This window comes from Bos indicus, chromosome 1 (genome assembly GCF_029378745.1).
Source record: "Bos indicus isolate NIAB-ARS_2022 breed Sahiwal x Tharparkar chromosome 1, NIAB-ARS_B.indTharparkar_mat_pri_1.0, whole genome shotgun sequence".
NCBI classification, from domain to species: domain Eukaryota; kingdom Metazoa; phylum Chordata; class Mammalia; order Artiodactyla; family Bovidae; genus Bos; species Bos indicus.
In genome coordinates, this window is record NC_091760.1 from 57,967,723 (window position 1) to 58,078,803 (window position 111,081).

A 111,081-nucleotide genomic window follows, 5' to 3' on the forward strand; every position below is an offset into this window, starting at 1 on the left:
AAGGAAATGGCAACCCACTCCAGTGTTCTTGCCTGGGGAATCCCAGGGACGGGGGAGCTTGGTGGGCTGCTGTCTATGGGGTCGCAAGAGTCGGACATGACTGAAGTGACTTAGAAGCAGCAGCAGCAGCACATGTTTCACTTGCATTTGTTGTAGCACTAGAATCCGCTCCTTATTTACATGGCTTTATGAGAAAAAGAACATGCAAATGAAGTAAATAGTATTTCATAGCTAAGCAAAATGGAGTTAGCTTTATTTTGGAATAAGTCAAAAAGAATTTGGGAGAAATTTGTCTTGAAGTTACATGTTGTGCAGTTGCTAAGTTGTGTCTGAGTCTTTGCAACCCTGTGGACTGCAGCACATCTGAAATTATATAGTTATATATCCAGCAGCTTCCTGGATGCCCAACTGTGCCAGACATTTCAGTTGCTTAGTAATGAAGAGATCCCCAAATGAGAGGTCTAAAGGAAGATTCCCAGGGGACCAGAAAAGCAGGGAGGACTCAAGGTCAGGGCAGAAACTAATTGCCATTCACCAATCAGTTCAGAAGTATAGCATTTCATTCTGCATTTCATAGACTCATATAAATGGTATCAGTGGTAACTGACTAGATTTGGGGCCTGGTTATCCTTTTCATGCTAATTGGAGTCAGTGCTAATAAACTTAAATAATTACATATTTAAATTTTCTCCCATGATGGTTTGAAAGGAAACTCAGAAAGACCAGGTCCAGGAAAAGCATGTTCTCCCGACTTCTGAGCTGACTTTCAGCTGCTGCTCAGTTGCCTTGTAGGACTGCTTTCCATGCCCTTACCTTAGGCATTTCTCCAAGTGATTTAGGAAAAAATACTCCCCAGTAGCATACGTTTAAGTAGCTGAGTAATATTTCATCTTATAGCAGTATTTATTTAGTCATTTTCGTATTGCAGAATGTTTAAATTTTCTTAATTTTTCACATAAAGATAAACATTTTTGCTCTGCTACATTTTGGATGATTTCCCAAATGTAGTATTACTGAGTAGAGCATTTTTAGCATTCTTGAAACCTTGTGCTACATAAAGAAAGACCAATGTACATTTCTAGAAGCAAGATATGAAAGCGTCCAGATTTGGTTAACTGTACCCTTACCATTAGTAATATCTTGTTATTATCATCATAATTTTAAAAGTAAACCTTTCCATTTATTTTGGATTTTTATGCTTAATGTTTTTATCATTTGTGAATTGTTATTCTTGTACAATTAACTGTTTATCAAAATAATGGAATCAGTTTTCTTACTATTTAAACAAAATTTTTATATTGCATATGCTGAATATATAAACTCTCATCACCTTGCCTATTATACTTTCAGCAAATTGTTTTTGCCATTAATCATTTTAATAGTAGTTTTCAATTTACCGAAGGCACCTTTTTTTAAAGGCAACCCTATCTAACAGTAACCACATGTAACAATTTGTATTGCTTTTAAATTAGGAAAAAAATCTTTCCTGGATGATTTCTAATCAAGATGTCCAGATAAATGGGGTCAGCCTCCCAAATGTGTCCACATCCTAAGCCCTTTAACCCCTGCTACCTTATATGCCAAAAGCTAATTCACAGATTTGATTAAATTAAGGATCTTGAGAGAAATTATCCTGGATTAGTCAGGTAGGTCTGATGTGATCACAATTATCCTTATAAGAGAGAAACAGAAGGAGTCAGGGTTGGAAGAGAAGGAAATGTGACAACAGAAGCAGAGATTGAAGTGATATGGCCACAAGCCTAGGAATGCCAGCAGCCTCTAGAAGCTGGAAGAGACAGGAGTGGATTCTTCTCTCTGGAGCCACCAGAAGAAACCAGCTCTGTTGACGTCTTGATTTTAGTCTTGTAAGACTCACTTTAGATATCTGATTCTCTAGAACTGTAAAAGAATACATTTGTGCTGTTTTAAGCCAGTTTGTGCTATTACAGTGGCAGTAGAAAAGTAAAGAATAATGTTTTGTTCTCCATCATGCAAATTCCCAGCAAAGGTCAAAATGTTAATGTCCAGTAAATCTTCTGTGCTAATACAAAAGGAAACTTGCTACATTCTAAAACTTTCATGGAATTTCTTTTAGAAATAGTGTGGGTGAGGCTGAACCATAAGAAGCTAGAAATTTTCAAGCCTAGCTCATCTCCTGTGAAGCTTTGTGAATCTGGTAACTATGGAGACGACTAGGCAGCACTTACCTAACCTTCCCTAGGAAAAGTGATGGCATGGGTCAAAGGGCTATTCTAGGATTAATCACTTGAGTTCCATATCAGTTTAGATAGAGTTCAGTTTTGTGCTTCCCTGGTGGCTCAGCTGGTAAAGAATCCGCCTGCAGTGTGGGAGACCTGGGTTCAACTCCTGGGTTGGGAAGATCCCCTGGAGAAGGGAGAGGCTACTCACTCCAGTATTCTGGCCTGGAGAATCCCATGGACTGTAGGGTTGCAAAGAGTCAGACACGACTGAGCGACTTTCACTATGTATAGTGGAAAAGTCCAAAGTAGTAATGGTTTTAATAAAATAGAACATTGTTTCTTTTACATGCAAAAGAAGTATAGAGGTAGGTGGGACAGGGCTGATATTGTGGCTCCTCATTAATCAGCACCCCTGAATCCTGGTTTTTCCTGCTTCACTATCTTAACTGTAACATCCATCTTCTGGGGCCAAGATCTCAGATGAGCAGTCTCAGCTCCAGGCATCATGTCTAAGTTATAGGTTCAAAGAAGGAGGTAGAGGACAAAGGGAGCAGACCTTGGGGGTGACTGAGATGCTTTAGGGAGATTTTCTGGAAATCCAATAACCAAACTTTCACTTAACAAAACTCTGAACATGACTTAATCATATAACCATATTTTCCTGCAAGGAAGACTTGGAAATAAAATCTTCCATTTTAGGCAAGAAAAATATACACAACTAAATTTCTAGATTCCATTACTAAGAAGGCCAAGGCTTTAAGCACTTACACATCCATGAACACACATCCCTCTTCAAAAGAGAAAATATCAACATCTTACCTTGCTAGTTTGTCCAAAGTTGAGATATTTGAAGGACACATATTCTCTGCATCAGATTTGCATGTGGCTTCTCATGGTTCTATGACTTATGAACTAAAAGTTAAGGTTTATGCTCCCTACATTTCTATGATAGTGTTTTTTTTAATTCATAAGTATTTTTGATTATTGAGTAAAGTGTTATTTGCAGTGATATAACACACTTCAGTGTTCTTGCCTGGAGAATCCCAGGGATGGGGGATCCTGGTGGGCTGCTGTCTATGAAGTCGCACAGAGTCTGACACAACTGAAGGAACTTAGCAGCAGCAGCAACAACATAAAGGAGGCCTGCTTTTAGAACAACTGGAGTCCAAGTGAAGAATGAACATAGTACCCATAGTTTAAATTATTATATGACAATAATAAATTCTAGTCAGTTAATATTTTGTCCATTGTGATATAAATAACATATTTCTCCATATCTTTTCTAGACTATGGAGCCTCAGTGTTCCATATTATAGAGAAAGGTACTTCAAACCCAAAGCAAAAATGTTGATATGATTTCTTTTCAGCTTGTAGGAAAAAGATAACACACATTTCTATATAGAAAAGGGTATAAAGGAAATGCAGGTAGCTACTGATAAGAGCAATGATGTCCTGCTGCAACAGTGGACAAGTTCCTACATTTGTGCTTCCAACTGCCCTAACCTTTGGGCTCTGAAGTCTCTTCCTAGTTTTTGAAGATTAAGTTTCTTGGACAGCAGTCTCTGAGGCTGAGATGAGCATGCAGGAAATTTAGTAAAGAGTGCTCTAGGGATCACTGAATGGAAGGACAGAGAAGACAGGAGTATTAAGCAGAGGGATAATGAGGCTATGATACAGTCTCAGGAAAGGCTTCAGCCAACAAGAGGAACATCTGGAACTGGACTAGTCCCTTAGAGAAGTTTCAAGTTTGGCTGAGAGGACTGGGACTTTAGGTACTTGTGTTAACAAGTCATTGGATGCAGGCTGTCTTCAGGAAGGGTGGTGTGTCCTTTAGTGAAGTATTGATACTTCTCTTCAGTAATTTCCCAGATAAGACTGACAGCTGAGAACACTCCCAGCAGCTGAAGAGTTGTCCTTCAGTCCTAAAGGGGGTCTGAATTGTGCATCATATCTTCTAACACATCGGTCCTTTTTCCTTTATGACCACAGTTGAGCGTGTGTTGTGAATTTTTAAGCCAGAAGACTTACTGGCCACTATCCTTTGTCCACCCTCCAGCTCTGTTAATGAGAGCTATCTTGCACCTGTTTTAAAAAGGATTAAATGGGAAGATAATGCTTAGTTTGATCTTTATTAATAAGCTAGCTCCCGGTATCAGACAAACAACTCTTAAGGGACTTGCTTGAAAAAACTTGAGATCTGAAACTTATTTCATTCTAAGGCTAAACATTAGTCTTTACTGTTGGAGTAATAAAACAGTTGATTTTTTTTTTAATAGACTTTGTTTTTTTAGAGCAGTTTTAGGGTTCACAGCAAAATTGGGAAGAAAAAAGAATTCCTATATACTCACTTCCCCTACACAAGCACAACGTCTCCCACCATCAATATCCTGCCCCAGAGTAGAAGGTTTGTTACAACAGATGAACAAAAATCAACAGATAATTACCACACAAAGTCCATAGTTTATATTATGGTTCAATCTTGGTGTTGTACCTTCTATGGGTTTTGACAAATGTGTAATGACATTTAACCACCATTATAGTATCATACAGAGAAGGCAATGGCAACCCACTCCAGTACTCTTGCCTGGAAAATCCCATGGACGGAGGAGCCTGGTAGGCTGCAGTCCGTGGGGTCCCTAAGAGTCGGACACGACTGAGCGACTTCACTTTCACTTTTCACTTTCATGCATTGGAGAAGGAAATTGCAACGCACTCCATTGTTCTTGCCTGGAGAATCCCAGGGACGGGGGAGCCTGGTGGGCTGTCGTCTATTGGGTCGCACAGAGTCGGACACGACTGAAGCGACTTAGCAGCAGCAGCAGCATAGTATCGTACAGAGTAGCTTCACTCTCCTAAACTCACTGTGGTCTGCTTATTCGTCTCTCTCTTCCTCCCATCTAACCCCTTGCAAACACTGTGGCTACAGTTTTACTGTTTCCAGAATATTATAGAATTGGAATCATACAGTATGCCACCCTTTCAAGTTGGCTTCTTTCACTCAGTATAAAATACTTTTAAGTTTCCTTTATGGCTTTTTCATGCCTTGATAGCTCCTTTCTATTTAATGTTGAATAATATTCCATTGTCTGGATATACCCCATTTTATTTATCCATTCAATTGAAGGATATCTTGGCTACTTTCAAGTTTTGGCAATTATGAATAAAGCTGCTATAAACATCTATGTGGAGGTTTTTGTGTGGACATAAGTTTTCAACTCATTTGGTTAAACACCAGAGTTGAATTTTGTTAACTCTGCAAGATTACAAATTACTGAAGACTCAAGATACTTAGATTGCAGTCAACAAGTCTTTGACCTCTTTTAGCCAAGTTCTATTTAATTTCGCCTATAGTTTGAGTTGATCTGTATCTTGCCAGACTTTGATGAAAGCAGTAATAACCAGCACATACACATTAACATTTTGCATTTTCCCTAACATATTGGTTAATGTAACAAGCTTGGTCAGCATGAGTTCTGCCATCTAAGGATTGTTGAACGTCATATAACTAGGTTCACAAACTTCCCAGTCTTCAAAGTCTAAATTCTTAGTATTGTTTCCCCAGCTTTCTCATGAAACCAAAGCCAGTTTACGCTGTGATGCTTTCTGCACACAGTCCTGGTAAAAATGACTGAATTTCAGATAACAGAATCATCTGTAGCTAGTTTAACCAGAAAAGAATTCATTTCAAATTTCTTGAAGTGCCAAGAAACCAACGTAGATGTTACATAATGAGGAGAAATAGAGTGAAGAGAAATATCCAGTTATCCAGTTGTTGTTCAGTCACTAAGTAGTGTCTGACTCTTTGTGACCCCATGAACTGCAGCACACCAGGCTTACCTGTCCTTCACTATCTCCTGGAGTTTGCTCAGACTCATGTCCATTGAGATAGTGATGTCGTCAACCATCTCATTCTCCGTTGCCCCCTTTCTTCTTTTGCCTTCAATCTTTATCAGCATCAGGGTCTTTCCAATGAGTCATCTCTTCGCATCAGGAGGTCGAAGTGTGGATTGTTATAACAAAATCACACTGCTGCCACTGCACTCAACACACGTGAGGCCTGAGACTAGGCCATCATCACTACTGTTCTAGAAACAAAACAAAACAAATACCTCAATGACTGTGCTTGTCAGAAAAGTCACTTGTCTGGGGCTTTTTGATGTATGTTCACAGCCATATTCTGAGTCTCACACAGAATCCTATCTAAAGAGAGTCCGGGGAATGTGATCATCATTTTCTGCCTCCGGGGTCCCAGAAGGCAGGAGGAAAAGGAGTTGGAGTTCCATGAGGAATGGTTTTCACTGCAGGGTGATTTCATCCCTTCAGGATAGTGGATAATGTCTGGAGATACTTTTGTTTGTCACAACTGAGGTAGGAGTGAAAATAACTTTTAGAGGGTGAAGGCCAAGGATGCTGCTCAATATCCTACAATGCACAAGATGGACTGCAAATAAAGAATTATCCAGGGACTCCTCTGGTGGTCCAGGGGTTAAGAATCTACCTGCCAGTGGAGGGGACATGGGTTTGATCCCTGGTCCCAGAAGATTTCATGTACCATAAGGTGACAAAGCCTTTGTGCCACAACTACTGAGCCCGCATGCCTAGAACCTGTGCTCTGCAACAAGAGAAGCCACTGTACACCTTGACTGGAATAGCCTCGGCTCACCACAACTAGAGAAAAGCCTGAACAACAGCAAAGACCCAGCGCAGCCAAAAATAAACAAAAAAAGAATTATCCAGCTCAATATATCAATGGTACCACGGTTGAGAAACTCTGGTGTATGGTGAACCAATCTACTGTATCTGCCTTAAAATTCCAACTCAGATTTATAGTCCCTGGTGTTTGTGGAAGCCCTAGGTGTCACTTCTGGAGACTTGCAACACAGTCTTACTCCAAGTATTGAGGACGCACACAATGAAGACACAAAGAAGAGGGGAAAAAGGCAGTGACTCTGTTTTGTCACCTGAGTCTTAGGCTCCCACTCACTTCACAAGGCTCCTCCATTCCTGCACCTTGGAAACTTCTCATAAGCAAATTTTATGATAAATTTCTCATAAGAATTTTTTTTTAACTTTACAATATTGTATTGGTTTTGCCATATATCAAAATGAATCCACCACAGGTATACATGTGTTCCCCATCCTGAACCCTCCTCCCTCCCCCCTCCCCATACCCTCCCTCTGGGTCGTCCCAGTGCACCAGCCCCAAGCATCCAGTGTCATGCATCGAACCTGGACTGGCGACTCGTTTCATATAAGATATTATACATGTTTCAATGCCATTCTCCCAAATCATCCCACCCTCTCCCTCTCCCACAGAGTCCAAAAGACTGTTCTATACATCAGTGTCTCTTTTGCTGTCTCGTATACAGGGTTATTGTTACCATCTTTCTAAATTCCATATATATGCATTAGTATACTGTATTGGTGTTTTTCTTTCTGGCTTACTTCACTCTGTATAATAGGCTCCAGTTTCATCCACCTCATTAGAACTGATTCCAATGTATTCTTTTTAATGGCTGAATAATACTCCATTGTGTATATGTATATTCATCTGCTGTTGGACATCTAGGTTGCTTCCATGTCCTGGCTATTGTAAACAGTGCTGCGATGAACATTGGGGTACACGTGTCTCTTTCCCTTCCGGTTTCCTCAGTGTGTATGCCCAGCAGTGGGATTGCTGGATCATAAGGCAGTTCTATTTTCCAGTTTTTTAAGGAATCTCCACACTGTTCTCCATAGTGGCTGTACTAGTTTGCATTCCCACCAACAGTGTAAGAGGGTTCCCTTTTCTCCACACCCTCTCCAACATTTATTGCTTCTAGACTTTTGGATCGCAGCTATTCTGACTGGTGTGAAATGGTACCTCATTGTGGTTTTGATTTGCATTTCTCTGATAATGAGTGATGTTGAGCATCTTTTCATGTGTTTGTTAGCCATCTGTATGTCTTCTTTGGAGAAATGTCTATTTAGTTCTTTGGCCCAGTTTTTGATTGGGTCATTTATTTTTCTGGAATTAGGCTGTAGGATTTGCTTGTATATTTTTGAGATCAGTTGTTTGTCAGTTGCTTCATTTGCTATTATTTTCTCCCATTCTGAAGGCTGTCTTTTCACCTTGCTTATAGTTTCCTTTGTTGTGCAGAAGCTTTGAAGTTTAATTAGGTCCCATTTGTTTATTTTTGCTTTTATTTCCAAGATTCTGGGAGGTGGGTCATAGAGGATCATGCTGTGGTGTATGTCGAAGAGTGTTTTGCCTATGTTCTCCTCTAGGAGTTTTATAGTTTCTGGTCTTATGTTGAGATCTTTAATCCATTTTCAGTTTATTTTTGTGTATGGTGTTAGAAAGTGTTCTAGTTTCATTCTTTTCCAAGTGGTTGACCAGTTTTCCCAGCACCACTTTTTAAAGAGATTGTCTTTAATCCATTGTATATTCTTGCCTCCTTTGTCAAAGATAAGGTGTCCATATGTGCATAGATTTATCTCTGGGCTTTCTATTTTGTTCCATTGGTCTATATTTCTGTCTTTGTGCCAGTACCATACTGTCTTGATGACTGTGGCTTTGTAGTAGAGCCTGAAGTCAGGCAGGTTGATTCCTCCAGTTCCATTTTTCTTTCTCAAGATTGCTTTGGCTATTCAAGGTTTTTTGTATTTCCATACAAAACCTGACAAAAATGCCACAAAAAAAGAAAACTACAGGCCAATATAACTGATGAACATAGATGCAAAAATCCTTAACAAAATTCTAGCAATCAGAATCCAACAACACATTAAAAAGATCATACACCATGACCAAGTGGGCTTTATCCCAGGGATGCAAGGATTCTTCAATATCCACAAATCAATCAATGTAATACACCACATTAACAAATTGAAAAATAAAAACCATATGATTATCTCAATAGAGGCAGAGAAAGCCTTTGACAAAATTCAACACCCATTTATGATAAAAACTCTCCAGAAAGCAGGAATAGAAGGAACATACCTCAACATAATAAAAGCTATATATGACAAATCCACAGCAAACATTATCCTCAATGGTGAAAAATTGAAAGCATTTCCTCTAAAGTCAGGAACAAGACAAGGGTGCCCACTTTCACCATTACTATTCAACATAGTTTTGGAAGTTTTGGCCACAGCAATCAGAGCAGAAAAAGAAATAAAAGGAATCCAAATTGGAAAAGAAGAAGTAAAACTCTCACTATTTGCAGATGACATGATCCTCTACATAGAAAACCCTAAAGACTCCACCAGAAAATTACTAGAACTAATCAGTGAATATAGTAAAGTTGCAGGATATAAAACCAACACACAGAAATCCCTTGCATTCCTATACACTAATAATGAGAAAATAGAGAAATTAAGGAAACAATTCCATTCACCATTGCAATGAAAAGAATAAAATACTTAGGAATATATCTACCTAAAGAAACTAAAGACCTATATATAGAAAATTATAAAACACTGGTGAAAGAAATCAAAGAGGACACTAATAGATGGAGAAATATACCATGTTCATGGATTGGAAGAATCAATATAGTGAAAATGAGTATACTATCCAAAGCAATTTATAGATTCAATGCAATCCCCATCAAGCTACCAACGGTATTCTTCACAGAGCTAGAACAAATAACTTCACAATTTGTATGGAAATACAAAAAACCTCAAACAGCCATAGCAATCTTTTTTTTTTAATTTTATTTTATTTTTAAACTTTACATAATTGTATTAGTTTTGCCAAATATCAAAATGAATCCACCATAGGTATACATATGTTCCCCATCCTGAACCCTCCTCCCTCCTCCCTCCCCATACCATCCCTCTGGGTCGTCCCAGTGCACTAGCCCCAAGCATCCAATATCATGCATCAAACCTGGACTGGCAATCTTGAGAAAGAATTTTTTAATAACAATTTCTCATAAATACAGAACTCTCTTCTTCAGTCAAAACTGAAGAATTTAAACAGGTCCTATATCAGTCTCTCACCAAAACCATCTGAGCTTCTGTTTTAGATTGTTTTCCCAGAAGCAAATCTCAGTTCAAGGACTTGAGTATAAGCAGTTTTTTTCAGAAGTATTTCCAACACGTGAGAATGAAAAAATTAGACAGGAATGGGAAGGAAGCAAATATGTGGTTTGTTTTCAAGACAATTACCACTGTAGATAAGGCACTTAATCCCCACCTCCAGAAACTCTGAGAGCAAACACAAAACATAGGGACTGAGGAAGCTGTTGCATATAACATCAGTTTTGTACCGCTCCTGTAACAAACCGTTACAGACACAGTGGCTTAAAATAACACAGTATCTTACAGTTCTGGAGGTCAAAATTCCAAAATGTGTCATATTGGGCTAAAATCAAGGTGACAGCAGGCTGCAGCTGAAAGCTCTTGAACAGCATCAATTTCCTTGACTTTTTAGCTTCTAGAGACCACTTACATTCCCTGGCTGGTGTCTCCTTTCCTCCCTCTTCAAAGCTAGGACAAGGCCTTGGATTCAGAGCCAACTTGAAGAGGTTCCTATTGGCCAAAGATAAGATACATAAGCAAATAAATGGGTAGCTGCAATATTTTAAAATCAATCAAATGTGATCAATGAAGTAGGCAGGAAGAGAATAAAGAGCATGTCTATCCTAGCAAAGCCAAGAGAGAAAGCTTAGTGTCACTTCAAGGGTTTTTCCTTCCATGTTAGATTGAGCATAGTGATTATTGAATTATGATTGACTGCAAAAATGATTCTAGAACAATCTATTATTCAAGAAAGATCAGAACAGCTATGGGTCAGCTGGAACTCTACTCAAAGTAAGGAGTAGATTGCTGCTACTTAATAAATTTTGAAGGAATGGTGAAAGATAAAAATAAAGTTATATTTTGATTATAATCCATGTGTCAATGTTATTCAACATACCAACTACATGCATAAAATATGTGAACTCCATTCCCATGGAGCAGATAATCTAGGAAAGATTTTACATGTGCACAAATAACTATATTGCAAAATAATATGAAATAAGTGTCACAATGGAGGCACAACCAAAATTCTTTAGTTCAATAGGCAGAAATATCAGTTCTGACAATGCTGAGAAGAGCAATATCTGAGCTGGGTTTTAAAGGATGAGTGGCATTTAGCGGGCAGAAATGAGAGGGAGAACATGCTAACCTGAAGAAATAACTTGAACAGAAATGCAACAGAGAAAATGAAGTGAATGTCTTAAAACCCGTTAGGAAATTCCACTTGTCTGGCAGCAGATGGTATGTAATGGAGGAGTAAGAAGCAAGACTGGAAACATGGATTGGGACCAGGAAATTGGACATGGCCTTTATCATTGAGTAAAGGTTTGGAATTTATCTTACAGTTGGTCATTGAAGGTTTTTAAATAGGAAAAAGTTCTACCAACTAAAAGAGCATTTTAGGAGTGCCTGAAGAATATGTTCAAAAGAAGGGCATGTGGAAGCAGAGAGACCAGCAAGGAGATCTCAGCCATCAAAGAACTGAACTGCCATGGTGGCAGAGGGGTGAAAGAAGAGGGAGGTGCCAAAAATATTTTGAAGGAAAAATTAAAATATGCTTTTGATGAACGATGATGAAAAATTAGATAGGGCACTGAGAAAGTGGAAGGGAGTAAGGATAACTGAGGGTCAGAGACTGAGTGCTTGTGCTAGGCAGAAGAGAATTTTGTGCTTTATAAACTTGAAGTAAGTTGATGAAGAGAAACAGGACAATGAAAATGAGAGACTGGAGTCACAGAGAGGGCCTGAGGCAGGAAATAGAGTTTGGGGAGACAGGTCTATAAATACAACACAGAGAGAGGAAATGAGGACTCAAAGGAGTGGAGAGAAAGAAGAGAAGGGAATCAGCGGCGAGCCCTGGGGAGAGAATGACATTTGTTGTGGCAGGAGGAAATGGATGGAGAGCAGGATGCAGCAGGGCAGGGACCCAGCGCTGTTCTCTCGGATATGCCAGGGTCTCCCAGTGCTTAGGCTGCCCCCAGACATGGATTAAATCAACCCAACTGCTCTACCAGGTACTATCTGAGAGTTGGCACACTAATTGTGGTGAAAGACCAATTTTCTTCTTTCCAATGTGTTGCCATCTTTTGTAAAATCAATAAAAGTTAATTAATAGAAAAATGATCCAGTGCTTGGATGTTGTGGCAATGTCAAACGGCTGTGGAACTTTCTGTGGGCTTTCAATTTCTTTACTTAAAATTTCTGTACTTACACATTTTGAAAATAAAATAAACACCAGCACACCTGAGTAGCACTAAGAGGAAGTGAACCAGGATGCTATTCTGGTCTCTGTCAATAGCACTCTGTGTAGGCAAGCTTTTTTAATTTCACTGGGCTTACATTCCCTTGTTTGTAAAGCTGTTATTCAGTTGCCAAATCATGACCCCATGGACTGCAGCACGCCAGGTTTCCCTGTCCCTCACCAACAAGGGAATTAAATTTGCCCTAAAGTCAAAATGTGTGGTCCTTAAGTATTAGTTCACACGGAAAGGCCCTGACTAAATTATCATTTTTGTCCAGACTCTCCTCCTTGCCCAACTGAGAAAGGTGTTCTCCTGGGAGCCTCCCCTCACCACTGACTCTAATATTTTGAGGTGTATTGCTGTATGTTGAGGCTAGAGGGCTAATTAGGAAAAAGCAAGTCTCCAGGGAGCCTCATTTTCTTCAAAACTCTTCTGAGCTAATCTCGAACTATCTCTAATTGTGGCACATAATAAAGACAGGAAATCTAAAACAAAAATATTAACCCTGAAACAAAGGTCCCAGATTACACAACAGGATCCATGACTCAAGCTCAGGATTCCAGGCTACCGGCATCCTGCACACATCTGAATGTGTGCATTCCCACATCAGCCAGCTGACTCGAGATGGTCAATGGCATTTACCATATCCTGTTCATCATCTATGGTCATCATATGTGTTCATATATGCTCATCATATATGTTCATCAAATGCTAACATAACCTGAGGCATAGTGGAGATGTCCAATAACTCTTTCTCAAATAAATAAATGAACGAGAAAGACTCGTTTCCTTTAAAAGAACTCCATACCTCAGGCTAACACTACTAAACTTTTCTTTATTCACTGTTCCCCTGGCACTTATTCTGTGAAGAAATTACCTGTTTCTGGGACTTCCCTGGTAGTCCAGTGGCAAAGCTCTGGGCTCCCCATGCAAGGGGAGGAGGACTAGATCTCTCATGCCACAGCTAAGACGTGGTGCAGCCAAAAAAAAAAAAAAAAAAACCCACCCAAAACTGTTTCTTGCCATTTACTACAGGAATTGTGGTTTGTATCACAATAGGAAATGCCTATCTGGGCTAAATTGTGTCTTCCTTCACCTCCCCCTGCTATTCCCCTGCCTTCCAAATTCATGTGAAGCCCTAATCCCAGTGTGACTATGTTTGGAGATAGAACATATGAGAAGGCAATAAAGTTTCAGAGAAACCATAAGGAGATAAGGCTGGTGGCCTGATAAGAAGAGGAAAAGATTTCCTTCTCTTCCCACCAGTCTCTGCACCCCCAGAGAGGACAGGCCTTGTGTAGACACAGTGAGAAGGCGGCCACCGGCAAGCAAGAAGAGTCCTCACTAGAAACAGATTTTCCAGCATCTCAGTCGTGGACTGTGAGATGGATTGTGAGAAACTAAATTTTTGTTAAGACACACAGTCTGTGGTATTTTGTTTTGGCAGCCCAAGAACACTACTATAATACCCTTACTTGATTTCTACCATGCAAACATCAGAAAAAGGTGACTGAGATCCCCTCACATAGAAAGCTTCTAATTTCCTTTACCACCACCTGAAGGGATCAGGGGATTATGTTTCTGGAGTTTATATTTCATACCTTAGAATCATCATTAACACAGGTATAGCCCACCTCTCAAGGACAAAGCTATTTTTTTACAACATGAGGCAACTGCCTGTACTAACTCAATCGTTTTTACCCTTTTTGCAATCACAGACTCCTTTGATAACTGTGAAGTCAAGTGGGCCTTAGAAAGCATCACTACGAACAAAGCTAGTGGAGGCAATGGAATTCCAGTTGAGCTATTCCAAATCCTGAAAGATGATGCTGTGAAAGTGCTGCACTCAATATGCCAGCAAATTTGGAAAACTCAGCAGTGGCCACAGGACTGGAAAAGGTCAGTTTTCATTCCAATCCCAAAGAAAGGCAATGCCAAAGGATGCTCAAACTACAGCACAATTGTCCTCATCTCACATGCTAGTAAAGTAACGCTCAAAATTCTCCAAGCCAGGCTTCAGCAATATGTGAACCGTGAACTTTCAGATGTTCAAGCTGGTTTTAGAAAAGGCAGAGGAACCAGAGATCAAATTGCCAACATCCACTGGATCATAGAAAAAAGCAAGAGAGTTCCAGAAAAACATCTATTTCTGCTTTATTGACTATGCCAAAGCCTTTGACTGTGTGGATCACAATAAACTGTGGAAAATTCTGAAAGAGATGGGAATACCACACCACCTGATCTGCATCTTGAGAAATTTGTATGCAGGTCAGGAAGCAACAGTTAGAACTGGACATGGAACAACAGACTGGTTCCAAATAGGAAAAAGAGTTCGTCAAGGCTGTATATTGTCACCCTGTTTATTTAACTTATATGCAGAGTATATCATGAGAAACGCTGGACTGGAAGAAACACAAGCTGGAATCAAGATTGCCAGGAGAAATATCAATAACCTCAGATACGCAGATGACACCACTCTTATGGCAGAAAGTGAAGAGGAACTAAAAAGCCTCTTGATGAAAGTGAAAGTGGAGAGTGAAAAAGTTAGCTTAAAGCTCAACATTCAGAAAATGAAGATCATGGCATCCGGTCCCACCACTTCATGGGAAATAGATGGGGAAACAGTGGAAACAGTGTCAGACTTTATTTTTGGGGGCTCCAAAATCACTGCAGATGGTGACTGCAGCCATGAAATTAAAAGACACTTACTCCTTGGAAGGAAAGTTATGACCAACCTAGACAGCATGTTCAAAAGCAGAGACATTACTTTGCCAACAAAGGTTCGTCTAGTCAAGGCTATGGTTTTTCCTGTGGTCATGTATGGATGTGAGAGTTGGACTGTGAAGAAGGCTGAGCGCCGAAGAATTGATGCTTTTGGACTGTGGTGTTGGAGAAGACTCTTGAGAGTCCCTTGGACTGCAAGGACATTTCAACCAGTCCATTCTGAAGGAGATCAGCCCTGGGATTTCTTTGGAAGGAATGATGCTAAAGCTGAAACTCCAGTACATTGGCCACCTCATGCGAAGAGTTGACTCATTGGAAAAGACTCTGATGCTGGGAGGGATTGGGGGCAGGAGGAAAAGGAGACAAAAGAGGATGAGATGGCTGGATGGCATCACTGACTCGATGGACATGGGTCTCAGTGAACTCCGGGAGTTGGTGATGGACAGGGAGGCCTGGCGTGCTGCGATTCATGGGGTCGCAAAGAGTCAGACACGACTGAGCGACTGATCTGATCTGATCTTGATAACTGACAAAAGTTCTACAGTAGCATTGTCCTCCTGAACTTTCTAGGATGATGAAAATGCCCCATATTGGCATTGTCCAATACAGTGGCTACCTGGCCAGAAATGAACTATCAAGCTTTTGAAATGTGGTTAGTGACAGAGGATGAGATGGCTGGATGGCATCACCGACTCGATGGACGTGAGTTTGAGTGAACTCCGGGAGTTGGTGATCAACAGGGAGGCCTGGTGTGCTGTGATTCATGGGGTCGCAAAGAGTCAGACACGACTGAGCGACTGATCTGATCTGATCTAGTGCAAACTAACGAACTGAATATCTAATTTGTTTAATTTTAATTCACTTAAAATTAAATAGTCCCCAGTGGCTAGTGGCTACTATATTGTATACCACAGCTCTTTAGTGTATAGACTTCTAAAAGTGCACATATATATTTACAATCAAAATGTTGCAAACCACTGTTCAGGGATCCAATAACAGCCGTTAACAACAGTTTTATCTACTCAGGTCAGGTGGCTTGTATTGAAAACAAAAACCTATGTAAGAATGAATTTTTTTTCAGTGTACAGTTGACGTGTGGTCAGTAATTAGAAGTACATAGAGCAAAGAGGACACTAATAGATGGAGAAATATACCATGTTCCTGGATTGGAAGAATCAATATAGTGAAAATGAATATACTACCCAAAGCAATTTATAGATTCAATGCAATCGCTATCAAGCTACCAACGGTATTCTTCACATAGCTAGAACAAATAATTTCACAATTTGTATGGAAATACAAAAAACCTCAAATAGCCAAAGCAATCTTGAGAAAGAAAAATGGAACTGGAGGAATCAACCTGCCTGACTTCAGGCTCTACTACAAAGCCACAGTCATCAAGACAGTATGGTACTGGCACAAAGACAGAAATATACACCAATGGAACAAAATAGAAAGCCCAGAGATAAATCCACACACATATGGACACCTTATCTTTGACAAAGGAAGCAAGAATATACAATGGATTAAAGACAATCTCTTTAACAAGTCGTGCTGGGAAAATTGGTCAACCACTTGTAAAAGAATGAAACTAGAACACTTTCTAACACCATATACAAAAATAAACTGAAAATGAATTAAAGATCTAAACGTAAGACCAGAAACTATAAAACTCCTAGAGGAGAACATAGGCAAAACACTCCGACATACACCACAGCAGGATCCTCTATGACCCACCTCCCAGAATCTTGGAAATAAAAGCAAAAATAAACAAATGGGACCTAATTAAACTTCAAAGCTTCTGCACAACAAAGGAAACTATAAGCAAGGTGAAAAGACAGCCTTCAGAATGGGAGAAAATAATAGCAAATGAAGCAACTGACAAACAACTGATCTCAAAAATATACAAGCAACTCCTACAGCCTAATTCCAGAAAAATAAATGACCCAATCAAAAACTGGGCCAAAGAACTAAATAGACATTTCTCCAAAGAAGACATACAGATGGCTAACAAACACATGAAAAGATGCTCAACATCACTCATTATCAGAGAAATGCAAATCAAAACCACAGTGAGGTACCATTTCATGCCAGTCAGAATGGCTGCGATCCAAAAGTCTAGAAGCAATAAATGTTGGAGAGGATGTGGAGAAAAGGGAACCCTCTTACACTGTTGGTGGGAATGCAAACTAGTACAGCCACTATGGAGAAGAGTGTGGAGATTCCTTAAAAAACTGGAAATAGAACTGCCTTATGATCCAGAAATCCCACTGCTGGGCATACACACTGAGGAAACCGGAAGGGAAAGAGACACGTGTACCCCAATGTTCCTCGCAGCACTGTTTATAATAGCCAGGACATGGAAGCAACCTAGATGTCCATCAGCAGATGAATGGATAAGAAAGCTGTGGTACATATACACAATTACTCAGAGTATTACTCAGCCATTAAAAAGAATACATTGGAATCAGTTCTAATGAGGTGGATGAAACTGGAGCCTATTATACAGAGTGAAGTAAGCCAGAAAGAAAAACACCAGTACAGTATACTAACGCATATATATGGAATTTAGAAAGATGGTAACAATAACCCTGTATACGAGACAGCAAAAGAGACACTGATGTATAGAACAGTCTTTTGGACTCTGTGGGAGAGGGAGAAGGTGGGATGATTTGGGAGAATGGCATTGAAACATGTATAATATCTTATATGAAACGAGTCGCCAGTCCAGGTTCGATGCATGATACTGGATGCTTGGGGCTGGTCCACTGGGACAACCCAGAGGGATGGTATGGGGAGGGAGGAGGTAGGAGGGTTCAGGATGGGGAACACATGTATACCTGTGGCGGATTCATTTTGATTATATGGCAAAACCAATACAATATTGTAAAGTTAAAAAATTAAATTAAGTTAAATTAAAAAAAAAAGAGAAGTACATAGAGCAGATTAAGAAACCCAATTTCTTTTTTTTTTTTTTTTTAATATGTATTTGGCTGCATCTTAGTTGCAGCATCTGGGATCTTGATTGTATCATACAGGATCTTTCATTGTGATGCATGACTCTCTAGTCATGCCGCATGAGCACAGTAGTTGTGGCAATGGGCTTCATTTGTTGCAGTGTGCAGTTTCTCAAGTTGTGGCACTGGGCTTAGTTGCTCTATGGCATGTGGGATCTTAGTTCCCTGACCAGGCATTGAATCTGTGTGCCCTGCATTTCAAGGTGGATTCTTAACCACTGGACACCAGTATACATGTTTAGCTGCTCAGTTGTGTCCGACTCTTTGTGACCCTATTGACTGTAGCCCACCAGACTCCTCTGTCCATGGGGATTTTCCAGGCAAGAATATGGGAGTGGGTTGCCGTGCCCTTCTGCAAGATATCTTCCCAACCCAGGGATCAAAACCAGGTCTCTCACATTGCAGGTGGATTCTTTACTGTCTAAGCCAACAGGGAAGCCCAGAAAGCCCCCCAAAGCCCAACTTCTGTTTCCAAAAAATAGTTAACTAGTGCTTCAGTTCAGTTCAGTTCAGTCAGTCAGTCATGTCCGACTCTTTGCAACCCCATGAATCTCAGCACGCCAGGCCTCCCTGTCTGTCACCATCTCCCGGAGTTCACTCAAACTCACATCCATTGAGTTGGTGATGCCATCCAGCCATCTCATCCTCTGTCGTCCCCTTCTCCTCCTGCCCCCAATCCCTCCCAGCATCAGTCTTTTCCAATGAGTCAACTCTTCACATGAGGTGGCCAAAGTACTGGAGTTTCAGCTTTAGCATCATTCCTTCCAAAGAAATCCCAGGGCTGATCTCCTTCAGAATGGACTGGTTGGATGTCCTTGCAATCCAAGGGACTCTCAAGAGTCTTCTCCAACACCACAGTTCAAAAGCATCAATTCTTTGGCGCTTTCTTCACAGTCCAACTCTTACATCCATACATGACCACTGGAAAAACCATAGCCTTGACTAGACAGAGCTTTGTTGGCAAAGTAATGTCTCTGCTTTTCAATATGCTATCTAGGTTGGTCATAACTTTCCTTCAAAGGAGTAAGCATCTTTTAATTTCATGGCTGCAATCACCATCTGCGGTGATTTTGGAGCCCCCAAAAATAAAGTCTGACACTGTTTCCACTGTTTCCTCATCTATTTTCCATGAAGTGATGGGACCGGATGCCATGATCTTCATTTTCTGAACGTTGAGCTTTAAGCCAACTTTTTCACTCTCCACTTTCACTTTCATCAAGAGGCTTTTTAGTTCCTCTTCACTTTCTGCCATAGGGTGGTGTCATCTGCATATCTGAGGTTATTGATATTTCTCCCAGCAATCTTGATTCCAGCTTGGCTTACTCCAGCCCAGCGTCTCTCATGATGTACTCTGCATATAAGTTAAATAAGCAGGGAGACAATATACAGCCTTAATATACACATCCATCCCAACCCCTCTGGCTAATGAAAGATGTCTATCAGTTCAGTTCAGTCACTCAGTTGTGTCTGACTCTTTGTGACCCCATGGACTGCAGCATGCCAGGCCTCCCTATCCATCACCAACTCCTGGAGTTCACTCAAACTCATATCCATTGAGTCAGTGATGCCATCCAACCATCTCATCCTCTGTCATCCCCTTCTCCTCCTGCCTTCAATCTTTCCCAGCATCGGGGTCTTTTCCAATGAGTCAGTTCCTTGCATCAGGTGGCCAAAGTATTGGAGTTTCAACTTCAGCATCAGTCCTTCCGATGAATATTCAGGATTGATTTCCTTTAGGATGGACTGGTTGGATCTCCTTGCAGTTCAAGGGACTATCAAGAGTCTTCTCCAACACCACAGTTCAAAAGCATCAATTCTGCACCGCTTAGCTTTCTTTATAGTGCAACCCTCACTCTTTCTGTATCTACCCTGATTCTTGGACCTTTGGGGAAACATCAGAGGTATTAAAAAAAAAACCATGGCTTTCAGTTTAATAAACCTGAATTCAAACTCCAGCTCCCTCTACTTTATTCAGGATAGATTTTTTTATACACTAACAACTCCCAGGTCTCAGTGTTTAACCAAAGTTTGCTTCTCACTTCTCAAATATCTGCTTGGTGCAACCACAGGGCACCATATTTCCAGTGGTGATTCAACAGTTCAGGCATTCTCCATTCATAGTTTAATCTCTGAGTACCAGGAGAGGGGAAACACTGAAGAATTTTTAGGGACTTTTTACTGTTACAGCTCATTGATAAGAAGTATTACTCAGCTCCATTTAATTACAAGGGAGATGGGAAGCAAACTTTTCAAGTCTAGGCAGGAAAACAATATAAATATTGATGAACACAAAGCATTGTTTTCTGCTATGCTAACCTCATAAACCTGGCAATTAATTTTTCTTAGTTATGTCACTTGGAAAATAGTGATGATTATATCTACCTCATACATGTGTTAAGTTTATTGCACAATGTTTTGCAAATAGAGTGAACTCAGTAATGGTGGATTGCTTTTCTTCAATAGAAAGGGACTGCATAGCAAACTTGCCACAACACAACATACCATGTCTCAGTTCAGTTCAGTTTGGTTCAGTCACTCAGTCATGTCCAACTCTTTGTGACCCCATGGATTGCAGCATGCTAGGCCTCCCTGTCCATCACCAACTCCCGGAGTCTACTCAAACTCATGTCCATTGAGTTGGTGATGCCATCCAGCATCTCATCCTCTGTTGTCCCCTTTTCCTCCCATCCACAATCTTTCCCAGCATCAGGGTCTTTTCAAATGAGTCAGTTCTTCGCATCAGGTGGCCAAAGTATTGGAGTTTTAACTTCAACATCAGTCCTTCCAATGAATATTCAAACCCAGGTCTCCAGAATTGCAGGAGGATTCTTTACCAGCTGAGCCGCAAGGGAAGCACAAGAATACTAGAGTAGGTAGCCTATCCCTTTCTCCAGGGGATAGTCCCAACCCAGGAATTGAACTGTGGTCTCCTGCATTGCAGGTGGATTCTTTACCAACTGAGCTTTCAGGGAAACCCTACCATGACTCAAACTATCATAAATCTAATCCCTCCTACTTTTAACTATTTTTCCTCCCACTGGTCCTTAACATGGACCTTTTGTTTATTTCTATTAGCATGAATGGGTAATTAACCATAATTATCCCAACCAGTAGCTCCTATAATTAGTAACTATACAGAGAAATCTTTAATATAAAATTACAATAAAGTCAAGTTCTAAAATATCAAACTCATAGATAAAAGGTGCTTTTCCCCTCCTTTCTTCTTATTCATACATGCTACTAGCCTGAAGTGACTAACATATTTGCTATATACTTGCAATTGTTAGTAAAGACAGATCTGAATAACACTATCAATCACTTTGATCTAATTGATTTTTATACAAAAATATATCTTGCAACGACAGAATAGGTATTCTTTCAAATCAAGTGCACATGGTTTAAAGTAGACCAATGATAGAATAACAAGTCTCAATCAATGTAAAATGACTGAAATCATAGAGTCTGCTTTGACAAATGAATTAAATTATAAATCAATAGAAAGATATTTAGAAAAATTCTCTAATTTAGAAATTAAACAACAGACTTCCCAATAGCCTATGGGTCAAAGAAGAAATCATAAGAAAAACTAGAAACTATTTTGAATAGAATGATAGTGAAAATATAACTTATCAAAGTATGTGCTGCTGCTGCTGCTGCTAAGTCGCTTCAGTCGTGTCTGACTCAGTGCGACCCCATAGACGGCAGCCCACCAGGCTCCCCCATCCCTGGGATTCTCCAGGCAAGAACACTGGAGTGGGTTGCCATTTCCTTCTCCAATGCATGAAAGTGAAAACTGAAAGTGAAAGTGAAGTCGTGTCCGACTCTTGCGACCCCATGGACTGCAGCCTACCAGGCTCCTCCGTTCATGGGATTTTCCAGGTGAGAGTACTGGAGTGGGGTGCCATCGCCTTCTCCGATCAAAGTATGTAAATGAAGCTAACTCAGTGCTTAGAGAAAAATTTATAGTTCTGAATGCTGATTTCAGAAAAGAAGAAAGGTCAAATTAATGGGTTAAGTTTAGAGCTCAAAGAACTAAGAAAAGAAAAGCAAAATAAATAATAAAGAGAAGATATAAATGCCTTGAAATAAAACAAGCAAACAACAAGGAAAGTTATCAAAGTCAAAAGTAAGTTCTTTGAAAAGATCAACAAAATTGATAAAGTTCTAGCTAGAAAGAATTTTCAATATAAGAAATAAAGTATTGCCACAGACTTCACATACATTAAAAAGACAATAAAAATATAATGGATAACTTTATACAAATTTGACATCTTAGATGAATGGACAAATTCTTTGAAAAATAACACCAACAAACAAAAAGACACAGACATTTTAATAGGCCTCCCTACATCCATTAAAGAAATTATATCTATTATCAAAATTTTCTCAGAAAGACTATAGATCCAGGTGACTGCACTAGTGTAGTCTATCATATATTTAAGGAATATAGAATCTTAGATGCTGCTGCTGTTAAATTGCTGCAGTCACGTCCAACACTTTGCGACCCAGGCAAGAATGCTGGAGTGGGTTGCCATGCCCTCCTCCAGGGGATCTTCCTGACCCAGGGATTGAACCCATGTCTCTTAAGTCTCCTGCATTGGCAAGCGGGTTCTTCACCACTATTACCACCTGGGAAGCCCAAAATCTTACATAAATTTTATCATAATCTTACATAAATCTGGTCAGTTTATAGAAGATGAAGTTTTCCCAACTAGTTTTATGAGGTCAGTGTGTCCAAAATATCAAAACCTCACAAAAATATTACAAAATATAGAGAAAGAAGAAAGACAGACACAGAGAGAGACTGAATGAAAGGATGGAGAGAAGGGAAAGGGAAAAATTACAGACCAATATATCTCATGAACATAGGTGTAAAATATCCACAAAATATTAGCAAATCAAATTCAGCTACATATAAAATGGATAATACATTATAAACAAATAGTGTGTATTAAGGTTAGTTTAACATTCAAAAATCAATGTAATTCACAAAAATGGGGGAGGGGGAAGTATTTGATAATTTTAATGGGTAAAAATAAAGCATTTAATAAAATTCAACACTCATTCATGATTTTAAAAGTCTGAGTTTTTTTAAGGAGAAGGCAAGCCTTACTTGGAGTACATATATATAATTTTTTTATTTTCAGAGTTCCTTCAGTGTCACAAAGAGTAAGTTATTTGAATTTTTTAAAGTTAATGTACTGGTGATACACTGATAATCATCATTCAGAATGGCAACAGGCATGGCAGCCACTTATACCAAAAGTTCTAAATTTATTACATTTAATGATCTGCAACTTGAGAGTCCTGATAATTAGATCTTTTACTTTTTTTTGGCTGCACCACAGGGCAGCATGTTGAATCTTAGTTCCCCAACCAGGGATCAAACCCATGCCCCTTGCAGTGGAAGCAGAGTCTTAACCACTGAACCACCAGGGAAGTCCTGAGAATCAGATCTTAAAAAAAAAAAAAAAAAACCCTCATAAAAGTTATGAATAGAAGGGACTTTCCACAATTTGATTAAGGTCATTGCCAAGAATTATAAACAGTTAAGATTGCACTCTACTTCCAAGTTAACCAAATCAGCTTGTCATGGATGCTAGCAGAAGACACAAATCTAGTTCCACTGTAAGGTATAGTTTATTTCATTAACAATAGTAGTACCTACCATATTATCATTTTCTTGTGCTACTTTCTCAAACCCCAGTTTCACAGGGTGACACAAGAGGGCTAGAAACCACCTGCACACACAGTGGCTTGCATTGCAGAAGAGAAACACTGTTTAGTGAACCCAAATCTCTTGCAATGGGTTGGACCTGTCTTCAGCGGGTGAGGGAACTGAAGCAGGAGTCTGATCCCCACAGTGGGGCAGTTGTCTGAGTCAGAGGAGAAACATTAAAGGCTAAGAGTGAAACAGCAGATCTGTGGCAGCCTAAATGGAATGAGACTCAGACAGATCTTGCTGTAGCCATACATATCCTGGACAGGAATGCTGGTCCCCTGGAAGGCACAGCGGCTGGGAGCTGGAGTTTAGGGATTATGGAGCAATCCCAGGGCAAGGGTCGCTGTTGACTGTGGAGAGATGGATTGAGAGGATGTGAAGGAGATCGTGGTGGGAAATGCCATTGGAGAAAAATCAGGCAGCCATGGAAGCAAGGTGATACTGCTGAGTCATGTGAAGGGGATGGAGTCATCACCGTAGCCTCTCTCTCCCCACACAGCCAGCATCCGCAGCTGAACAACAGAGAGGCTGGCCCATCAAGAGCCTGATGCACTGAATTAGAGTAGGACCCCACCCAGGGTACCCCTTTAACTGCCTGACACACGGAACAACAGAGAAGGACCCCAGGCAATGGAGCACTCTAAGTGCCTGAACCAGCAGAGCTAAGGAGAAAGACTGGCCAAAGAGGCCTCCTGATCACCAGCTACAAGAGGCTCAAAAAGACTCTGATAGGGTCATAACATCTGTGGCAGAGGCAGTCTGTGTTCCTGCACACTTGGCACCACCAGGGTACCCACAAGCCAAGCAGCTGGGCCACCTTCACACTCAACTCTCACTGGGGCAGAGCTGCCACAGGCAAAAATAGTCTTGTGCCTATGCACACAGGGTCACTTCAGTAGTGTCTGACTTTTGTTATTCTGTAAACAGTGGCCTGCCAGGCTTCTCTGTTAGGGAGGGGGGTTCTCCAGGCAATACCAGAATGTATTGGCCAATACCCTTCTAGAGCATTGTATTTCCTGCTGCCCTAGCCACCAACTCCCAAGTACCCAGGGCTTCCAGAACCCCTGCAACCCAAGCAGCTGCTCCACCTCCACACCTGGCCTTCGCAGGAGGAGACCCAAGTCCTCCAGGGTAGCCGCAGGAGCAAACCCCAGTGGGTGACGCACATGTAGAGGTGGAAATAAAACCATAATTGAAACCCAAGGGCAGTGTGGCTAAGGAAGAAGACCCAAAACCTTCCAAACAGCTGTACAAGCTGCAGATTAAATCCACATGATCAATTAGGCAGACTCTTGGTCTATGGAATATATAAAAGGTCATTGAGAGCTCCCACAAAAGGAAATCCACTAGTTCTAATAGTTGTGGACATTGAAGGCAAGAATACACAGGAGTAGGACTCAGATTAGAATCTGAGTTGCCCCCAAAGCAGGTCCAGAGATCAGCAGTGTTGGAGGGTATCCAAGGGAGGTAAGGTGGACTGTGACTCTCAGCGAAGGAAAGGACTCTGATAGCAATGACTAACTCCTACAGCTCAACTCCAGAAAAATAAATGACCCAATCAAAAAATGGGCCAAAGAACTAAATAGACATTTCTCCAAAGAAGACATACAGATGGCTAACAAACACATGAAAAGATGCTCAACATCACTCATTATCAGAGAAATGCAAATCAAGACCACTATGAGGTACCATTTCACACCAGTCAGAATGGCTGTGATCCAAAAGTCTACAAATAATAAATGTTGGAGAGGGTGTGGAGAAAAGGGAACCCTCTTACACTGTTGGTGGGAATGCAAACTAGTACAGCCACTATGGAGAACAGTGTGGAGATTCCTTAAAAAACTGGAAATAGAACTGCCTTATGATCCAGCAATCCCACTGCTGGGCATACACACTGAGAAAACCAGAAGGGAAAGAGACACGTGTACCCCAATGTTCATCACAGCATTGTTTATAATAGCCAGGACATGGAAGCAACCTAGATGTCCATCAGCAGATGAATGGATAAGAAAGCTGTGGTACATATACACAATGGAGTATTACTCAGGCATTAAAAAGAATTCATTTGAATCAGTTCTAATGAGGTGGATGAAACTGGAGCCTATTATACAGAGTGAAGTAAGCCAGAAGGAAAAACACCAATACAGTATACTAACGCATATATATGGAATTTAGAAAGATGATAACAATAACCCTGTGTACGAGACAGCAAAAGAGACACTGATGTATGGAACAGTCTTATGGACTCTGTGGGAGAGGGAGAGGGTGGGAAGATTTGGGAGAATGGCATTGAAACATGTAAAATATCATGTATGAAACGAGATGCCAGTCCAGGTTCAATGCACAATACTGGATGCTTGGGGCTAGTGCACTGGGACGACCCAGAGGGATGGTATGGGGAGGGAGGAGGAGGAGGGTTCAGGATGGGGAGCACATGTATACCTGTGATGGATTCATTTTGATATTTGGCAAAACTAATACAATTATGTAAAAAATAAATAAATAAATAAATAAAAATATTTATTATTCTTATTTTTTGACTTGTTCTGTAGATTCTTTTGGATTTTTTTTTCCTTTTTCTTCACCCTTTGTTGTAGTTGTTGATTTTATTGGCACTATGATATCCAATTAAGCTTTTTTTTCCTCACTTTTTTAATTGTTACAAACCTCTGCCTCTGTGTTGGGCTTTTGCAGTGCTGTGGAGTTTTCCATTTTTTTTTCTTTTCTCTTTTTTAAATTTTAATTTTTTAAACTGATTATTATTTTTGCTACATTTATTCCTTTGTTTGCTTTTCCTACTGTTCTTTCCCCCTTGTAGTTAATCTTTAATGCATATAAATCTTCTTTATTTACTTCTATTTAATTTTGCATATCTGTTCTTTCTTTCCTTCCCTCTCAACATAATTATTACTTTTATTTTCTTTATTCCCCAATTGGCACTTTGCTTTAGTTTTGTTTTCCAGTTTGTGCTTTAGTTAGTTTTGTTCTTAACTGGTAGATATAGTTTTTGGCTTCCTTTGTTTGCCAGGTCAATCTATTGTACTTTTATTTTTGTTGGACTATTTTGACTTTGCTTATGGGTGTATACATATATGTGTATATTCCATTATTTTAAGTATTATTTGCCTGATTTTGTAACTGCCATTTGTCTGAGGTTCATCTTTGGTTTCTCGTTTTTGGATATTTGTTTTAATCTCACTTAATGCCATAACAAACCACTTGTGCAATCTTCTCTCCTGATCAGAGATCAAACCCTGAGCTTTGGAGTGGAAGCAATGACTCCAAGACCCTAGACTACCAGAGAACTATTGCTAGGGAGTATCAAACAGTGAGAACTCACACAAAGGAAACCACTTGAATATAGGACCCAGCAACACCAAATCACCAGTAGCACCCTGTGCAGGACACAACAAACAAAACAAAAATACAAACCCAATCATCAGCAGACAGGATTATCACCTCGCTCAGCCTTACCCATCAGAGGAATAACAAACAAACAAACAAACAAAAATTCAGTACAAATCTCACCCTATACAAGCTCACACAAACCACTGGACCAACTTTAGGAAGGCAGAAACCAAAAGGAAGGAATTCAACCTTCTTCAAGGAAAGAATTCAACTTTCCTGGAAGCCTGGGAAAAGGAGATCTCAAACACAATAAATTTAAAAAAAATAATGAAAAGACAGAGAAATACTACACAAATGAAGTACAAACTAGAAACACAGAAGTCCAAATAAATGAAGAGGAAATAGGCAAACTACCTGGAAAAGAATTCAGAATAATGATAGTAAAGATGATTAAAAACCCTGAAAACAAAATGAAGAAAATGCAAGAATCAATTAACAAAGACCTAGAAGAATTAAAGAAGAAACATAGAGACAACACAATTACTGAAATTGAAAATACTCTAGAAGGAATCAATAGCAGATTACCTGAAGTAGAAGAACGAATCAGTGAACTGGAAGATAAAATGGTGGAAATAACTTCTGAAGGGCAGAATAAAGTAAAAAGAATAAAAAGAACTGAGGACAGTCTCAGAGACCTCTGGGACCACATCAAATGTACCAACATTCGAATTATAAGGGTCCCAGAAGAAGAAGAGAAAAAGAAAGGGTATGAGAAAATTTTTGAAGAAATTATAGTTGAAAATTTTCCCAATATGGAAAAGGAAATAGTCAATCAAGTCCAAGAGGCATAAAGAATCTCATACAGGGTAAACCCAAGGAGAAACATGCCAAGACACATACTAATCAAACTAACATAGACTAGACACAAAGAAAGAATATTAAAAGCAGCAAGGGAGAAGAAACAAGTAATATACAAGGGAAACCCCATATGCTTAACAGCTGATCTTTCAGCAGAAACTCTGAAGGCCAGAAGGGAATGGCAGGATATATTTAAAGTAATGAGAGCGGAACATCTACAACCAAGATTACTGTACCTGGCAAGGACCTCATTCAAAATTGATGGAGAAATAAAAAGCTTTTCAGACAAGCAAACGTTAAGAGAATTCAGTACCAACAACCAGCTTTACAACAAATGTTCAACGGATTTATACAGTCAAGGAACACGAGAGAAGAAAAAAAATCTACAAGATCAACCCCAAACAATTAAGAAAATGGCAATAGGAACATATATATCAATAATTACTTTAAATGTAAATGGATTAAATGCTCCAACCAAAAGACACAGACTGGCGGAATGGATACAAAAACAAGACCCATATACAGGCTGTCTACAAGAAACTCACTTAAGACCTAAGGACACATATAGACTGAAAGTGAGAGAATGGAAGAATACATTCCATGCAAATGGGAAGTAAAAGAAAGCTGGAGTAGCAATCCTCATATCAGACAAAATAGACCTTAAAATAAAGCAATAAGGAAGGACACTACATAATGATCAAGGGATCAATCTAAAAGGAAGACATAACAATTCTAAAAATCTATGCACCCAACATAGCAGCACCTCAACACATAAGACAAACACTAACAGACATAAAAGGAGAAATTGACAGTTACACAATAATAGTAAGAGGATTTAACACCCCACTCACACCAATGGACAGATCATCGAAACAAAATTAATAAGGAAACACAAGTCTTAAATGATACATTAAATGAGATGGATCTTATTGATATCTTCAGGACATCCCATCCAAAAGCAGAAGAGTACACCTTCTTCTCAAGTACGAATGGAACATTCTCCAGGAAAAAAAAAAAAAAAAAACTGTAAGAAACACAAACACATGGAGTTTAAACACATTCTAAATAATCTACAGATTCCTGAAGAAATCAAAAGGGAAATCATAAGAAATTTTAAAAAACAGTTGACAATGAAAACACGACAACTCAAAACCTATGGGATGCAGCAAAAGCAGTTCTAAGAGGGAAGTTTATAGCAATACAATTCTACCGCAAGAAACAAGAAAAAAATAAAATAGATAACCTAACTTTACACCTAAAACAACTGAAAACAGAACAACAACAACAACAAAAACCTAAAATTAGTAGAAGAAAAGAAATCATAAAGATTCCAGCAGAAATAAATGACAAAGAAATGAAAGAAACAATAGTAAAGATTAAGAAAACTAAAAGCTGATTCTTTGAGAAGATAAACAAAATTAACAACCCTTGGGCCAGACTTATCAAGAACAAAAGAGAGAAGAATCAAATCAACAAAATTAGAAATGAAAAGGAAATGTTACAGCAGACAATGCAGAAATACAAAGGGTTATAAGAGACTATTATGAACAACTCTATGGCAATGAATGGAGAAGGCAATGGCAACCCACTCCAGTTCTCTTGCCGGGAGAATCCCATGGACTGATGAGCCTGGTAGGCTGTGGTCCATAGAGCTGCTAAGAGTCAGACACGACTGAGTGTCTTCACTTTCACTTTCATGCATTAGAGAAGGAAATGGCAACCCACCCCAGTGTTCTGGCCTGGAGAATCCCAGGGACAGGGGAGCCTGGTGGGCTGCCATCTCTGGGGTCGCACACAGTCGGACACAATTGAAGAGACTTAGCAGCAGCAGCAGCATATGGCAACAAAATGGATAACCTGGAAGAAATGGACAGATTCTTAGAAAAGTTCAATCTTCCAAGACTGAACCAGGAAGAAATAGAAATTATGAACAAACCAATTATTGTAATTGCACTGAAATTGAAGCTGTGATAAAAAATCTCACAAAAACAAAAGCCCAGGACCAGATGGCTTCACAGGAGAATTCTATCAAACATTTAGAGAAAAGCTAATACCTATCCTTCTAAAACACTTTTTAAAAATTGCAGAGGAAGGAACACTTCCAAACTCACTCTACAGGGCCACCATCACCCGATACCAAAACCAGTCACAGACAACACAAAAAGAGAAAACCGTAGGCTGATATCACTGATGAACATAGATGTAAAAATCCTCAACAAAATTTTAGCAAACAGAATTCAGCAACACATTGAAAAGCTCATACACCATGATCAAGTTGGATTTATTTCAGGGATGCAAGGATTCTTCAATATATGCAAATCAATCAATGTGATAAACCATATTAACAAATTGAAAGATAAAAACCATATGATCATCTCAATAGACGCAGAAAAAGCCTTTGACAAAATTCAGCACCCATTTATGATTAAAACTCCTCAAAAAATGGGCACAGAAGGAACCTACCTCAACACAGTAAAGGCCATATATGATAAGCCTACAGCAAACATTATGTCAATGGTGAAAAACTGAAAGCATTCCCCCTAAGATCAGGAACAAGACAAGGGTGTCCACTTTCACCACTATTATTCATCATAGTTCTGGAAGTCCTAGCTAGCTACAGCAATCCGAGAAGAAAAAGAAATGAAAGGAATCGAGATCGGAAAAGAAGTAAAGCTCTTACTGTTTGCAGATGACATGATACTGTACATAGAAAACCCTAAAGATAGTATCAGAAAATTACTAGAGCTAATTAGTGAATTTAGCAAAGTTGCAGGATACAAAATGAATACACAGAAATCATTTGCATTTCTATATACTAACAATGAAAAATCAGAAAGAGAAATTAAGGGATCAATCCCATTCACCATTGCAACAAAAAGAATTAAATATCTAGGAGTAAACTTACCTAAGGAGACAAAAGAACTGTACACAGAAAATTATAGGACACTAATGAAAGAAATCAAAGAGGACATAAACACATGGAGTGATATTCCATGTTCCTGGGTAAGAATAATCAATATTGTGAAAATGACTATACTACCAAACACAATCTACAGATTCTTTGTCATCCCTATCAAATTACAAATGGCACTTTTCACAGCATTAGAACAAAAAATTTCACAATTCATATGGCAACACAAAAGACCCTGAATAGCCAAAGCAGTCCTGAGAAAGAAGACTGGAGCTGGAGGAATCAACCTTCCTGACTTCAGATTATACCACAAAGCTACAGTCATCAAGACAGTATGGTACTGGCAGAACAGAAATGCAGACCAATGGGACAAGATAGAAAGCCCAGAAATAAATGCATGCACCTGACAGCAATATAGCAACAGTAGGGGACTTCAACACCCTGCTTACACTTGTGAGTAGAACATCTATCCAGAAAACCAATAAAGAAACAGCTGACATGAACACTCTAGATCAATGAAAGTTCATATACAGGACCTTCTACACAACAGCAGAAGAATACACATCCTTCTCAATGAGTATATGGAACACGCTGCCCAAGAGAGATCCTGTTAGGACACAAAACAAAGTCAACAAATTTAAGAAAACTGAAACCATTCCAAGTAATTTTTATAATAACTTGGAATAAAACTAGATCAACAACAGGCAAGGCATCTGGAAAATTCACAAATACATGAAAACTAAACAACACGCTCTTAAATAGTGATTGAGTCAAACAGAAAACAAGAAGAAAAGTTTAAAATTATCTTCAGACAAACAAAAATGAAAACATAGCATGCTAAAAACTATGGATGCAGGAAAGGCAACATGAAGAAGGAATTTTTTAGTGATAAGTGGCTACATTAAAAAAAAAAGAAAGAGTACAAATAAACAACCTAATTTTATACCTCAAGAAACTAGAAAAAGAAGAACTAAGCTCAAATTTAGCAAAAGGAAGGAAATAACAAACATCAGAGCAGGAGAAACAGAGACTAGAAAGACAATAGCAAAGACCAAAGAAACTTTAACTAGACTAAGAAAAAGGGGAAGACACAAAATCAGAAATAGACATTACAACTGATAATTCAGAAACACTAAGGATCATAGGAAACTATTATGAATGATATATGCCAACAAATTAGACACTAGAAGAAACAGATGAATTACTAGAAACACACAAGCTACCAACATTGAATCATGAAGAGAAATTCTGAACATAATAATAAGAAAATTGAATCAGTAATCAAAATCTTCCAACAAAGAAAAATCCATGATGATGGCTTCATTAGTGAATTCTAATTCACTAACTAAACTAACTAACTAATTCTAATTCACTAACTAAACATTTAAAGAAAATTAATAGTAATCCTTCTCAAAATCTTCCAAAAATTTGAAGAAGAACGAACACTTTCAAACTTACAAGGCCAGCAATATCCTAATATCAAAACCAGATGAGAACATGACAAGAATTCTTAGAGCAATATCCCCGATGAACATAGATGCAAAAGTCCTCAACAAAATACCAGCAAACCAATTTCAACAGTACATTAAAGGAATCATACACCATGATCAAGTGGGATTTATTCCTAGGATGCAAGGATGGCTCAACATATGCAAATCAATAAATATGCTACACTGCATTAACAAAATGAAGGATAAAATTCACATGACCATCCCAATATACGCAGAAAAACATCTGACGGAATTTAGCATCCTTTCATGTTAAAAACTCTCAACAAATTAGGTACAGATAGAAGGTATCCCAACATAATAAAATCCATTTATGGATAAGCCTACAGCTAACATATTCAATGAGAAAAAGCTGAAAGTTTTTCTTGTAAAATCAGGAACAGAACAAGGATGCCCATTATCCCCAGTGATAAAATTTAATAGCAAAAAAAACCCCCACAAAAACAAAAACAAAAAAACACCCACAATCCAATTAAAAAATGAGCAAAGTACTTGAACAGATTTTTCTGAAGAAGACATCCAAATGGCTAACAGGTACATAAAAAAATACTCAACATCACTAATTATCAGGGAAATGCAAATCAAAACCACAATGAGGTATCATCTCACATTTGTTAGGGTGGCTATTATGAAAAAGACCAGTGGTAACAAATGATGACAAAGTTATGAAGAAAAGGAAACACTCGTACATATGTTGTTGGGGAATATAAACTGGTACAGTCACTATGGAAAACAGTATGGAAATTCCTCAATAAATTAAATTGAACTACCACATGATCCAGCAATCCCATTTCTTGGTATATATCCAAAGGAAGTAAAATAATTATTTCAAGGAGATATCTGTACTCACATGTTATTCACAATAGCCAAGATTGTGAACCCAGGTATCCTTCAAAGGATGCAGATAAAGAAAATGTGATGTATATATACACTGGAACATTATTCAGCCTTAAGAAAATAGGAAGTCCTGTCATTTACAACAACATGGATTAAAAAGGGCATTTCACCAGAAATAAGCTAAATAGAAGACAAATACTTCATGTTACCCTTTATATTTAGAAACTTAAATTAATATTGATCATGCCTATGTAAGGAACAGTAATTCCAACAGTATGGTGTTTGGAGATCTTCCAGGTTGGCAAATACACCCACTCTGAGAGGATGATGCACCCCAACTCCACAGCAACAGAAGCTTCTGTACCAGGGCTTTTCCAGACCTCAGTCTTCATCTAGCTGCTCATGTGTGCTCTTCATCATATCCTTTAGAAACTGAGTAGAAAGGTGATTTCCAGGGGCTGAGAGAAAATGGGAGGGGAGAGGCGGGTGAAAGGATATTTATTTATTTATTTTTATATGTGTATGCTTTTATTTTATTTTTTTCAATATTGTATTGGTTTTGCCATACATCAAAATGAATCCTCCACAGGTATACATGTGTTCCCCATCCTGACCTCTCCTCTCTCCTCCCTCCCCATACCATCCCCCCAGGTCGTCCCAGTGCACCAGCCCCAAGCATCCAGTATTGTGCATCGAACCTGTACTGGTGACTCGTTTCATATATAATATTATAAATGTTTCAATGCCATTCTCCCAAATCATCCCACCCTCTCCCTCTCTCACAGAGTCCATAAGACTGTTCTATACATCAGTGTCTCTTTTGCTGTCTTGTATACAGGGTTATTGTTACCATCTTTCTAAATTCCATATATATGCATTAGTATACTGTATTGGTGTTTTTCTTTCTGGCTTACTTCACTCTGTATAATAGGCTCCAGTTTCATCCACCTCATTAGAACTGATTCAAATGTATTCTTTTTAATGGCTAATACTCCATTGTGTATTTGTACCACAGCTTTCTTATCCACTCATCTGCTGTTGGACATCTAGGTTGCTTCCATGTCCTGGCTATTATAAACAGTGCTGCGAGGAACATTGGGGTACACGTGTCTCTTTCCCTTCCGGTTTCCGCAGTGTGTATGCCCAGCAGTGGGATTGCTGGATCATAAGGCAGTTCTATTTCCAGTTTTTTAAGGAATCTCCACACTGTTCTCCATAGTGGCTGTACTAGTTTGCATTCCCACCAACAGTGTAAGAGGGTTCCCTTTTCTCCACACCCTCTCCAACATTTATCGCTTCTAGACTTTTGGATCGCAGCCATTCTGACTGGCGTGAAATGGTACCTCATTGTGGTTTTGATTTGCATTTCTCTGATAATGAGTGATGTTGAGCATCTTTTCATGTGTTTGTTAGCCATCTGTATGTCTTCTTTGGAGAAATGTCTATTTAGTTCTTTGGCCCATTTTTTGATTGGGTCATTTATTTTTCTGGAATTGAGCTGTAGGAGTTGCTTATATATTTTTGAGAATAGTTGTTTGTCAGTTGCTTCATTTGCTATTATTTTCTCCCATTCTGAAGGCTGTCTTTTCACCTTGCTTATAGTTTCCTTTGTTGTGCAGAAGCTTTGAAGTTTAATTAGGTCCCATTTATTTTTGCTTTTATTTCCAATATTCTGGGAGGTGGGTCATAGAGGATCCTGCTGTGGTATATGTCGGAGAGTGTTTTGCCTATGTTCTCCTCTAGGAGTTTTATAGTTTCTGGCCTTATGTTTAGATCTTTAATCCATTTTGAGTTTATTTTTGTGTATGGTGTTAGAAAGTGTTCTAGTTTCATTCTTTTTTTTTTTTTTTTTACAAGTGGTTGACCAGCTTTCCCAGCACCACTTTTTAAAGAGATTGTCTTTAATCCCTTGTATATTCTTGCCTCCTTTGTCAAAGATAAGGTGTCCATATGTGCATGGATTTATCTCTGGGCTTTCTGTTTTGTTCCATTGGTCTATATTTCTGTCTTTGTGCCAGTACCATACTGTCTTGATGACTGTGGCTTTGTAGTAGAGCCTGAAGTCAGGCAGGTTGATTCCTCCAGTTCCATTTTTCTTTTTCAAGATTGCTTTGGCTATTCGAGGTTTTTAGTATTTCCATACAAATTGTGAAATTATTTGTTCTAGCTCTGTGAAGAATACCATTGGTAGCTTGATAGGGATTGCATTGAATCTATAAATTGCTTTGGGTAGTATACTCATTTTCACTATATTGATTCTTCCAATCCATGAACATGGTAGATTTCTCCATTAGTGTCCTCTTTGATTTCTTTCACCAGTGTTTTATAGTTTTCTATATATAGGTCTTTAGTTTCTTTAGGTAGATATATTCCTAAGTATTTTATTCTTTTTGTTGCAACGGTGAATGGAATTGTTTCCTTAATTTCTCTATTTTCTCATTATTAGTGTATAGGAATGCAAGGGATTTCTGTGTTGATTTTAAATCCTGCAACTTTACTATATTCATTGATTAGTTCTAGTAATTTTCTGGTGGAGTCTTTAGGGTTTTCTATGTAGAGAATCATGTCATCTGCAAACAGTGAGAGTTTTACTTCTTTTCCAATTTGGATTCCTTTTACTTTTTCTGCTCTGATTGCTGTGGCCAAAACTTCCAAAACTATGTTGAATAGTAATGGTGAAAGTGGGCACCCTTGTCTTGTTCCTGACTTTAGAGGAAATGCTTTCAATTTTTCACCATTGAGGATAATGTTTGCTGTGGGTTTGTCATATATAGCTTTTATTATGTTACCTCAACATATTATGTTACCTCAACATATGTATGTTCCTTCTATTCCTGCTTTCTGGAGAGTTTTTATCATAAATGGAGGCTGAATTTTGTCAAAGGCTTTCTCTGCATCTATTGAGATAATCATATGGTTTTTATTTTTCAATTTGTTAATGTGGTGTATTACATTGATTGATTTGTGGATATTGAAGAATGCTTGCATCCTAGGGTTAAAGCCCACTTGGTCATGGTGTATGACCTTTTTAATGTGTTATTGGATTCTGATTGCTAGAATCTTGTTAAGGATTTTTTGCATCTATGTTGATCAGTGATATTGGCCTGTAGTTTTCTTTTTTGTGTGTGTGGCATCTTTGTCAGGTTTTGGTATTAGGGTGATGGTGGCCTCATAGAATGAGTTTGGAAGTTTACCTTCCTCTGCAATTTTCTGGAAGAGTTTGAGTAGGATAGGTGTTAGCTCTTCTCTAAATTTTTGGTAGAATTCAGCTGTGAAGCCGTCTGGACCTGGGCTTTTGTTTGCTGGAAGATTTCTGATTACAGTTTCAATTTCCGTGCTTGTGATGGGTCTGTTAAGATTTTCTATTTCTTCCTGGTCCAGTTTTGGAAAGTTGTACTTTTCTAAGAGTTTGTCCATTTCTTCCACGTTGTCCATTTTATTGGCATATAATTGCTGATAGTAGTCTCTTATGATCCTTTGTATTTCTGTGTTGTCCGTTGTGATCTCTCCATTTTCATTTCTAATTTTATTGATTTGATTTTTCTCCCTTTGTTTCTTGATGAGTCTGGCTAATGGTTTGTCAATTTTATTTATCCTTTCAAAGAACCAGCTTTTGGCTTTGTTGATTTTTGCTATAGTCTCTTTTGTTTCTTTTGCATTTATTTCTGCCCTAATTTTTAAGATCTCTTTCCTTCTACTGACCCTGGGGTTCTTCATTTCTTCCTTTTCTAGTTGCTTTAGGTGTAGAGTTAGGTTATTTATTTGACTTTTTTCTTGTTTCTTGAGGTATGCCTGTATTGCTATGAACTTTCTCCTTAGGACTGCTTTTACAGTGTCCCCCAGGTTTTGGGTTGTTGTGTTTTCATTTTCATTCGTTTCTATGCAAATTTTGATTTCTTTTTTGATTTCTTCTGATTTGTTGGTTATTCAGCAGCGTATTGTTCAGCCTCCATATGTTGGAATTTTTAATAGTTTTTCTCCTGTAATTGAGATCTAATCTTACTGCATTGTGGTCAGAAAAGATGCTTGGAATGATTTCAATTATTTTGAATTTACCAAGGCTAGATTTATGGCCCAGGATGTGATCTATCCTGGAGAAGGTTCCGTGTGTGCTTGAGAAAAAGGTGAAATTCATTGTTTTGGGATGAAATGTCCTATAGATATCAATTAGGTCTAACTGGTCTATTGTATCGTTTAAAGTTTGTGTTTCCTTGTTAATTTTCTGTTTAGTTGATCTATCCATAGGTGTGAGTGGGGTATTAAAGTCTCCCACTATTATTGTGTTATTGTTAATTTCTCCTTTCATACTTGTTAGCATTTGTCTTACATACTGCTGTGCTCCCATGTTGGATGCATATGTATTTATAATTGTTATATCTTCTTCTTGGATTGATCCTTTGATCATTATGTAGTGACCTTCTTTGTCTCTTTTCACAGCCTTTGTTTTAAAGTCTATTTTATCTGATATGAGTATTTGCTACTCCTGCTTTCTTTTGGTCTCTATTTACATGGAAAATCTTTTTCCAGCCCTTCACTTTCAGTCTGTATGTTTCCCCTGTTTTGAGGTGGGTCTCTTGTAGACAACATATATAGGGGTCTTGCTTTTGTATCCATTCAGCCAGTCTTTTGTCTTTTGGTTGGGGCATTCAACCCATTTACGTTTAAGGTAATTACTGATAAGTATGATCCCATTGCCATTTACTTTATTGTTTTGGGTTCGAATTTATTCACCCTTTTTGTGTTTCCTGTCTAGAGAATATCCTTTAGTATTTGTTGGAGAGCTGGTTTGGTGGTGCTGAATTCTCTCAGCTTTTGCTTGTATGTAAAGCTTTTGATTTCTCCTTCATATTTGAATGAGATCCTTGCTGGGTACAATAATCTGGGCTGTAGGTTATTTTATTTCATCACTTCAAGTATGTCTTGCAATTCCCTCCTGGCTTGAAGAGTTTCTATTGAAAGATCAGCTGTTATCATTATGGGAATTCCCTTGTGTGTTATTTGTTTTTCCCTTGCTGCTTTTAATATTTGTTGTGTTTAATCTTTGTTAATTTGATTAACATGTGTCTTGGGGTGTTTTGCCTTGGGTTTATCCTGTTTGGGACTCTCTGGGTTTTTTGGACTTCAGTGATTATTTCCTTCCCAATTTTAGGGAAGTTTTCAACTATTATCTCAAGTATTTTCTCATGGTCTTTCTGTCTTCTTCTTCTGGGACTCCTATGATTTGAATGTTTAGCATTTAATATTGTCCTGGAGGTCTCTGAGATTGTCCTCATTTCTTTTAATTCGTTTTTCTTTTTTCCTCTCTGATTCATTTATTTCTACCATTCTACCTTCTAATTCACTAATACTATCTTCTGCCTCTGTTATTCTACTATTTGTTGCCTCCAGAGTGTTTTTTATTTCATTTATTGCATTATTCATTATATATTGACTCTTTTTTATTTCTTCTAGGTCCTTGTTAAACCTTTCTTGCATCTTCTCAATCCTTGTCTCCAGGCTATTTATCTGTGATTCCATTTTGATTTCAAGATTTTGGATCAATTTCACTATCACTATTTGGAATTCTTTATCAGGTAGATTCTCTGTCTCTTCCTCTTTTGTTTGGTTTGGTGGGCATTTATCCTGTTCCTTTACCTGCTGGGTATTCCTCTGTCTCTTCATCTTGTTTATATTGCTGACTTTGGGGTGTCCTTTCTGTATTCTGGCTGTTTGTGGAGTTCTCTTTATTGTGGAGTTTCCTCGCTGTGTGTGGGTTTGTACAGGTGGCTTATCAAGGTTTCTTGGTTAGGGAAGCTTGTGTCGGTGTTCTGGTGGGTGGAGCTGGATTTCTTCTCTCTCCTTTCGAAGGCAATGGGTTGCTTTTCTGGGTGCCTGATGTCCTCTGCCAGCATTCAGAAGTTATTTTGTGGAATTTACTCGGCGTTTAAATGTTCTTTTGATGAATTTGTGGGGGAGAAAGTGGTCTCCCCGTCCTATTCCTCCGCCATCTTAGCTCCTCCTCCGAAAGGATATTTAAACTTTCAGTTATGAGTAAGGTATAAGGATCTAATTATAGTGTGGTAATTATAGTTGATAACACTGCACAACTGAAATTTAGGTAAGAAAATCGATCTTAAGCATCCTCATCAAAAAAAGTATGTGAAATGATGGATATGTTGTTTCAATTGTGAGAATACTTCTCAAATTATTCATATATCAAATCATCACATAGTACACTTTAAAACAATTTAAAAATCAATCCATTCCCTTAATTCTGAAAGGTAGATATGAAGGACAGGGAAGACACCAAGTAACTGCAAGCAAACACTGGACAAACTGAATGCCTTGCTGTTTTTCAATAAACTAAGTGGTGAGGATCTCAAACATAAAGGAGGCTAACTGCCAGGAGCCGGTGAGGCATTCTACTCGTGACAAAGGTCATGAGGAAGGAGGCTCGGCATACACAAAGGTGGGATTGAGCCTCAGGAGTCCCGCTGGATATTCTCGAGCATCTATCCCCCAAAAAACCAGAGTCTGCCTACTTTATTGCTTTGTGCTCTCACCTCTGACTTTACTGGGGGCTGTTCCCCACCACCATCTCGCTCTGTCAAAGAGTTAACTTACAGCTCCAATTAATAAAGTTCCTGGGCAATTAGGAGTGTTTAAATCCAAATCCCTCAGACAGCTCTCTAACTCGCCTGACAAGTTTACCCGGACTCCTACAGCTATGCCTACGATTGTTTACAGTCTCCCAGCCTCGAGAGGCACGGGAAGCTTAAGATATTCAAATAGCTTAGAGCCTCTCAGAGAGTTAGAAACTGTCAAAACTAGTAAAAGATTTCATTGATGAGCCAATGCTTGCTGCCAAGTTTCCACATCCCCTGTATTGTATCCTTGAATATGTATTAATTAATATAGTTGGTATGTAGAAAAAATGTAAGTAGTGGCCTTGGTGTTAGCAACTTTAGACCCTTAAGGTAATAAATTCTTTCCTTTGTTGTAAACCCATTACACATCCGCCCTATAGGAATGCAATTTTATCTAACACCTTCAGAAGATGGCGCCAAACCTTAAAATAATTACTCTTAGAGAAAATAAGTCTTTGTCAAGAGTCATAAAATGTTAATAGGCCTTCTGGCCAGAAGATTATGTAAATCACCTAAACCATTTGTATATGATAAATTTGCAGAAAGAAACCTGGTTTTTGATAAGGATCAAAGACTGCTGACTTTGCATCCCCTATTATCCTCTATGTGTAACTTAGGGTATAAAAACCCCTGTTGAAAATAAAGCTACGGGCCTTGCTCACCAAAGCTTGGTCTCCCCATGTCATTCTTCCCCTCAATTTCCAGCTGAGTCTCCAACTGGAGCGCGGAAATCCTCTGCGACCATTTATTCGCCTGGGCTTCTAAGACCCACTTGAGAAGGTGTCTAAGGTGGGGCACCTTCTGCTATTCGAGAGGGCGCCTGCGGCCTCCGTGGTCAGAGCTAACCTGGTGTCACAGGTTATATTGATTTTCCGCGTAAACCAAGCTACTCAGCTTCTTTTCTCCACTGAATTTTCCTACTGAGCTATCCTCATTCTATTACTTTATATCTTTGATAAATAAATAGGTCGCCGAAGCCGTCTCTCCTTCGAATACCCTGGGTCAGCCGGGGCTGGACCTCGGGAGGTAACCAATATCATACACCTCCTTTCCCCATTAAAAAAAAAAAAAAAACTAAGACAAAGACATGATTTTTGATAACTGCCATCTTCAGAATGCTTAAATGCTTAACCTTGTGTTCTTCTACTGCCCTCTGCTGGATGTGATCATTCTGTCATCAAAACTGCAAGTTCTAGAGTGGGGAGTTATTTATAATCACTATCATCAACACACTAGCAGCCCAGCAAAGAGGTCAAGCACTATGCTAAATGCTTTACATACATCATTTCCTTCAACCCTCCTAACAACTCTACGGCTAGAAAATGCTATGCTCCCTTTGTAGGTGAGGAACCTGGATGTTCAGTGACAAGGGAACCAACCAACATCCCAGAAAAGGACCATGGAATTAAAATATTGGCTTCAGAGACAGCTCTTAGCTACTTCCTGTTTTCTAAACTTCCATGCTATCAGCTGTACTGGGAGATAAATCTGGAAGGTATTACCTTTTACGACCAGTTGATAAACTGTTAATAAAGGAATCACAAAAGTAACTTGTTGAAAAAGCCTCTCAAAGTATCTTCCTCTAATTTTCCCCCAAAATTTATCAAAAAGGAAGTTCAAACTCAACTAAGAGCAACAGAGAGTGTTTCTTTAGGTTTCTCTACTGTGATCCATGAATCAATCTGCTACAATAAAACCTTGTGAGTTGCTGGTTTAATACAGAGTCCCAGGCACCAGGACATGTAGTGGAAGTAGAAGACAGGACTCATTTTTTGAGAGACATGAAATGTATCAGTGGGATAGGGTAGACAGAGGGCAAGAGGATGACCCAGGGTTTTGGCTCAGCAGCTGGGCAGGTAGCAGTGGTGTCAAGTGGATAGAATTGAAAGTGAATGGGTTTTTATTGTTAGCATTTTGGTTATGGTAGGTGCTGTTTGGCAGTGAATATAAAATCAGGAGTTTTGCTTTAGACATATTTGAGATTAAATAGGAACAAAATAAAAATGAGAGAGGAAACTATAAAAGGAAACAACTGAGACTTACTAAATTTACAACTATGTTTAAGATCTAGCCAGGCTGTTTCATGTCTATCTAGTATGTATTTAATGGTTGTACAGGACCTGGTATCTCAACCAATGATTATTTCCCAGATCACTTCCAACTCCTGTCACCAGAAACAAAACAGCAACAAGCATCCTCCTATATGTTCCCTATAATAATCAATGTATGTTTATGTGTGTATATATATATATACACACACACACACATAAACATATATATATATATATATATATATATATATATAACACACACATATATATATACATACACACACACACACACACACAGGACTCTACCCTCAGTTCCTGACAATGTTCCTAAAATCCTTAAACTCCGAAGTGATAAGAGCACTAAGAACATCTTCTGTTCTGTCAAGATAATTTTGAGTGGGCTCTTGGATTGGACTTATAACCAGAAAGACCAAGCCATGCTTAGAAGTGTAGAATTTTCAGTCCCACCTCCCCATCCTCCAGAGAGGGAAGAGGGCTAGAAACAGAGTTAATTACTGATCACGCCTATGTAAGGAACAATAATCCCAACAGTATGGTGTTTGGAGATCTTCCAGGTTGGCAAATACATCCACTCTGAGAGGGTGATGCACCCCAACTCCACAGAAACAGAAGCTTCTGTACCGGGACTTTTCCAGACCTCACTGTTCATCTAGCTGCTCATGTGTGCTCTTCATCATATCCTTTAGAAACTGATAAACGTTAAATGTTTCCCTGAGTTCTGTTAGCCACTTCAGCAAAATTACTGAACCTGAGGAGACATACTTAATGTGACCACTTACTACCAGTTTCCTCTCTAAAATGGCTATACCACAAAGAAAACCACCAACAAAACAGACAACCGACTAAATGGGAGAAAATATTTGCAAATAATGTGACTGATAAGGGGTTAATATTCAACATAAACTAATAACCTATGCAACTCATCATCAAAAATAAAATCTAATTTAAAACTGCAGAGAACTGAATAGACATTTTTCCAAAGGAAAAGCAGATGGCCAACAGGCACATGAAAAGATGTAATATTGTATCTCACTACCATAAAAGAGGCAAGGAAAAAAATGCACAAACAGCTCAAAGAAATCTGTAGTTTACTTAATAGTATTGTATCAACATTAATTTCTTAGTTTTGATAAGTGTATCATGGTTATGCAAGGTATTAACATTAGAGGAAACTAGGCGAAGGATGTACAGGACTTGAAATTCTTCCAAAAATATAAAATTATTTCCAAAAAAAAGTTAGGAAAAAAAAACTATCATCATTTACTACTACATATGCAAATCAGACATTTAAGAATGACATGAAGCTAATATAAAAAATAAACTAGATGTGAGGGCTTATAAGACTGTCGCACATAATCTGAATACCAATTCTAAGTTCATCAACAACTTCACTGTTCATCAAACCAACCCCATTTTTCTTGAGTGCTAGAAACCTGAACTCTATAACACACTTATACCATTAACATTTCCATTTCTATTTTGGGGTTGTCATTTCCTTCTCCGGGGGTATTCCCCACCCAGGGATTGAATCTGGGTCTCCTGCACTGCAGGTGGATTCTTTACCAACTGAGCCACTAGGGAAACCCTATTTTATATAGTAGGCACCCATACAAAGATTTCAATAGGAAAAAAAAGATCTGAAACTAAGGTTTGACCAACAAAATCATTTATGCCACCTAGTGGTGACTGAAATAAATGACTGTTAGCTTAAAATAAGATTTGAGAATATCTGTATTTACAATAAATAAGGCTTAATTGGGAGAAAACGTTGACAATATGATAATACCTATTATTACATATCATTTAAAGGTATTAAAAAATAGGATATTTCAGTAAAATCAGTTGAGTGCTTAGTTGCTCAGTCATATCCGACTCTTTGCAACCCCATGGACTGCAGCCCACCAGGCTCCTCTGTCCATGGGGATTCCCCAAGCAAGAATACTGGAGTGGGTTGGCATGTCCTCCTCCAGGGGATCCTTCCAACCCAGGGATAAAATCCAGGTTTCCCACAGTGCAAGCAGATTCTTTACCGTCTGAGCCACCAGGGAAGCCCAACATCAGCTGAAGATTAATTTAAAGAGTAACCTGGTGGCATACATGAGCAAGCAGGCTATTCAGTCATTATTTTCATTATGGAGATTTCCTTAAAACACAAAAACTGGGTTAAAATTGGAAAAGGGGGAAAAATAAAGGGGCACTGAAGGTAAAGAGAGTATTTTTGAATGATGAGGATAAAAAAAAACAAACCTAGAAACTAAGGTTCCTTAAACGCGGTCAGCCACTCCTGGTACGTGCTAAAGCGGTAACAGAATGTAAATGGAGTTCTCAAAGGGCCTGCGTTCTACTCCTTGGCTCTGTGAGTGTTCTTGCTACTCCTTGGCTCTGTGAGTGTTCTTGCACACTTACCCTTTCTGAACTCCCAGACCCAGATCTATAAACTATACAACAAAGGGACTTCTTTAAACTTTAATATTAACTTAATTTTAATGTTAATTAAATTTAATTCAATTGAAATGCTAATATTCTATCCCCTGGAGAAGGAAATGGCAACCCACTTCAGTATTCTTGCCTGGGAAATCCCATGGACAGAGGAACCTGGTGGGCTTTAGTCCATGGGGTCACAAAGAGTTGGATGGACAGAACTGAGCATGCATGTGTACACACGCACACACAGGCAATCACAATAAGAAAAATATTCTTGAATCAAGAATTACTCTGGAAGCATTAACTTAACAAAATAAGCACTTAATTTCCTGGCGTACAGTAAGTACTTCATCAATGTTAACTATTAGCAGATAGGAGACTTAGGGAGATAGAGGGAAAACAAAAGGAACAAAGAGCAAGAGAAAAGAAGGGAGAGGGAGTCTAGCATGCAGTATTTTCTAGTCCCAGCTCTCACACACAAACACACATTTAAATACCTTCCTCATAAATGTGAACCAAAAATACTCTTATCATCATTCTGTATATTTCTACACTTAAAGAATTATTATTATTTAAGAAAAATGCTATTACCACCTTTTTGATAAGAAGCAAGAAAAACAGTCTCTTTACACTCATTTTTATTAAACAAATAAGGCTGGTAGTGGAACATTTTTTATTTAATGCATAAACATAAGTCTCTTTATTAGAGAAATTGTACATATTGGTGAATATGGTCAATGGTCACATCTATGGGTTAATTCCTTAAAAATCAGAACCAATAATTAGGATAGATTCTATACTCTCTGTTACATCGTGAAGTGTCTTGTGTAGTCATATTCTATTGTTGGAATGACAGCTTGTACAAATTTCAAGAAAATTAGAAGATACCTAAAGGTTTTTAGCTAAGGAAAATAGATTGGTAAATTCCGATTTAAGCTAACATTGTAATTATCCATTTTATTAAGCAGTAACTCCTCAGAAAATTTATAGAACACAGAATCTTAAATCAAGTATATTAAAAAAAAACATTCATTCATGCAAGCTGGTGTCTATTCAACACAAGGCTCTCTACAACTTTAAGAATGCTTGACTTATCCCGATTTAATATTTGCATGTTAAGACTTCTTAAAAAGTACAAGTTCTTATCAGCCCAAATATTTTAATATATAAATAAGGACATTGTTGCACATATTTAAATGAGTTGGGAAATGGCTTTTTTACTGCCTATAAGTTTTTTAGAGTATGTTAGAAAATGAGACAGTGTGAAGAATATAAAAATACTGAAGCAAAAGAACAAAAAATAGGTAAAAATCCTCGATAAGGACTGATTCTTGGTTAGTATATGTACCTGCCATAGAATCTGCTATACTGGACTGTCTAACAAATTTCTGAATTTTTTTCCTATGTTCCACTGCACTTAGAAACATTAAGAGCTTAATTTTTAATTGATGACTCAATTAGAATTACATAGAGTCTTCCAAGTTGCTATATAGCTTCAAAAATAGAGATGAATACTCATATTATGCATAATAGGCTTTCAACAGTAAATCTGGTTTGGACCAAAAACTCCTGGTTGTTTCAATATCACACCAGCTCAGTGTTTCTCTGAGGGACACACATTCTGTTAGCAGTGCTTATGTTATCTATAGTTCCAAGACAGTGGCAACCCCTCAGTCTACATCTAACAGTGAGTGGCATGAACCACTCATTTAAGCTGTTTGGTATTTAAACCATTGACTTTGGTTGCTTATCACAAATCCAGGCTATGGGCATGTGTATTTCAGGATCCAGTAGTTCACTTAATTCCTCTTGTCAACCCCAGAAAAATAAATGGGTGCTCATATCTGGAGAAAAATGAGAATACTGTATTTGAAGACTACCTGAAATAGAATTCATGTGCTTTTTACTTTTCTTCACTTCAGAGATCTCAGACAAAACCCAACTTTACTTTTTACCTGATAGGAAAGTACACTTTTGATAACATGCTAAATTAGGAATATATCTTGAGGAAAAGATATTCATGTGTTATCCTCTAAATTCATAGGTTACTCATCTTTCATCAACAGACTAAGCGTTTTGAGTTTCTTTCCCATCAAGAGTTAACAGTTATGAATTGCATACTCTCAGCCATTGCCTTCTGAACAAACAAAGGTACTTGGCAACCTGCTACCTAGAAGCACATATTGCTCTGAAGCTCTGTAATAAAGCAGAGTGAACTGGTTCACACAGGGATACGTGCTCAACAACTGAACCAGGCCAGAACTATCACAGTGCAACATTTTCCAAATAAAGACTCCCACTAAAATTTCCACATATGAGGGGCTAAATTTCTAAAAAAGGGGGAAAAAATCCCAGAAGCACTTTGCCTCTAGTCACATACACAGACAGGTAAGGATACATATGAACACCAAGTTCTCCCCCTCCTTCTGCAACAGTCTCAATGATTTTCTTCATCACCTCAGCATGCCTAAATGCAAAAGAATAAATATTAGCATAGGTCAACTGGATCAAAATAGGAAAAGCAAGTTTTTGTTTGTGAAAATTTTTACTGTCAGTGATTTTAATATATAACAGTAATTACGTAAAATATTCTCCTCCCTACTCTCCAACAAGCCAGACTGTTGAGTCATGCAGACAATTTTACTGGAGGAGGGGCTAATTTTAAAAAGCTATGGTAGTCACAAAGGAACACAATAGAACTAGTTAGCTTTCCTATGATGGGGGCGGAAGTGGGGTAGGGAAGAAAATCAGAGAAAGGGAAATCATACCAGGGCACAACTGCAGAGCAAGGGCTTTCTGCTCTGAGAAATAAACAAGAATCCAACCAGACAAATTCAAAAAAGTTACATGAAAATGGTTGGTAAAAAACAACAACAAAAAAGAAGTATTTATAATGCTGTGATTTTGACTGCTTAAATATTTAATAGAGAATAAGCCACAACTCAGTTAAAGAAAAGCCAGTTGGTCAAAGTTCATATATATATATTTTTTCAGATAAAAATTATCTGATTCTAATTAGAAAAAAAAATTTTGCCTTTATATAAAGGATCTTTATCTAAAGTTTTCCACAAATCTTTTCATGGCCAACTGGTAAATCTCCTATGCTACATAAAACAGGGATATCAGAGTAATTATCTGAGCAAATTAACTGAGTAAAGGGCATCATACAGAAGAAATGAACTTTTATATGTATCCTGGCTTAAATAACACTACTTCAATCTCTGAATGCAACCTTCATGACAGAGGCAATCAACTTAGAAGATGAGAGTAAATGTACTGGCCCTGAGAATATGAAGACATAATCTGAAGCAGCCAATGGCAAGGCCTAAAATGCCTTGATTATGTATATAGACTCAGTGTCACTTTTTTAGCCCTGTGAAAACACACTGATACAAAGAAATACCAAATTAGAAAATGTACTTGATTTGGTAGGGTTGGAAACTTAACTGAAAAGTAGAGGAGAATAGAAATTTTGCACACATCTCCCTTCACTAACCAATAAAAGGAGATTAATAGGTCACCTAGAAAAAGCACAAAGTTAACTTTATATCGGAGAAGGCAATGGCACTCCACTCCTGTACTCTTGCCTGGAAAATTCCATGAACGGAGGAGCCTGGTAGGCTGCAGTCCATGGGGTCGCTAAGAGTCAGATACCACTGAGCGACTTCACTTTCACTTTTCACTTTCACGCATTGGAGAAGGAAATGGCAACCCACTCCAGTGTTCTTGCCTGGAGAATGCAGGGACGGGGGAGTCTGGTGGGCTGCTGTCTACGGGGTCGCAAAGAGTCGGACATGACTGAAGCGACTTAGCAGCAGCAGCAGCAGTAACTTTATATTCCACATTCACAGAAAGATCACAACAGAGCAAACCATTAGTATTTTTTAATCTAAAAAGAATCTTCCAAAATATTCCTGGAGCTAATAAAAGGAGTAAAATCACAAAAATCTATATTGTAACACAACACAAAAGAACAAAAAAATATTCTTAATGAATTGAAACTTAGAAGAAATTGATAAATTTTTTTTTGGTCTTATATATTACTTAAACACAAAAACATTTCTAAGGAAGACAATAGAATTTTATTTATGAAGTAAATTTTTTTCTGTTCAGACACTGTTTATACAGACTCTCAAGTGGTAAATCCATGAAGTGTACACACACACAACACACACCTGCATGGGTGAACTGAACACATAGGAGGTGGTGGGAGATGAGGGTGATTTTCAATGGTCACTGTTTTCTTCACATGATCTTGACTGATGTCTTCGTACATGTGCTCAACTGTTAAAGGCTGCCGTTGCTGAAACCATAAAAAATGCTTTGAAATTACTGTTTAAGAACTTTTAGGCCTAAACTTTAGTCTTTATAAATATACTTAGCCCCACCTTCCACATCACTTGCAAATTCAAATTCTATACTATTTAGAATCACCAGATCATTTGGGGCAAAGTACCAAGTAGGCAGGGAAGAGAGTCTGTCCATCAAGGCTATGTGACATCAGCTATCATCTAATACAGAAAAAAGTCCACAAAAAGGCAAGTTCAGAGCTATCAAAACATTTTATAACTTTATAACATCTTTTAGGCCTACTTGTTTTCCATTTATAGTCACTGGAATGACAGGTTAAACAAGTTAATTTTATTTTAGTTTTCCTTTATTACAAACCAACTTCAATTTTCTTCACATTTCGAAGGGGTAAGCTCTAGGGACCAAGGAATAAACGTTAACAGATTATTTCTGTTTAATCCTTAGCAGTGTTGTTTCACATTGAATAATTCCTAGTTTCTTCAAAATAAGAATCGAATTCAACATTAATCACAAAATAACAAAACAAATGATTCCTAAAACTTTAAAGGCCAAAATATATACCCATGGACTTAATGACAAAAGAATTCAACCCTCAAATTTTAAATATTTACACTAAAATAAATTTTTCTTTAGTTTTACCTCATCATAGCCGAACAACCATAGTCGTGGTGTCTGGTAATATTTATCATAAGTGATGTAAAGGTCATAAGTTCTGGTTTGCAAAATAGCATCCTCACCTCCAGCATCAGTTTTAGCTTTACAAGCTTCTACTATTTTCCTTGTATCTAGAGTAGCCTGGTAATAGTGGAGAAAAATTTACAACCATTAAAATCACTATGTGGTGTTTTGGCAAATCTTCCCATCCTATGTATTTTTTATTCAACAGCAGATATAACAAAATTCAAAGCTAAAATGTTACATGCTATAAACAAAGTACACATAAAAAACTCATTTGATAGATCAAGATATTAGGAACACTAATCCCCAAGTTTACTCGTTAAAAATTAACTAAAGAAAACTCGATTTACAAACCTCATCTGTTTCCAACAATCCACTCTCTTCATATTCTGTTATAAAAAGCAACAAAAGATTAATCAAGTTCAAAATAATTTCCTAAACCAAATTACATATTACTTCAGAGAATGCAAAACCTGGGTTTTTGCTTTAGTTTCGACTGAAGATACTGAATAAATGAGAGAGCTAATTCTATATTTCTAAAGAAGCAGATACTCTACCTAACAGTGCCAGAGAAAGTCAGCATACTTGAGGCTTGATCTATTACTAATACCAAGTGGCACAATAATACTACAGGGTCCTTGGTGACTCCATAGGGTACGCAAGGATATTTATATAACTGCGTAAGACATGCTCGTTAAGGTCATCAGTGACTTCTACTTGCTGAATCCAGTGGTAAATTCCTCGTTTTCATCTTCAGTTCAGTTCAGTTGCTCAGTCGTGTCCGACTCTTTGCGAACCCATGAATCACAGCACACCAAGCCTCCCTGTCCATCACCAACTCCTGGAATTCACTCAGACTCACGTCCATCGAGTCAGTGATGCCATCCAGCCATCTCATCCTCTGTCGTCCCCTTCTCCTCCTACCCCCAATCCCTTCCAGCATCAGGGTCTTTTCCAATGAGTCAACTCTTCGCCTCTTAAGAACATCTGGCATGATTTATTTCTTCTTCCTTGCAACGTTTTCCTTCCTCAGCCTTTAAGATACTACATTTTCCTTGCTTTCCTCCCACCTCACTAACTTTTCCTTCACGATCTCCTATGCTGGTCCTGTTCAACATCTACAGTAACCGAAAGCTGAGTTTTTGGAACTTGCCTCTTCTTCATCCACACCAACTCCCTTAAAGATTTCATCTAGTCCCAATGACTTTAAATGCTGATGACTCTTGAATTTATTCCCTTACTGCAAACATTGATACCCAACTATTTGTTTATGACTCGAATGAATGACTAGGGGGCAGCACAAGTATCACATGTCAAAAACTGAGCTCCTGACTTCCTCTCCAAAGCCATTCATTCCCCATCTGAATAACATCATTCTACACACTCAGGTCAAAAACCCTGGAGTCACACGTGACCACTCGTGTCACATTCAACCCAGCAACAAATACTCTTTTGGCCCTACCCTCAAAATATCTAGAATCCTCAGTTTCTCATCACCTCCAGTTACCACCTGAGCCCATGTCACAGTCGTTTCTTGCCTAGATTATCAAAATAGACACCTAACTGTTGTCCCACACCCATTCAGTCTTTATTCTCAACACTGCAGTCATAGCCATCTTAAAATCTCATTCTGTTGTTCCTTTACTTAAAAAAACCCCAACAGCTTCTCATCTCAGAGTTAAAGCCAGGGCCCTACACCATCTGGTTCCCAGGTTACCTCTCTTAACTCCATGCCTTATTACCCTCTCCTCGCGCCTCTCTAAAAATAGGAGTCTCCTTGCAGTATTTATATAAGTCATATGTGTTCCCACTTTAGGGCCTTTGTACTCTTCCTCAGATAATCAAACAGTTTGTCCGCTTACTTGTCAGGCTATACTCAAAAGGCATATCCTCAGTGACGTTTCTCTTAACCAACCTATTTAAAAATTACAACACTCATCCTACTACAAGACTCCCTATTTCTGCCTGCCTTTACTTTTCTCCCTAACACTTATAACCATCTGAGACAGTTTATGTTTTGCTTTATCTATTGTTTTGTCTGTGTCCCCTAAATCAAATATTAGCTCTCTGAGATCATGTCTACTGCTTTATCTCCACCACCAAATGTAGTATCCGATATATAGACACTGTCTTGCTCAATAAATATTTGCTGAAAAATGGATGAAAATTAACTGTTATATTAGGTACCAATGACACTTTTTAAGCAAAATTCCATATATAGCAATTCTTTAATTCTATCCAAGGGAAATGTAACAAACATACTAGAAGGTGGTCAGATATTTAAGGCAATTCTATAGCTTGAACTCTAAAAACTGTTCAGTTCAGTTCAATTGCTCAGTTATGTCCGACTCTTTGCAACCACATGCACTGCAGCACACCAGGCTTCCCTGTCCATCACCAACCCCGAAGCTTGCTCAAGCTCATGTCCATCAAGTTCGTGACGCCATCCAACCATCTCATCCTCTGTCATCCCCTTCTCCTGTCTTCAATCTTGCCTAGCATCAGGGTCTTTTCTTACGAGTCAGTTCTTCACATCAGGTGGCCAAAGTATTGAAGTACTAAAACAGTACTTTATTCATAACGTTTCCTGCTCCAACTTAACAACTGTATACCATTGAGAGACAGAATCCAGAAATGAGCATTTGTGCAAGAAGGTGGTCTGACAACTATGAGACTTCCATGTGGAAATCAATCTAAATGAGTAGATCTGGGTTGGGGTTTAGTCGTGGATGTCTTGAGTGTAGACATGGTATATGAGTTTCCTGTGATCAATTTTGGTTACAAGTAAACTCATCTGGATTTCTTCAACGAATAGAAGTATACATGGAAATAAGGATAAAATTCTCACTAGACTCCAGGAACAGATATACAGCTAGGTTTCATGGAAGCTCAAAAGTAATTTAGGAAACAAAACTGAAAGTTACTTAATTCTTTTTGAAAGGTACTTTTAAGTCAAAGGATTCCCTGGTGGCTCAGATGGTAAAAGAACCTTCCAGCAATGTGGGAGACCTGAGTTTGATCCCTGGGTTGGGAAGATGCCCTGGAGGAGGGCATGTAACGCACTCCAGTATTCTTGCCTGGAGAATCCCTGTGGACAGAGGAGCCTGGCAGGCTACAGTCCAACCCATGAGGTCACAAAGAGTCAGACACAACTCAGCAACTAACACTTTCACTTTTTAAGTCAAGGCTACTCTGGTTGATTAGGCTAAGCTGCCACTGCCTCTTCAGCAGACACCACTTGCCATCTCTACAGATACTATCTTCTACTTCTGCATTCTATCTCACTAAATTCTAGGTACTGGGGGGATCTGGCCACTTTACAGCCTCCAAAATGCCTGCGCTGTCCTTTTTCATATTCTCTTCTTTTTTCCAACTGCTAACCCTCTCTCTATACATACATATATTCATATTTAAACTCTCATAGAAAATCTAATGCATTTTACACACCATTCTTCCTGCCAGACTACAGTCTCCAATTACAGAAGTTACAAGAGTAGATAAAAATCTACCTGGGAGTGTAGGGAGTGAGCAGAAAAAGAGAGTGAAATACCATAAAATAGCAACATTTAACAGCTAAGCAGAAGTAAAAGAGCCTGGGAAGAAGACTTAGAAGAAACAGTCAAGGAAGGAGAAGGAAAATTCCATGTTATAAAAACCAAGGGAGGAAAAGGTTAACAGAATCAAACAAATATACAGAGAAGGTAAGTACTATAAAGACAGATTGGGCTTAATAGAGAGGTTGTCCTGGTGACAGCAATTTCTTCCATCTACTTTTAAATATCTGAAATTTCATATTAAAGATTATCATGCTAATAAAATATGAAGTTTTGAATAGCCATATACTTTTAGACCTGTATTACTGTGTTCTGTTAGTACAATGGGTTTCAATCTCTTGTAACAATTATTTACTAACACATTAAGTCTCAACTGGCAATCCTAGGAAGGCACTTCCGATTCTTAGGAAGCAGTGGGAGGATTCAAAAGGCCCCATTAAGAATAACTATCATAAGGTTTAAGTAGTAAGATGCTATCAAAAAGGAAAAAGAAAATACTAAATCCCTAAACAAATTTTCTTCTGTTCTGAAAGAATTTAGGAATTAGCTTAAGAATCTGTATCTTATGGCTATCTCCAGCATTAAATATTTATGATCAATACTGATCCAGCAGAAATGATGCTATCAAGGCCATGCTCTGGGTAAAGTCTAAGAGCAAGGTAAGTTCTGCACTGATTAAATTTAAACTAAACAAATCCTCTCTAGGCTGTTAAATGTTAAAATTCAGAACTCAATAAAGTAGAATTCTTAATCCATACCAATTACATGTAGTCTACAATCAATACTCTATTGTGATTAAAACAAATCCATAACACAAATACCTTCCATATCTGCAGCTTCTCCTTCATCTTCCTCTTCCTCCTCCTCACATAAAGCTGAGCAATCTTGGAGTTTTATACTGTCCTTTGAAATTAATTAAATTTAAAGTCATTTAAAAATGTTCATGAGTTCAAATACTGAGCACCCACATGCCAGCACAGTACCAACCACTGCAAAAGTAAGCATGATGAGATATTTCTTATACTCAAAAAACTCCTACTTCATGATAAACCCATAAACCAATCATTAAAAACCATGTGCTAACCACTGTGACTGAAAAATACAAAAAGTATAGAAGCACCAGGAGTCATTTAAAAATTGTTGCCGGTTGCACTTCTGACAAAACAATATTTCTAGCTAACCAATTCACCAGTATTAGAAAGTCAGTTCAAAGTTAACTCATACACTTAAAGGAGAAAAAATATATAAATATATATATTTATAAATCACAATACATTTATATGTTATTATTATTATAAATCAAATACTATCGTATTCTCTAATTTAACATTCCTGGTTGAATTAAGCAATTACAATTATTATAACATATAAGATTTTAGTTCAATTTCTTAACTATATCTGCATCAAAATGACATAATGCTAACCAAAGACAAGCCTAATATAATATACAATTATCACTTTCACAAAATTAATATTCTAAAAATCTGAAGTCAATGTAGTAGGTCAAAAAACTGGACGTTTAGTTTCACCTAATTTATAATTTTATTTTAATAGTATGTATTCTAAGCACTAAATTATTTAAAAAAATCATGTAAATTCTGTATTAAATAGGAAATGACAGGGAAGATAAATTCTAGTTGTAAATTATTCCAAGTACTCAACCATTAGTAAGACATGAGAATGCTAAGTGGGATACTAAGTACCATATAAACCATTATTAAATTTATTACAAATTCCTGAGAGGGTTTATCATAAACCTATCAAAACAATGGATCCACACTCTGCCATTTATTATTCCCAAAGTCTGATCCATACACATTAATCGCTAGAATAAACAAGAGCTTCTGAAGCAGCAAAGCCATTTATGTAATTTCTCCTTAGTCAAATTCTCCAAAAAGCAGAACTTCAAAAGGATGAATTCTCAGACTAATGAACTGAACCGTAATCCCTAGCAAGCATTAAATTGTACCCTGGGAAAAAAAAGAAAAAACCTTGTTTGGGTTTTTAACACCTTCTGTTAAGCCCCAGTAACAAATCCCAAAAGATCCAAGTGACAAAAACACACAAAGACGATGATCTTAAACTAGGAACTGCTGCGGCTGTTTCAGAAAGACAGAAAGAATGGTTACTCTGTCAAATAGTCTATCCTCTACGAGAATGGACTATTTAACAAAATAGTTAAGAAAATATAAAGGTGAAAGTGTTTTGCATTATATTTCAAACAACTATATAAAAATATGAAGACAACTATAAATATTCTTTAGAAATGAAAAGCTAATATAGATAGTCTAAATTACTGAAAAGTTTCAAGCAGAAAATTTCTACCCAATTGTATATTTTTACCCTTCCTTCAAATAAACTGTACAATATAACCCAAGTGATTTAGCTTTCACTCATTCAAAACGTCATGATTTTGGATGCTATAAAGCTTCCTTTAAATTTTCAAAATGAAAAACAGAACAAAAAATAAGAATCCCTCAAATCAGCAGTAAATTAAGAAACTTCAGAAGAAATGAATAAACTGCTTAAGACAATGTTTAAACTACAAATTTAAACACGATATTTATATCAGCAATCTATTAAAGTAATCAGCAAGTAAGTAAATCCCCTCAAAAACCTCCACTTACAGAATGTGTGGGACTTTTGTTTAAAAATAAAAAGCCATTTCTTGTAAACTGGCCTAGAAATCTTCCCAAATAGTAAAAATTTATAGATTTTAACCAGTTACAGTCTCAAAAAAATGTTTTTCTTAACCATTTGACAGAGTAAAGAAAAGAGAAGCTCTGGGAAAACAGTAGTGTTTTGGTATGCTGATGCAGAAAAATAAGAGGAAATAAAATAGCTGGAATTTAAAAGAGTTGATAATAAATACTGATAGTAAGAGTTTGCATATGAATGATATGAATAACCTCAAAATAAATATACAAGCAAATAACTAGGTCACTGAATTTAAAAACATAACTAATTAACCATTACCTTGCTTTCCAGTGTAATCTCCTTAACTGCTTCGGTTATTCCTGCAATACCTGTTTAAAATTCAGCAGAAAATAACTAAAATTAAGTTGTAAAGATCTTCAATTTACCTGATTTGAGCAATATAAAAACTTTTAACATTATCCAAATTCTCAAAATTCTCTGAAATGAGAAAGCAATGTTAGCAGAACTTTTACAAATGAACTCTAATGGTAATAAATAATCACAAAGGTACTTCTCAAAATTAAATAACTTTTAAAATATCAGTTTAATATTTTACCATAAATTATCCTAGCCTATCTTTCCTCATTTAGTATCCTTCATTTATTATATTTACTTCCCTTGTGTGAGCCTATCAAAATAAATATTCTCACAAAGTAAAGAGACTATAGGGGTCATATAACCTGCAATGAAATTTTCTGAGTAAGATAATGGTTATGTTAAATATGTTATTTGCTTCAGAGATCTAGGACATCCAAAGGAAGTAATATTCACATCAGATTTATATAAGACTTTCTATTTTACTGCTTCTGTATTTTATATAGTTCTCACAAACACTGTTTTGTAAAGTAGTCACGGTAATGGTTTCTCCCTATAAAGAAATGAAGTCTCCAGAGAAAGAAACTTGTATAAATCTCACAGTTACATGAAGAACCTGGGATTCAAATCCACACCTACTCTTCGGTTCAGTGCTCTGTCCACTGTACCTCATTAAACAGCTACCTTGGAAACCACTTGTCTCAATGAAGGTGACATTAAGAAGATGGCAGGATCATAAGTCAGCTAAATAATATTTCTAATTCAAGACATCCATCAGTGTTTTCAAATGATTCAACAAGGATGGGAAACAGTAAAGGAAAAAAAAAAAAACCCTAAACACGAAATATTGCTTTGCTCCTTTGTTTATCTTCTGAAGCTTTGATATATCTGTTCAATATATCCAATCCAAAGAGTTACTTTCAAATAGAAAATGTCAGTCACAATCCATAGCTCAAGCATAAAGCTTTTATATCAGAGTAGTTTTTCTAGAAATTATTTTATAATAGGTATGATTATTAACATAATGGATTTCTATTACAACTCACTGAGACTACTTCACAGAAACCAACAAAATAAACCTCTTCAATCCATCTAAATATAATGCAGTAGCATCCCATTAAATCAGACTCTCCTAAAAGGAGGACACATTGGAAAAGAAAAAGAAAGCTGAAAGGATTCTTATGAAGGTAACACTGTACCAGTTGTGATGGTTAATCTCATATGTCAACTTGGGTAGGTTATTGTATCCCATAGTTTGATCAAACAGCAGTCTAAATGTTACTTCTGAAGGTTATTTTTTAAACGTGCTTAACATTTAAATCAGTATACTTAAGAGTAAAGCAGATCACTCTCCATAATGTAGGTGAGCCTCATTCAATCAGCAGATGGTTAAGAAAAAGAGACTTAGTCTCTTAATAGACTTTTTTTCTTAAGAAAAAAAGACAGTCTCTAGAGGAATTAATTCTACTTCCAGACTGGCCTCAGACTCTAGCTGTATCAACTGACCATTACCAGTCTTTAGGCTGCTGGCCAGCCTGTCCTTTACATTTCAGAATTGCTAGCTTCCACAATCATGTAAAAGGACTTCCCTAATGGCTTAGAGGGTGAAGAATCTGCCTGCAATGCAGGACACCCCAGTTTGATTCCTGTGTCAGGAAGATCCCCTGGAGAAGGGATAGGCTACCCACTCTAGTATTCTTGGGCTACCCTGGTAGCTCAGACTGTAAAGAATCCACCTGCAATGTGGAGACCTGGTTCAATCCCTGGGTTGGGAAGATTCCCTGGAGGAAGGGTTATCCGGCAACCCACTCCAGTATTCTGGCCTGGAGAATCCTCATGGACAGAGGAGCCTGGCAGGCTACAGTCCATGGAAAGGATTGGACACAACTGACTGACTAAGGACAGCACAGCACAATCATTCCAACACCTGCTTATCTCTGTGATGAATGCCTTTGTAAATATGCACCTGGATTCTGGGACAGGGATTAAGGAATACAACTAGACAACTGAGAGGCTAACTTGACATCAGAAACACAGTGCTATAACCAGTGGCTCTACTCTATCAACAGGCAATTTCTTACAGACATGCCATCCACATCTTCCAGTAATGAAGACAAAAACAGAAAAATGGAAAGATTTTTGGAAGATGCAGGGGAAAAAACATACAAAAAGTCTAACAGCACTATTCAGTTGAGGAAAGAAGATGATTTTGAAATTATTTTAAGAAGTTGTTCAAACTGCTAGTTTCTCTAGGCCTTGACATAACAATATTCAACTCATTAAGGAACAAGAAAGCTTCAAGGAACTCAGGTCCTGAATCTGTTTTTGAATCATTTAAGGAAACAGATGGCAGTGTCCTTTCCTGAGCAGAGGAAAAACGAACTGAAAGAGGTACTTTTTCCTGTGCAGATTATTTAGCATTCTGACTACTGCAGTGAATCTCAACTGAAAGCAATAATTTTGCCTTCATGGTATATTTGGCAGTGCATAGTGGCAAGCAGCACAGTACTATAAAATGTGGTACACTCCAAAGGCATTTTTTCCTAATTTGTTCTCCAGCTTCTTTTCACATAAAAATCTTCTGGTACAAAACTATACCTTGTGTTGCTTTATTTTTTAAATCAAGGCTGTTATAAAAGATTGCAAAAGAGTTTAAAAGAAATTAAACACATGCCATTCTATTCTCCTCTTACCTGTATTATGATAAGTATCTACCCATCCCCCATCGCCATCATCTTCTTCAATGATAGCTTCCAATTCATCTGAATATTCCATCTGTTTACACCGCTTATAGCATGGAACTATAAAGAAATGCCAAGGGCAGTTACTAGGATATATTCTGCTTTCTGTAAATCCATTTTTAAAAGAGAGTTTATTCCACAAAATATATTCCTACCATCAAAATATTAAGTGAATATTATATTTTATTTCTAATAAGAGTATTTAAGAGTTACACTCAATCAACAGACATATAATTATTTGATGACACTTATCTTTCCCTAAATAGCTTTGTGAGAAGACAAGTAGAAAGGCTCTACTGAGAGTGTTCAAAGTATGCTCTACCTTTATGATCTGTGATCAGCAAACCTGAAGTCAGAGATGACATTGTTCAACCTCAGGCTAATGAATAACATATCATTTTAGTACTTTACTCTCAGAACATGGAGGCACTACTTGTCATACTCAGAGGTGGTAGAGGTGACCTCTGGTTTACAACGTTAAAGTAACTTTCAATATGAGCTTCATAATTTGTATTTAAGCTCCAGCTATTAATAATGGATAAACCAGTGTAAAGTTCACTAATCTGCTAAATTTTACTCTCTTACACAAATTGGTGCCAAGTTCTTCATATAGCATATGCTTCGATCAACAGGTATTATTCACATAAGCCTAAAACTGAAAAATTATAAGGTAAAAACATTGCAGTGTGGGGTCACCAAAGTGCTATTAATCTCTTGATTTTTTTTAAAAACAAGCAAGATAGACATGACCAATCCCATCAAAAACTATATTGATATAAACTGACCAATCCCATCAAAAACTATATTGATATAAACTGTATTGATACAAAAGTGATGTTTTGTACATATTTTGCCTTTCCTATAATGAGTAGAACACAAATCAATGCATTGTTATATGTCATTAGACTGTGAATGTAACAACCTTTTGATGTTTTCAAATTAGCTTCATAATAACCTCATTAATTTCATAAATACTTGTTTCAGAAACACGTTTGTGCCTACAGGTAATCTTTCAATGATACAATGGATAATAAAACCTCTAGCTTTGAGATTTTAGATATCAAAAGTAGTATCAATTATACCTTCCATGAAAAACTTAGGTTTAAAAAAGACTGATATTAAGTAGCTGAAAAGATTATAATTATGAAGTCCACTTAAAAGGTCCAACAAGGGTGTCTTTTCACCTTGCTTATAGTTTCCTTTGTTGTGCAGAAGCTTTTAATTAGGTCCCATTTATTTATTTTTGCTTTTATTTCCAATATTCTGAGAGGTGGGTCATAGAGGATCCTGCTGTGATTTATGTCAGAGAGTGTTTTGCCTATGTTCTCCTCTAGGAGTTTTATAGTTTCTGAAGGTCTTATGTTTAGATCTTTAATCCATTTTGAGTTTATTTTTGTGTATGGTGAAAAGACAGCCTTCAGAATGGGAGAAAATAATAGCAAATGAAGCAACTGACAAACAACTAATCTCAAAAATACAAGTAACTCCTGTAGCTCAATTCCAGAAAAATAAATGACCCAATCAAAAAATGGGCTGAAGAACTAAATAGACATTTCTCCAAAGAAGACATACAGATGGCTAACAAACATATGAAAAGATGCTCAACATCACTCATTATCAGAGAAACGCAAATCAAAACCACAATGAGGTACCATCTCACGCCGGTCAGAATGGTAGCTATCCAAAAGTCTACAAGCAATAAATGCTGCAGAGGGTGTGGAGAAAAGGGAGCCCTCTTACACTGTTGGTGGGAATGCAAACTAGTACAGCCACTATGGAGAAGAGTGTGGAGATTCCTTAAAAAACTGGAAACAGAATTGCCTTATGACCCAGCAATCCCACTGCTGGGCATACACACTGAGAAAACCGGAAGGGAAAGAGACACGTGTACCCCAATGTTCCTCGCAGCACTGTTTATAATAGCCAGGACATGGACGCAACCTAGATGTCCATCAGCAGACGAATGGATAAGAAAGCTGTGGTACATATACACAATGGAGTATTACTCAGCCATTAAAAAGAATTCATTTGAATCAGTTCTAATGAGGTGGATGAAACTGGAGCCTATTATACAGAGTGAAGTAAGCCAGAAAGAAAAACACCAATACAGTATACTAACACATATATATGGAAGTTAGAAAGATGGTAACGATAACCCTGTATGCGAGACAGCAAAAGAGACACAGATGTATAGAACAGTCTTTTGGACTCTGTGAGAGAGGGAGAGGGTGGGATGATTTGGGGGAATGGCATGGAAACATGTATAATATCATATAAGAAACGAATCGCCAGTCCAGGTTCAATGCATGATACAGGATGCTCGGGGCTGATGCACTGGGATGACCCAGAGGGATGGGATGGGAAGGGAGGTGGGTAACACATGTACACCCGTGGCAGATTCATGTCAGTGTATGGCAAAACAAATACAATATTGTAAAGTAATTAACCTCCAATTAAAATAAATACATTAAAAAAAAAAAAAGGTTCAACAAGGGGACTTCCTTGGCAGTCCTGCTGATATGACTCTGCACTTCCACTGGAGGCAGCATGGATTCAATCTCTGGCCAGGGAACTAAGATCCTGTATGCCATTGCAGTCAGTGCAGCAAAAAAAAAAAAAAAAAAAAAAGCCCAATAAGAAGTCCAATTTTGCTTAGAGCCATTCCCATCATCAATCTACACTTTTTGGCAAAAAGAAAATAACAAAATGGAGATAAAATCAAGTATGGAAAAAAATAGTCTACCATAGAAAATCCATAGGAAAAAAAAACTTTACCATAGGGAAAGGCTACCCACTCCAGTATTCTGGCCTGGAGAATTCCATGGACTGTCCATGAGGTCACAAAGAGTCGGACATGACTGAATGACTTTCACTTTCATATAACATTCAGAATGTCATTAAATTTCCAACTTTCTGTCGGAGAGAAGCTAGAAGTACAACTTTAAGCACAAATTACAATCGGTAAGGAAGAGGAACAAGATGGCAGAGTAGCAGGTGGACGTGGAATACATCTCTCTCCATGGATACATCAGGAATACACCTTCGGACACAGAAGTGCTTTTCTTCCAAGGAGCAAAGGCCTTTTAATTTCATGGCTGCAGTCATCATCTGCAATGATTTTGGAGCCATTTAGGCTGTCACAAATCAGCTGTTTCCCTCTTAGCCTTAAATGTTTCTCCTGTGACTCAGACACCCCAATGTGGGGATCAGACCTCTGCTTCAGTTCCCCCACTCACTGAGGGCAAAGGATGAGATGGTTGGATGGCATCACTGACTCAATGGACATGAGTGAGTAAACTTCGGGAGTTGGTGATGGATAGGGAGGCCTGGTGTGTTGCAGTCCATTGGTCACAAAGAGTTGACACGACCGAGCAACTGAACTGACTGACTATAATGGAATGAGAATCAGACAGTCCTTGCCGCAGCCATACATACCCTACACAGCGCAGTGGCTGGGAACTGGAGTTTAGGGATCGTGGAGCAATCCCAGGGTGAGGGCTGCTGTTGACTGCGGAGAGATGGACTGAGGGGATGTGAAGGAGGAGTCTGTGGTGGGAAATGCCGATGGAGGAGAGCCAGGCAGCCAAGGAAGCAAGGCAATACGGCTGAGTCATGTGTAGGGGGTAGAGCCATAATCATAATCTCTCTCCCCTGACATGCCAGCATCAGCCCCTGAACAACAGAAAGGCTGGCCCATCAAATGTCTGATGCACTGAATTAGAGAGTAGGACCCCACCCACGGTGCCCCTTTAAGTGCCTGATGCGCCAATCTACAGAGCAGGATCCCAGGCAGGGGGCCCCTCTATGTGCCTGATGTACCAAACAACAGAGAAGGACCCCACACAAGGGAGCCCTGTAAGTGCCTATCTGGGCAGAGCTACTACAGACAAAGACTGGCCAAATAGGTCTTCTGATCACCAGCTACAAAAGGCTCAAAAAAACTGATAGGGCCATAACTCCTGCGGCAGAGGTAGTCCGTGTCCTTGCACACTTGGCGCCGCGAGGGTACCCGCAAGCCAAGCAGCTGCGCTACCTTCATGCTGAACTCTCACTGGGGTAGAGCTGCCACAGGCAAAAAAAAGTCGTGTCTATGCACACAGGGTCTCTTAGGTTATGTCGAACTCTCTGTGACCCTGTGGGCTGTGGCCTGCCAGCCTTCTCTGTCAGGGACGGGGGTTCTCCAGGCAAGAATACTGGAGCATATTGGCCTATGCTGCTGCTGCTGCTAAGTCGCTTCAGTCGTGTCTGACTCTGTGCAACCCCAAAGACGACAGTCCACCAGGCTCCTCTGTCCCTGGAATTCTCCAGGCAAGAACACTAGAGTGGGTTGCCATTTCCTTCTCCAATATTGGCCAATACTAGTTGCCAAACCCTTCTAGAGCACTGTATTTCCTGCTGCCTGAGCCCCCAACTCCTCTGAGTACCTGGTGCTGCCAGAACCCCTGCGACTCAAGCAGCTGCACTACCTCCACACCTGCCCCTCACAGGGGCAGCCCTCCAGGGCAGCCTCAGGAGCAAACCCCAGTGGACAACCCATATCCAGAGGTGGAAATAAAACCATAATTGAAACCCAGGGCAGTGTCACTAAGGAAAAAGACCCAAACCCTCCTACCAGCTGTACAAGCTGCAGATTAAATCCACACAATCAACTAGGCAGATTTTGAGTCTGTGGAATATAAAAAAGGTCATTGAGAGCTCCCACAAAAGAAAACGCACGAGTTCTGATAGCTGTGGACGTTGGAGGCAAGAACACATACAAGGACCAGATTAGAATCTGAGCTGCCCTCACAGCAGGTCCAGAGATCAGCACAGTGTTAAAGGGCATCCTAGGGAGGTGAGGTGAACTGCGACTCCCAGTGAGGGAAAGTACTCTGACAGCAGTGACTCAAGAAAAACATTTATTCTTATGTTTTGACTTGTTCTGTAGATTCTTCTGGATTTTTTTCCCCCTCCCTCTGTTGTAGTTGTCAATTTTATTGGTACTATGAAATCTAACTAAGCTTTTGAGCCTTTTTTCCCCCTTAAGTCACATTTTTTATTGCTGTTATAAACCTCTGCCTCTATATTGGGCTTTTGCAGTTAGGTGAGTTCTTTTTTAGTTTTAATTTTTTAAACCTATTATTATTTTTCTACATTTATTCCTCCGTTTGCTTTTCCTACTGTTCTTTTCCCCTTGCAGTTAACCTTTAATATATATAAATCTTCTTTATCTATGTCTATTTAACTTTGCATATCTATTTTTTCTTTCTTTTCCTTCTTTACTTTAGTCTCAACATATTTGTTAGTTTTATTTACATTGCTTTCTACCCTAATTAGCACCTTGCTTTAGTTTTGTTTTCCAGTTTGTGCTTTATAAAATTTTGTTCTGATAGATATAATTTTTGGTTCCCTTTGTTCACCAGGTCAATCTACTGTACTTTATTTTTGTTGGACTGTTTTGAATTTGCTTATGGGTGTATATATACATGTGTATATCCAGTAACACTTTTAATAGTCATTATAAACCTCTGCCTCTACATTGGGCCTTTGAAGTTTTGTGGAGTTTTCCTTTTCTTTCTTTTCTCTTTCTTCTTCTGTATTTTTTCTTTTCTCTATTTCATAATTATAATTTTCTTAAATCTGTTATACTTTCTACTTTTCTTCCTTTGTTTGCCTTTCCTACTGTTCCTTTTCCCCTTGCAGTTAATCTTCAATGTATATAAATCGTCTTCATCTACCTTTATTTAACATTGCATAGCTACTCTTTCTTTCCTGTCTTTCTTTCCTCTCAACGTATTTGTTACTATTATTTTCATTGCTTTATTCCCAACTGGCACCTTGCTTTAGTTTTGTTTTCCAGTTTGTGCTTTAGTTAGTGTTGTTCTTAACTGGTAAATATAACCTTTGATTTCCCATGTTCGCTGGGTCAATCTATTGTACTTTATTTTGTTGGACTGTTTTGACTTTGCTCATGGGTATATATGTATATGAGTATATACCATTATTTTAAGTATTATTTGCCTGATTTTATAACTGCCATTTGTCTGAGGTTCATCTTTGGTTTCTCATTTGGGATATTTGTTCTAATCTTACTTAATGCCATAACAAACCACTTGTGGAATCTTCATTCCTGACCAGAGATCAAATCCTGAGCCTTTGGAGTGGGAGCACTGACTCCAAGACCCTAGATTACCAGAGAACTAACCCTAGGGAGTATCAAATAGTGAGAACTCCCATAAAGGAAATCACCTGAATACAAGACCCAGCATCACCCAACCACCAGTAGTACCCTGTGCAGGACGCCTCATCTAAACAAACAGAACAAAAATACAGTCATCAGCAGACAGGATTATCACTTCACTCAGCCTTGCACATCAGAGGAATAACAAACAAATAAACAAACAGTAAGTTAAAAAAAAAAAAAAAGAAACAGCAGAGAAATGCTACACAAATGAAGGAACAAACCAGAAACACAGAAGTCCAAATAAATGAAGAGAAAATAGGCAAACTACCTGGAAAAGAATTCAGAATGATGATAGTAAGATGACCAAAAACCTTGGAAACAAAATGGAAAAAACTCAAGAATCAACTAACAAAGACCTAGAATTAAAGAAGAAACATACAGAGACAAACAACACAATTACTGAAATTGAAAATTCTCTAGAAGGAATCAATGGCAGAATATCTGAAGCAGAATGAATCAGTGAGCTGGAAATAACTTTTGAAGGGCAAAATAAAATAGAAAGAATGAAAAGAACTGAAGACAGTCTCAGAGACCTCTGGGACCATATCACATGTACAAGCATTCAAATTACAGGGGTCCCAGAAAAAGAGAAAAAGAAAGGGTATGAGAAAATTTTTGAAGAAATTATAGTTGAAAATTTTCCCAATATGGAAAAGGAAATAATCAAGTCCAAGAGGTACAAAGAATCCCATACAGGATAAACCCAAGGAGAAACATGCCAAGACACACACTAATCAAACTAACAAAGACTAGACACAAAGAAAGAATATTAAAAGCAGCAAGGGAGAAGCAACAAGTAACATACAAGGGAAACCCCATACGTTTAACAGCTGATCTTTCAGCAGGAACTGCAGGCCAGAAGGAATGGCAGGATATATTTAAAGTAATGAGAGCGGAACATCTACAACCAAGATTACTGTACCTGGCAAGGACCTCATTCAAAATTGATGGAGAAATAAAAAGCTTTTCAGACAAGCAAACGTTAAGAGAATTCAGTACCAACAAACCAGCTTTACAACATGTTCAACGGATTTATATAGTCAAGGAACATAAGAGAAGAAAAAAGATCTACAAGATCAACCCCAAACAATTAAGAAAATGGCAACAGGAACATATATATCAATAATTAAATGTAAATGATTAAATGCTCCAACCAAAAGACACAGACTGGCAGAATGGATACAAAAACAAGACCCATATACAGGCTGTCTACAAGAAACCCACTTCAGATCTAAGGACACATATAGACTGAAAGTGAGAGAATGGAAAAATACATTCCATGCAAATGGGAAGTAAAAGAAAGCTGGAGTAGCAATCCTCATATCAGACAAAATAGACATTAAAATAAAGCGATAAGGAAGGACACTATATAATGATCAAGGGATCAGTCCAAGGGGAAGACAAAACAATTATAAAAATCTATGCACCCAACATAGGAACACCTCAATATGTAAGACAAACACTAACAAACATAAAAGGAGAAATTGACAGTAACACAATAATAGTAGGAGACTTTAACACCCCACTCACACCAATGGACAGATCATTAAAACAGAAAATTAATAAGGAAACACAAGTCTTAAATGATACATTAGATGAGATGGACCTCATTGATATCTTCAGGACATTCCATCCAAATGCAGAAGAATACACCTTCCTCTCAAGTGCACATGGAACATTCTCCAGGACAGACCATATCTTGGGTCACAAATCAAACCTCAGTAAATTTAAGAAAATTGAAATCATATCAAGCATCTTCTCCAACCACAATGCTATGAGACTAGATTTCAATGACAAGAAAAAAAGTGTAAGAAACACAAACACATGGAGATTAAACAACACATTTCTAAATAACCAACATGTTCCTGAAGAAATTAAAAGGGAAACCAAAATATTTCTAGAAACAAATGACAATGAAAACACAACTCAAAACCTAGGGAATGCAGCAAAAGCAGTTCTAAGAGGGAAGTTTATAGCAATACAATCCTACCTCAAGAAACACAAAAAACCAAACAGACAACCTAACTTTACACCTAGAACAACTGAAAACAGTAAAACAACTGAAAACAGAAGAACAAAAACCCCCAAAATTAGTAGAAGGAAAGAAATCATAAAGATCCCAGCAGAAATAAATGACAAAGAAATGAAAGAAATAACAGTAAAGATTAATAAAATTAAAAGCTGGTTCTTTGAGAAGATAAAATTGACAAACCTTTAGCCAGATTCATCCAGAACAAAAGAGAGAAGAATCAAATCAACAAAATTAGAAATGAAAAAGGAGAAGTTACAACAGACAATGAAGAAATACAAAGGACTATGAGAGACTATTACGAACAACTATATGGCAATAAAATGGATAGCCTGGAAGAAATGGACAGGTTCTTAGAAAAGTTCAATCTTCCAAGAGTGAACCAGGAAGAAATAGAAATTATGAACCCAATTGCAAGCACTGAAATTGAAGCTGTGATCAAAAATCTCACAAAAAACAAAAGCCCAGGACCAGATGGCTTCACAGGAGAATTCTATCAAACATTCAGAGACGAGCTAATGCCTATTCTTCTAAAACTCTTTCAAAAAATTGCAGAGGAAGGAACACTTCCAAACTCACTCTACAGGGCCACCATCATCCTGATACCAAAACCAGGCAAAGACAACACGAAAAGAGAAAACTACAGGCCAATATCACTGATGAACAGAGATGCAAAAATCCTTAACAAAATTTTAGCAAACAATTCAGCAACACACCAAAACAGCTCATATACCATGATCAAATTGGGTTTATTCCAGGAATGCAAGGATTCTTCAATACACGCAAATAACTCAATGTGATACACCACATTAACAAATTTAAAGATAAAAACCATATGATCATCTCAATAGATGCAGAAAAAGCCTTTGACACAAAATTCAGCACCCATTTATGATTAAAACTCTTCAAAAAACGGGCACAGAAGGAATCTACCTCAACACAGTAAAGGCCATATATGATAAGCCTACAGCAAACATTATGCTCAATGGTGAAAAACTGAAAGCTTTCCCCATAAGATCAGGAACAAGGTAAGTGTCCACTTTCGTCACTACTATTCAACATGGTTCTGGAATTCCTAACTAAAGCAGTCAGAGAAGTAAAAGAAATAAAAGGAATCCTGATCAGAAAAGAAGTAAAGCTGTCACTGTTTGCAGATGACATGATACTATACATAGAAAACCCTAAAGACAGTATCAGAAAATTACTAGAGCTAATCAGTGAATTTAACAAAGTTGCAGGATACAAAATCAATACTGAGAAATCACTTGCATTTCTATATACTAACATGAAAAATCAGAAAGAGAAATTAAAGAGTCAATCCATTTACCACCGCAACAAAAAGAATTAAATATTTAGGAATAAACTTACCTAAGGAGACAAAAAAAAATGTACACAGAAAATTACAAGATGCTGATGAAAAGAACCCAATCAAAAAGCGGGAAAAAGACCTAAACAGACGTTTCTCCAAAGAAGACATACAGGTGACTAACAAACACATGAAAAGATGCTCAACATCACTCATTATTAGAGAAATGCAAATCAAAACCACAATGAGATATCTCCTCACACCAGTCAGAATGGCCATCATCAGAAAGTCTACAAACAATAAATGCTGGAGAGGGTATGGAGAAAAGGGAATGTTCTTGCACTGTTGGTGAGAATGTAAAGTGATACAGCCACTATGGAAGACAGTATAGAGATTCCTTAAAAAACTAGGAATAAAACCACCATATGACCCCACAATCCCACTCCTAGGCATATACCGAGGAAACCAGGGTTGAAAAAGCCACATGTATCCCACTGTTCACTGCAGCACTATTTACAATAGCTATAACATGGAAGCAAGCCCATCAACAGATGAATGGATAAAGTTGCGGTACATATACACAATGGACTATTACTCAGCCATAAAAGGAATGCATTTGAGTCAGTTCTGATGAGGTGGATGACCCTAGAAACTATTATACAGAGTGTAGTGAGTCAGAAAGAGAAAGATAAATATCATATTACAACACACATATACGGAATCTAGAAAAATGGTTCTGAAGAATTAATTTACAGAGCAGCAATGGAGAAACAGACATAGAGAATAGATTTATGCACATGGGGAGAGGGGAGGAGAGGGTGAGATGTATGGAAAGAGTAACATGGAAACTTACATTACCATATGTAATATAGACAGCCAATGGTAATCTGCTGTATGGCTCAGGAACTCAAAACAGGGGCTCTATATAAACCTAGAGGGGTGGGATGGGGAGGGAGATTCAAAAGGGAGGGGATATATGTATACCTATGGCTGATTCATGTGGTGGTTTAACAGAAAACAACAAAATTCTGTAAAGCAATTATCCTTCAATAAAAAAGTAAAAAAAAAAAAAAGTTTAGTAAGTACTAAGTTGTTTTTTTTTTTTTTAATTATATATGCAACATAATTCTTACCATTTTTGGTGACCAAAAATTGTTTGCCTGATGGTAGGTAAGCCTTCACTTTCAATTCTTCCCCTGTAGCCCTTTAAAAACCAAAATACAAAAAATATTTTAAAAGGCAAAAACAGAAAATATCACGTTAATCTCAACACCACACAACCCACACCCCTGAGAAAACTATTTTAGGATTGCTTTGGGAAGGATCCAAAAAGTGATGTATCTTGGGGCAATGAAGAGCATAGCAATAATATAAATGAAATGTATTTAAGTGAAATGTATTAAGAGACTGCAGACAGACCAAGAGAATTTAGATTAAATTAAAAAAAGGATAATACGGAACTATATTAAGCAACTATTATGTCTTCCTTGAAACAAAAATAATCTGAACCAGATTTTTAAAGTAGGGCTGATCATAAGACCAAGAGGAGGCAGAAAAATAGCTGTATGATGTTGCATAACAAAGTAGGTAGTTGACAAAATTCACATTCATACTCCTGTATTAAAACTGGAACTCAGAGATAAGATGCTTTGAATCACCAGATGATAATGCTGAGAATAATAATGACAGAAATAAACAATAAAACCTTTTACTGAGTGCTTCCCGGTAGCTTAGTTGATAAAGAATCTGTCTTTTGAAGTGCAAAAGACCCAGGTTTGATCCCTGGGTTAGGAAGATCCCGTGGAGAAGGAAATGGCAACCCACTCCACTATCCTTGCCTGGAAAATCCCATGGACAGAGGAGCCTGGTGGGCTGCAGTTCATGGGGTTGCAAATAGTCCGGCAGGACTGAGCGACTAACACTTTCACTTTATTTCTATTAAGTACAGGATCTAGAACTCCAAAATGCATTATTTTCATATAATCCCCAGAAATCTAAGAAGTGAATAATATTAATAGCCCCAGTTTATACGTTAAACAAAAGCTTAAAGAAGTCACCTTGCCCATAGTCATAAAACCAGAAGGTATAAAGAAGCAAGGATCAAGTTACTCTGGGGCTCCTGCTCTTGAATAGTGCACCCTCTGTGGGTCAGAGCCAGGCATAACATCTCTGATTTGGGGGGCTACTCTGGAATATCTCACTAAGAAATTTCTTCAAAGATTATTCTGAGTTGACTCTTACTAGAACTGGTCAGAGCTGAGGTGGCATGTGGTATCTGTCACAAATATAAATTATTTGGAGTTCTGTTGCCTTAAGCTTCCATCTAAACTTCAAATCATAGATTTGAGCACAAGATAAACCTAGTAAATGCCCCCCAAAAATCTGTCAGGCTTCTAGGATTTTTTAGACCATTCCCAAGCGTCAAACTCAACAATGAAACGGTAATGCCTGAAGTTCTGAGGGAAGATGATATAATACAGTCATGATGGCACCTGTAAACATGAACATATAGCACAGAAATGGTCGGCTTCTAGCACAGATTTAAAATAAATTGTTCCTCTAGCCCCAACAGTTCAGTCAGAAGCATAAACACTGGACTGTGATATAACTGAGTTCTAAGTTACAATAAAATTATTTCAACCATAATTCATGAAGTGGGAACTATAAATACTATCTGCTAAACAATGATTCTGTCCATGGATATCAACCCTTAAAATAATACTATAAATTATATAATTAGACAACGAAGGACTACAACAATCAAATCTGAATAAAGAAAATGTATATCTATCACATATGTATTGAAGAAAATCCTTTAGTTCTTTTCCTGCAAAATGACTTATTATTTTAAATGTTATACACCTATTTGACTTGAAATATATATTGATATACTGTAGATCAGAATGTAACTAAATACAGTTTTAACAATTTAGAAGGTGGGGAAAAGTCTAAATCTGAGAGCTTCTATGATATGAACACAATTTAAAATATGGAACAGAAATATACACAGGAAAGACAAGACATAAAAGTAAATGAACCTGACATTTCAGCCTTTCTTGGTACACAGGAAACAATGTTCGAGAAGTAGAACTATTTTGGATGTGTTAAAATATAAAAATTAAAGGTAATAGAACAGGCCACAGATGAAATAGAGTTCCAACTGTGATTTTAAATAGTTTACTTAAGCTCTTTAGAGAACATTATCAATTAGAACCTTGTTAATCCTAAAATCCCTGCTCCCCAATCAAAACTCTACCTTTCAACTACAACTGAAAAAGTGTCACTGGGAAAAAAAAGATGTAACAAGTTGAACCACTCATATCCAAATAAGGTAATAATTCCAAACAGTTCTAGCCTAAATAAAATAGTGTGCCAGTACTGAGATCACTTCTTCAGCTACTGCCAGGTGGCTTTATCATAAGTACTCAAAGTAATGAAACTAAATTTATTATTATTCAGATATTTTAAAGATACATTATGAGAACTGCTAAGTTGCTTAAATTATTTATAATTAAAAGAAAAGTTAATGAGAAAAACAAAAATTAGAAAAGTCTGTTACAGATAGATTTCCAATCAAGACTTTATTTGGTATCATGAATCTCTCAACTTTTGAGCTAAAATTCCTAAAATTGGGGAGAAACTTTTGAACTTCAAAGAAGTTCTTATGGTAAAGAAACATGAGATTCTGAAAAATTCTGTATCTATTAATGTCATAAAAAATTCAATATTTTAATTTGAAAAATAATCAAAATTATTAAATTTTTGAAAATATTTTTTAAAGACCTACCACAAGAACTGACCTAAACACTGTTAAAGAAAGGGAATACTGGCAAAGGAAGGCACTGATCTCAAAGATGTCCATCTCTTGTGTTAACACAGCAAAACAAAACAGGTGTAATGTTCAATTTTTCTTTAGTTATTTCACTTTGAGTAATACTGGGGCACTATTTAAAAGAACAATCTACAAGAGGAAAATTAAACTGGTTATTCTAATTTTCATGCACCAATCTATTTGTAAACTGCCATACTCATGAAGTCATACCTTTTATGAACTTTTTTCCTCAATCAAGAGTACTTACCATTGCCATGTTGGACAGTGGTGGACTAAGTGATCTCCAGCTGCCACAAACTAGTCAAGATTTAGAAGAAATATGAAAAAAAGGAAAAAAGAAAAACTGAACATCACTGAAAGTAAGGTGGCAGAATACCAAAGGGATCATCTTGTGCAATCTTGTTACAAAATCGTCAATTAAAATGTAAACAGCACCAACGTGCTCTACAGCCTGAAGATTTATTTTTGAATATGTATTAAAACTACAAATTTTAACACCCAAAAAAGTCCAAATTAATCTTGGTAGAGAAAATATTGAGTGCTACTAATTTTTTATTCAATTTTAATCACTGGATGAGATAATGCCAAAAGCATACAGCATCATGAAATAAATAAAAGTAATACAACAGTATTTTAAAACACCAAAACCACTTTATGGGTGAATAAAATGAAGAGAGATTCTTGCTAACAGTTGAAAACTCAATGAAGATCTTTGAAAAAATTACCAAATAAACACAGTTCTATTATGAAAGAATAGTTTATTACCTCATAGTGTACAGTTTTTCTTCCTCATTTTTAAAAAAAATTTAAGTAACATAATTTTGAAAGCGTTTTCACGCTGTTACAGCAATCACTAATAAAAGAGAGAAATGTACTGCCAACCAATGGGAAAAAGTTAGAAGCTTTTGAATTGAATTGGAAAACAACATGACAATTATGAAATTGAATCCTAACAAATCTTGGACTTTTTGGTCAGGCTGAATATTGTACAAGTTTTTGTTTTTCTTCAAAAATGAAAAACAGACTCAGGAAGAAATAGTTTAACCTTCTGAAAATTTCCATTATACGTGAGCATGGACTGATCTTAATTGCAAGACAGAAATTCTGCTTATTCTTAAAAGCAGAAAATGAGTCTGTTAAGCATAACTGCAGTGTCCTGACTCAAGCAATACACACACTTTCCCAATTCTATTTCACAACAACAGTTCTAACTTAAAATCATGTAGTGTTCATATGTTTATTACATAGCAAAAAAATTACATTATCTTTAATCTTCTATTGCCTTTCTGAGAAAAGTATATATCTATATATGTGATATCCTATTTCAATTTGAGAGTAAAACTTAAGAATTCTGTAACTTCTAAGAAGATAGATTAACAAGATTTAACAACATACTCTCAACAGCAACTTTACAAAATGTTTCTACTCTTTTATTTAAAGAATTTATTGACTATTTAAAGTGATTAGGTAAAGACAAAAACCCAAAGGAAAGCAATACTCTCTTCCCCAAGTTTTATGCATTTTGGGTCACTGCAACCAGATGCTACATAACAACTCTGTGGTTATCAGGAATTAATTCATCACTAACACAAAAGTATTAACAAAATGCAAGCAAAACAAAGAATTAAAAATTTTAAAATTCTTTAATAGTATTGCTTCGAGGTCACAAGACTCTAGTATTTATTCCCTAGCACCTCTGGTGACATCTATTGAAAAAATAACAAAAACACTGTAAGATAAGGAAAACTACAGAAGAACATAGCACCACAATGATATTTAGCATATGGTACTCTTGCTCTCATTAGTGGTGGCCATTATTTTTATTACACGCTTCCTATGTTCAAATGAAAGATTCAAATTTCTAAATTCTCAGTACTGCTTACTCTTAGTGATTAAACACTGGATAACAAGATGGAATTAACGTTGAACATTCTGATAAGCAGCTTTATTCTTCAAGCTATCCTTTATTACTAGTACTCTACTTACTCAAGCCATATATATGTTGTACAATAAAGTATTTTTAGTCCAAAAAGTACCATATTAATGCTTGTCCCTTGTTTTAAACACAATACTTCCACATCTCTCAATGAAAACAAAAAGACAGCTAAATGCTGACAGCCAGAAGCCCAAAAACAGTAAAAGGAAACAACTCAACAGATCAAATCAGTATAGTATTTCCATCAAACCAGTCAATCCTAAACGAAATCAATCCTGAATATTCACTGGAAGGACTGATGCTGAAACTCCAATACTCTGGCCACCTGAGCAAAGAGCTGACTCATTGAAAAAGACCCCGATGTTGGGGAAGACTGAGGGGAGGAAGAGAAGCGGGTGGCAGAGAATGAGATGGTTAGGTAACATCACTGACTCAATGGACATGAGTTTGAGCAAACTCTAGGAGACAGTAAAGGACAGGGAAGCCTGGAATGCTGGAGTTTATGGAGTCACAAAGAGCTGGACACGACTTAGCAAATGAACAACAACAAAGCATTTTATGTCTTCTGATCTTCCTTCTTCTTCCTCTAGGCTCATTCTAAACTAAATCCTATAATTGTGCTCTATTCTCAATCCAGGATTATGTGGTTGGTACCCAACTGAGCTAGTTTTTGCTGCGCATTTTTTTAAAAAGGGGAAAATTTATAACTCACTTCATGATACAATTAAGTGCAATGTAGGATTAGTAGCTGTTTTAAAACGGCTTAATCCTATTCAATAACCACAGGCTTGCATCTCTAACTCCAGCTATCCATTCATCAATGTCACTTTCACATAGAGGAGATAAAGCCAAAAATAAGAAAAACAGCATACAATCATCTCTGCTCTTTATTTCAGATACCGAGTTTTAAGACTCATGTCTAAATTATACCTGGCAAGAACATCAATATTATCCTTAAGCTCAAAACTCAGTTTTACTTGGCATTCAAGGTATTAAACTTATGATATCTAAGGCAGACAGGTCCTTTAGAGAATGTCAAGACAAAACTCCTCATCTTGAAATGAGGAAACATGAGGCCTGTGCCTAGATAGCTTGATCTGTCCAAGTCAGAATAGGAGGGATAAAATGGGTCCAGAAGGCAGGCCTTCCAGGTTTTGTCAGTACCACCATGTGTTTTCACTAAAAATAAAGACAATTTTAGATGTAACTGTCGGTTCAGCACACCATTCTTTGAAGTTAAAAGGATTTGGGACTGAAGAGATTGCATCACAACTGAAAACTGAAAAATCAGTTAATTCTTTGACTTCAGGTCTTGAAATTTACAACATGATCATGTAACATAGCTCATTTCAAAATGTTTCTTTCAAAACAGTGAGTTAACTTCCATTGCCAATGACTGGTACTTTTAATGAGAGCTAAAGGTGAAGCTTAAATTATTTGCCATTCATCAACAATAAAAAATAAATGTGATGTAACTGTAACTACTCATAAAACTGGAGTCCAAAAGGATTTTTAGACCAGAATTTATTTCTCTGAAGACAACAAAATAAATTATCTAAAGAAAAAGAAAACTTTTATTATATAGGCTTCATGAACATGCAAAATGATTCCTCAAAACATAATTTTATGTTAAAAGGTCAATAAAACACAATTGGTCTATAAAAGAGCCATGAGTTTCAGTATTAAGCAGATACTATTGTTTGGCTAGTAGAAAAAGTGAAAGAACGGTGAAAAAAATCAGTGTTAAGTATGTAGCAATAAAATATGTAAGCTGAATACTGATAGAAAACTTAATATCCAAGAATCAAGCCCAAGTTTTCAAATGGAAAGCCGTGAATACTCATGTTTGGGGTAGAAAGAATAAAGATGCAACAAATAACAGAGTCCAATGCACAGCTCAATATAATACAAATATGATTGAAGGATAAATGACTACAGGAGTCTTTTCCATTTCTTCTCCCACCCTCATTTTTAAATAAAGAGGAACTATAGAAAAGTATGAGAAATGACAAACTGGGAGGGAAGTTACACTTTCTTTTATGGGAAGTAGAAATCCTTACAAGATTGCTAATACAGTCAACAGGATCTAATTTTACTCAAATCAAGATTAAATTTCAAGATGTTTTCTTATAAAGCAAAAAAGCCACCCAGTTTTCTGTAACTGTAGAATATAACAGCTTTATAATATCTTCAATACTCACCTCTTCTGGGGTGATAACTCCTGTTTCCTTAAACTTTGATTCCTAAAGACAGTAAAAAGAATAACAGTATTACACTGTCTCACTTTCAATTGAACAAACATTTGTGGGCAACTATTTGCCTGGCACCCATCTAGGTAATGGAATGACAAAAAAAGAATCTGTCACTGGTACCTGACCTCAGGATTATGTAGCAGAGGAAACAGACATGAAAATAATTAAAATACAGTGTGATCAATGCTACATTAGAGCAAAGCTCTTTGGAAAAACATTCAAAGGTTTATACAAACACTAAATCTCAAAATAATTTTGTAAAATGACCAAATATCATTATTTTACAAGTAAAAATATCTTAAGATGTTTAGACATCCTACAATTCAGCCAATGTCTCACTGAAATTGAGTAATATTAGAAACCAAATCTAGAAGTCCTAAACCATTTAATACTTTTCCATTATTTTCATCTCCATCAAGATAGTATACATTATACTCTCCCTAAAGCAAGGATGTTACTTATCAAATTTTTCTAAAGTTTAAGTTTTACATAAGATTTTATGGTAGAAATCTACAAAAACAAAGATCCATTTATGAACATTACTGATTCAAAAAATATCAAATAATATATACTAGGTACTATTTGTGTAATAGGGACATAGAGTGAATAAAATAGACCAAATGCATCCTTGTCTTCATAAGAAGTTTAAACTCTAGTGCAGGGAGAAAAGCCAAATGGTAATCAATACCAGGAAGAAAAATAAGGCAGACAGGATACTAGTGGAGGTGGAAAGAGAGAGATGGTTATTTCAAATAGGATGGTGAGGGAACAAAGACTTCACTGCTGGGTGACTAGACAGTAGAGACCTTAAGAAAAAGAAACAGCCAAATGTTGAAGAGCATTTCAGAGCAAATGCAAAACCCAAGGCAAGAGAGTTTTTTTTTTTTTTTTTGAGAGCTCTTGATAGATAATATAGAGGTTAGACTGGTTTTTAAGCAAAAGTGAGCAGGAGTGAGATAGGACCCTTTATCAAACCAGTATGGGCTTCCCTGGCAGCTCAGTGTTAAAAGAATCTGCCTGCCAATGCAGGAGACTCCAGTTCAACCCCTAGGTCAGCAAGATTGCCTGTAGTAGAAAATGGCAACCCACTCCAGTATTCTTGCCTGAGAAATCCCACAGACAGAACAGCCTGGTAGGCTACAGGCCATGGGGTCACAAAACCATCAGAAGCAACTCTGCGACTAAACAACACCCACAAAACAAGTATAGGCTTGAAGATCCCTGTAGAGACTTTGGCTTTCACTATACATATGCCTTTCAAACCACGATTTTTCTTAACTTTTACTTCCTAAGAAGAAATCATTCTATCTTTCCCAGGAATTTAGTTTTTTCTCCTTGCCTTCCCATGTCTAGTAGGAAACTATCAATACAAGAATTAGTTTTGTAAACAGGGAAGTTTGCACAGGGAAGAACAAGAAGAGGGTCATTAATTCTTTTTTCCTTATTACTAGAACTACATACTAAGAAGCTAAGACATTTTTTCAGTTTGGTGAACAAGTAGAACGCTTCCTAAAAACATAATCTTTTGTTGTAAGTTCAGTAAAATACAACTGGTCAATACAACAGCAGTTTCATGTTTAAGAGGTCTTTTACTCTTGCTCCTCTCTCCCTGAAACTAAAAAGTTTTAATAAGCATGTAGTATTTAAATACTGTATGCCTAGTTAGACATGTTTCTGAAGAGATGGCATAATATGCATAAGAATCACTTGATTTAAATGTCAAAATCATTTTCAATTTCAATAGACTGAATAATCTTAATTAGGATGGGTTTCACACTAAACAAATATATAGGCATAGCAAGTGTTGGAGTTCTCATTTATAAATTTTTTTTAAACTTGGCCCAAAAAGGTATAATTTTAAACAAGTCTTAGAAATAAGTATTTAAAAACACAGGATTAACATTTCCCATTGTCCTGAAAAGGTAGTAAAGTAAAATTTTAAAATACCAGAGTAACTTCCTGAATAAAGAGGAACCATTTCCAAGGGTATTTCACCCCCACACTAAGAAATGTAAAATCTTAATTTAAAACTTACAGAAAAAAACACTTAAGCAAGAAATTCTTATTCATTTATTTTTCATCATTGCTCGCTTTTTAGAAAGGAAAAATACAGTTACAATAACAAAAAAATTACCCTGAGTTATAAAAGAAAAACTCGAATGCACTTCGAGAAATTCATCTTTGAAAATAAGAAATCAGCCACCGGTTTAATAGATAATATGTCACAATTATTACTTTTAAAATGCTGTTATTGCCAATGTAAAATAAAATTATGTATTTAGAATGGTCAGGTTGCTCAAGTCCAAGATGAACTAGTTGCAGCTATTTCAAAACCTGAAAAAGGGGGCCTTTGCCTGTAAACTGGGATCAATGGTAGTGAAAAAAAATGTTGCAAATTTCACCTTGTTCTTTTGAAATCTAACAAAGCTGCGACCTCATTCACAACTATTTCAAACTCCTAATTATGAGACTTACTATGAAATTTGAAAGGAAAAAAGTGACATGTCATTTTAGTATCAAACACTGATTTAAGATAAGCAAATAATCCTTCTTTTAAAAGTTCAAAAGATTTCCGATGTTAAGATTTAACGTTCTTAAACCCACCTAGCTGCGGACCACCTTCCAACCCAAGATACCTCGAGGAGCTGAGTTCCGACGGGAGTAGACAAGAGTACAGACTCACGGAGCGTTGCTCCGAGAACAGAATAAGACCGCGGTAGGGGGCTGCCCCTTTCCCGCGTACCACCCTCACCAGCTGGCTACACCGCTACCCGCCGGACACCACAGTGACACCCCGGCGCCAGGTCCTCGGTCCCTGCAGAGCCAAGCGTGTGCCTGCCAGCCCCTCGCACGGCCGGCTTACCTTGAGGACCGGGGTCAGGTACTCAGCCACTTCCAGTGCCTTTCCCTTCACCGTGTTAATCACATTCTGCATCCTGGGGCCGGAGGGGCGGCCGGCCCCGCGAAGGAGTGGAAAGGGCAGCCGGGGCAGGGAACAAGAGTCAGAAAATGTCCTCGCTGCGGCCGATTCGCCTCAGCACCCGGCCGGCGGCACCCGAGGGGACGGGTCGCGACGGGACGGACGGGACGAGGGGGAGGGGCGGCCAGCGCGGCGCGCGAGGGCAGGGCGCGCGCTCCTCTCGCCCCAGGCAGCGCGCCACAGGCCCGGCCGAGCTATCACCTGGCCGCGAGGGAGGGCGACGGGGCCGAGTTAGCGGGGAGAAGCGAGCGCACGCGCACCCCTCGCCCTCTGGGGAGCTGTCGTCTCCACCAAGCTTCACTCGCGCCCCTTCCGGCTTCCCCTTCTTCCTCTCACTCTCTCGCCGTAGCTCCGCCGCCACCTGGGCCTCACGTGACACAGGACTCTTCCCGACACGTGACGCGAGAAAGGCCGCGCTGGGGCGGGATCGGGTCGCTTCTCCCCTCCCTCCGGAAGCGTAACACAGAGCGCGCCTGCGCAATGGGCGGCAGGTCCGGTCATTCCCCATCGGATCGTTATTGTGCTTTTTGTTCCGGAATAGGAGGGTCTTGTCCAGAGGCCTATTCGCCTTTCTTTTCCTCTCATAGCTCCCTCGCCTATGGACCCTAAAAGCTGCCGCTGCTGCTGCTGTTGCCGAGCGAGACAGTTATTGTCTCAGCTCTAGGATGTGCGTTCTTCCACTAGAAGCTCTTCGAAGGGACCGAGGTAACCGCGCCCCCCGCGCCCGGGGCAAAGAAGTGCGCGTGCGTTTGACGGGAGGGCGCAGCAGACCAGATCCCTCTTGCGCATGTGTGACAAGAAGGCGTTCCTAGATGTTGGAGAGAAACCTGTCCTTACCGAGGAGGGGAGATATCTCTTTGGCCTCTGTAGGCTTAGGCCCGCTAGGGTTGTGGGTGTTGGCATTTTTCAACGCGTCTCCCATCAGTTTCCCAGGTCCTGTGCGCTGCTTTATACTAGGTTGGTTTGGGCAAGTTAATTATCCGGCCTAGAGTTTAGTAGCCTTAATATATCCAAAGAAGGCCTTAGAGTCATTGATATTTAAGTTGTCTTCTACTTTCAACAGTCATTCAGTATAAATTAACAGTAGTGTTTCGGATATTTTCATTTGGTCTTTATGGCAACGAAATCTTACCCAGCAAGCGCTTTTTCATCCTATGGAAAGACGCTACTGAGGAGAAAAATACAAATCTGAAATTATCTTCTAGAGCAAAGTTGCTCATAAGAATGAAAGTTAAAGCATTGTTTTTCTGCAGAATTCTGCAGTCCTAAAGTGTCCTTCTAAAGTGTCCAGGTTAGAGGACAGCACTTCTAACCTGGCTCTTGTCTTTACTGTCTAAGGAGTTCCCCCCTCCGATCAGAGATTTTAAAATTGACTCTTTGATTTCCTTTCCCCTGGTTTCTCTTGTACTCCTCAACTTTTGGTTTAGGTATAGCCATAGCTAGACATCTAAAAAAATTCCTTTTCTGTTCTTCAGAAATAAGTGGTACTTGTGTTATGCTTAATCTGCCAGCATGGTTGCTGATTGAACTTATTATTCTCTTTAAGGGAATTAAAAAACAGTGGAATGGAAAGCAATTGTGGTCATCCCATGTTAAGCGCCTCGTCAGCAATGTATACATTCCTGCTGGGGGCCATATTCATTACTTTAAGCTCAAGTCGCATCCTACTGGTAAAATATTCAGCTAATGAAGGTAAGTTAAGATTTGGAATATGTATGGAGCACTTCCATCTAACTGCACATTTTCTTGTTTTTAGTTTCCTTGTATATAAAATGGGAATAATACTCTTAAAAGTTGGCCACCATCTGGTGGCGCAGATGGTAAAGAATCTGCCTGCAAGGTGGGAGACCCCAGTTCAGTCCCTAGGTGGTGAAGGGTCCCTGGAAAGGAGAATGGCAACCCACTCCAGTGTTCTTGCCTGGAGAATTCCATAGACAAAGGAACCCGGTGGGCTACAATCCAGGGCTATGAGGTCACAAAGAGTCTGACAGGACTGACTTTAAAAGCCCTCTGCTTCATGTAAATGATAAAACATGTTTAAATATGATTCTTTACTCTTGCATTCCTTACCAAGAAAAATTTTTGATGCTGAGTAAAATTTTTGTCAGTTAAGTACAGATTAAAACTTTTGCAGAACAGATCATAACATCTGACTGTTGCTTCAGTCAGCAAGTGTTTCTGAGCCTATAGCAATATATAACTTATTTTGAAATAGGAGATATATTTGGTCACCTGGCATTTGTAAGGTACTATTTTAATTACATTATCAGTGGAACAGTACAGGTTATTAGTTTTGGTAAATACGTACTCAAGAAATCTTTTATTATTCCTGATGTAAAAATTTATATTTTAACAGCTTAATTCACACTGAGCTAAATGTTAGTATTAAGGTTCAAAATGCATAATATGTAGACCTTATTCTTAAGAATTCACAGTTTATTAGTAGAGAAAATACATGTAAATGCATCAAGAAAATACAGTATAATTGCAGTTCTATACCAAAGATGCAGAGGTAGTTTAGAGTAGAAGGTGATATATTCTCTCTGAGAGAGCGTGACGTGGACTGCAAAGAGATCAGGGAACACTTCCCTGGTAAGGTGACAGTTGACCTACAAGAAGACAAGGTGGGCAAAGGTATTCAAAACAGAAGCAGCAGCCTGTAAAAATCGACAGATGTATCAAGAAGCCGGGTGGATTGTGAGAACATGTCATTCAGAATTACTGAGAAAAAATTTTAAGGACTTGGAGGAGGGGAGGAAGGAGTGCTTGGCTAGAGAGGGCAATGATCACATAGTTGATCACACAGGCCATGCTAAGGATCTGACACTTTATTCTCTAGGCTGTAGATTCTGGGGGACAGGGAGTACTTGGAGAACTGTAAACAGCTGGGTAAAATGAGAAAGACTTACAACAGCTGGCTGAAGACAAGACTAAAGGAAAAGAGAAGTAGCCAGTTGGGGAGTTATTACAAATTCGAGCCACAGATGATGAAAACTAATGAAGGATTTTAAAGTAGGAGTAGAGAAAAGAGGATAGATTCAAGAAATATTCTAAACATAGAAAACACAGGACTTGAAAATTCCCTGGTAGTCTGGTGGTTAGGACTCCACTTTCTCACTGGCAGAGGGCCCTGGTTCAATCCCTGGTTGAGGGCACTAAGATCCTATAAGCAGTGTGGTGTGACCAAAAAAAAAAGACAGGACTTGGAGAGTGTACTGAATGTGGAGACTGAAGGAGATGGAAGTATTGGATAGCTCACTCAGAGGTTTCTGGTTTAGATGCCCAGTAGACTAATGATGCTCCCAATTGAGATGGAGACCGAGGAGGAAGAGGAGATTGGACAGAGCTCATAGAGATTAAAATTTTAGCTCTTATACCTCACATGAGGCCAGGAGCTGTGTCCTGCAGTGTCTAGCACTTCACACATGTCAAGGAACTGCCAGTGTAGTGAATAAATAGAAGATAGTTCTTCATGTGGATATATTTAGTGAGCATTAAATGTTCAAGAATACAGATTTGGAAACATTAATATTAAATTGACATTTAAAACTTGATGAGAAGAGGGCTCATTCAGGGTAAGCACACAGAATGAGAAAATAAGAGCCAAAGATAGAAATCTGAGGAATGCCAATGGTTAACAGGCATGTGAATACTCAGAAGGACCTTAAGAAGGAATTAGAAAGATGAGAGAACTAAATGCACATGACTTGTAGAAGGGAGTTTGAAGACCAGGGGGAGAATTGCAATATCAGGATGAGATAAGGATTAAAACCTGCCCTTTGGAATTACTAATTAGAAGGCTCAGGGACTAGATAGTTGGAGTACTGAGGTGGGATCAGAAACCAGACTGTTTGGGGACAAGCTCTGAGTGGAAAGTGAGTATAATGGAGGTTTTTTTTTTGAGTTGGTAATCTTGAGCATATTTGTAGGAGAGGAGAAGAAGGCAATTAATAGAAAGACAAAAAAGATACACTGAAGCCAGAGGAAATACTTACTGTAACAAAGCTCCTGAAGAGAAGGGAAGGTTTTAATGGGGAGAATGGATGAATAGTGAGGCCATTGCTGTCCTCTCTGGGACTGAAGAGAAACCAGTAAGGATGAGTGTGGTGTAGACAAGATTGTGAGTGTGGGCAGAAGATGAGTGGAATGATACCATGGCATGATTTGGAATCAGCCATGAGAGAAATGCAAGGAAAAAAACAAAACACAAGAATGAGTTGAAGAGCGGTGACAAGAGTTTGAAAGTTGTGGTCTGAGGCCCTCCATTTTTGTGTGTGCATGTATGCTCATGTATATCATGCCAGAGAATAATGCAAGTATTGTTGGAGGATAATAGAATGTGATTTCAGTCTAGCTTTGAGCTCAGAAAGGGAGGGAAAGATGTTCTTAGCTAAGCTTTTAATGATGGACGAAGTTTAAGAGGCAGTTAAGTAAGTTCCTGTAGTACAGAACACTTAACTGCCAGGCATAGGAAGATGACTAACATGGTCCCTGTCTTATTAGAAGCTTACATTTTAAGGGTAAGACATACAACATAAAAAATAAACATAATACAGTGTTATAAGCACTGTTAAAAGATTTATAGGTAGTTACCCGAAAACTGGGTTCATCTCTTGATAGGTGTTGAACCAAAAGATACAACCAGGCCAAAGGTCAGGAGAAGAAAGGATTTATTACTTGTAGCAAGTAAGGAGAACACCTGAGAGCTTTCCCAAAGCAGTGTCTCCCCAAACAGCAAAATTGAGGAAGTTTTAAGTTAAGCTGCATTTTATGAAGGGGCTTGGGTTATTGACAGAATCCAAACTGTAGCTGACTGAAGTTGCGAGGGGCAGAAGAGATCAACATCGCCATCCCTTAGCTTCTGGTTGATCTGGTGGTTGAACACTGCAGTGTCATCTTTACCATTGAAACTGAACTGGGAGTCTTTATAACCGATATGGTCGAATATCTTATGAACTGATATCTTTACTGATATCTTTATAACTGATATGGTCAAATATCTTATGAACTGATATCTTGACTGATAACAGTTTATTCCTACATTCTTTTGTTTCCATAAGATTCTTAATTACTGAGACCTGTTCAGAGATAAGCATTGTGGCCAAGTTTAGGTCACAGATGACTTAAGCTAAAAATGGCATCTCATGTCAAGAGAGCCATGCCTGTTCTCTTTCTCCAGAGACCCCCAACTTCATCTGCTTACAGTAGTGCTACAGGATTGGAGAAGAATAAAGGATTGATTATGCATGGGTTGAGAAGGTCAGGGAAAACCACAGAAAAGAGGAAGAAAGGATGTTCTGGGGAGAAAGAATGTTGAGTTGGCTTTTTTCCTTTCTACTTGGCCAGTTTGGTTTTTTCATATGACAACCAAGGGAAACAAAGCAAATATTTTTTTAAAAATGCATGCCTCAAAATAGTACTGGATAAAATTTATGTTTGTCCTTGGTAAAATTATTGAACAAGTTGTTTGTAAGCATTTGGAAAAAAGAAGTAACAGCTAAGTCAATATGTACTAACCAAATCTCATTTCCTAATTAGATTGACTTGTAAGTTGGGACATCTCTTCCTAATGTGTCAGTGGGTTTGGATGTGTCTGAGAGCGTGTTTGTCCACTCCAGAGCCCTGGGCCAGTTGCCTCTTGCCTCAGGCTGCTTTCTTCTTGTTACCTCAACATCTGTTTGTCCCAAAGTGCCTAACAAATATTGTTTTCCATGTGGACCGTGATATGAAACAGATAGGAAACCTCTGAGTTAGGGAATATCACAGAATGTATGTTGGTTTAAGCAAGGCACATAAGACACATAAGAGGAACCATGAGCTGGGTAATAATTCATCTACGTAAGTTGATAGCTGGTTGATGAGTCAGGCCCTGATTGTTAAGTAATAGTCCATTTAGAAGGTGGTCTCTAACACCATACCACAAAGCTTTCTTTGCTGGTAGCCCTAGCCCCCTCAGCACATTTTTCAACAACTTGAATGAAAACATTAGAGATGTAGTTCTCAATTTCAAAGATAATAAAATACTGGGGTAGGACTAACTAACACATTAGGTGCATTGACTCAAACATCGGAAAGAACAAAGCCAACTGGATGAAATTTAATGTAACCAGTATTAAAATCTAACTATTAAGTTTAGAAACAACTCTAAATTATTAACCATTAGTATATGTAAGCATTATATGGGTTTCCCTGGTGGCTCAGTGGTAAAGAATCTGCCTGCCAATACAGGAGATGCAGGTTCAATCCCTGGAAGATTCCCCTGGAGAAGGAAATGGCAACCCACTCCAGTATTCTTGGCTGGGAAATCCCATGGATAGAGGAGCCTGGCAGGCTATAGTCCATGGAATCACAAAAGGATCAGACACAACTGGGCAGCTAAACAACAACAAACATTATATAGACCAAAATTTATAGTTAAAAAATATTTCTGTTTCGTTTCAGAGAACAAATATGATTATCTTCCAACTACTGTGAATGTGTGCTCAGAACTGGTAAAGCTGGTTTTCTGTGCGCTTGTGTCATTCTGGGTTTTAAAGAAAGGTGAGTCTTGACATGGTACTATATAACTGGTTAAAAATCAGAGAATCAAAAAATGTTAGAACTGAAAGGAACATTTTATGTCAGTTAGCCTAGCCCATTAATTGTATATATGAGGATGCTAAGATACAAATAGAAGTATGATTACCCATGTTTGGCAGGTAAGGAACAGGCTCAAACAGAAAGTGTGAGGTGGTGCTGGGTAGGAGGGGGCAGAGCCCCAACTGTCCTAGTGTCCTGTCCACTGCTCTGCCTCTTGACTTGTTCCTGTGGGGTGTCCCATAGGGAGTTAGTTTGTATCCAAGTTCAGAATCATCTAAATCGCTGCTGTCTAACTTGATATGTAGCATACTGGACAGCCATCCTCATTTCCTTTAGGGGAGGTGGCATACCACTTGGAAGTTAGAGAAACTATATTCTGGGGCAGATTATTTTACTTTTCTGAGTTCCAGTTTCATTAGCTATCAAATAAGGGTACTAATCCTTCCTCACATCTAAAGTAAGTAGCTTTTTGTGGCTATTAATTCTCTAGTTATTGAACCTTACCTCTCTACTACTTTGGTCTGCCTTCCCACATCAGGTAAACAAAGAACTTTAGACTGCGAAAGGCTTGCCCTGAAAGATGTCTTTTCATTTTCTAAAGTTTCAGTCTGTGCGACGTTTCTAGTTGGTAGAATACATTTCTTATCTCATAAAATGTATGTGTCATTTACTAGGGCTTAAATTTAAATTGACTTCTATCTTTTTGTTTTATTTTACATTCTCTGTTACAGTACCTTCCTAAGTTTTTGGAATCTTAGAGATAGGATAATAACTCATACTAGGATGAGTAAAGTCAATTTTATCTACTCCCGTCTATTTAAGTTTTAGTTAATATCTCCCTTTTGTGATTCCCTCCCCCTCCTCCCCTCACACAGCCCGGCAGGGTAAAAAAATTCCAGCACAAGTGATTGATTTTTCTTTCCACTTAAAAATTTGAACTTGTTGATCTCTTTTGGCTTTATGCTCAGAGTAGTAAGAGAAACTGTAAAGGTATCCTGAGTTGCATTCTTCAGTGATACATCTATCTCAGGTTAGCAGAAATTAAGAAAATCGTAATTCCTAAGGTGTTGGTGATACCAGTGATGGACACAGTGGTGGGATGAAGAAAGACAGTAATGAAATCCTGTGTTGTCCTTGATTTCTCAAGACTAATAGTCACTTATGAAAACAAATTTGTTAAGCCTCTTTTAAAGAATTGTTGTCAGGAGTTGATATAAGTTACTTTCTCTAAAAGTATGTGCATTCTTATCAAGGTTATATATTTATTGCTGTATTTCTTTCTCCAGAAGATCATCAAAATAGAAAGTTGAGATGTGGTTCCTGGAAGGAATTCTTCAATTTCATGAAGTGGTCCATTCCTGCCTTTCTTTATTTCCTGGATAATTTGATTGTCTTCTATGTCCTTTCCTATCTTCAGCCTGTAAGTAAATAAAGACAAAGAAAATAACACTGAAAAGACAAGAGAAATGAATCCCAGAACTAACCTTTTTCTCTTTTTTAATTGTTTTCCTTACCTTTGTTAGTTTCTCATTGCCTCACTGGCCTTCCTAAGGTTTTACCAGAATCATCTGCGCACAGCCAATCTACTTGCCAGACTCTCCCACTGTGAAAGATAACTGTATTACACTGTGCTGACTGATCTGAAGGAGCTGCTTCCTGATCCCTGGATCTAGAGCCATCTCTGTGTAATCTTAACCTATCTGCCTAGTTTCTGAGCCATCCTGTGGTCATGCACCTCTAATGCTAATCTCAATACCCAGGACCTCCAGGCTGATTCTGTTGTTCAACTCAGAAAATTATATTCTCAGTGTACCGCTCTTATACTTGTTTTATGTGGTTTATATGTATTCTATTGGTATGATTTTCTTTTTGTGTTAGTCCTGTCATTTAACCAACAAGTTGTTTAAGGGTAGAGATTCTATCCTCCCAATCTAAATGCTATCCATGACTGATAATACTAGAAATGCTTCTTATCTCTCCTGGCATTCCCTGTGCCAATTTAGAGAGCCACTAGTAATCAGAATTAAACTTTGGTCTTTTGCTTTTGGAGCAGAAAGTGGCAACCCATTCCAGTATTCTTTGCCTGGAGAATTTCATAGATAGAGGAGCCTGACGGGCTACAGTCCATGGGGTCTCAAACAGTTAGACACGACTGAGTGATTAACACATACTTCTGCTTTTACTTATTATTCATTTGGAATCACATGTATTTTTTTCCTCTCTATAATTTTATTTTATAAAATGAAAGTTTCTGTTGCTGCATTTAACAAAATGTGTTTTAAAGAGCAAATTCATTCATTTTGATTATAAGTAGGATTTCTGTTGACACTAATCCTGTGTTTGAAGCCTCTTTAGGTATAGCCAAATCAGTTTGAGAGTGGGGTGAAAAGGAGGGTGCAAGAAGGCACTGAGGTAGAGAACAGGAGTTTGATTCTTTTGCACAGTTTAGAAGATTAGAACCAGGCAAAACCAAACTGCTTGATAAAAATAGAATAATGTTACCATACTAGCCCAAAGGCAAGGACCTGGGCCAGAACCCCAGAGCACCTGAGGTTCCTTTACCTGTGGTCCATTTTATTAGTAAGTTCATTGCATCTAAACTGTGTCCTCTTCTAAATTCTTTCACTTTTGTTTTTCAGATCTGAGAATTCCTGTACCCAACGACATAATTTTTCACATTCAACAAGTATATGTTTGTTGTGTTTTGTTGGTATCTAACAGACTAGCTCTGAATTTATACCGCTTTGCTAAATCCCCAGTACTGAAGCAAGATTGCAGCTTCCTGTTGTTACAACTTATTGCTTTGCTCTTCCTTCCTCATCGCTTACAACCACAGATACTACAAAATAAATCCCTTGGCATTCATATTCTGTGTATTGCTGTGCCCAAGCCTAGTGGGAAAGAATTAGAGATGCATGGCAGTTTGGGGGCAAAGAGCTCTGATATTTTGTTTATTCTGTACTACTACCTGGACAGAGTAGATACAGGGCCCCAGGCCAGCGGGCTGTTTCATTGTGGACCTTTGCACTGCTGTTACTGTGACTGATCAGAGCCACCACTTTCCCCCTTACCAGCCACATACTTTTGTCATCTCCTCTTACTTGTCTCCTAACCAGGAGTTTGCAAGCATTCATCTACAGAGAAAACCTTAATGGTTCCCATAAAAGTGGAGTGGAAAAAGAGCAATGTTGTATTCTTGGAGTTTTTGCTGGTTTTTATTGGATTTACTCATTTCTCTGATTCAGCTGTATATTAGTCATGTTTACTGGTTGTATAGATTGTGGAAACTCTTTAGGGTTTAATCAATGTAAAGTGACAGGAAGAAGGCAGTAGGACTTGTTTTTAAAAATAATTAACATTGTCAGATCCAGTTATGAGGATAGTGATAAATTTCATACTTCCTGGGCCAAAATGTACATATATTCAGATTAATATTCTCATATGTGCAATTTTACTAAATTCAGAGAAACAAACCTTTATAAAAATCTGGCTAGCACCTTTCTAATTTTTTCCATTGTTCAGAACAATGGGAATAAATCCAAAGGACTGTCAAGTATGAGTTTGGTAATGAATCACTGATATTGAATCACTGTAGTTCAACCAAGTAAATTGATTTCATTCTAGAACATTAAAAATGCTTAAAAACCTATACCTCTGTCTTCCTAATGTATAAATGAGCCTAACAGTACTTGCCTTTTCTCTCTACCCACAGAATCAGCGTTAAAAGACTATATAAATCTCTTTGAGAGCTTGAAAAAGTATGCTTTATAGTCATGGTAACTATTATTTCTGGACTTAAACCTTTAGAGTTTATAAGTATTTCCAGATCTGCTCTTACAGATTATTACTCAGGCATTTGCTGAACTTCAGCACATTTTCAAAGCCTGTACAATGATTTGATCATATCTGCATAAATTCAACCAGCAATAAAAATAGAATTTAATCCTCTAGTGAAGTAGTTGCCCTAATAACCCCTCTGGGTTTTGACCAAAAAGCTTTTTTTGTCAGGTGAACTTGCACCAAGCTGGGAGATTTCTGAGGTCAGTGCTTTGTTTGGATTGTAACTCTATCTTCTCTTTCTTTCTAGGCCATGGCTGTTATCTTCTCAAATTTTAGCATTATAACAACAGCTCTCCTATTCAGGATAGTACTGAAGTAAGTAACTTATTGTGAAAGCATATATCATACTTTAAAGTGGCACCGCCTTGTTTCAGATGATATACCCTCTGAATCCCAAGGCCGGGATTTTATTGCTAATTGGCTTTGTGTATTGGGCAGGTTGTCTAACCCATCTGGAAAGCAGTTGCAATTCACTGTTTGAAATGTTTTTCCTTAGCATCTCAAAAAAAGAGACAAATGACTGGATTTTAATTATTTTAATTTTTAGTGCCGGATTTTCAACAAAGAATTCATTAGCTTTTTCTTTTTTTTTTTAACAGAATCTCTGTACATTAATAGGGAACCAAGAAGTTCCTAAAATTAATGTATTTGTTATTTGGAGTTTGGAGATGATAAAAAGTGACAAATTGTCTTTATTAAAGTCCTTGAGATAAGTATATTATTTAAGCTGTAACTGGCAGAGGATTTGCATCACATTTAAATAGTCTCTGCTGCAAAGAAAAGGCCAGAATGTCCTAAAGTGATACAGGATCTGGGTACTTAACTCCGGTTTAATTTGTTGTTTAATGATGGTGGTGATGATGGGAAATAAAATAACTTTTTGTTATATTTGTTGTGATTGTTTTAATTTTACATTTACTTTCTGTTTTTAATTTCTTTCTCAGTGTACTGTGACAGAGTGTTTTCATAATTGATGTGCACAGAAGGGTGAAAGGCTTGGTACATAGGCACTCAGCAGTTATTTGTGGAATCCCTTGATGCATTCAGTTTAGAAATTATATGATATTCTTGAAAGATTTTCTTTTACCTTGAGGAAGCATTCAGTTTAGTGGTTGATGTAAGATATGGGGGAAAAAATGAACATAGCATTTCAACCAATTTAAATGTTAGAGCAACTGAAATTTGCTTTTTGATTACTTTCTTCATTTATGAATTGTGAGAATAATTCAGTCCAACTAATAAGTAAAGAATGCTAATCCAAAACATTTTATGGTCTTTAAAATCAGCGTGAATGTCACTTAGTAGGATAAAAGTTGGCTTCTAAGGAGATATATGTAAGCAATTATATTTTTATATTGAGTCCTGTGATAAAATTGAGATTCATTTCCATAAAGGAAAAACTATTGGCACTGACACACAAAAAGGTTCACTATTAGGGGAGCAATGGTTTCAAAAACATGCATTTTTTTGTTTTGTTTTGTTTGAGGTTTTTTTTTTTACCTTTAAGTTAAAAAAACGTTTTCTTCCTATGAAATGATAGTTTATGCGTATGCATGGTGTTACTATGTAATGCATAAGTATTATGCAAAAATTACATTAATTTAAAACTGATTTTCCCAAAGAGAAGGTTAAAAGTATGTTATTGCCTGGCTTGAGATTGGCCAGTAGCTCTAGCTGTGTCCAGAGTTGGTTGGTTGTTTTTTTTAGTGACTCCAGAGCATGAGCAGGGCCATAGGCTGAGGTGAGGGCCACTTGGAAAAGCCCTGCCCAGGGTGCCCTGACTGCCATGTGGGCAGCTATGCGGGGAGGCTCTCCATCAGGCAGTGACCAGAAAACCCTAGGGCCTCCACAGGGCCTCTCCGCCCTATTTTAACTTAATCCCGTAAGGACCACTAATGGTAGGTGCAGTTAGACTGGGCCTGCCTGGAGCCCGGAGCCACTAAGCATTTTGCAGCCTTTGGGCAGCTCCCCTTGGCTGCAGAGGAGGGAGTCTAGGTGAATAGGCTGGGGGCAGAGGGGCAAACAACATTATGAACTATTGTTCAAACTTTTTTTTCAATGATTTTACCTTTTAATATTCAAAGCAGTAATATTGATTCTTAGGCATTTGTTAACTTTGTTGTTAGTATCTCTGTTTTTTTTTAAGCTTTATATTTTGTTTTGGGGTATAGCCGATTAACAGTGTTATAATAGTTTCAGGTGAACAGCGAAGGGACTCAGCCATACATAGTATGTGTATCCATTCTTCCCCAAACATCTCTCCCATCCAGGCTATACAGTAGGTCCTTGTTGGTTATCCATTTTAAATATGGCAGTGTGTACATGTCCATCCCAAACTCCCTAGTATCCGTTCACTCCATCCTTTCCCTCTGCAACTGCAAGTTCATCCTCTAAGTTTGTGAATATCTCTTTGTTTTGAATACTTAGAAGTTACTTGGTAAAGAAACAATAAATCACTCCATTTTTATTATTTCCAGGAGCTTTAATTTAGTTCCCAGAGTGAATCTTAGTTTGAGTAATTCACAAATCAGCCCTGAAGTTACTTGAAATAGTAGAGCTAAAATATGATAATAAACCTAATAATGTATTTTATGGAAATACCTTTTAAGTATTACCTGTTAATAAATTTTAAAATCAATTTTGTTCTGTTTTGATCTTTTTATTGGTGGTAATGTATATTGCTTGATTTCCCCTATGTAACTTGATTTTTGTGACTCTTTGATGGTCTTTTGCAATAAAATTTTGACCTAAAAATAGTTTGAGTTTTATCCCAAGTTCTTAATTTGTTTGCCATAAATAACTCATTTAGAATATTGAAGATCTTGTCTTATACTTGACTCTGGCAAAGCCATCAAATACCTTTCCCATACAGGTAAAGAGTATAAGGCTATACAGGTAGAAAAAAAATAAGTCCGATGACTAATGCAGGAATATACTTGTAAGAATTTGAAAGTGAGAAAAAGAAAACTACCACTATCCAAATGTCTTATTCTAAATCCCATATGAATGCATAGATTCCCTCTTTGAAGTATAATTAATGATTCAAGTGGAAATATGATGAGCATGCCTCAGAGCCCCATTGGTTTGCCCTTAAGGCTTGGCAGAGTTGTATACTCTTGTTTGCTAGGCTTTAGGGAATAATATTTCAACCTGAACATCGAGATTTGGGAACAGAACCAGGAACAGCACTTTCTTTTACCTAAAGAATGTGTATGAGTTTTTCTGATTTCTTCAATGGGCAGGGAAAAAAATTATTAAAAAACATATTTTGAAACTTTCATAGGTATCTTGGAAGCGTGGTAAACTTTACTTTCAGAAGTAGCAGGAAACACAAAAGTGCCACTCAGTAATATAAGCATTTCCCCAAAACCATTCATTCCCATGATAAATATTTTTTATAAGTTCTCATGATAAATATGTCCCTGGTCGTCCTCTGTGCTAATTAGAAAGGTATGATGTATGGTTTTTTGAAAAAAGTTATTTTTCCACTTAAATATTTTCTTGCTCTGCCTTGGTTTACCACCAAATATGGTGTATATATGTATTTTGTGTATATGTATGTACGTATATATACACACTTTAGAAAATTTAACTTAAGATATGTGAGTTTTCATTCATCATTCCTTTGATGAAGAGCTAAGGCCTTTCCTTTATGTGTATCTGGGATTTGCTGATGGGAGTTCTTTGGCTTCTTTCTTGCTTGAACCTACCTTCATTATACATCATCCATGGTTTCCAGTTCCAATTTCTTTAAAGTGGAACAAGCCTTAAAAATATTTTTATAGTAGATTCTTTATTATTCATTCCCCAATCTTAAAACTCACCTGCACCTAATTCAAAGGCAGTTTTTTTTTTAAATCTTGTGATTTGCCTAAAGCTTTCAAGTTAGTTTTCATAAAAATAGCAATCCTTTTCTTTCACACATAATTTATGGTTTCTATAATCATTAAAATATATGATTAGAATAATGAGCTAACCTGGCAAAAACAAGTTTTGGAACTGACACTTGTTTTGAGCAAAAAGTTCACTTGGGAGGAGAGGCCCTCAGGTTCAGCAAGCAGCCGTCCAGTCAGGAGCGGTCAGCTCCACACATCAATCTGAATGTCTCACAGAGCAGTGGAGAGGTCGGTTGAGTGTCTACTGTTGTTGTTCTGTTTCGAAGTTGTGTCTGACTCTGCAACCCCATGGACTGCATCACGCCAGTCTTCCCTGTCCTTCACTGTCTCCCGAGTTTGCTCAAACTCATGTCCATTGAGTTGATGATGCCATCCAACCATCTTATCCTCTGTTGTCCCCTTCTCCTCCTGCCCTCAATCTTTCCCAGCATCAGGGTCTTTTCCAGTGAGTTGGCTTTTTGCTCAGGTGAGGTGGCCAGAAGTATTGGAGCTTCAGCTTCTGCATGAGTCCATCCCCTAAACTGAGGAGGACTCTTCTGGGCATAATCAGTCATCATTTCTAAGAGTGCAGATTCTCAGCTCACTTTACAGAATAACTTAACTGTTATATTTTCTTTGCTGAAAATCTATTTTCAGCCTAGTCCTTAGTAATTTTTAACCCCCAGAACATTCCTGAATGAGTTATTATTTATAGCAGTTACCATTTAGCTTGTATAAGGCTTTACTTTCTTAGGTTCTTTTTTCTCAGTGTCAATATTAGTGAAAATCTATAGCTTCTAAAGGACCGTAGAGTATTATCATTGCCTCTTTTACCTTGATGTGTAGTAATTGCTTATATGATGATTCTTATAAATTAAGCACTTCATCTGTGTCTTCAATTTCCATCACATTAGCTTTCTACCACTGAAGGTGTGCCACTTGCACCTTCAGAAATGTAAGTGACTAGTTAACAGTTTCTGACCTCATGAAGTAGGACTATGCTAGTCCAGTCACAAAGTGCTAGATCTGGTTATTTGAAAGTGTCTGCACAAGAAGACATATGACATGATCAGATAGTGCTGCTTTTGAGACTGTGTAGTTAGCAGTTTCACAGCATGAAACTCTATGGAAGCATTGGTAAGATCAAACACGTATTCTCATATAGTCATACTGGGTACTCAGAATTGTATTGATACATAAGAATTGCATTGGTCCAGGAGGAGGACTTAAGAAAACCATAACTCGGACTGCTTCCTTGCTCTCATGAATACATGACCTTAGGGAGGTCAGTTAACCTCTGAGAACCATTTCCTGCCCTAGAACAAACTGCCTGACCCATGGTAGATGCTCAACAAATGCTGCAGAATTCTTCTAGTTCTCACCTGTTGCTTTACACATCTGCCTTTGTTTATGTTGCTCTATTCTTGGTATCCCTCTTCTTCATCTGACTGACTGATCGTCAAACTTGAAGGTGTTGTCACCTCCAGAAGCGTCCTTGGCTGTTCCCACCTGACTGCCATCCTCCTCTTTCCTTAGTCAACGTACATTCTTTTAGCCTTTGCATAGACTCTTGCCTCTGCCTGGATATATCATCAACTCTCTTTTCACATGACAAACTTCAGTTTATTTTTCATCTTTCAGCTTAAGTGTCATCTCCTCTTCAAAGTGATACCTGATTCTATTTACAGACTCAAGTGTTCCTTCCTCAGTGTAACCTAGTTGTTCTGTGTATCACATGTCACACGTTATATTGTCATCATTTAGGTATGACTCTCCCTATTAAAGTATAAATTCTTAGAGAATGGAGACCAAGTCTTTTTTGTCTTTGCAGAATGCCTGGCACATAGTTGATACTCATTAAGTGTCCGTTAAACTGAATTTAGAAAATGGAATAATAATCATTACATCCTCTTTTTCTCAAAATGTGTTTTTGGACAAAGTAAATAAATACTTTGTCAACTGAAACACTAAAAATATATATATATATTTTAACTTGTCTTATCCAACAGTAGTTTGGGGGGTAATGCCTTATGATGAGGCTATGGATCAGGGAGCTAGCTTCCTCCTTAAATCATTTCTGGATCATGAATACTTTTGAAAATTTGACAGAGCTTTGAAGGGTCTCCTGGAGAGGGTGGGGAAGGCCAGAAATTCACCTGTGTATTATAGAACCTTTGGCACACACTGTAAGAATTCACAGAAAAGTTCATCACATTTTCTTCCAATTCATGGAAACTTGATTAAGAATTCCTGCTTTAATGTACTTTATTCCCAGATAAAAAGTGATTGTACCAAACAACTAAGATCAGCTCTCCAGGTAGAGAGGAGACTTGGTTAAACATAAAAGTTCGAAGGAAATTTACAATGTGAAGATCCCCTGAAGGAGGAAATGGCAATTCACTCCAGTAATCTTGCCTGGAAGATTCCATGGACAGAGGAGCCTAGGGGAGGTTGCAAAAGAGTCAGACATGACTGAGTGACTAAACAACAGCTAGGAGAAATGACTGGATGGCCTTAAGGGACAATTACTCTAAAAAGTGAATAAAAATAACAAGTTCAAGAAGCAGACTCACCCAACAGGTTTCCTTTGAACTTGAATTGTAGAGAATGCTAGCAAAAATGATGTGGTTCAGGCAACCAAGTACTCAAGTAATTAAGTGTTCAATAGAAACAGTTGATGTGGGAGGGGAGAAAATGAGTAATTAAAAATCTCCTTTCTCATCTTTGAACAGGAGGCATCTAAACAGGATACAGTGGGCTTCCCTCCTGATTCTGTTTTTGTCTATTGTGGCCCTCACTTCTGGGACGGAGACCTCACAGCATAGCCTGGCAGGACATGGATTTCATCATGACGCCCTCTTCAGCCCATCCAATTCCTGTCTTCTCTTCAGAAGTGAGTGTCCCAGGAAAGACAATTGCACAGCAAAGGAGTGGACATTTTCTGAAGCTCAGTGGAACACGACGGCCAGAGTTTTCAGTCACATCCGTCTTGGCTTGGGCCATGTTCTTATTATAGTCCAGTGTTTTATTTCTTCAATGGCCAATATCTATAATGAAAAGATACTGAAGGAAGGGAACCAACTCACCGAAAGCATTTTCGTACAGAACAGCAAACTCTATTTCTTTGGTGTTCTTTTTAATGGACTGACCCTGGGCCTTCAGAGCGGTAACCGTGATCAGATTAAGAATTGTGGGATTTTTTATGGCCACAATGCATTTTCAGTAGCCCTTATTTTTGTAACTGCATTCCAGGGCCTCTCGGTGGCCTTTATTCTGAAGTTCCTGGATAACATGTTCCATGTCTTGATGGCACAGGTCACCACTGTCGTCATCACAACGGTGTCTGTCTTGGTCTTTGACTTCAGGCCCTCCCTGGAGTTTTTCTTAGAAGCCCCATCAGTTCTTCTCTCAATACTTATTTACAATGCCAGCAATCCTCAAGGTGTGGAAAACGTACCTAGGAAAGAAAGGATTCGAGATCTAAGTGGCACTCTTTGGGAGCGCTCCAGTGGGGTAAGTTTGTGAGGATGCTGCTGCTTCCCAAATTCAAAGCGTGGTTATACGAGAAAAGAAATAGATCAGGGCTGTTTTATCATAGGATATATCTGATCTCTGTGAGTTTAAAAAATCATTCAACATTTGCTGGACTCCTTGTGTGTAAGGGCTCATGATAGTACTGTCAGGGGTTGAAAAAATTATAAATCAGAGTGTCAAGGGCCTTATCCATTGGCTGTATCATAGAATATTATAGAGTCATAGAGCCAGAGATGCTTCATAGGTTATCTTGTCTAGTCTCCATAGCTTTACAATGAAGAAACAGACTCTAAGAGGCTTACTGGGTGACAGATATTAAGTGAAAGAGCTTGTAACAAACCCATGAGGTCTGACTCCTTATCCATTCATTACTCTTCTCACTGCACCATAGTTGAGGAAAAAAACTTCTTTGATAAGAAAAGTTGATCTTCAACATTAGTAAGTCTTGTTAAATGTATCACTAAATTGAAAGCCTAGCTCTTTCCGTTTCTTGGTAGTTACTCATAAACCAGAGGGTTGCTGAAGGACATGCCTTGTTTATCTCACTAAGAAGCTGGTCCCCAAAAGAATCTCTGCAGGTTGACCAAAACTGTTTTCTAGAAAAGTACACATGCAGTTATTCTGAATATTCTTCTAAGTGCTTATAATCGTTTTAGGAAGGTCTGCAATGGCACCCCACTCCAGTACTCTTGCCTGGAAAATCCCATGGATGGAGGAGCCTGGTGGGCTGCAGTCCATGGGGTCTCAAAGAGTCGGACACGACTGAGCGACTTCACTTTCACTTTTCACTTTCATGCATTGGAGAAAGAAATGGCAACCCACTCCAGTGTTCTTGCCTGGAGAATCCCAGGGACGGGGAGCCTGATGGGCTGCCATCTGTGGGGTCGCACAGAGTCTGACACGACTGAAGTGACTTAGCAGCAGCAGTGATCTTTTGGAGGCTCAAGTTAGGAGTTAGATGTATGTTTAAATAAAACATAAAATAAGAGTCCTCTATCTAGGTTTAAATTTACAGTTCTCATGAACACAAAAGATAGTTCACACAATTAACATACTTCGTGTAATAGTTCATACATACAATGAACATTTTACTCTGAGAAAGTTAGCTTATTATTAGAGTTCATGGTAGAACTTCCCTCATTAATGCCTCTGAAGTGATGATACGACAGATTCTTAAAATGGAAAAACTATAAGCCTGCTCTGATCTCAGTCAGAGTATAGATTTATAAATTCTGTATTCTTTTCCAAAAGTCTAATAACACCGTTTGCCCTACTTTTTTAGGTAAAAGAAAATGAATTTAGGTAACACCTAGTTTATACCTATTTTTGCAACCTTTAGTCATTTCCCTTCAGGACCAGCAGAGGGCGCGCTTTACTTTGCTCTTGTTAACTTTGAAATTCAAATACTTAGAAGTGCATTCCAATTTTTATGATCTCATTATATGTCTAAAATTAACTTTCCAAGAATAAGTATTTCATTTCATTTAGCCAGATTATAGTTTAATTAAATAAGATCCATGATTTGTTAGTAAGGGTTCTCATTAATAATCATTAAAAATGGAGCATTTCTAGTTTTGTCCTAATTACTGATTTCATGTTTCCTTTTAGGATGGAGAAGAACTGGAAAGACTTACCAAACCCAAGAGTGATATTGAATCAGATGAAGATACTTTCTAAGTGGTACCCAAATAGTTGGCAGCTATCACAAACATTTTCACTATGTGTGATAATTATCTTTTCACTTTGATAAACCAAGAACATTTCTAAAGCATAAAACTCTTTGCATATATCTAACCATTCCCAAAATAATTCCAACCAAAGCTTAGAGGACCTAAAGGCTAAAAAGTTCTAAGGAACTGACATAAGAGTAATAGTATGGCGACTGCATTAATGACATGGTACTTAGTACATTGTGGGCTTACCAGGTGACACAGTGATAAAGAATCCATTACAGGAGATGCAGGTTCGATCCCAGGGCTGAGAAGATCCCCAGGAGTAGGAAATGGCAACCTGCTCCAGTACTCTTGCCTAGACAATTCTTTGGACAGAGGAGCCAGGTAGGCTATAGTTCATGGGGTCTCAAAGAGTTAGACGGGACTGAGCACACACCCAAACACTTAGTAAGTCAAGATACATTTGCAAATTATTTTCCTCCTCCTCCATTCCAAAATAAACTTGTGATAATCATGTTAGCTTTACCCTGTAAGTATACAAATAGAGATCAGTTTGCTAGATTTTCATAATTGTGTGGTTCTGCTCTGCATGCCATAGTCTTCCCTTTTTTATCATTATAAATATCACTTAGGTTGTCCTTTGAATTTTGAGGTCATGGAGATAGTCATTTTGTAATTAAAAAGCAATGTGACTCTTTCTAAAAAATTTGCTTGAAGGCCACAACATTGATTTGAGAATAATGTAGTCTGCTAAATATTTTGCCAAAGAAACAAAATTTTCAACAAAAATCTCAGAATTTTAATTTTTAGGAATTTTCAGGGAATTTTAGTTTTAGTGATTATCCTTTGATGTTTTTCTATACAAAAAAGCTTCAATTTAGGTGAAAGTTGGTTTCCAGTCCTCAGTTATCACTTGTATTTTACATCAGTTAAGCCAGCTGTGATGGGTTTTTTCTCCACAGTTTGAGCATGTCACTTTTGGATTATTCTATTTCAGAGAACTAATAAGCTACTTTTATTAGTTATTAAATAGAAGTTATGATTATTATATGTATTTATAGCATATTCTGTTCCTAAAGGTTAAGCCACTGGCTTCAGATCCTGCCAGACTGTTGGTAAGACTAGTGCCGAAGACTTCCTTTTAAAAGAGTCACTTTGCAAACAAATGACTTTTACTGAACTATGAATGGTGTTACTCTAAAAAGAGGAAGGCTAGTCATAAATAAAGCACTTTATAGTAACTTATTTCACACTTACACTGCATGGTATTTTTAGAGGTATTTTTGCATGCATCCAATTGAGTCTATGAGTTAGAAGAGTCAGGTGATAGGTAATTTAAAAATGAGGAAACAAATGATTTGCCCAAGACTGTACAGCTGGATGGCGATAGGACAAGAGCTGACTTTAGCTAATAGGCTTGTGTGTTTACAGAGTACTATACTGTAAATATGAGCTTTAAGGTATCATTTTCATACAGTTTGTATGTCTTTTTTCCCCCTAATTTTCATGTAGATAAATATAAGATGATGCTATTAATCCATCTGTGATAGCCAGAATAATATGAATGGCAAGAGTTGGTGGAAATTTATAAATAAAATAATTATTAAACCCTTACCTTGTGTTGCCACTTTGTCATATGAGGTGGAATACAGAGTATTTTTAATTTCAAAACTTTTAAAACTTTCTCTTCCAGGAGATCTTGATTTCTGAGAATAACAAAATTCTTAGTCATAGGTTTTCCATCAGAGTACTGTGAGCAGGAAGATTACCTTATTATGGCAGTTCACTTTAAAGTTGGCAAAGAAAATCAGTTCTAGGAAGACCTCACTTTGAAGAAATATAGCATACAAAACATACTTATGAGACAGATAAAATTCCAACAATATTATTTGTGAAGGTATTGCCTACAGAATATATTAAATAGCAGATTCCACTAATTCATAGAGATTGGTTTTCTCATTCACAGTTACTTTTTTTCACCCTCCTTTTCAGGAAAGCATTGCTTGCCTAAAGTAAGGTTTACTTGTGCTAACTTACAAATTAGAAGGAAGGAGCTGGAACTAAATAAAATGTTAAGTTCTGATGTGGATGCACTGGAGTATAGTTGACTCTCAACACGGTTAACCTTCATGGGTCCACTGACATGCAGATTTATGGTACTATATGATCACTGGTTGAATCCTCAGATACATAACTGAAGAAATGAAGGGCAGTCTGTGGGACTGGAGCATCCTCAGCTTTTGGTATCCTCAGTGGGCCCTGGAACAAATCCCCTGCAGATGCCAAGGAACACCTGTACTTTGTGGGTGCTACTGTTTTAATAAGAGAATAATTCTCTTCATACCTTGGTAAGGTACGAAGTTTATAGATACCACATCCTATCATCTTGGATGTTCCTGTATCAAGTGCATAATCTGAGAAGAACGAAGGTCATGTGGAAAAAGTAGACTTCTTTTCTGTTCGAAAGAACAAGTTAATGGCGTAATGCTTATTCTCTCCGTATAAGAAGACTCTTCTAACAAATGGTACTTTCCAACAATGGAGAAGGCCCTCCTGAAGAGTGATAGAGAGGAGTAGTAAACTCTCCATCACTGAAGTGTTAAGGAGAGATTCTATCAACCGGATGATTCAGAAGTGATTCTGTCATTGGTATTGTATAGAAGTTGGACTAAGTAATTTCCAAGGTCCCTTCCTATTTTTAGATACTCTTCTAAGCAGTTATGACCTACAACTAATGCGCTGAATCTGCTCTCTCCATAGTTTTTGAGTAGTCTTTGGTTGGACCACAAGTATGTTCTGCAGTAAGCTGATTCCAGCTTTGTCACTGGTCCTAGGATCGAACTTCTATCCAGGAGTGCACCTAATCCCTAGGGGAAGCAGAGTGTGGCCATTGGTTGTAGAGGGAAAGATGGCTTAGACCCAGAATCCCAAATCCTTGGCCAGCCATGTCCTGCCAGAGGTTTTCAAGGTCCATATGCAGTGGAGACTAAGGAAAGAGTTTCTTGTTTATAACTAAGGCTTTCTGTGCCTGAATCCTCATGGGGAAGCAACAGCTTGGAGCTAAGTTAGACCATGTGTGGCTGCAGGGAATCCTGCTCTTGTACAGGCCCAGCCTTGACCCAAAACACACCAGGTCCTCCTTGGCAACCTCTCCTTTACTTAAGTCCTGATTTTTCTTGCAAACTCTTACCATTCTAGTATGGAGCAGAGGTGGAAAAAGTCAAACCCAAAGGAAAGAGAGTTGTTTTCCTTCTCTAAAGCCTAGAGCAAACTTTCTGAAATTGAGTAATATATTTGTTGCTGTTGTTTAGTCACTAATCCGTGTCTGACTCTTTGTGACCCATGAACTGTAGCCCACCAGGCTCCTCCTCTCCATGGAATTTTCCAGGCAAGAATACTGGAGTGGGTTGCCATTTCCTTCTCCAGTAGCTCTATCTGTCCCAGAGATTGAACCTTGGTCTCCTGCATTGGCAGGTGGATTCTTTACCACTGAGTCACCAGGGAAGCCCCTGATACTAAATATCCCTCCTTTAAAGGAAAAAAAAAAATCACAGATCTCAAGTTAGCTGTTTTCTACTTTACTATAAATGCCTACAAACATAAAGTAGCTTCTTGCCTATAGCTTTTATATGAAAACAGAACACTTAAAGAATAAAGCTATAAATTAACCAGTACATTTTCAATTAAAATAGTTTAGTGAGAAGGTGCTATTTTGCTCAGATGGACTCAATGATAAGCTCCTAACAGATCTGTGGAATTTCTGTCCTCACTTGCTGTTTTACTAGCTTCACGCTCCATCCTGTCTCTGCCAAGATAACTGAAACCTGCTGACAATGCTGGTAATGCATTTAATCCTGCTGTGATTTATCAATCCATGTCCCCAGCAATCCCATACGGATGTGGTGTGGGTCGAGCTGCCAACTCCCATTGCCCGCAATGCCCTGGAAAGATTTTTAAAAAGTCAGCTTTATGTGTTCCCTGAAGCTTTGAAAGAGCGCACCAATAAAATCGCCTAGGCATGGCACTTTTTTGACAAGTACTTTTTCCCCCACAATGTTCTTTGTTTCATCTCATCCTCTTCTTGATTCACTCGATCATTTATATTTTAACCATCTAGGTTTTCAAATTTATTTGCAAAGGGATTTATGAATCATTCTCATAATTCTTTCCATTTCCTTTTTTACTCTATTCTTTCTCATTTTTGACTTTGTGTTTGAATAGTGTCTCTTTTTAAAAAATAGATCAATGAGCAGTTTCTAAGTAATTTTTACTTTATTAAAGTTTATTATGCCCTGCTTTTCTAAAGTTTAATTTGCTGTTTTTCCATCTTATCTACTTCAAATGCATTTATTTTCTTTCTTGCATGTTAATGAACATGTTTATAACTAGTATAAAAATTCCCTGGAGTAAGTAGATTCTAGCCCAAACACTTTAAAATATAAAATTGTCATTATTTTTCTAATTCCGTTTTGAGTCAAGAGCAGTGTCATTGAGGATATCATTCATACTTTTGTTAATTTCTAGTTTTTATACACTTGGTTGGAAGGTGAGATCTATAATCTTTCCATTGTTATTTGCATATTTTATTGAATTTTTTTATTGTTTGACTCATCCTTTGTGTAAAAACCTTTTTGAGAAAGTTGATACTGGTTTTATATTTTACGCCAATTTGAAAGTTTCTTGTCATATTTTAGATTTATTCAACTTACACTTCTAGTCTGTTTCATTGCTAGTATTTTACATTTAAAAAAGCAAACTTCGAACTTTACATTTATAAAAATGTTTCAACCTCAAAATATGTTCATTGACTCCTTTCATTGAAAAATGTGGAACTTAGGTTATTGCATTTCCTTCCAACTCCCAATTTTTCTTAATAAGCTCTGAGAATTTTATCCAGGTCCACTATAGTGTATTTCATCTATTCTAGGACTCCTATGTTTTCATATTACAATCTGAAGTTGGGGTGTGTTAAGCAATGGCATGTTAATATAGCTGCTGCCTCCTGGCAGTAAGGATGAAGTTGTCTTTGCTTGCACAAGCTGGCATTTGGCATGGGCATACAACTTCTTGATATTTCAGTCACCAAACCACTTAAAGACCATTTGAGGAGAGAATAAGTGTCCTGGTTGTTGTCTGAACGCCTTTTGTGATACCTCCTGGTAAGATCAAGAACACGTCAGCATCAAATTTTACAGAATGAGTGTCAATATCTTGGAAGAAGATCTTGGAGACAGCAAAGAAACTCTCTTAAAATACGTTAGCATCATCACATCTCTCAATGGTACAGGGAACTATCTGCCTGGAAAACCTCAGACATCGACAACTCTGAGCGTCAAGAAGTGATTCAAGAGATTCAGGCTGGAAGATGTTTTAGAAATAGTTTAATTTATTTAACTTGTAGTTTCCTTTTTTATGCAATCAGAAAATGCTACATGAGAAATACAAAGCCTTTAAGACTCTTTAAACAAGATAAAAAAGGACAATTTTAAATGACTGGAAAGTGATATATTTAACAGTTTTTCTTAGCATGACACAAAATGGTGGTCCCCCTTAGATTTGAGCTGTCCTGGAATGATGAAATTCGGAAGTTCTTTTTAAAATGTTTTATTATGTACCTTTCCTTTCAAGAATTAACAGTTTGCCTTCTAGTTTATAGTTCCAATTATCATAGCTAATTAAACTTTATTTGTTCATGACATAACTTGCTCATTCATGGCTTTTAAATGCCAATTCATCCCAAAAGCTGGGAGCTGTCTTAAAATAGATTTTTCTCTTCTGAGACTGTCTTTGATACACTTCCTGAGGTTTTTTATTTCTTTATTTTTTAGTGTCTAATAACTACTTACTAAGTGGAATTTTTTTCTAGTCATAGTACTACTCAAAGAGATTTTGCATTTTTATTACTTTCTATAACTAGTATAAATGATGGCTTATCTGAAAAATCATTCTTGGCACCTTTTTTTCATTAGAAATCTCTTTTTTTTATCATTTAGTGTTGCTGAGAAGTTGTTTCCCTGCTATATTATACATGTATGTATTTCTGTATGTATATAGTCTTCCCAGCTGGCTTAGTGGTAAAAAAAAAATCTGCCTGTCAATTCAGGAGACGTGGGTTCAATCCCTGGATTGGGAAGATATATATGATAAATGCAAAGTCTTTAAGATTCTGGAGAAGTCTTAAAGAAGATCCCTTGGAGAAGGAAATGGCAACCCACTCCAGTATTCTTGCCTGGAAAATCCCATGGATAGAGAACCTAGTGGGCTACAGTCTATGAGTTGCAAAGAGTTGGACATGACTGAGCATACAGGGATGGTCATAATATTTGTTTCCAAACTTAACATTTGAGTGTCATTGCCCTGCTAAAGATTTCCCATGTTCATGTATTTGAAAGGACTCACCAGACTCCAGAGAGCACACTTACATAAGACTTTTGTGTAAGGCAAAGATACAGGTGCAGCAAAAAGAGTGCAGAAAGGAGAGTGTAGACATTGAGATTCAAGAGAGAACCCATGCCTAAACTCCCAGGGTCCTTATTGTACCAAGACTGCAGTGTCTCCAGCTGGAACTACCATGATTTATGGGAGGGATCCTGACTTTGGGAGAGCTCAAAGTAGAATTTCCCAGGATTTTTATGCCTCTCTAGCTATGCAATCAGGTTTGCATAATCTATTAGGCCAGTTGGAAACCCATCATTAAAGAAATTAACCCTGGGGATCCCCACGGTAGATTCAAACTTAACATCGTAAATCTCACTGCCCTTAACTTGGCCAAGAGTAAAAAAAAACAGACACCATAATGTCCCCAGAGATAAAGAGAGCTTTTCTAGTCTAACTGTAAACTAACTCCATCTTCCATATCTATACCCTTATCTCCAAACCTCCTTTTTCCAATTAGGAAGTTAGGGGAAGGGAAAGGCAGGATATAGCATGTCACTTATCTTTGGCCTCTCAGCCACAGCAGATTCTTGCCTGGGCCATAGACCACAAGTTATTTCTTGCGTTTCCTAGTGTTCAGTTTCCCTCAGGTGGGGATGTTAAGTAGGCACTGCTGCTGCTGCTGCTGCTGCTAAGTCTCTTCAGTCGTGTCCGACTCTGTGCGACCCCATAGACAGCAGCCCACCAGGCTCCTCCGTCCCTGGGATTCTCCAGGCAAGAACACTGGAGTGGGTTGCCATTTCCTTCTCCAATGCATGAAAGTGAAAAGTAAAAGTGAGGTCACTCAGTCGTGTCCGACTCTTCGCGACCCCATGGACTGCAGCCCACCAGGCTCCTCCATCCATGGGATTTTCCAGGCAAGAGTGCTGGAGTGGGTTGCCATTGCCTTCTCCGGTAAGTAGGCACACATCACTCCAATTTCATGCTTTGAGATCAAAGCTATTCCCTAGTTCCAATCTTGAAGAAGTTTTCTTCTAATATAAATTCATACTTATTTTTCGTTTTGGTTTATTTCAGGGAGGGGGTAGTGTTTATGAATGAATTAATATTAGCACCACCATCTTTCCATGGACATCCAGACAACTTCTTAAATCTGGGAGACGTAAGAAGTTCCCAGGAGTATAAGTGCCTGCACTGTGAGTATCCAAAAGCCATTGCCCATGGTGACAATGAAGTCAATATGAGGTACTTGTTCAAATCATGTGGAACCTGACAGGAAGAGCAATGGAATAATTCTAGCTGCCAAAAGGTTGAAGAACTGAAGAACTGTCATCACTTTTCTCTCCCTGGTCCTTTCCTCACACCTCTCCCCCCATCATTGATTCTATATTTCTATATACTGTTTTGACAGTGTACATAGATATTCTCTACTAATCTGTACTGAGAGATGTCCTTCAGTTCTGTATTCCTGGTTTCTAGCAGAATACATAGAAAGTACCATAAATATAATAAATGTTAGATTCATCATGTAACTTGAGCATAACCTGAAAATAGTATCTTGGATTAAGAACTGGAATGACTAGATGGTTCTTTTTATACATCAAGGCTTTCAGCTATTTTTGATCAAATCTTGTCAAATATGGGTATATTCCTGCCTCTGCCTACCCAGGTGGTGCTAGTGGTAAAGAATCTACCTGCTAGTACAGGAGATGAAAGAGACACAAGTTTGATCCCTGAATCTGAAAGATCCACTGGAGTAGGAAATGGCAACCTACTCCAGTATTCTTGCCTGAAAAATTCTATGGACAGAGAGCTTTGAGGGCTACAGTCCATGGGGTCACAAAGAGTTTGACACAACTGAGTGACTGAGCACACTGCCTACCTTGTTCTAAAATGGCTCTCTGAAGAGTGCTCACAAGAAGAAGCAAGTCAAAGCTAGAAAAGAGGACTAAAGAAAGCAAACAGAATAACGGTGAAATCTGCAGGATGAATTTACTCTCTCTCCAACATTTTTAGGAAGAAAAGTGAGGCTTGCTTGCAGAGATTAGCAGTCTTTCAGAAATGGCTTGGCAAGCTGTCCCCTACTGCCTGCTGCTGCGTCGCTTCAGTCGTGTCCGACTCTTTGCGACCCCATAGACGGCAGCCCACCAGGCTCCCCCGTCCCTGGGATTCTCCAGGCAAGAACACTGGAGTGGGTTGCCATTTCTTCTCCAACGCATGAAAGTGAAAAGTGAAAGTGAAGTTGCTCAGTCGTGTCTGACTCTTAGCGACCCCATGGACTGCAGCCTACCAGGCTCCTCCATCCATGGGATTTTCCAGGCAAGAGTACTGGAGTGGGGTGCCATTGCCTTCTCCCTACTGCCTATCTTCAAGGAACTTCCCCTGTGTTGTAGATGTCCTTGGAAAGGGTGGGACTTCTAGCCTGTCAGTTACACCTAATCAGTTGTGGCCATCTGTTCATGAAAGCCAGAATGGTTCATGAGAGAAGGGGTAAGGAGGAAAAGGCCAGGAGAGAGGAAAGGAATGCTTATGGTGGAGGAGAAAAGCCAGAGAAAATTTTGCCCAAGGTCAGTTTTGGATGTTTAAAATCATGCCACCCCTTTACAAGCAGCCTCCTTGGCATATGTATTAACCCATGGATTGAGGATGGAGGACCATTCTTTTGCTTTCTAGAAGGAAGCATAGTTAAGAACTCTAGAGTCTACCCAAGGGCTGCCTAGTTTTCCAAGCTTCAGGTGGTTCCCAAATTAGGAAATTTGTGTTGAAGAACAAGCATATGCCTGTTGAAGGGACTCTTTAAAAGTTCAGGAAGCTCACAGACCTTGCCAGCCTGAATTCCTTGCTCAGGCCTGAAGGCAATGATGAGGATGCCAGTGTGTTAGAGGTGATGACGCCTTTGCATCTTGGCCGCAGCAGTGGGCTGTGCTGGGAAGAATGCAGTGAAGTTGCTTAATACCTTCCCCATTCCCATAACAAAATTATGAAGTCTGGGTTCTCTGAGAATTTAACATTGATTGGATGATAGGAAATCTCTGAACTTTGCATTCTATTACCTAAAAGCCTATCTTACTTGGAGATGGGAAACTAAGTCCTAGGGAAAGTAACAGGTCAGGGCAAAGACCAGTAGCTGTCCCAAGTCCAGTGGCCTTTTTGAAGCACCTATCGAATTAGGTTACAACTGGCCCTTTGCCTCTCGTCACTTTTAGTGTAAGTGCCTGACAGCTTTTTTGATTGTAATGTAACTGCTTAACATTAAATTTTTGATTGTCAAGGCATCCATTTTCAAAGAATCCATCTCAAATAAGCATGTTGCCAGCTACACAGCTACCTAAAGATCCAGCAACCCCATGAAGCTCCCCTATTGGAGACCCCTGGGTCACCTACATAACTGACCCCCACTCTTATGTTTTAAATTCACCAATAAAGAGTAACCCACAAACCTCACCTCAACCCCAATACAGGCAGAACCCCAGGTCTTTGCTCTCCCTCCAGCCTTGCTGTGTATATATCCTCCAGGACCTCTGAGTAATAAACCTTTTTTTTTTTCCTTACAAAGTTTCCTGATGTTTGATGAAATAAAGTTCATATTTTATGGCAAGATGAGAAAAATTTAAACATAAAATCTTTCTTTTCCTATTTGGGCTTCCTCCCCGACCCCACCCTCTGTAGGTGTACTGTGTGTGTGTCTGGATTAATCAGGCCTCCCTAGAAGATAACCTTCCTTCTTAACCCCATCAGGGGCTACTATGACCCATGACCTGCTACTCGCTCTGTACGTGTTGATCTGTAAACTGTCAAATGACACATAATTATCTGTCTCAAGAACTCATGTTAGCCTACTTTGATCTCTGGTGGGTGGAACAGACCTCAGAGCTTTCTGAAAGACCATCTCCCAGCTTATAATCCTCAGGTTGGCTCAAAGAGAAACTTCTATTTCTTTCTTAGATCAACTATTGATTAGCTTTTCATCAACATAGTTGTTGCTGAGGTGCGTTTTGTGATCATGATACAAACCACAAAGGCCAGTCCACAACATTGGCTCCTACTGGAAAATGTCTGTGGGGGCAACCTCAAATATGCAGGCCCAGGTGAGTGCCCCGGGCATTGCTAGCTGATAGCATCACTATCGTCAGACTGAGACCAGAAGAAACACCACCTTTAACTTTGATTCTTGAATTCTTAGTAGCTAGTAACATGTACAAAACTAAGGAAAATCTTGTACTCGGAGCTTTGCACCAACTCTGAGAGGGCTGAAGAGAGGAGTTAGCATTTCACCTGAGTTGGAAGTTAAGAGTATGCACTGACTACACCCTCTATCTGCACACCCCAAACCACAGAGCAGCCACAGAGCAGAAAGGATTCCTCAGTAGGCAAAGGGGAATTAGTGATGGCACAGATATGGACAGAGGTTCTTTTCAAGAGGCTTCTCTTTTTCTGGAATCTCCACATACTGCTAAGTACTGAGATTATCCATCAGGGTCAGCCAAGGCCATCAATCACCCTGGCCCTGAGCTATTTTTATGCTCAAGGTTTTAGGAGTTGAGAAGATGCGTGCTTCATTATCAACTATAATGTAGAGGATGAGACCAGCGGGCTCCACTGACTGCTATGTCTGGGCCACCACTCTCTGTGGCAGGGGAAGAATCTCTCTGCTGAACTAACATTCACCTTAGAGTCCTGGGCTTCCCTTGTGGCTAAGACAGTAAAGAATCTGCCTGCAATGTGGGAGACCTGGGTTTACTCCCTGGATTGGGAAGATCCCCTTCAGAAGGGCATGGCTACCCACTCCAGTATTCTTGCCTGAAGAATTCCATGCACAGAGGAGCCTGGCAGTCTGCAGTCCATGGGATCGCAAAGAGTCAGACACGACTAAGCAACTAACCCTTTCATTTCACTTTTAGAGCCCTGGGACTTCTCTGATGAAAAACAGTTCTTGGAATTTCATGGAAGGGAATTATGGCAACTTGGATGAGGCAGTGTTCTTTTTAGTCTTTCAAATTTCCCTAAGTCAGTGGGTGCTTTTCTTTCAAAATACCGTAATTCCATAATCTTTCTCCAAAATTAGAATTTATTTGTATTTTACCTTTTTTGTTGTTGTTGTTGCTGTTTGGGGAAGGAAATGTTTTTATTAAAAAAAAAAACAAAAAAAACAATACCCAGACTTCCAACTACCAGATCTCTAGCCCTAGAAAACAGAGATTCAGGTTACCTTATTCTTCAGCTCTCCCATTTGCTAAGGTTTACTCTGTATTTTCCCAGACTCTAGGATTTAAGGACATTTACTAATAGCATCTTCCTCGAATGTGTCTCTTTGCTGAGCTGTGGCTTCTTTATTCTACAGTCCCCTAAATGATTACCCACGACTTTTTCACCCACTCATCAGAGTGAAGAACCATTCCAATGGACTGCTAAAGACCATCTCAGTACCAGTGAAACCAGAAGAATGCTTGAAAAAGTAACCTCATGTTATGAAAAAGTGTTCTCTTTCTTCAGGTATAGGAGCTAGAACCTTAATAAAAGTATTCTATAAGCAACCTAGATGTCCATCAGCAGATGAATGGATAAGAAAGCTGTGGTACATATACACAATGGAGTATTACTCAGCCATTAAAAAGAATACATTTGAATCAGTTCTAATGAGGTGGATGAAACTGGAGCCTATTATACAGAGTGAAGTAGGCCAGAAAGAAAAACACCAATACAGTATACTAACGTATATATATGGAATTTAGAAAGATGGTAACAATAACCCTGTGTACGAGACAGCAAAAGAGACACTGACATATAGAACAGTCTTTTGGACTCTGTGGGAGAGGGAGAGGGTGGGATGATTTGGGAGAATGGCATTGAAACATGTAT

General features: G+C 38.1%; 2 protein-coding genes across 7 annotated transcripts; one reads left to right on the top strand and one right to left on the bottom strand.

The window, feature by feature from the left end:
* Window positions 1–45,113: 45,113 nt before the first annotated feature.
* On the bottom strand, window positions 45,114–79,672 carry ATG3 (autophagy related 3). 2 transcript variants are annotated; one of them, XM_019980463.2, is made up of 12 exons: window positions 79,230–79,668; window positions 76,316–76,357; window positions 72,426–72,475; window positions 69,480–69,550; window positions 58,741–58,848; window positions 56,012–56,061; window positions 53,857–53,938; window positions 49,836–49,870; window positions 49,443–49,598; window positions 48,668–48,795; window positions 46,891–46,959; window positions 45,114–45,380 (listed from the first exon to the last, which is right to left on the bottom strand). In XM_019980463.2, exons 1-12 carry the CDS (start codon window positions 79,299–79,301, stop codon window positions 45,299–45,301), a joined length of 945 nt encoding a protein of 314 aa, XP_019836022.1. In that variant the 5' UTR covers window positions 79,302–79,668; the 3' UTR covers window positions 45,114–45,298. The 2 variants fall into 2 exon arrangements, with proteins under 2 accessions (XP_019836022.1, XP_070643943.1); XM_070787842.1 differs by lacking the exon at window positions 58,741–58,848 and having other exon boundaries at window positions 79,230–79,672.
* A 223-nt stretch (window positions 79,673–79,895) lies between these two features.
* Window positions 79,896–100,461, top strand: SLC35A5 (solute carrier family 35 member A5). Of its 5 annotated transcripts, none has more exons than XM_019980303.2 (7): window positions 79,896–80,051; window positions 80,893–81,038; window positions 85,788–85,886; window positions 87,212–87,345; window positions 90,013–90,080; window positions 96,373–97,153; window positions 98,783–100,461. In XM_019980303.2, exons 2-7 carry the CDS (start codon window positions 80,912–80,914, stop codon window positions 98,849–98,851), a joined length of 1,278 nt encoding a protein of 425 aa, XP_019835862.2. In that variant the 5' UTR covers window positions 79,896–80,051; window positions 80,893–80,911; the 3' UTR covers window positions 98,852–100,461. The 5 variants fall into 5 exon arrangements, with proteins under 5 accessions (XP_019835862.2, XP_019835711.2, XP_019835789.2 ...); XM_019980152.2 differs by lacking the exon at window positions 79,896–80,051 and adding an exon at window positions 80,119–80,303; XM_019980230.2 differs by lacking the exon at window positions 79,896–80,051 and adding an exon at window positions 80,119–80,303 and having other exon boundaries at window positions 87,215–87,345.
* Window positions 100,462–111,081: the final 10,620 nt, after the last annotated feature.

Excerpts from the sequence above, each read along its gene's own strand:
- SLC35A5 (XM_019980152.2), top strand. The coding sequence starts at position 80,134 with ATGTGTGACAAGAAGGCGTTCCTAGATGTTGGAGAGAAACCTGTCCTT. Across the intron at positions 80,304-80,892 it reads TGTGCGCTGCTTTATACTAG|GGAATTAAAAAACAGTGGAA; the intron begins GTTGGTTTGGGC and ends ATTCTCTTTAAG. Across the intron at positions 81,039-85,787 it reads AAAATATTCAGCTAATGAAG|AGAACAAATATGATTATCTT; the intron begins GTAAGTTAAGAT and ends GTTTCGTTTCAG.
- ATG3 (XM_019980463.2), bottom strand. The coding sequence starts at position 79,301 with ATGCAGAATGTGATTAACACGGTGAAGGGAAAGGCACTGGAAGTGGCT. Across the intron at positions 58,849-69,479 it reads ATTTTTGGTCACCAAAAATG|TTCCATGCTATAAGCGGTGT; the intron begins GTAAGAATTATG and ends ATTTCTTTATAG. Across the intron at positions 53,939-56,011 it reads AGATTACACTGGAAAGCAAG|GACAGTATAAAACTCCAAGA; the intron begins GTAATGGTTAAT and ends TTAATTTCAAAG.